This window comes from Magnolia sinica, chromosome 2 (genome assembly GCF_029962835.1).
Source record: "Magnolia sinica isolate HGM2019 chromosome 2, MsV1, whole genome shotgun sequence".
Taxonomy (NCBI): Eukaryota; Viridiplantae; Streptophyta; class Magnoliopsida; order Magnoliales; family Magnoliaceae; genus Magnolia; species Magnolia sinica.
The window spans coordinates 28,352,202-28,496,380 of record NC_080574.1 but is presented as its reverse complement, the minus strand read 5'-3'; the positions used below and the strand labels follow the sequence as shown (position 1 = coordinate 28,496,380).

Sequence of the window (144,179 nt, the reverse complement as noted above, 5' to 3'; positions counted from 1 at the left end):
CATCAGATAGGCTCTACCTGCGATGGGCCCTCAAAGTAACACTTATGGAACAATCCGAACCGTTCCATTGGAGCACTTTCAGAATGTCTTATTTATGGGAGTCCATTGATCCTGGTTTGGGCTCGGATGAGTGGATAGGATACACTCCACGGTGGATCCCACAATTTAGACGGTGGGGCTTCGCAACTGTTTCCAATGGTGCACCCGGCATGAGCGTTGAATTCACTTGATTTTCGGGATCCCATCCAAGCACAGGGTGGCCCACCTGATGGACGGGTTAGATCTCATCTAGATGAACTTGTCTCGTCCACGTCACAATAAGTCGCGCCCTGTTCAGCGTACCGAAATCACGCAAGCGTTTTATATTTCTTTTCTAAAAGGATTCTCCCATCCAAGGGTTAGGATTGTGCCAGCTGTCCGAAATTTAGAATATGGTTCAAGATTCCATCCGAAGTACAACCTTAATGACCGGTTTGGATCTTGTACACATCCAGATGTACTAAAAGTAGGTGACTCGTAAATAATAATGTAGGCCCAAATCATACGTGTGCATGCCACCTGCTATAGTTTGGGGAGCCATATCCACACCGTACATATGTTATACATGCATGGTGATCTACGGCGCCCATCCAGTGGTGCTTCCACGAACGACAGCTGAAAATAAGTGATGGGATGATCTTAGTTTGGTCCTTAATTATCTTTAGCTAGTGTGGCCAGGTCAAAATGTCGGAAAGTATAATGCTTGCATAGATAAACTTTAATGGGAGGATTTAAAGATGTGTACGCTCGACCATAAATGTTAGAATTTTATTAAAAAAAATTCTATCCAAAGCATTCTTGTAAATGTAAGTTTTTCTGGATAAAGGGGATTGTGTCCTACCCCACCGTCTCTAATTGAGAACAAATAAATCCGTGATTTATTCATATATCCACACCATCAATCCCTTTTCTTATATCATTTTAAGGTATGAGCTTAAAATCATAGGCAGATTCAACATTGAGGTAGACCATACCACAAATGAGTCTTGCATTTAATGCAGTGTGTCTAATTTTTGGAATCATACCTTAAAATGATATGAGAAAAGGAATTGACATAGTAGATAAACAAATATATCAAGGTGGTTTCTCACACAGATATGCTTGTTCCTAATTAGAGACGGGCGAGGGTAAAATGCAATTTACTTCCTCTTTCAAGGTAAAAATATCACATCAAATCAAATATCTATCTATAATTAAATACTAATTTTTACTAAAAACAACTCTTTTAGATATAAGAAATCAGTGACATTAGTATTTTATCAAAATTTCTTATGCAAGAGTCTAGCGACGTCAATATTGCAATAAGACTTTTAATGTGCATGTAAGATTGGAATAGTAAGATATATATGTGATTTCTTGTATATGTGTCATTAGGCTATGCTTATGTGGAGAATTAAAGAAATTTGCACAATCAACTGTCCAAATCTTTTATGATGCTGAAACTGCGTAAAGCATCGTCTCCTAAAAGCCTATATAAACCGCACTACACAGAGCTAAATGGCAGAAGAACAAATACCGACACAATCAAACTTAGCTCTACGTTGCTTTATCTATCCATCCACTATGGACATGGAGTTATAGTTTTTAATACTTAGTTTATCTAGTTTGCTTAGTTTCAAACATAATGCTGAGGTTTCCTATTACATGTTATGTAATTCTCCCATCCATCTCGTCACAAAGTTTGATCCACATCAGACGAAAAATAAGTGGTCATATCATGACTATCTTCATCACGTACTTGGTTCCTATTAAGGCCACAAATAGATTATCACCTCACCGACCATCTCACCACAACACCCGATTTCGATCGAGCGGTGAATAGATTGTCGAAGATCCCCCCTCCATCTCTGCATGAAGCTCGGTTTCCAATCTAACATCGAACATGCGACCACCCTGTAAATCATGACCATCTCAATACGAATCTCAATTCATAATTGGGCATCATCATCGTCCATCTCAATACGAATCTCAATTAGGAATTGGGCATCATCATCCCTCAAGCCAATCGTGAGTGTAATATTGTATGCTTCATTAATAAAATATTTTTAGCTTTTATTTTCTTTCTATATTGTTATTATTGTTAAACTATATTTACGATCATACTGAAAAAAATTTCTTAGAATAAGACAAAAAGTTCTCATTCAGAAGAATTAACCTCTCACCTTCTAAATTGCTTGATAGTTGTAGCAATCAGCGGCTGACCAAGGCAGTTGATTTTCCTAGCGTAGGGGTCACTAGTTTCAATTGAACTTGACTCAAATTAGACTCTAGCATACACACACTATCCCAACCATACGTATTTAACCATATACATACTTTTGTTAACAAGTGTAACCTCATGTTTGATTGAATTGCCAAAAACAACAACCATTTAACCATTTCGTGGGTGGCTGGCAAGAGAGCAAGACAGACAGTTTGGATGATCAGACTGGTGCATTTATGGACTGTTTGTGGTGACACGCAGATCCATAGTTCAAGTGGTAGACTGAGTGAAAGATACCTCGTTTCAACACTGAGGTCTTGGTATAGATTCGCTAATGGGGGTGGCTAACTGACGGTGGGTGTAAAAATTTTTTTTTTTTTTAAAATGGACTGTTTGTGGTCAGTGATGGGACGGGTTCTGGATTATCATATTGAAAGGTGGCAATGGGCCTGGCTAGGGTCGGGCTGAGGTTAGCCTAGCCCGGCCCTAGTGGCAGCCAGACCCTAGTGGTGAACCCTGTCTTAGTCCTAGTCGGCCTTAAAAAGGCCTTGGCTTGGGCCAGGGTTGGTCTAGCCCAGCCCTTGGCCTGGCTTTAATAAGCCTTAAAAGGCCCCGCCCCACTGCCATAAAAACCAAGCTAACCCTTCAGGGCTGCTCGGTTCAAGCCTATAACGTAATGGTAGCCAGAATGCTATCTACCGAAATAAAAAGAGTACGTCTACAACTGTCTTTAAATCATCCATTTTTCTTAATTTTTACAAAGTTGGACCACTTAGCAATCGCACCAGGTCAGGCTTTTTTGGTTACTAGCTTGGGTTCGACCCTGCCCACACACCGGTCATATGTTTCTAGCCCTGGCTCAGCCCATGGACCAAGTTTAGGGACCAATCCTGGCCCTACAAGGTCAGTCCACCTGGCCCATTGGCACCCCTAATCATACAACTAATCTTCCCCATCTAATTCCTCTATCTTTAGCATCATTACTGTTCCAAATCTAATGTTCAGATGACTAATTTGGACGAATTGATGTGGTGCGGCCCACCTTCCACAAGTGAAAACACATGATTCATGTAGATGGGACTTTTGGGGACAGGTTATTATTGAATTTTCAAAGCTCACGTAAAGCATGCCATTATTTTAGTGTACAATGACAAGATTAGCCTTTAAAATATATTACTTAAATCTCTGGAGAAGGATATGAAGATTACATGTGTTGGATGTCAGGGTCCACACCAGGCGTATGTTAGATGGGCCCCTTGTAGTCATTGGGTCATCATACTATTATCTCAGTAGGCTGACGTGGGTTGAAAGTTCACCTTATGTGAATCTAATGAGAAGGACACCTGGGCCCACGAAAGGATGGACCCGAATCCGCTAACCGTGATGGCATTTTCTGTCCTTGGCCGTTCCTTTTAAGTAAGATGAACAGCTTTCTTACGAAGTTTGAGGGACTACAGAAGAGTGTGCACCTCTTTACTTTAAAAAGTCACAGATGTTACTTCGCTTTGGTGGTCCAACAAATGCGTGAGCTTTCTCTCTTTGGGGCGATCACATTGTATATTTCAAATCCATTCCATCCATCGGGTTTCATCCTCAATGATAGGGCTTCAGAACAAAAATCAGTCATATGTACAACTCAAGTGGGCCACACCATATGGAACGATGAAGATGGGATGCGATGCATGTGTTTGTTTGTGTGGTCTCCATGGTTCTTATTTTTCATCAAACCCGTTAATTAGGTGTGACTCGCCAGGATGAAGTCAAAATACAAAAATCAGGCTGATCAAATCTCAGGTGTGCTGCGTCGTATGAACTTGGATGTTTTAGGAGAAAATTTTCATCTTTCCCATTGGCAGGGTCCACAGAAGCTTTTATCTGGTATGATTTTTTGTATGAGCAGTATAAAAAAGCGTTCTCACCAGATGGACGGAGTGGATTTCATATATACAACATGATGGCCCCACAGAACTCGGGTATTTGGTGTTGTTGTATTCCCTTCCCCCTCATCCGTGAAAGTATAGTTAATTGGCAAATCCAACGGTGGAGAAGTTGTATCGGCAGAAATGATTCGGTGGGGTCGTTTCCATTGAACTTCCATGCAACCTCCCTTCAATGCCCACTTGGCATACGGTATGGTGAATCAGAGCCGTCATTTTTGTGGTGCAGTCGAAAAGACATTGATCGGATGAACGGGAAGCCATCCCACGCACATGTGCCTTGGTTATACGTGTGAGGCGAGTACAAAGAGATCAACGGGCATTCCATTTCTTTTCAAGGGTGTTATCGTCATTTCAAGATCATTTCAAGAAAAGAAAGGGTCATTCTTGTCAATTTGTTGAAAGATAAGAGCAACTTCAGCGAAAGCCACTGACAGATCTAACAAAATCTACCTCGGACCCACTATTTTAAGGTCAGGTCAACCAACATTTTTTTCCGCGGACGATTTTATTTCACTCATGTATATCCACATTCTACAACTTCACCCCTATCTTTGAAGCAAAATACCAAAATGCCACGCCAACCGACCTGGCTACCGATATCATCGGTGAACTCAGGAATGCAATCTGCGGCCGCGCATCTGCATACCCCAAACGCAAGTGCCTCTCACGTGCCAAAGTGGCACATGTGTGGGATCAGGTCCGTTCATCAGAGATCCCTCGGTGCCCTAGCCTTAAAGAGAAACTTTCAAGCTCTGGCAGAGTGCGATGGATGATACGCATGCACTTAGAAATTGCATACGTGGGATACGATTAATTCAAATTAACCGTCGAAAAAATGGGTCCCACTTTCAATTTACTATCTTCCTACTCGGTCAGTGGGAATGTATCGGACGATTTAAAATGAAAAATATGCAATGGTTCTTATTTCCGCAAATAGTGTCCACGAATCAAAGGTTATAATTGTTCAACAAATTTGAAATCGGGAACGTGAATTAACGACAGTGGGTTGCACAATTTAGCTGGTTCAGCTTGAGTTAATGGACGCCGCATCTACAATTTCTGAGTGCCTGCGTATCAAGCTTCATACGCTGCCGAGTGCCTACTCGTATATCTTAACCTGAAAATAAAGAAATGGGATTGCGTACCCATTGCTCTTTTAGAGGTGGGCATCGAGTCGAGTCTGACTCAGTTAGGTCCAACTTGGCTCCATTTGGTTTTGCAAACCCCCTATCCCAACTCGTTCTGACTCAAAACCGAGTCCAATATGCCTGATCAATCCAAACCGATTCTTGGTTAGACTGACCTGAATCAAGTTCGACTCAGTCAGAGAAACTAAGTTGGATCGAGTTGGGTACGATTCGAATTGGGTCTTTTTTTTTTATATATTATTATTTTTGAAAATTTTAAAAGAATTGGAAAATATGAAAATTTTCAAAAAAATGTAAAAAAGAAGAAGAAGAAATTAAGGAAAATAATAAATAAATAAATACATGAAAATTCGAGCTTGATAATGGGTTAGGTGGTCGGATCTATGTTGCTGTGTGGACGAGTGAAGGAAAGAGGGAGGAGGAGGAGCTTGAAGCTGGACAAGTGGAGGGGAGAGAGAGAGAGAGGAGGAGGAGGAGACGTCAAGATCGGGTTGGGTGTGGCGGCCGACTGCTAGGGTTCGGGTAGAGAGGGGAATGAGTTTTTTTAAAAATATATATAGTACCCGATTCCGATCCGAGTCAGGTTTTGGATCAGGTCAGATCAGATTACTACGTAACCTGAACTCGACTCAGTTGGGATTCGGATCAGGGTAGGTCTACTCGATCCGAACCCAACCCTGGCATTCAGATCGGGATGAGTCGAACGACTCGGATCGGCCGAATGGAGTCGGGTCCTGCCCAGCTCTAGTACTAAGTAAACTCTGTTGGGCCCACCATAAATGTATGTGGACTATCCACTCCGTCCATCCGTTGTTGAGGCTCATTCTAGGGGTTGATTCCAATATTTAAGAATATACCAAGCTGAATTAGGCAACGCCGTAAGAAGCCATGAGAATAATGATTTCCACCGATGAAACCTTGCTAGAGCCCACAATGATGTTTATTTGTGATCAAAACTGTTCATAAGATCCAAAAGACATGAAGGAAAAGCACAAATATCATCTTGACAAAAACACCCGTGGACCCAAATTTTCAACGGTAGACATTAAATTTGCTTTGTTTCCTCTGGTGTGGTCCACTTGAGATTTTTATATGCTTAAATTTTTAGCTCTAAGTCTTAAAAGTATCTTATAAAATGGATGGACGGAGTGGATAAAATACATAAATGACTTTACACCCCACATAGTACTCTTTTATGCATACTAGTTACTTGGTACACAATCGACTTGCGATAAATAAGGTACTTTGCACGTTTGGTGACCCACACATGCACTTTTAATGCGAGCTTATGGTGGACGCGGATTTCCGGCCTTTCCTGCACTGGAAACTTAGGGGGGCCACCGTGATGGTTTTGAGAAATCCACTTTGTTAATCCAATTTGTGAGCTCATTTTAGTAACTGAGACCAAAAGTGAGTAGGATTGAAGACTTAAGTGGGCCGCACTAAAGGAAAAGGTGGGTATGGAAGCTCCTACCGTTGAAACCTCCATGGGTCAACAGTGATGTTTACATGACATCCATACCGTTCGTAACGTCATTCCTATGGAAGCAGATTGTGTAGTGAGTAACTCACTATGCTTAGCATACTAACTAAACTTTGTGAGGTCCACCATAATTTATGTATTTTATCCTCTCCGTCCATTCATTTTATCAGATAATTTTAGGGCTTGAGCCCAAAAATGAAGCATCTACAAGGTTCAAATGGACCACACCACAGAAAACATTTGAATTGAACTTCTATGGTTGAAAATTTATCGGGAGCCATAGAAGTTTTGAATCAAAGCTTATATCTATGTTTTCTCCTCATCCATGTCTGTATGATCTTATGAACAGGTTGGATGGCAAATAAACATCACTGTTGGGGCTAGCAAGGTTTCAGTGGTAGAAATCATTATCCCCGCTGTTTCCTGTGGTATTATCCACCTGATCTTTGGATATGATTCAATTTTAGGCTCTACCCCTTGAATTAGATGAAAAAATGGATGAACGGTGTGGATAGACCACATACATTTAAGGTGGGCCCAACTGAGTTTACTCAGTACGATAAGAGCGCACTGAGTAACTCAGAAAGCAATCCGATTTCCATTCCTTTTGGGATGAACTGAAAAACACAAATATTATCCTAATTAAAAACTTATGTGACCCGAGAATATTTAAACCGTGGACATTCAGTCCTCACATTTTCAGCCCACTTGAGTATTGGATACAGATCGTTTCTGGTGTTATGTCCTAAAATGAGCTCACAAAACGTTTGTACGGAGTGGATTTCTCACAAACATCACAACTCCACCTACGTTCCCCAGCGCGGTAACTTCTACTGGTTATCCTCTTTTAATCATATATATAGCTCAGGTGGGGCCCAAGAAGTATTCACTAAGGAGCCCAGCTGTCCGTTTGCAGCCTCAATTGGGGCGCGGCTTCGCAGATCCACCGAGGTGGGTGGGAAACCTGACCGTGGGGCCCACCGTGATGCATATGCCTTATATCCAGGCCGTTCTGATATTTGTGTGGTCTTTTCATCCCGGTAATTGTGACATTATCAACAGGTTGGATGGTAAATAAACATTACAATGGTCTTATGAAATTTTTTTAATGGTGGGAATTCAATCATTACTGTTCCTGTGGTATGATCCACATAAGAAATGTATATGTTTTATTTTTGGGATCATGCGCTAAAATTAGCTTTCAAAATGGATGGACGGTGTGGATGTAAGGTACATATATTACAGTGGCCCCAAAATTAGGGAGATCCACCCAAAACCACGCTCCTGCAATTGCTTGTGAGAAATTGCAACACGCAAAACACGCGAATACAAGTTGGTACTTTCTGTTGGAAACGTGGCACACGTGTCTAATGGTTGGAGACTGTCCACATTTCATGTCTTGTCTCCAGTCAGCACTGTGACCGTAGCCTCAGATTTTCCCGGACTGATCTGACCATCAATGAATATTTGACCACTGAAAGGAGCCGGTGCCTTTTTTTCTTCTTCTTTTGTTAAACCATTTATCAGGTCACTGATTGATTGACGGTTGGGATTTTTGGTTTAGTGGAATTATTGGGCCATGGCCCATCCACAATGGTGAGCCACAATTTGGACGGTTCTGATCAATGCCCACGTTGCGATATATTGTGGAAATGCAGTTAAGCATCAACCATGATGCATCTAGAACGGGCCATTTTCAAAAACTGAACTCACCCTGTTGAAAATCAGTGGTTTAAAAATAATAAAAATAAAAATTTAAAATTTTCAAAATTTTGAAATTTTTTCGTCAAAATACTTTTTTGAATTTTAAATTAAAAAGTGCGGTGTGTGTGATTTGTCCCACATCGAAAATGCAAAGAGTAGTTTCGTGGTTTATATGAGATGTTGAGAAGGGTATTCTTACTTGGAGCTTTTTGGAGGAGATAAAACACAGGTTGCGCACTAGAACACATGCATGCACGCGCGTGCTCGCGCTCGGGCTCGAGTTCGGGCGTGGGCGTGGGCGTGGGCAGTGAGGCAGTGTGGTGCGATCGCGGTGCGATGGGTCTGGTCAGAGCCTTAGGGCGGTGTAGATCTGAAATGTTGGAAATGAGCCTGGGTTTTATAGGTGACTGAGAACGGTCGGATCTTAAATCCGAAACGTCCAGCCGTTTCTTAAACGGATGACTACTTTAAAAGCCACAACGGTCTGAAAACGGACGGGCCAGGATGATCCAACGGTTAAATCTACGGATCTAATGACCAGAAACGTCTGGGATTAAGGGACAACGGCCAGAAACGTTTTTCAAATGTTTTGGACCATTGAATACCACACAGCAACAGATCTAAACCTGAGGCCTATATAAACTGGACCGTTCCAGTCCGATTTCATCATCTCAACACACCATCTCTCCCATCAAATCAGATACAGTCCACAGCTTCATTTTAGAATACTGTTATCATCTCCATCGTTTAAGTCTGCCAGAATAAATCTACTGCGTTAAATTGTTCCATAGTGGACCTATCGTGATTGCTGCATGCTGGATCCAGATAAGGCCTGTCTTATCCTGGAAGCAATTCGCCTGTAACCCATCAGCAGTTGATAAGGGGGTGAATCACGCTTTAAGGACATCATATTTTATACGTGATTCAGCCTAGTGATAATCTTTATTTATTTATTTATTTTTTCGGTGTATCCAAAAGAAACTTTTCTAACAATCTTAAAGCGTGATTATGGACACCGAAAGTGTTGCATCAATCAAACTGATGAACCAGGATCTGATCCGATTGGACCGATTCGATGGTTCAAATTTCACTAGATGACAGGACAAACTGAAATTCCTATTGACCACTCTGAAGATCTTCTACATCTTGGACCCGACTCTCCAGCCTTTGCCTGAAGCAAAGGACATCGACACTCCAGAACAGATCGCTGCTAAGATCAAGTGACAAGAAGATGAACTGCTATGTCGTGGCCACATCCTCAATGCTCTCTCTGATCGATTGTACGATTTGTACACGGGGACCACATCAGCGAAAGAAATTTGGAGCGCACTGGAATACAAATACAAGGCTGAAGAGGAAGGTACACAGAAATTTCTAATTGCCAGGTATTTCGACTTCACGATGGTAGACAATCTACAACTGCTTGCCCAAATCCAAGAACTGCAGCTTATTGTAAATAAAATAAAAGCCCTAAAAATCGATCTTCCTGAATCCTTTCAAGTCGGAGCTATAATCGCAAAGTTGCCTCCGAGCTGGAGAGACTACAAGAAGAAACTACTGCATAAATCCAAAGAGTTCACCCTAGAACAAATCCAGAAGCATCTTCGTATTGAAGAAGAATCTCGTAATTGAGACAAAAAGGATGATGCTAATGGTGCATCATCATTCAAGGTGAACGCAGTAGAAAAGACATCCCAAAATAATACCTATGAGAAAGCTGATCCTCTTAAACCTAACAAAGATCAAGGGAAATTCAAGAAAACCCAAAAGAAGAAAAACGGCAAACCTAAGGGAGCTTGCTATGTCTGCGGCAAGATCGGACATTTCGCTCGAGTCTGTAGGGACCGAAAAAAACTTAAGAAAGAGGCTAATGTAGTAGACGATGAAATCGTAGCCATGGTCACAGAAGTGAACCTAGTTCAAGAGAAAATCTCTGGTTGGTGGTATGATACAAGTGTCACAGTCCATGTATGCAATGATCGATCTGCTTTCAAAACCTATGAAGATGAGACCAATGTTCAAGAGATTCAAATGGGAAATGAAGGACGATCGAAAGTTGTAGGCAAAGGAACCGTGGAATTACTCTTTACCTCTGGAAAGAAGGTAATCCTGACCAACGTACTGCATGTCCCAGACATAAGAAGGAATCTTGTCTCAGGGGATCTCTTAAGCAAGCCTGGGATTAGGGTTGTGTTTGAATCAGGCAAGCTGATCTTGTCTAAGAATAGAAACTTTGTGGGTAAGGGATACGCTTGTAATGGGATGATCAAACTCTCTTTAAATGAAAAGAAATCTTCTGCTAACATGATTGAGTCTGTAACGCTATGGCATGGTAGACTAGCCCATATTGGCTACAGTATCATAAAACTCATGGTTAAGAACGGCCTAATATCATACAATGATAGTGACAAAGACAAATGTGAAGTATGCATACGGTCTAAAATAATCAAGAAACCATTCCCTAGCGTTGAGAGATCATCTCAAATATTAGACCTAGTGCATATTGACATATGTGAACTAAATGACGTTCTTACCCGTGGAGGTAAAAGGTACTTTATAACACTTATAGATGATTGTTCGAGATATGTATATATATATCTATTAAAATCAAAAGATAAAGCATTTAATGCATTCAAGATCTATAAAGTTGAAGTAGAAAATCAATTAGATAAAAATATTAAAATCCTTCGTAGTGATCGAGGAGGGGAATATTTCTCTAATGAATTTTCTAACTATTGTGAAGAACACGGTATAATACATAAGCGCACAACACCTTATACACTACAACAAAATGGTGTAACAGAGAGAAAAAATAGGACGTTAGTAGAAATTGTCAACTCAATGCTAATACAAGCACAGTTGCCATTAAACCTATGGGAAGAAGCACTGTTGGCTGCATGTCATGTTTTAAACCGAATTCCATCTAAGAAAACCAAGACCTCTCCATACGAAATATGGAAAGGAAGAAAACCACACATAGGATATCTTAGAGTGTGGGGGTGTCTTGCATATTATAGAACTCAAGAACCTAAAAGAACTAAATTAGGACCAAGAGCTATCAAGTACATCCTTGTAAGATATGCACAACATAGTAAGGCCTATAGACTTCTAGACTTAGACTCCAATGTAATCATAGAGTCTAGAGATGTAGAGTTTTTTGAGAATTCTGTATTCACGGAGAAAAAGAATGCTGAGATTCAATCTCCTAATGAAAATATAAAAGAAACACAAATAGAAGAGAAAACTCCTAGTGAACCTCATATGAGTCAAAGAGCAAGAGTAGAAAAGAGTCTTGATCCTGATCAAATAGACTCTCAACGACTCTTTTTTCATCTAGTTGAAGGTGATAGAGAGAAGGTGATTAGGAAAATACCTATGGTTTTGACTATAGAAGATGAACCTAAAACCTTCAGTGAAGCTATGTCTTCAAGAGACTCCGTTTTTTGGAAAGAAGCCATTAATGATGAAATGGATTCTATAATATCTAACCAAACATGGGAATTGGTAGATCTACCTCCAGGTTCTAAACCAATTGGTTGTAAGTGGGTATTTCAGAAAAAATATCACACAGATGGTACAATTCAAACTTTTAAAGCAAGATTAGTTGCTAAGAGTTTTCGACAGAAAGAAGGAATTGATTATTTTGACACTTATTCACTAGTAGCTCGAATAACATCGATTAGGATCTTATTCGCTCTTGCATCCATACATCATCTTCATATCCATCAAATGGACGTGAAGACAACATTCCTGAATGGTGATCTCGATGAGGAGGTTTACATGGAGCAACCAGAAGGGTTTGTTCTACCAGAAAATGAAAGAAAAGTATGTAGACTTGTTAAGTCTTTGTATGGATTAAAGCAAGCACCAAAACAGTGGCATGATAAATTTGATTCTAAAGTTCTGTTTTATGGTTTTGAATACAATATTGCTGATAAATGCATATATTCAAAAGTATGTAATGATTATGTTGTCATCATATGCTTGTATGTAGATGATATGTTAATAATCAGTAATAAAATAGAAGGTGTAACTGAAACAAAAAAATTTCTCTCTTCAGTTTTCAAAATGAAAGATCTTGGACAACTGGATACCATATTAAGTATCAAAGTTAAAAAATATAGTGGGGGTTTTACATTATGTCAGTCTCATTATATTGAGAAAATAATAAACAAGTTTAATCACTTGAAAATTAAAGAGGTAAAGACCCCGTTTGATCCAAGTATCAAGTTAAAAGAAAACAGTGAAAGAGCAGTTGCACAACTAGAGTATGCTAGTGCTATAGGTAGTCTTATGTATGCAATACAATGCACAAGACCAGATATAACATATACTGTGAGTAAACTAAGTAGGTTTACAAGTAATCCAAGTGTTGAACACGGGAAAACAATTAGTAGAGTTCTAGGTTATCTTAAAGAAACCAAAGAACTAGGACTGTTTTACTCAGAATTTTCAGTAGTGTTGGAAGGATATACCGATGCAAGTTAGATATCGAGTGCAGGAGACAACAAGTCCACTACAGGGTAGATATTCACCTTAGGAGGTGCAGCTGTATCTTGGGGATCTAAGAAACAAACTTACATAACGCACTCAACTATGGAATCTAAGTTTATAGCTTTAGCTGCTACAGGCAAAGAGGCTGAGTGGTTAAGGGATCTTCTTTTAGAAATCTCATTTTATGCGAAGCCTATACCGGCTGTTTCACTTCATTGTGATAGTGAAGCTACTCTAGCAAGAGCCTATAGTGGTACCTATAATGGGATGTCCAGGCACATAATTTTACGACTTGAATATGTAAGACAATTGATTCAAGATGGAATCATTGCGATGTCATATGTAAAGTCAAGTAATAACTTGGCTGATCTTTTTACTAAACCTCTAACAAGAGAGGTAGTAAGGACAACATCTAGAGGGATGGGGTTGAAACTATTTACTTAAAGTTTCACCAGTGAAAGAAACTCAACCCTAAATTAGAAAATCTCTAAATATTGGGTTTAATCGGTAACAACAATTCACTGATAAGTGAAAAGTTTCAGCACTAAATAAATTGATAACCTCATCCAGGATAATAGTGCTGGCCGTTATAAAGAGGGATGAGTATTGAATTCTTAATGAAATCCAGTCAAACAGGACAAGTGTTTTAAACGGAAACACTGGAAGGATTTCACCTACGTGAACGTAGAAGTGTTGCCGCTTCTCATGAGACTTAGAGTTATCTCGGGATCGTTCATGAAACAGGATAAGCACATGGCCATTAAAAGTGCTAAGTGAGATTATAAAGGAACACCTAACGCATAAGCTATTATGTGTGTAGTATTTTCGGTTATATCATAAAGGAATAACCGGTTCAATGCTGCGGCAACCAGAAATTTCGAAATAACTTTAAAATACTTATACTAAGGAAATATTCAAATCGCAAGATATCTTTCTTTATGCATAATAACTGTTATTATTCTGGCAGAGTTTTCATTATTTTAAAAACCAGTGGAGGATTGTTGAAAATCAATGGTTTAAAAATAAAAAAATTTGGGATTTTCCCGTCAAAATACTTTTTTGAATTTTAAATTAAAAAGTGCGGTGTGTGTGATTTGTCCCACATCAAAAATGCAAAGAAGAGTTTTGTGGTTTATATGAGATGTTGAGAAGGGTATTCGTACTTGGAGCTTTTTGGAGGAGATGAAACACGGGTTGCGTGTTCCAGTGCGAAGCACTAGAACACACGCACGCATGCACAGGCTCGGGCTCGGGCACGGGCGTGGGCGTGGGTGAGGGCGTGGGCAGTAAGGCAGTGTGGCTGTAGTGGCGCTAGATGACGCACTTTGCACTTAAAAGCCACAACGGTCCGAAAACGGACGGGCCAGGATGATCCAACGGTCAGATCTACAGATCTAATGACTAGAAACGTCTGGGATTAATTGACAACGGCCAGAAACATTTTTCAAACGTTTTGGACCATTGAATACCACACAGCAACGGGTCTAAACCTGAGGCCTATATAAACTGAACCATTCCAGTCCGATTTCATCATCTCAACACACCATCTCTCCCATCAAATCAGATACAGTCCATAGCTTCATTTTAGAATACTGTTATCATCTCCATTGTCTAAGTCTGTCAGAATAAATCTACTGCGTTAAATTGTTCCATAGTGGACCTATCGTGATTGTTGCACGTTGGATCCAGATAAGGCTTGTCTTATCCTGGAAGCAATTCGCCTATAACCCATCAGCAGTTGATAAGGGGGCGAATCACGCTTTAAGGACAGCGTATTTTATACGTGATTTAGCTTAGTGATAATCTTTATTTTTTCTAATTTTTTTTCGGTGTATCCAAAAGAAACTTTTCTAACACACACCATGCATGAATATGGTTCAAAAAAGATGCCAACGAACTCCGTATTCAACGTACATGCTAGGAAAGGTTATGGTGGCCCCCTACTCCAACTAATGGTTGTGATGTCCTGTACACGGCTAGCATGGGTGGTCGCCTGCATATGTGTGTGATGCGTGGCTGTGCGTATATACTCCTAGAATTAACCTCATATGAAAGGTGAAATAGCAAAATCAAGTGCCCCGTTTTGACCTAGAGACCAACGGTCTAGATCCTCACACTTGTAGAAATCAATATTCTTCTAACCTAAATTCTTGTGTGTGATGCTTTGTGGGCATGCAAAAACTAATTGGTCCGGATGACCGCAGGCGTAGAGATAGAGTAGTGTTTAGTCAATCAGCCAACAAATGAAGCCATCAATTCAACCAACAGCGCGCCAGGCGTGTTAAACGGATGATTTATAGAAGTCAGGCCTCTTCTTCCAAATGAGTTTTTTTTTTTCTTCTTCTTCTTGAAAGAGAATGACTTGCGAAAGTGCAACAATTGTGTAATTGAACTAATGAAAAATAAATTGGAGGATGGAAGGCGGAACAAGTGTTTAGTGCAAATTACAGATTTACAAATTATGTAAAAAATAATTAAAGAAATCGAAAAATAAAGGACAAGCTAAAGCACGTGTAATCACATTGTCCTTAAAGCATTATTCCATATTTCTCAAAGTGATTGAGAATGTTGATATGTTGCAGGCAAATAGCTTCTAGGAAATGACAAGTCTCTGGTTCTGCGTTCAGTAAACACGAAGAACCACTAATAAAACTCTTCGTACACAAATTTCTTGATGGTATATAAATGAAATAAAATCTCAGATTAGAGAGAAAATTAAAAATTTTGTTGCTTGTTCATACCACTACTTTGGTATATTTCTTGAGGACTATTGGTTATGGTTCATATTGAACTTGGCTTGCTTGATCTTGCTTTTCTTGTTGGGTCGTATGTAACACTGGTTCTGATTGTTAGTGATGATCCAATGAACCACCTAGGCACTGTTTATATATGTCAGGGTTGCTGACTGTTTTGGTCCAGGGTCATAACTTAATAAAACCGTTTTATGGCTGTTAATGAGAAATTATTTGTTATAGACAGTTTCTAATCGTTATGCATGTGGGACAACCAGTTGTTGCATCTTAGCCGTTTTATGTTCGTTGGGCTAGCCACATGAAACAGTTTTTGCATGGTCTAGTTTAATTTTGCATGTGCAGTTAAACCTCTCTCAAATGGCTAGTTTTCAACCTCTATAAAAGACACACTGGTCTATTCAGACCACTTGCCCACTCCAACCACCTGACCCATATTCTTTGTCACACTCGTTCGCAAGGGAGCGACAGGATGTGCATGTACGAAGTGTAAAGTGCGCCACCATTGTCTCTATAGCCACAGTGCCTCATATGTCCACACCCTCGCTCTAAACCCGTGCGCGCACTGGCACTGGAACACACAAGTCCCAGTATTCCGCACAAGCAAATAATAAAGTACTCCACACCCCATATATAAACATAATATTTTCTTCTCTCCTTTGCGATATGAGACTATTACCAAAACACAAAAAAACTCAAGTTTTTTTTAAATAAATTCTTTATATATATATATATCACAACAACAAGCGTAACTTACCCCTAAGGACGTGATTACTGGCCTGGCTGAGAGTGGCATGGTACTTCCTGTAATAGCATGTTGATGAGTAGGGGTGTACACGAACCGAGCTAGCTTGGTTAGCTCGCTCGACTCGACTCGAAAAAGCCTGATTCGACTCGGTTCGAAGCTGAGTTCGATCCGAGTTTGAGGAGGCCCTAGCTCGACTCGACTCAGATCGAATCCAGCTCAAATCCAACTCGAATCGAACCAGTTCGGTGACTTGGTTACTTTGTCATTGATGTTGCTCACCAAATGTTTGATAAAATGACTTAATGAAATGTGGCCGGTGGCAAGGAAGGTTTATACATGAAACAAATACCCTTTTTCTCTTTGTTTTTCTTGGTTTTTATGCTGCTTAGAAGGTGTTTGATAAAATACCTGTAAAAACATTGCCTCTGTTTGTAAAACAGTGGGATTTCGAAGTTGCAATTCAGGTGTTTGTGGAAATGCCTCAATGGCAAACTCGGCTCGATCTTGGCACGAGCTGCTGATCGAACTGAGCCGAGCTGGCGAGTCAGGCTCGAGGACCAAGCCGAGCTGAGTTCGAGCTGAGGTCAGCCAGTGGTTGAGCCGAGTCGAGCTGAGGCCATGTAACATCTCGTCCAACCAGCACAGTGTCCTGGGGCATCCATGTTGGATTTACCGCAGGACTGTTCGTTTAAACTACGCCGGGTGAGGTACCACAACTAACTTAATCTAGGATTAACTCAATTGAGTAGACCAGACAAGTCGTGATAGGCCCGAGTGCGGGCCGTCAAGCCGAATGACTGTTTTACACTTAGCAATAGCCCGTGCGGGCCATGCAGTGGCCAAGGAAGGTTAGAAAAATCTAAAAATTTAAAGAATCGAAGACCTCACTAGGCTTGTGGTCCATCGTGAACAACGGGCTCAGTCGACACCCAGAAATTAATCATCAGCGCCATTCTAGCGGCACTTGCCAAATGCAACTCACCTAAGGCCATAATTAAAATTTGACACTTGTAAATAAAACTGAAATTTCAGGCTTTTCAACCATCGGATCTCTTCTACATTTATGGTAAAGGTCTAATGCATTTTTCTACGCCTGTCCACAAACTCTGGGACCCGATTGTGGAACGGTGACCGTTGATCATAAATCGAACCCGTACGATTAAACCCCATATCCGATCATTCTCAAATTTTGCATGGCCCTTCATCAAGCCATGGGACACCTATCTTATAAGTTTCATGGCTAGAGGGCCACTAGAACTGCCCCAACAACAGGAATGGACCCCACAGGGCCATTTAAAGGTTGGAACCATATGATCAAACCCCATATCCGTTCATCCGTTTCTTTCCAAATTTTTCATGGCCCCTCATCAGGCCATGAGACACCTACACACCAAATTTGGTGGCTAAGGGGGGTGTTAGGGCCGCCCTAAAGCCAAAATGGAGTCCTAGAGGACCATTATGGGCATTTGTTGAAACTTGGGGCTAAAGGGCCCAAGTTTAGGAAATAAAACTCTAGCTCCTTATCTCATAACTCCTACCCCAACTACCACCACCAAGGGAGTAAAGAGAGAACAAGGAGAGAAAGAGAGTGTGAAGGAGAGCAAGGGTGGACCTTAGATCGAGGTGAGGCTCAAGGAAATTAATTCTTATGACTTCCTACCTCTCCTCCAAGAAGAAACCCTCCACCACGACTGCTCATTCATTCCGTTGATCATCTAAGTAAAAGCCCTCATCCCTTTTCTTGAAACCCTTGAGTTGAGAAATGATTTTCATGGGATTCTAACATGCAAATGGTTGCTTTAGGGATTCCGGTCGTTCGACTCCAAAAATTCACATTCTTAGGTCGTCTTCCAAGCCTTCAACAATCCAAAGGTGCGGACTATTAACCTTAGGAGGCCTAGCACCAATTGTAGTATGAGTTTAATGATTTTGTTTGTTTGGATGACATATTTGGAGAATTTAGAGAAACCTAGGAATCGTATGATTGTTGGAATTTTATGGAAATGTATGTTTTAGTTCCCATATGATGTTGTTCTTGCTTCTCACATGATTTTAGTACAAATGGATGATTACATGTTCATGTCTCATTGATTTTTCTCATATGGTGTTGCTTCATAGCATGTTTAATTCATTAACTCTTGTGCACTTTGATTCTATGAGATGTAGGAAGTGCTTAACTTCCTCACCAATCCACACAACACACATGCACCTTTATTCATGATATTGTTAGCCTCCCTTGATATGAGATTCTGAATTGCATGTTGACGTGTATGAGAACATGATGTTATTTATGCTAGTTGATAATCCTGTTAGTTGACATGTTATGAATCACCACTCAAACCCTTGGGTTAGTTAGGAATACGAGAAGGGCGAAGGTAACCCCGTTAGTAGGATCGTCTTGAGGCTAAACCCATGAATTTGGGCGAGTGCATGGGGACGACAGTAGTTAAACTACATGGGTCGCTCGTACCCGATATCGTTCTGCCATGTACTGGCCTGAACTCATGCGGTTTAGTCTACTGGCTGACCAACCTTGTTTTGTTAACCATGTTTGCTCACATACGTATGAAACCTGGAACACCATACAACCGTTGTAGCCCATCGATAACCAAATTGGAACCGATCCACCGCCTCGTAAGCCGGGCATAGTGGAATGGGATACTGTATCCGAGTTGTCAGCCTACGATGGGGTGATGCGCCTCTTCGTAGTAACCGCGAGCGATCCCTTCTTCTCAGCACTCCCCATGTGCTTGAAGTCGAGGATGAGGAACCCAACGGGATCAAGGATCGCGGTGCCCTGACCTCGCACGTTGAGGGGCCTTGACACCACAACCAGTTCAGGGCATTTAATACGTGGGGTATATCAGTTTTCCCAACCTGCTGGATGAATGGAATTAACTAAGGACGTGACTAACATTATCATCGCATCGCACTAGCTTGGTTGGCGACTCGGCAGTCGAGGTCGCTCTGAAGGAGTGTTGGTCATACGCGATCATTAGATGAAGTCGCTCAAGGGAGTGTTGTGGCAAGGGCATGCATCATATCATCTATCATGCATATGCATTAATAAGATTAGTTAGGTATTTATGAATGATTGTTTTTCATTAAGTTTATAATATAATTGATGCTTGTTACAACTTAAGATTAATAGCACCCACTGAGTTGATCACTCACTCCCACTCTGAGACGGTATTTTAAAACACCAACCAGACTCTTCAATAGCTGCAGGTAGCGATGAGTTCGAGGAGCCTGATGGCATGGGTCTTGAAGAGGAGGATGAGCTGTCTTACTTTCAGTTGATGGGCGGCTCTCCATTGGCTTGATAGGCAGGATTTGGATTGCTGAGCAGTGGGCTCAACTCTATTCTTTTTGGACATATCATTCTTTTTGTGGTTTTGTTGAGCAACGCCTTGTGCGACCCATTTATATTTTTGACTTGTATATATACTAGATCTCTTTCATTTCAGTAGACTTGTGTGGTTGTACTTCATGCTCCAGGAAATTTCAGGCTGCGCATTTTAACCTAATTAAACGCATATTAATGAAAATCGGTTATAAGTGATACTCGGAAACTCGGGAGTCGAGTGTATGCACGACCCCCGATTTTCAGGGTGTTACAGGCCAGCTCGACTCGATTCAACTCGATGTACACCCCTACTGATGAGCGATATCAAAGCAAAAATTGAAAATTATAATTAAAGTTGGCACAACCTATGAACATAGGCAGACATATCCTAAAGCTAAGTTATTCCTTCATATTCGGCTCACGAGTGTAAATGGAAGGGAATTATAACTATGGGCTATGTCTAGCAATCAGTCTGGCGTATGCGTAGGGATAGACTAAACCTACTACTATCCTAAGGTTCCATTGCTGATGATGAGCGGTGTAAGATCTAACCTAAGATACACAGCATTGCGCTGGATGGAGTTGTTCTTTGGATTGATGAGTTCATATTATTTCTTCATATCTCCTTCTATTATTTATAGCTTTCTCCAAAGATATATGAAGATAACTGCTTGTCCACGTGGTGCCATCATGTGCAATCAGCTTGGAAAGAGCAGTTACTCTTCATCAATAATAGATTTGTCTTTATCAAATGCTTAGGACGTGCTCTAGCACTGACGTGGCCTTAATCGTTACTTGACCTTATTTAGAAATAGCTTAAACATAAACGCAAATCCACAAAAGATGGCCTGTCCTCCATATCTTTAGCGCACGTTCTCTAAATATTTTATGTGCCATATGGCTCATTCTGCATCGTTGACATAGTTAAAAAACCATGTAATTTGTGATGTTGTTTGGCTTGAAATTCGGTCGTTGGTTGGTACATGTGCATGATGCCAAGTGTACTAGAGACTATTATGGCTCAATTCAAACCAAACACATATGATCCCAAGAGCCGGGATAGATAGAGAGATCACGTGTAGTTATCTATAATCGAGAAGTAAAATAATAAGGCTATCCATTCAACCATCTGTAAATGAAACCAAGCGATTTGCAAAGTGAAGAGTTTCTCTTCCTAATGAGTCATTTTTAACTTTCAAGCGAAATGAATTTTTTTCCCATGACAATAGAGATAAACCAATTCACGCAATGGGAGTATAGAGGAAACAAATTTATATTAAATAAAATGAAAATAAAACATACAAAGATAATCATCAGCGATCCAATGCCTATGGTTTAGATGGCGAGGTCTTAAAGTTAAGTATTCCTTGATTCAAAGACTTAGACATAGAGAAAGAGAATTATACTACTGGAAAGAAAAGAAAAAGGTCATCCTTATGATCTAACACTTGAGAATTACACTAGTACTTTTAAATTAAGTCGGTCCAATGTATCAGTGTAGATAAACTGAATTATACAACTCCTAGGCAAAAGCCAATCCAATAGAGCAGTGTAAACCGGTCAAATTACACTACTCTTACTCTCAGATAAACTAAAATAAGATAAATTATGTTGCGTTATAGTTTGTATTGTGTTGGGTTAGCAAGGGCTCAAAGTTTTTCAATCTTTTTTCATATTTATAGAAATTTGAGGCGGTAGCTGAAAAGAGATTTTTGTAGCCACTTCTCATGCCTATTAATATGGAAATAACCATTTAGGTCCATAGATAGTTATAACTTATCATGCAAAGCCACGTGTGCTAGTCATTTGCTGTAAGTTGGTCATTGGTTGCGCGCACATCTTACACTTGTTACATAGACGAGAGTACTTATCGTGATGTCACATGTTAATGATTGTTATCTTTTTATCCACACTAATGTATATAGTATGCTATAAAACTCCGCTAATTTAGCATTGTTATTACTTCACTATTTAAGTGGTTTTATTGGTAAGAACTGCTTTTATTTAATGCTATGATAATATGGGGCATCAACCAAATCCGCCACTTGTTGTGATAGTGTTTCAGTTAATAATTATTTTTAGTTATATATAAAGTCATCATGGTGAGTAGTTGACCCCACCACATGAGTGGAATATATGACTCATGTCTCATGATAATAGTTTAATTCAAGTTTTGATTACATTTTTTCATCTAATAGTTAAAGAGATCTTCAGTTTATATCTTGTTAAGATTTTATACCTTATAGTATTATTTGAGTTGTGATATCTAACATAGTAATATTAAACTTTTAAATATACAACATAAATAATAAAGATGGTATTAAAATACAATAATAATAAAAAATTGGCTGATAGAAATTTCTTGTCAAAGTAATTTGTTATTAGTGGCCAATCAGTGATGGATTCCAAGGGATGTTCAACCAATTGGGTGAATGTGTGCCACATGTATGGTAAATGAGGGGAACAGACTTGGTACTGTACCTCACTTAGGCAGCTAAGGGAGACGCGGACTGCGCGCTTCCTACCGGGCCAGTCTAGCCACGAACGGGCAGTTGTGTGGGTAGGACCACCTTAATGTATCTGTTAATCCACGCCGTCCATTGTAAGGAATGTACAAAATTGATGCAGATTCAACGCTCAAGTGGATCACACCAAATAATAAGCTGGGTTTCAATAAACGCATAAAGCATTAAATGCAAGTGGTAATAAATGCAAGAGACATCTTTGGTCATTTTCATGCACGTACCTTAAAAATGATACGAGAGAAGGGTTAGGGAGATACGAGAGAAGGCAGCCCACCCACAGACACGGGCTGGGTAGGACGCAAGCCGCGTCCGCTAAATCGTCACTTTCTCTAACGGGGAGGAATGACTTAACATGCATGTGATTGACCAATCCATCAGGTGCATAGCCCCTCGTTTAACCTCGACTTAAAAAATCAGGCTGATTCATCACTCAAGTGGGCCACCACATAAAAGTTATAATTAAAAACTTTTAAATTCACTTGTATGGCCCACTGACTTTTGGATTATTGAGTAATTCTTCATCCCGATCAGACACATCATATGAATGGATTGGATGGCATATTGACACTACAGTGGGCCCTACAAAAACTTAATGGTGGGCGTCCCATCTCAACCTTTCCTATGTTGTGGCCTTACTGAGTTTTGGATGGTCATGATTTTTGGATTCTACGGTGAACATGAGGCAGCGTACCTGATGGATGGGTTAGATCTCAATAAATCCCATTCACGTAGCTGTGGGTGGGCGATGTACCTAACACGCACACAGGCGATGTGGAAGCGTGGGAACGCCTGGTGGCATTGGATCATCTCCCCTCACGCGTGATGTAAAATCGTGAGAAGTATAAGATGGCGGTGACTCGTGCGAATCACTGCATCATAGCCGTCCAATTAATCGCCATCAAAAGTATACCGTTAAAACAAGATTTTGCTAAGTACGCGTACAAGACTGGTCATGCACACTCCATCACGTGCTCCAGGGTAGCCAACAGGCCCAATATCCACACCGTCCATCAGCAAGGCCTGAACTTGCTGATGTTTTAAAAAGTAAATATGGTCCATTCATTAGGTGTGTGTTTGACAGGTAAGAAACCTTCAATCAAGTTTTTCCCAACGGTACATTTGGCCCACCTGACCAGTGGAACTAACTGATTTTTTGGAAGGAGCCTATTCATAGTGGTACCACTCTGATGGATGGATTGGATCTCGTACAAATCTGCCACGCTGGTACAAATGTGGAGTGTACGTTAAAAATCTTGTACGAGTGTGTGGTCTTAATGAAGCTTGCAATAACGTATGCCCAGTTGTCAAATTGAAGTACCGAATGGTATGGTTAAGATCGTCCGCTGATTTTTGAGCTATGCTCCATTCACCGTGTGTTACGATTTGGACGGTCCTCATTCCGTACACGTACGAGATGCTGAGCCAGGGACGCGGTTTGGATAGTGACGCTGCCACAAGCCAGGTGGCTAGTGGTCGGTGCTATGTGGACCCCACCATGATGTATGTGTGTTATCCACGCCGTCCATCCATTTTGAAAGGTAATTTTAGGCATTTTTGTAAAAAATGAGGTAGACATAAATCTCATGTGGACCACACCATGGGAAACAGTAGTGATTGAATGTCCACCGTTAAAAACCTCCTAGGGCCCACTGTAATGGTTATTTCACATCTAATCTGTTGATTATGTCATATAGACTTGGATGAAGGGAAAAAAATCATCTTGATCCAAAGTTTTTGTGTCACCCAAGAAGTTTTTAACAGTGGGCATTCAATCAACACCGTGCGGTCCACTTGAGGTATGGATCAATCTCATTTTTGGGCTCATGCCATAAAATGATACGGAAGAATGGGTGGACGGCATGGATGAAATACATACATCATGGCTAGTGGCAGGGTCAGTAGCCAATCCGTTTCCTATAGGTGGAGTCATGTCTAAGACATGAGGTAGAGCTAGAGCTAGATGAGAGTTCGGAGTTGCATTTTAAGTTGTGGTCTCCCATCCACTTTGGAGATAGCATACGTTTGGTGCAATCTGGACCGTCCGAATCATGAGCTTGGATGGAGCTTAGGCCGAAATTCGTAATTAACGAGTGATTTTTTCCATCTGATTTTGATCCTAGGATTTGATTTCGATCAGTGACCATCTTACAATAAATCATCATATGTGAAAAGTGACTAATTGCATGGTTATGAATTATGATCCCCATGTAACAACTGAAGAAATGGTGGCAAACTATCACCATAGTCTTCACCTTGTATTCGGCTGCGATACAGTGCAAAACGACAGATAGCGGCGTGATGAGCGCTGTCCGTTTTGCCAAAAATACCCCTGACTCGGTTAGAAAGTACCTCTCGTGCCATTGTCGTTGATGTCAACATCGCGTGTAGATAACTCAAAGTGCTCACGATTTGAAAGCACACGTGGCTCAATGAGAACCGTTGGCCGAGTAAAACATGGTTGGTGGAAATCGGAGGGGGATGCATACTACGCTTCTTGTAGGGACTCGCTGCTACTGGACGGTGATCTTTGGGCCCATCATGATCTCTACGTTTGATCCACGCCGTCCATCCATTTTCCAAGCTCATTTAAGGATATGATCCAAAAATTGAGGCAGACTCAAATCTCAGTTCGACCATGCCACTGAAATTGTGATGATCGAATGCACGCCATTAAATACTTCCTGGGGTCACAAAAGTTTTGGAACCACCTAATATCTTATTTTCCCATCATTTAGATATGTGTAACTTAATTAACGGGTTGGATGGCAAATAAATATTCGAACGAGTCTCATGAAAATTTTAATACCGAGCTTTTAATCACCATTATTTTCTTGTAGCGTGGTCTATTTGAGACTTAATCTACTTCATTTTTTATTTCCTAAAATAATTATCAAAATAAACACATGGGTGGAGATAAAACAAATACATCATGGTGATGCCCATAGAGCAATATCATTAAGTGATTGCTCTGGCAATTTCCCATTTTTATATACATGCACCATGAGTAATAGTAAGAAAATATGCGATTATGTTATAACATTTGTAATTGGCTGTTGTATAACTAGCAATAAATTCATGTTTGGTTTATCATATGATAATAATTTTATATTATTTTAATGTTAAATTATTATTAAGTAGCGTTTTTGTATAAATTCTTGATTTTACAATAATATCATTAAAAGGGTATAATAATAATAATAATAAATTTTTTATCTATTAATTAAATACACAACAATTTTCTTATTTGTTTGATGATGGTAAAATCATAATTATGACACTATTCCTTGTAAGTTATTGGATAATTAGTGAAATAAATAAAGACATTTTCAAGTGGCATGATAGGATTGGATTGGCCTCTATGCAGCTATTAGGAAAGGGATCAATGGAGTATGCACTCAACTGAAAAATGAGAGATGTGGATTGCATGGTGATCATGCCACCACCAACCTCCATGATGATAGGACAGTGGCATTCCACTTAGATTTTGGATGTCTTATTTTGGAGCTCACGCCTTAAAATGAACCAACAAAATGCAGCACATACATCATAATGATCTCTATAAAGTTGGGTCCTGGTGGCCTGATACTTAGAAATTCCCATTCCTTTCAAGAATACTTTGTCTATACCTCATCTTGATAGCAGCACATGACGCAATCAAATTCTACTACGTCAGTTCATCCCTAGTGACCTGAGTAGGCAATCGACATCCTTTGAAGAATGTTAATTGTGGAAGTAAATTGTTTGTTGCGGCTGGATTTAATTAGAATAAGTGCCACAATCACGAATGGGGCACATGTTTAAAAGTTATTTGGTCAAGTGTTTGGTTAGGCTCATCTCTAACAATGGCGCATGATCCAATCAAAATCATCTCATATTGGGTCACAAGAGATATACCTGGTGATTTAGTCACCAGGCAGTAGAAATGAGACCACCCAATCAGGCAAACTATTTGGCATGGGTTTTTTTTTTTTTTTGGCAACCCACACTTCCAAGCAAGAGGCATTCGGTGTCTAGACTACTTCCTAGTGACCCAAAAATCCATGGTCGGCCTAAAACTAGGTGGTCCACCTTCTCATAAAGCTCATCATATCTCTTACCAAAATAGGGCACAAATTCGCTGCAACATCAAGAGGAGCCCGCACAAAAAAAGTAAAAATCTGTGGGCCACCACTGGTGTGTGACATCCACCCCATCCATCATTTTTCCTGACTTTTTTTTAAAAAAAAAATTATATATTAGTCTAAAAATCACTGAGATCCACACCATAGGGAACATTGGGGATGGAAATGCCCGCCATTGAAACCTTCCTAGGCCCACCACGGTGTTTATATTGCATCCAACCTATTCATAAGTTATATCTCTAAGATGAAGTCAAAAATCAAATATAAGCATGACCTAGGAAGGTTTTACTTATGGATGTCCTGTCTCACTTTTTTTTTTTTCAACATGGCTAATGAGTTTTGGACTGCCTTTATTTTTCGAAGTGATGTATAGAATGAATGTTACACACATTGCATTTCCTTACTTGTCCCTTTCAAGCTCTGGGAAATTCACGTCCACCGAAATATGAGACCAACTTTCGTGCTTGTATACACATTGATATCCTTTTCATGAGGTCGCACGTAGCTTAATGACAGAACATATTTCTTGTTTAACATCCCAGCCGTGCATCAGGTGGGCCCATCGTATAGATAATCAAAACCAAAAGTCAGGTCTACTCAACTCATTGTAGGCGTTCCGCATGCGAAACCATTGACTGGTTTTTGAAGAAGCTGTGTAAGAAATCCACAATCAACATGCTAGTGCGTACCCGATGAGTACGCTGGCCTGATTTTTGGGCCCAAGCCATCTACATGGTGGGGCCCACCTATTCTACTCAAGTACCGTTTTTGCACGTGGGACCTCGTGAAGAGGTGCGTTGATCAGCTGAAAATATATCAATGCACCATGAAGCCCCTCAAATCAGTGGCAATGTCGTGATTTCATGAGAAGAGGTGGACATTTTCAAGAGTTTCACGACCGAGGAATACTACGGTGATTCGCACGACGACAAATGGAAGAAGTGAATCGCGGCACAGTTGCCAACGTGGCGTGCCTGTACGAGATCCAGGTCAATGATTAGGTAGGGCAAACTACTGAAATTCCTCGGACCGTAGATATGACAAATCCAGTAGCCAGATGGGCTTCACCATCCAGAGGAAAATGGATGGTCAGAAAGAAAGTCCCAGGTGTGGTCCACTTGGGAGATGCATGTCCCAACAGATACGTACCTTGTACATGGCCTGATATCCAATACATTTCCAAGTCTGCACGTGTGTGATTAGCATTTTCATGATAAACGCCCTTTACTGTTTCCGCTTGCCAAAAGACCAAAATGCCCTGACCTAAAAAAGAGCATCTTCGGTGGGGCCACGTAATGAATGGTTCTGATCACCGTACCTGCCACATGTACAGCAGAGATTTGGGTGAACCACCGATTTGGTGGCTGAGTGGGCGAACAAACAGATTCCCTGCAATAACTGCTTTGCCCTTTTTACATTCTTCCCGCTTTTTTTACTCCCGAAATGACCAAAATATCCCTACATGTACCTGCATTCTAAAACATTCTTATCTATCATATTATTTATATGTATCTTATCCATTGAGATTTACCTTTGCAGAAGCCCGCACGCGTGTGCAGGTCAGTTAATGCACGCCCCACCACATATGCCAGTGTGGTAGACATGTGCAGTATCCGAGCCATTAAATCAGAAGGGTACCACTATGTAGATTGCCTCTTCGTAGAATAGGATCAGAACACTAATCAGGTGGGCCACAATTAACTGAACAAATGTACGTTTGTAAAAGAAATTTGCCAGGTTTCTAACACATCTGGCACAGCTACTGAGTGGACCACCTTCATCTTTCAGGCAGTAGAATCTACACCGTTGCGTCTGCATGATTGGTGGATTGGGTATTTCACGTATGTGCAATGCTATTGGGGCGTGCGTTCTGACTTGTACACGTGTGGCTTAGTAAAGCTGGTGTCTTATTATATCGCGAAATTAAAATAAAACTCTCCTCCGTCTTCCAAATCAATGTCGTTTGACTCGGCTGTCATAGACTCGGGCCCGGACAGACTGGCATCAAATCGGCTCGGGTCCCACCGGGTCCGGGTACCACATATTACGTCATACGCCCGGATTTTATCGGATCGGTGTTACGTCGTGTGCCCATTGCGCCTCATATCTATAGCTATTGATTTTTCAGACAGGCTGTCCAAGAGCCGTGGCAATCGTAACGCGGACTGTCTGGTGTGGCCCACTTCGGTGGTTTGTTGACATGGCATAATCACGTAAAGCAGTGGGACAGTGGCTTCACTCGCGAAACCTTTCTAGGTACCACTTGATGTTTATTTGTCATCCTACATGTTCATAAGGACACACATAGCTTCATAAAAGGAAAACACAAATATCGGATTGATCCAAAACTTCTGTTTTCCTAAGAAGTTTTCAATAGTAAGCGTTCAATCGTCAGCTTTTCCGAGGTTAGTCTATTTGAGCTTGGATCAGCCTCATTTCTTGATTTATAGTCGGAAATGATCTCGTAAAAAATATAGATAGTGTGGATATTATACATATATCATGCTGTGGCTCACAAAACTTTGCTACATCAACACAGCCACCGGGCACTCTTTCACGTCCAATGGAGAGATAGTAGCGTGGACCCGGCGGACTGCCTTCGTTTTTTCATTCAACCCGGAAAAACCTTAATTATCAAGCTAGATTATTTAGTTGTACAGATGAATCTAAAAGGATAAAAATATTCTTACTTTTTTCAGTTGCTCTACAGTACAATTTAAACTTTTTATGATTTAAAAAAAAAAGAAAAAAAAAAAAAGGCATAATACGGACGCATCTACAGTGGTAATTTTTTACGGCTTCATCTTTGACAAAAGTACTCTACTCGGTATGATAAACGGTACACATGCACTTAAGAATAACTCAGAAAATGCATAACTAGCATATAGCTAATTCAAATTGAACCGTCTAAATTATAGTTCCTAACTAAAATGTGCTATGCACCAATAATAACACTCATCTGACCATGTGGATATCAGATTGGTGGGCATTTAATGGACAATTAAAAATGGAAAAAAAATCAACCGCTCATATTTCCACGGTAAAGTTTTCAGGAATCAGAGATTATGAATGTTTGAACAATATAATATTGGGATTGTGAATTAGCGCCAATTGATTCCACAATATGCCACGTGCACAATGTATGAGTGCCTGCGTATCAAGTGTCATATGCAGCTTTAGTAATTTGATTATCAACAGACTCCACTTTGTTCATTTTTCCGTCACCCTTAGCCATTTTTTCTTCTGACATAACTCCACGAGCTACCTGATACTCTGGAAGGGTATGGCACATGATACACTGGCAGTCACAGAATGTACATTACAATTAACCAACTAAAATCAAAACCGGCTAAACTGTAAATCCCAATATTGCTAAGTAAAATTTTAAAAATCAAACTGGTCCTTTGATTCATGGGCCCTACGCAAAATTAATAGTAGAAATCCCAATCTCAACTATTCCATCTGGAGTAGACCACATGGTTTGTGAATTGGCCTAATTTTTGTGTAGTGGTCCAAATACAGTGTGCCGCACCTGATGGACGGTGTGAATCTCATCCACGCGAAGTTAGACATCGAGGCCGGACCCCATTTATAGCATTAATGTCTTATTCAACTTCTAAAATACAAGAAATATAAATGATATTAATCGGGTACGGGACGAATCCTTAAATTTTATAAAATTTGGATACGGACCCGATTTAAATGTCGTAACCGAATAGGACCCGTACACGTTTTGAGTGAGTGAAGTTCATCGTTACCATGTTCCGGTACCAATTGACAACCCTATGTTTGACGTGGAGGTAAGCTTTGATGCTCTGACAAAGTATGATGATGATACACAGGCCCAGAGAGATTAGTTAGGAGTTACATGATTGGGATAATGGATGAGAATGTGGACGGTTAATAACGAAAAGATCCAATGGTTCTATTTCAACAAACAAGTATCTACAGATCAAAGGTCAGGATTGTTCAAGCAATCTGATTTTGGGACCATGCCGTAGTGACGGTGGGTCCCACAAGTTGGTGGGTTTAATTTGAATTAATGTATGCCAGGTATACAGTTTCCGGATGCTAAGGGTTATACGCTGCCCGGGAATGGATTAGTTTTCCTTTTTTGCATTATCTAACGGCCAATGGATCCAGATTCTTCATCTGGTGGGCCTAATATGGATGTCTGTGATTCGGAACAAACAAAAATGGTCAACGGACACACAACCAAAAGAAGAAACTTCCACTCACTGGACTGCCAGGAGTTTATGACAGACTGCGCCAGTGGCATGGTTTACAAGCGCTTATATGGGACAGAGCCGACCAACGGACGGCTCCAATTCATTTAATATACTATCACATTAAAAGATTCTTGAGGCGACCCTGACTGTGGGGACCAAATTGACATATGATTTGTATATCCACGCGGTCCATCTATTTCGACAATTTATTTTAGGATATGGTCTCAAAAATGAAACATGTACAAATCTCTGGTGAACTACACCACAGGAAACATTGCTCATTGACATCTGCCATTAAAAACCTAATAGGGTCCACCATAATGTTTATTTTCCATCCAACCATATAATAAAGTCACACAGACCTGGCTGGTGGGAAAATACATATAGTAACTTATCTAAAACTTTTGTGCCCCATGAATCTTTTAATGGTTTGAATTCAATGCATCCACCAGATATTTTTATCTGCTTCATTTTCTATACCATGTCATGAAATAGGCAGGAAAAACGTACGGACGGCATTGATATACAACACACATCAATGTAGGCCCACGTCACCCAATGGACGCGGATTTCTTGCCAAAGGCGTTCGGTGGAAACATTGGCGGGACGCGGATTGCGTTCTAAACCGTTCGGGGAGGGCTCTGTGGAGCCTACAGTGATGTAAGTGTTTTATCCATACCGTTAATCGTTTTTCTCGGATCATTTTAAGACATTGTGAAAAATATTAGACAGGTAAAAGTCTTAAGTGGACCATAAATCGGGGATTGAATGTCTACCATTAAAAAGTTCTTGGGAGCTGGAGAAGTTTCGGATCGAGCTTATATTTGTGTTTTCACTTCATCCACGTCTACATGACCTTATTAATAGGTTGGATGGTAAAAAAACATCACAGTGGCCACCAAAAGGTTTTCAACGGTGTGTCATTATCACTGCAACTTTATTTGGTGTGGTCCACTGGAGCTGTGGACCTGCCTCGTTATTTTATAAAAGGGATTAACGGCATGGATAAAATACTTACATCACTTCGGCCCCACATAGCCCTGCTTGGACGGTAAAACTGTCCGGACGGGGTAGGACGCAATCTGCATCCCTTAGGTGGGCCACTATTATGTGTTTGAGAAATCCACTCCGTCCATCCATTTTGTTAGCTTATTTTAGAATTTAAAAGAAAAATTGAACATGACACGAGATTCAAGTGGGCTGCACTGAAAGAAAAGGTGGGTAAAAAATTTTCTATCATTGAAACCTCCCTAGATCAACAGTGATGTTTACATGCCACCCATACCGTTCATAACCTCATATTGAGCTGAGAACACAAATATAGTACTAGACTGATCCAAAACTTTGACGACCTTACTAATATTTCAACTATGGACGTTCAATCCTCACGTTTTCGGCCCACTTGAGTATTGGATCCGGCTCACTTTTTCCTTCACGTCATAAAATGAGCTCCAAAAAAGGATGGACGGAGTGAATTTCTCAAAAGCATCACGGCGGCCCCACCTGGATTCAAAACGCGGAAACTTATTGTGAAAGGCATTTGCAGGAAATCCGCGTCCGCACCCATCTGGCTGGATCCGGAGTGGCAGCTAATCCGCGTTCCACATGCCGTGGATTTCGCTGCTTGACAATCCCAACCGCCCAGCTAGAAACATGAGAATGATCGTATACACTCGTAGGTGGATTAATTACCGGGAGTGGATTCGGTGAGACGCCGGCCTCACACGAGAAGGTACGGCCCTTAATGGGGGGCCCACCTTGATATATTTCTTCTGTATCCACACCGTCCATCCATTTTCCAGATCATTTTAGAGCATTATCCCAAAAATGAAGCAGATCCAATAATCAAGTGGACCATACCATAGGAAGCAGTCGTAATTAATAGCCTTACCATTAAAAACTTGTCAGGGTACACCTTAATGTTTTGGTAGTGCTTATTTGTCATCGAATCCGTTGATAAGGTCACGTAAGCTTAGATGATGGGAAAAAACAAATATCAGCTTGATCCAAAACTTTCGTAGCCCGTTAATCATCAATCACGACTGTTTCCTAAGTATGGTCCACTTGATAATTGGATCTATTTCATTTTTAGGATAATGCCCTAAAATGATATGGAAAAACGGATGGACCGCATGGATACAGAATACATACATCAAGGTAGGCCCTGTGGTAAGGGTCGCACCTTCTTGGGTGTGTCGGGGGTCTCATTTTATCCGCTCCCTTAATTACCATACATCTGAGCTGTGTGGGCCCACCGTGATGTGAGACTCCCATCAAATCAGTTCAATAGATTTGCACCCACATGTTAGGCTTAGATGGAAACCTGACCCGTTACTCAGCTGGACAACAACAAAGGGATCGGTGGGGGAAATTGGGCGTGAGTGGTGGCCCCCATAACTAGTAAAATGTAATATGGAATATCCACTGTGTTGTCCATATGCCATCCAACCCATTCATCCAGGGCGTCCCACCAGGGGGAATAGACATGCCAGAAATGGGGCCATTCCAAAACTCAGGTGTGCCACACCAACTGATTGCAGATTGATATGTGATGCGATCTGAATTTTCCATCAATACCATTCTTGGGATTTACGGTGAATATATTACTCCAAACGCAATAACTGATATTTGGGTTGTCCCATCAGTTTGATGGTACATTTGGGTCCAACAATTTGGACGTTTTTTTAAATTGATATAAATAAATGTCACCGCTAGAGTAGATACCTCGTCCAAGATGGAATTAAATTACCTTTATGGCTTTGGCTGAACTTTGATAAAATTAGCCAATTGATTAAATGCGCAATACTCCTGGCACATTGCACAAACAACTGATAGACCGGATCGACAAATCTAGAACTTCACAAATTAAATCCTAGCTGATCATTTAGACACTCTGAGAATCATGATTAACACCCTAAAATTGTCTTTATCTAAAGACTAAAACATTGCAAATCTAAACGAGTCACACAATAAGGATTCCCGACATCTCCTGAGCGCAACCAATGGATTAGATCGAAAAAAAAATAAAATAAAACAATAAGCTCTTGAAGAGAGTGACATCATCATCTCTGCTTTCGTTTTTCGTGCCCCAAGTGGTGAGGGATCCATTTTAGAGTGCCACGTGAACTATCGGCTAATCATTGGCGGATAGACACTTGGCCCCACTTTTTTTTTTTTTTTGCATGAAAATGTAGATGCTCTTTGAGAAATCTTGCATGGCAAGTTTTTGCAAGTGTTCAGCATCAACCAAACGATCGCTGATTATTTTCGCTTATAAATTCAATTCAACCATTGTTATTTGGCAGACCGTAAAACAGCGAGACAAGAGAAAGTGAGAGAGTGATGTTCCGGTGGATCTTATCTGGAAGATTCTTGATTGGAGCTGAGGTCCTGCCCGACTTATAAGCAAAGCTAATAAAGTCAAAGACTGTGGTTGGAGTCAAGGATATTTGATTATCTTTTCACAAAAAAAAAGGGTGTTGGCTATCCTACTTCCTTCTCACATCTAAATCAATTTGAATTTTAGTTCAAACATTCGGATGCATCAAAAGCGCGTGCACACACATATATCATGCAACTTTTTCTCTATTTTATTTTTCTTTCTATTTTATTTTGCCTATACGAGGTTTTAAACCTTGTATAATAAGTCCCAGTTGTACTCTCTCTCTCTCTCTCTCTCAGTTTTTCCTACTCTAGAGTCTTAACACCGTGAAGCACGGATAAGTATATGATGTTGAAACTCTACTAAATCTCTAAAAAAATATAAAAATTTGTAAAATAAAGACCGGAGACTGTGAGTAGCTAGAAAAGGGTGTCTCTAACCCTTACTCTTCCATAAACAAGACTCTTATTCAGAATTTGTGAATACAGTCCCACTATGAGAGTAACTTGAGTTGATGAATTTTATGATTCCTAACCTTTAAACGATTTTACTATTTCTAGCCGGTATCAGATTTTAAACTTTATTTAATCAATGACAACTCAAAAAACAAATACATCTTTACATTTGAGTCAACTATATACCCTATCTGCATAAAAGTGAAGGCAACTGCTTGCGCATACAACAGCACATAGCCAATTAAGACAGGTTGAATGATGCCCTAGTCAGTCAAGAGGCAACCAAGGGGTGAAAGCAGACTGCGTGGTGTGCCACATTTGTCTGCTGGTGTCACCAAGTTTTGTGTCCCCACCACGATGTATATGTTATAACTAGAATATTAATTCATATTGTGAGATAATTTTATGTCATGGACTAGAAATGAGGTGGATCCGAAGTTAAGTGAACAAGCAACAGGAATAATGACACCTACTGTTGAAACCTTTCTAGGGTTGGCCATGCTGTTTATTTTCCATCCATTGAAACCTTCCGAGGGTCTGCCTTGCTGTTTATTTTCCATCCAACCTGTTGAGAAGGTTAAAATTAACATGAATGAAGGAAAACACAAACATAAGCTTATTCAGAACTTGAGCTTCAAGAAGTTTTCAAAAAGTAGACGTTCAATGCCCACTGCTTGCTTTGTTGTATGCTTCACTTGAACTAGAGATCCACCTCACTTACAGGCCGATCCCTAAAATGATGGATGAGCGGTCTCGAAATAATACATACATCATGGTGGGCTCACAGAACTTGGTGCTGTCAACACACCACCTAGATCTCGAGCATAATGTAATACCCTACCACCCTAATCTCCGTGGACCACCGTGACATTTGTTTATATCCGCTCAGTCTATCCCTTTCTTCAGTTCATTTTAGAACATAAGCCCGGACACCAATGAGATCCAAAGTTCTCAAGGGTCCATAACAGAAAAATGTGCTCATGAAAACGCCCGCCGTTCAAAATATCCTGGCTCCTTCATAACGTTTAAATGTCATCCAACGCCTACCACCTCAACCAAGAGTATATAAATATTAGTCTGATGTGAAACTTTTGTGGCCCAGCCCAGACTATTTCAATACTGTACGTTGAATCCCCAATGGTATTTGGCATGCTCTTGGAATTTTAAATTTACCTAGAGATGGTCTAGAATCATACGAATGGTGTGGATGTAACACACACCACAGCAAATGGCGTTTGAGGATGCACTGATCGCCTGTAGCGTCTGCGGTCTGTCTGTGGGAATATCCCTCCATGACGAGCTGACCAGTGCACAGTGGGATCCACCATGATTTGTGTAGTTGATCTGCGCTGTCCACTCACTTTTTTCAGCTCATTCTTGGACAGCTTTTATAGCTTATTTTAGGACATGGTCCTGTAAAGGAGGCAGAACGAAAGCTCAAGTGGGCCATGCATACAAAACAGTGGGGACTTTATTAGGGCCTGCCATGATGTTTATTGGCCATCTAAACTGTTTATAAGGTCACACGGACCTTGATGAAGGAAAAACACACATCAGCTTATAGAATATTTCTGCGTCTGATGAGGTTTTTAACGGTGAGCATTCAATCCCCACATTTCTTGTGATGTGGTCCACTTGAGCTTTGGATCTGTTTCTTTTTCTGGGCTTATGGTTAAAATGATCTATTTAAATAGATGGACGGCCTGGATAGAAACACGTATATCACGGTGTGCCACACGGAGCCTGGGCAACGACGTGTTACAGGACATTTCCGGAGACAAGTGCTGCTGACGTTCCGCGTACAAAGATCAACTCAAAATCAAAATCACTTAATCGGTGGCACTTTGGTGGATTTCACGTCAATCTGGTGTCAAGTTCCATAAATACCCTTCCCTTCCTGACCGTACATCATGACCCTATCGTCAGCAGGTGGGCCCCATCTCCCATGTGCCCCTGCGTCTGTCTCCACCCGCTCCTGCCGCTCAATGATTAGACTCTCCTCCCCTCCTTTTCTTTCCCTCCAAACACTCCCACACACCCACAGCTCATACTCCTCTCTCTCTCTCTATCTCTCTCTTCCTTCCTCTTCCCGCGCGCATACACCGTAGCTCTATGTCTACCTCTGACGCCCCGCCTAACGGTGCTATAACCGTAACGGAACCGCAACGGCAGCTCCAGTTACAACCCCTCCCTTCAACCACCAGCACCGCCCTCGCCGTTAAGAAGCCTCCGCCAAAGGACCGTCATAGCAAGGTCGACGGCCGCGGACGCCGCATCCGCATGCCTATCATCTGCGCCGCACGTGTCTTCCAGCTCACCCGCGAGCTGGGCCACAAATCAGATGGCCAGACGATCGAGTGGCTCCTTCGCCAAGCCGAGCCGTCGATCATCGCTGCCACCGGAACCGGCACCACCCCCGCCACCATCTCCTCCCTCTCAGTCTCTGTCCGCAGCTCGTCCACCCCCAATTCCACCTTCGCGACTCTTGATCACAAGCCGGGCCCCGGCACGCTCGGCTCCGCCCCTTTCTTCCTCGGAAAGCGCCTGCGCAGCGACGAAGACGATGCCGGGGCTAAGGAAGATAACGGCGTGGGCCTTGGAATTGGTGGGCCCGGGTTCTGGGCCCTACCGGCTAGGTCTGATTTCGGGCAGGTGTGGAGTTTCGCCGCGCCAGACATTGTCGTCCCACAGCAGGGATTGCCTTCGATGTCAGGAAGGTTCGTTCCTTCAATCGGGGAAGCTTCAGCTGCGAGGGTCGGGAATTACCTTCCACTCGCTCAGGGGCACCTGAATTTGCTGGCATCACTGTCGGGGTCGTCTGCAGGGAGGAGAGACGATGAGTCACACTGATTTGAGGGTGGTTGCCAGGTTTGGGTGAATTAGGGTTTTTAGGGTTTAGGGTTTGCAGGATTTGAAAGGATTAATTAGGTTTTATTTTGGTAACAATTAGAATTTTTGTTATTTTTTAGGGTGTTATTGGAGGAGAGATTGGGGAATTATGGTTTTTGGATGGAAGGTTTTACTTCTGGTGATCTTGACTGAGAAGATTTGGGTTCTTTTGGGAACTTGTGGTACCAATTTACTGGGAGAAGCCATTGGGGAATAGGATTTCTGTGGGAATGGGTAGATTTGTTTAGTTAGTATTTGAGATGGGGAATTATGGTTTTCCATGGGCTAATTGGAGGTAAGTGTTTGTGGGTTTAGATCGACTGAGCGATTACATTGCACCGAGCAATCTCGATGAGGAGAATTACAGCTTTTTGGGCGATTGGAGAATGTGAAATTTGGTTTTGTAGAAGAATCCAAATGCTTGATGTTGTGTCCAAGAAACTGTTTTTTTAAATCACGTGGGATCTCGGCATTCATAGTGTGCTTGGAAATTAGGATTTCTGGGTTTCAACCGAGTCGAGTTGTCGCTGCGGTTATGAAGTTGTTTATTGTTGAGGTTTTGGTGGGTATTTATTTGAAATTAGTGACCTGCAAATGTAGCTGAAGTTCCCCATCTCTAAGGATTATTCTCGTGATTGTGATAAAATATTCAGTGAAAATTTCGGGTGCACGAATTGTATTTTGGGAGCATTTGCGTTTTTAGGTTGCTCGAGGTTGAGATGCTTGGAAGATCAGGCTCTGTCACTGTAGCTGAATTCCCTCCCTCTCCCTCCCTCCCTCCCTCCCTCTCTCTTGCTTTATATATGTTGGTGTGAAGAATTTAAAGAAGGTTGCAGAAAAGCTTCTGTTCGAGACTGTAAGTTCGACAGCACTAGTTACTATTGTATCTTTAGCAATTTTTCTTAGATTTTTTAGATCATGAAATAATGAGGTCTTTCTGAATGTAATGTATTGTTTTGGGATGCCTGGAGTGTGAATAAAAGTATAGCTTTTCCGTTGCTCGACATCTGCTTGCCTCTTTTCTTTTCATCTATGTAAATATGAACATATTCTGTCATAGATTTTGTTTTCAATCCGCATTTGAAAATAGCATGAGATTCCTTGTCGGGGACAAATCTATGCTTAACGAGGATTATTTGAAATGCCGTCCAAGTATATCTATTACAAGCATGCACGTAGACACTGTAGAAATTGAATGTGCACCTTGATCCAAGCTGTAGGAATTGTGGACTGTATTGTGAAATTTACATTGAAACAGATGATTCTGTCTGATCGATGACCATCAAATGGAAAATTAGAATAAAAAATCGACCTTCCAAATTTGGCAAGCAAATGTAAACTAATTAGCATTTATTATTGTCTAAGATTGTCTAACCAATCTGATCTGACGCTGGGCCTGTCTAAAGTGGGGCCTACATTTTGTATGGTTTAGATTGGGGTGCATATGTGGGAGGCATACTGTAGCTTTATGCATGCGTATCGTTTGTCCACTCTACTAGAGTATCAATATGGTCCTTACTAATAGAATGTGTTAAGTTACTAGTCATGCATATCAGTTGTCAACAGGAGCATTCCCTATTGGATCTGTAACAATAGGATACCAAAAGGGCTTCCACCATGCAGTGCTAATGTAGAATATGGTTGGCCATGATCTTGTTCCGCTTACCCAAGTAGTTACTATTAATGATTGATTTCTTGAGCTTTTAGAGTTGAGTTAGGGACTTAAAGAATATTCTCTGAGGAAGTGAACTTAATGGCCCATGGTTTCACTGCAAGGTGGGTTTCAAGCTTTGGAATGCCTTAGGAGGATCAGTTGTTCTTGTACACCTTTCAGTATACAACAGACCAATGACATGTAAGGGGGAAAAAAATCTAATTTGATGAAAGATGGTAAGGAAGGTTGGGTCTGATTGTCTCTCCCATGTGATCAATATCTTCTTTCTCCAAGATGAGTTCTGCAGTTGTGTCTCTCTGATGAGCAGGTGCAGCTAGGGATGGCCAGCTTCTCAGATCAACAACTGGCTCCTCTCCTGGTGGTCGAGTGGCTTTCCGCTCCTCTTCTACCATTGGTTTCACTTTTCCCCCCTGCCCCTGCATGGCATTATCACGACTCACCTGCCTCAAATATGGATTGAAAGCATGTTTCTAGCTACAGTGTGCATAATCTTCATTTTCTGACCAGAATACTGAAGGAAAATCTCCTTTGAAGTCATTATTTTCTAAGAATCTAAGTAAAGGGAATCTATGGTTCTTTTTATTTTTATTTTTTGAGAAGATGATGGAAATTTTATTGAATGCTAGAGATAAACTAAGTTAAGAGCATCCCAATACAAGCAGAACAAACCCAACTTGGTCAACTCATCCATAATGCGATAATGCAAGTCCAATTGCAACCTCCAAACAGCTATAAGAATTAGATATGATCCATTTCTGATGTTAATGTTTGCATTTTATCTGGAGTGACGCATCAATAACATTAGAACTGGCAAACATCTCTAAATGTCTGATTTTGGTCTTACTATCCAATCATCTAATTTTGGTTGCATTTTGAACTGACAGAAAGGACTCCTGTCTTTGGCTAAAATTTTAGTAAAAGCCCATCCAATCTTATTGCGATTTGAAGCAGAAAAACCATATTACAATTGTTTTTATCGTAATTGAAATGAAAAAGAAAACTTATTTTGATTGAAAAATCACCCAAATCTACCAGTGAAAAAAGTTGTCATAAGAATCCTTAGAGACTTACAATCTCCTCTATACCAATCCTTTATTATTGATTTTTTTTTTTTTTTTTTTTTTTTTTTTTTTTTGTATTTAAGTTGTGGTGAATGCAAGTCTTTGGACATTTTTAAGTATGAATGGACACCAACCCTGATGTCACCAACATATACTTTTTTTGAAACAAAACGAAGGGAGAAATTGGAAGAACAGAGAAACATGATCTGTGGCAGGGGAGGGCAAATGACAAAGATGGGTGGTAGGGTGTGTGGGATAGAAACACACGGTTATCTGACTTCACTAGTGGGAGTTTTCTTGTGTTTTGAGTTCGTGGAGATTTTGAGTTGCAGAGGGACTTTGGATGGATGGTAATGAAGGAGAGAATGCGATTTGTAAGAGTTAAAAGTGGAACGTGGGTGGCTTATGCCAAGGTTGCCTCTGCTGCCCCTCCTTTTGAGGCTCTTGTGGTGATTTTGGGCTTGTATTCTTTTCTCTTCAGCATTTACTAATAAAAAATTCCATTCTCTCTCTCTCTCAAAAAAAAAAAAAAAAAAGAAGAAGAAGAGAGAGAGAGAGAGAGGGACTTTGGATGTATGCTAATGAGAGCGCAGAATTTTGACCCAGATCATCATCATCATCAAAGCCGAAAACCAACTTGGGTTCATGTTCCACCATTCCACTCCATCAAGGACCATATCCTTTGTTAAATCATAGAAGCTTGACCATTTCACACATTTATAAGAGTTGAGAAGCATGGCTATCTGTATAAACAATTCCTTTCTCCGGAAGACATGACTATGTAAACATAAAAACAGGAAGAGAAGAAAGAATGGAGAAGGGAAAAGAAGAAGTTGCAGATGGTTCTAGGTGAGCCAACGGCCCTCCGGAGACTGGACTCAAAATGCAGTATTAGTTTTGGAAATGGGGAGGTTTATCATGTTTGGATATTGAAAAATCTCACCAAATTCTAACTTAGAGACATGTATCTACGTCAGACATGTCCATGTTAGGAACCCGACACCACATGTCTGTATCATAATGATAGTGAAAGAAGGAGAAGTAGCTGCTACTGCTGGTGCCGGTAGGTGAAGTTTTGAAGAGAAGGGATGGAAGAGAGAGAAGAGAGCTATGATTTGATGTTCCATGATTGAGCTATTTTTGGAACAAATTGTAATTATCCACATGATGTGTGGACCCTGATATAAGGTGGGCCATTACAAGCATCGTGAGGTTGGTAGCTGAGTGGGGATAATGATGCCCACTGTTGAAACGTTTGTGGGGCCCACTGTTATGTTTATTTTCCATCCAACTTGTTTATAATGCCACATAGACCTGGATGAAGGGAAAGCACAAATATCAGCTTGGTCCAGAACTTCTGTGGGCCCTAAGAAGTTTTCAATTGTAGGTGTTCAATCCCCACTGTTTTCTGTGGTGTGGTCCACTTGAGTTTTATATTTGCTTCATTTTTGGGCTCTTGCTCTAAAATGAGCTGGCAAAACAGATGAATGGCATGGATAGAACACTTACTACATGGTGGTCCCACATTCATGCCAATCCAAACCCTCCAATATACAATGGGATAAAATATAGAAAAATTAATGGATAGAGCGGTTTTATTTTTTAAGTATAAGACAGCATCCCAGTGCCATTATATGGATGGACCCAATCCACGTGTCTTTTGGAGAGATGGCTATAGCCTTAAGTTAAAATTACTAGGGGGAAAAAAAAACTTAAAAAAGGGTTATTTCGGGCATGTTTGGATCGTTGGAATTTTAAAAGTAAATTTGAAAAGTAAAACATCACATCTAAGAAAAACCTTAAAAAAAGGAAATTGGTGAAAGGAATCTTAAAAAAGGGTTATTTATTTTAGTTCGGGTGATTTCTAGAGAAATGTGTAATAATATTGTTTTCTTTGTTTCTTTTTTATTTTTTTTTAAATTTTTATACTGCTGTTTGATTTTCAATTTACATTATAAATGAAGCGTAAATCAGTAAATTTTTTATTTATTATTATTATTTTTAATGTGATTAGAAGAGAGGAATTTACATTCGGTGAAATCGGATGGAATTATGCCCTTAAAATTTATGAGACCCACCATTATGTATATGTCTCATCTACACTGTCCATCTATTTTATGTGCTTATTTTAGGGTATGATTCAAAAAACGAGGTAGATCCAAAGCTCAATTGGACTACACCATGAGAAAAATGAAGAAATGAATGCCTACGGTTGAAAGTTAAAACGAGTCTAAGGCCCATAACAATGTGTACCTATCATCCAACCTGTTCATCACCTCACACATACATGGATGAAGTGAAATTACAAATATTAGCTTGATCCAAAACTTCTATGGCCTACAAGAAGAATTGAACAGTAAAGCGTTCATTTTAGGGCATGAGCCCAAAGATAGACCGTGAGAATCGAATGTATACATAATAGTGGGTTCCACAGATAATTAACAGATAAAAATCTTCTTCTCTCGGTTTCACACCGTAGCTTTCCAAACAACTCTACTGTCAACGTCAAGTCAAATCAAGCAACTGTTGTAAAAGGTAATATAAGTAATAATTACCCATTTAAATATTGTGTAGTTGTAAATTGAAAAACAAACGGAAATGTAAATAATTTTCTACATGTTATTTTGGTATGGAAATTTGGGTATTTACCGTAACTTATAAGTTGTGGGTTCCCCTTCTCTAGAAAGCCCATCTTTAGATCTGTTGTGTGGTACACAGCCAATCCGCTTTCCTTTTTTAGGAACACGCTGCATGGGCACTTGAACCTATGACCTTAGTGTTGAAATGCAGTACATCTGCATCAATACCCCCTTCTACGTTAAAGCATTCAAAGAAGCCTTTTAGAAAATCATGGAACATCACGATATTTGGTGCAACCTAACACACCTCGTGCATTCAAAATTAGCTAACCTCTTGGAAAGTGTTGGACAGATAAAAGGGTGAAAAGAAATTCTTATGAATTTAGCCAATACCAACTACTCCGAAGCAGGTTAGGTTTCTTTTTCCATAGTGGCTGGTCAGCATTTTAGGGGTGATTTTTGAATTCTGCATGTGCTAGACCCTACTAGACTGGCCCTATTGAGGAAAAAAGATTTAAATGATCAATGGTTTTAAATAATACTATCAAAGAAAAATTATAGATAGCCATGATTCACATCATTAACAGTTTAGATATTTGAAACTTGCTTTGAAGCAACGAGTGTTACATGTATGATGAATGGGTGAGCGTGTCTTTATACTGTCCATTCTTACTATCTAACGGTGAACGAAGCATTCAGTTTAGGCCAGGCCTGCTTCTTTAACAATTTAGCGGCATGAGCCCTGGCCCTACAGGGCTGGTTACCCATTTATCGTCCGGAACTGTTGTCTGATATGAGCTGGTTTTTGCCATAAAAATACAGCTGTATTGACCTGATTTGTTTCAGAAACCTGCAGTGAAAGATATGGGAGACTAAGGGTGGCAATGGGTCGGGTCAATGGGTCAATAGGCCTGATCCACTTAGCCGGGTTGGTCAAGTTGGATTGGGTTGCAGGTCATGCACGGGCCAAAAACACCCCATTTAGATAAATGGGTCGAACTGGGTTTAGCCCAACTCACTCATATTGTGCATCAATGGACCAGACCGAATGACCCAACCCAACCCACAATCGGGGACAAAAATCTCCATACTACTGTTTTGATCCCTTCTGGATCAAGACCCAATCTAATAGCCAAGGCTTGCCATCAAGCAATGGACAGCCGTGAAGGACCAACAACGAAACAAGAACCACACTGCTTTAGACAAAAGTGGCAATAAACAGCAGTTGGGTGCACTTAGGGGTCGTTTAAAGCCATGGATTTGGAGTGATTTGAAGGGATTTCAAATCCCATGTCAGTTTGGCACTGTAAAGTAATTGGGAATTTCAAATCCAAATCTAAGGTAAGTTTGGATTTCATCTAAAATTTTTCAGTGGCTTGTGTAACATGTGTACTAGGTTATTAATCTATTAGGCACGTGGCCAATGATGATTGCCCAAAACAATTAGGTTAGCAACTGCATCACTAAAATTACTTCAATAGGATGATATGTACAATCCAAACATTGTCCATGTAAATCAATGGTTAAAAATGGTTGGTTAGTTGCTCCGTTGTTATCCTATACTTGTGGCTATCCTATACTTGTGGCTCATCCGATACTTGGAATTTCATTATTTTCGGCAAAGGCTTATTACAATCATTGTGTCTAACATTTCATACATACACTAACTAGAAATATTAAAGCTAATTTAGTAATTAAATTCAAACTATGTAAATATATTATGCATGGCTACTTTTTTATTACAGGAGATTATGAATCCAGGGTGCTAAACACAATCCAAGGATTCCAAATCCAGAAATCCGAGTATTCCCAATCCACGGTGCCAAACAGGCCCTTAGCATCCTGGGTTGGCTCAGCAGTCGGTTGAGCCGGACCTAATGACAATCAAATTGGGCCAGGTTGGGCTCAAGAAATTTTAAGTCGGTGGGTCAGGGTCGGACCCATTTACTAAATGGGTCCCGGTTACGGTACACTGAAACTGATTTTCAATACGCAGATGAGACAGCCTATCAGGGAGAGAAAATCAGGGCCCATACAATGTGAGTCCTATGACCCCATCATCATCCATACACATAGTTGGATCTGGACTCGTTCTCTCCCATTACCTGTCCGAGCCATCCGTTGGGCCAAGTCCTATCTTCTTCTGCTACCTTTTCAAACATCACAGTCACTGAGCCTATCTTCTAAGAATGATCTTTTTTATTTATTTTATTTATTTTTAACACACGCACACACTCATGCCATTCTAAGAATGATCTTATGCATCAATTTTTGCATCCCACTGAATGGATGGTTAGGATCATCTGATCTTCTTTTTTTTTTTTCAAGACAGCCCAAAAATCACGTGATGAGGTGTTACTAATACTAGCCATTGATGGAAGGGCTGACAAAAAAAAAAAAAAAATTGCCCCCATGCAGGATCGAACTACAGACCTTCAGTTTACAAGACTGACGCTCTACCACTGAGCTATAGGGGCTGTGATGGTTATTTCTTTTTCCATTAAAATGTAGTGGATAGAAAATGCGGTCTTTTTCAATCTCAGCAACTGGAGCCTAGTGGTCTGGTGCATCCCAAACGTACATGACACACGGAAAATCAACGGACCACATTAGGGATAATCTACGTCCAGACCCAAACCAACAGTCCCTCCATCAAATAGATCAAGCCCTTTGATTATACAAAATCATTAGATTGATGCACTCCTAAGGCCAGGATACATCCGACGCGCATTATGTGGAATCTACAAATCTAAACAACGTAAATGCCTTGTCAGTAGGGGTGTCAATGGGCCGGGCTCGGGGCTACCAAAATTAGAATTTTGAATAGGATGGGCCCAAAACAGTTCAAAAATCAGGCCGAGACAAGACAACCCCAGGCCCAGCCCATTGACAGCACTACTTATCAGAAGAAAATAATCACATGAATTCACGTCTACTGTAGAGATCCTTAAAAAAGTGCCATCAATCCAGGTGATGGCTCCCAGCAATTGGCCCATCCATCTGAACATTTGGATTACAAGTGGGCCCTGCCTGGCAATGGTGTGGCCCATCTTATGGGACCCACCTAGTAATGGTATGATCTGGCAGCTTTGTAGATTGTGTCATGATGGGCTTACCACAGCCGTCCGTCATGGTGTGGCCAATTTGATGTGGCTTGCCTTGAGATGGTATCATCTGACCACTGGCTGCCACCTAGAATGGATCATGGTGGGTGTATCACAGTACGGTCCATCTGGTTGGATTTGCTTGGCAAATGGTATGGTGGCAGCAGGTTTTGATGAAGCAACTAGTGTTTTAAATATCTTGCAATATCATCCACATCTATTCTAACTTAGCAGATATAAAATTCAGATTTAATATTCATTTTTCATAGTATTTGGCAGTATATATATATCACATGATATGGCATATATCGTGATATTGTGAGATGTATCTAACACTCCCTATTTATACTTCATTTATAAATTTTTAATCTATTGTGCAATATCGAAAGGAATAAAAGAAAATTGATGCTGTTTTGTTTGAAAACTTTTTAAAATTTTTTTAAATTATTTTTTTAAGTTGATACCCACCACTAATTGAACGATATAGGATATTATTTGGGTAAACACAATCCTAATGTCTATACTCGACCCAAATCTGACCCATGTGATAAACAGGTCAGATTTGGGTCTAAGTGGACCCAAAGCTCTCCCATTATTTTTTAACTTAAAACTGACCTTGAGTATGAACTGGGTCCAAAATTTTGACTCAATTCTTAAATGGGTTGGGTCTAAGCCCGCTTGACAGACCAACCCATTTGCTTCTTACTCGGTGATGGTTCGAAGCCACAATGGTGATTAAGACCATAGTTTTTATATGTTTCCAGTGAGAACATGAATGGTTCACATCTCTTTAGCTGCTTGAGAGATTAAGTGATGATGATCATGGTGTGGCCCATCTAGTAAGCCCTAGCTGTTAAAATTTAAATTAAAAAAAAATCAGAAAAAAAATTTGGACCATTTCTCGATTTGTGCGTGTCATCCTTGCGCAGGGGCCATGCTAATCTTCTCTGTATCGTTCCAATTTTATCGGATGTCTCCGAAGAGACAAGGGTAGTCCTCCACATGGTAATTTATAAAGCATAAGAGACGCTTGTAACGAGCGATGTGGGAAGATTTTTTGCATCGACTTTCTGTACGTAGCTTGTCAACAAATCGTGAATTCAAGCCCCTTTGCATGTAATACTACTGTGATGGTGCTTTCCTCCATGCCAGGATTGTTACAAGTGGGGCCCAGGTTGAGCGATCCTAGCCAATGACCTGAGAACCCCACCATGGATGAAGCATGCCCCATAACTTCGGATTAGAGGGAACAAACCCCTCAACCTTGGACTCTGTATCAGTTGAATGTGGACCCCTGCTGTATTCTGTCCAATCAGGGTACCCTTTTTGGGGGGATGGTCCAATCAGTGGGACCCATCACATTTACAGCCTATAAAAGTGAGGATGGGCCCACTTCATGGTCATATTTTTCCTAACTGCCTTTTTCTTTCTCATACATGAGTGACCCATCTGATGAGTGGATTGACCTGAATTTTTTATTAGAATTATATCTTCAATCACCCGATTCTTAAATGGGTCGCCCCTTGACTGACCCTACCCATTTGCACCCTCAATCTTAGGTGATGATCTAAACCCACCACATGGCTAAGACCATTATCCGTCTATAGTGAGAACATGAACGGTTCAGACCCCTTTGGCAGCTTGCTAGGTTAGTAGTGATAGGTGTACCGCAGGTGCTTAATATAGTGTGGCTGTTGGATTATTTTATAATTTGAAAATTGGAAAAAAAACTGAAAAAATTATAATTTGATAACAACCAGGCATGTTGTAAACGCTGTCCTCGAAGAGTTATTTGCTCTCTCTTATCCAATATCAATGACGGGCTACCTGGCAAACCTCTTCCAGGATATGACAAGCCTAACCGATTATGCAGGAAGAAATCTATGTAGGAACTTGTTCAACGCACTCTATTTGACACATTCGGATTTTTATTCCTAACTTGTTGGGAAAGAGTAGGAAAAAATTTTCACCAAGTTTATAAACTCTCCGAGTCGTGTACTGTGCCACCAAGGAAATGTGTTTAGAGTTGGAGAGAAGAGGAGACGCGTTTGCTTCTGCTATCGTGGAAATGATCCCAACAAGCATTGCTTATATAGGCACCTAGGGCTGAGAGTTATGACTTAGGTCATCAATGATATGACCATTTCTGGCAGTTGGAAACTAGTCATTTACGGTTGTTTATGAATGTTGGAAAACTAGTCATTTATGACTATTTTTAAAATTTTTGCATGCTGGTCCTAACCGTTGCATGCTTGCTATTTAATACAGCGGTTTCTGTATGGCTACTACCATTTTAGGACCGTTGCATGCACAACAATCATCTCTGCAATAAATTATTATTATTATTATTATTATTTTTTTAAAAAACTAAGCCTTATATATAAGGCTAGAGTTGGGCATCGAGTCAGACCGAGTTACGACTAACCTAAGTCGATCCGATTTTGAAATGGGCCTGACCCAAACTTGAACCAACTCGGTACTGAGTCCAACATGCTTGACCCAATCCGAGTCCGGGTCTAGCCTGGACTAATCCAGACTAAGTCCAACCCGATCACAAGTACCGAGTTGGGTCGAGTTGGCACCGAGTCGAGTTGGGTGCAACAGGTATTCATGAGTTGAAATCACAACTCAAAGCCTAGAATCACTTGCTAGAATTGCAGCCTCTCCATCAGCTACAAGGCATCTCAAATCTGAAACGTCATATCTGAGTTTTTTTAAATATATACATATGTGTGTGTGTGTGTGTGTGTGTGTGAGTCGAGTTTCAGATCAAGTTGAGTCAGTATAGAGTTGGATTTCGGGTTTAGTCAAGTCGAGTTATTGGGTGACTTGAACTCGACTCGGTTTGAGTTCGGATTGGACGAAGTCAACTTGATTCAGATCAACTCTCCCACTCGGTTCGGATCTGAACGAGTCTGACGAATTTGTCGAGTCAAGTCGTCCTGTGCCCAACTTTATATAAGACTCTCAGTCACACTTGGCAGTCCCTTCATACCTTTAGCACCACTACAGCCACACTGCCTATTCCCTCGCCCGCCCCCACATCCATGTCCATGACTACGCACACGCCCACGCCCACGCCTGCATCGATATATTATTCTAATGTTGTCGGAAACTCTGAGTAAAATAATCATAATTCTTTGGTTGCATTTAAGTAACCAAGAATTCTATCAATGGCCTTCCAGTGTTCTACATTGGGGTTACTAATAAATTTACTGAGTTTACTCACAATATATATTGTATCCAGTCTTGTGCATTGTATAACATTCGTAAGACTAACTATAGCACTAGCATACTCAAGATGTGCAATTACTCTTCTTTCTCTTTTAGTTTGATACTTGGATCAAATGGAGTATTTGCCTCTTTGATTTTCAAGTGGTTAAACTCGTTTAGTATCTTTTTTATATAATTGAGACTGACACAATGCATAACTCCCATAATATTTTTTAACTTTGATACCTAAAATTGTATCCACTTGTCCAAAATCCTTCATTTTAAAAACTGAAAAGAGAAACCTCTTTGTTTCAGTTACAACTTCTACTTTATCACTGATAATTAACATATCATCTAAATATAAATATAAATATATTATCACAATGTAATTATTATACACTTTAGAGTATCTACATTTATTGGCTACATTATGCATATGAGTCCATAAGTAAGCACCCTAGAATCGAACTTTTCATACAACTTTTTCGGTGCTTACTTCAATTCATACAAATATTTTACAAGTCTAAATACTTTCTTCTCATTTTTATTTTTTCGGTAGAACGAACTATTTTAGTTGTTCCATGTATACCTCTTTGTTGAGGGCACCATTCAGAAAAGCTGTCTTTTTATTCATTTGGTGGATGCGAAGATAATTTATGAATGCCAATGCGAATAAGATGCTGATAGATGTTATTCTAGCCATAAGAGAATATTTGTCAAAGTAATTTATATATTCCTTCTGGCAGAAGCCTTTTGCTACTAATATAGTTTTAAAGGTACGGATTATCCCATCGGTGTGGTATTTCCTCCTGAATACCCATTTGTACCCTATAAGTTTATATCCTAGTGTTAGATCCACTAGTTTCCATGTTTGGTTTGACACCATCGAGTCCATCTCATCATTGATGACCTCTCTCCAAAAGGCCGAGTCTTTTAAAGATATAGCTTTACTAAAGGTTTTAAGATTATCTTCTAAAGCTTTGATAATAGATATCTTCTTAACGACATTTTCTCTATTACCCTTAACTAGATGAAAAGATATGCGTTGAGAGTCTTCTCTACCCTTGCCCTCGACTCCTACGTGATTCACTAGGAGTGTCAACCTCTTGTTAAGTTCCTTCTATAGGATCATCTACAGAGTTTGGATATCAGTATCGTTTGACTCCATAGATAGCAAGTTTTCAAAGAAGTCTACATCTCTAAACTCTATGATCACATTAAACTCAAGGTTCAAGAGTCTATAAGCTTTGTTCTTTTGTGCATAACCTACAAAGGCACACTTAACATCTCTGGGTGCCAACTTGGTTCTTTTAGAATCAAGTATTTTGCAATACGTGAGACACCCTGACGCTTTAAGATATCTTAGATTTGGTTTCTTATTCATTTTAGATCATATGTACACTTCACATTTATCATTCTTACTTTCATTTTAAGATATTAAGTCATTCTTAACTATGAGTCATATGTTACTATAACCTACATGCTTAAATCTACCATAGCACAAAGATATAGATTCAATCATATAAGCTGAAGACTTATTTTCATTAAGTGAGAATTTGATCGTCCTGTCACAAGTATACCCCTTTTCAACAAAATTCTCATTCATGGACAAGATTACCTTGTCAGACTCTACACAACCCTTTTCCCAGGTTTACCCAATAGATCCTTAGAAACCAAGCTTCTTCTCATGTTTGGGACATGTAGCACATTGGTCAGGATTACCTTCTTTTTAAAAGTAAACATAAATTTCATGGCTCCTTTGCTGATGACTTGTGATTGACTTTCGTTTCATATTTGAACCTCTTGACCGTTGGTCACATCTTCATATATCTTGAAGGCAAATATGTTGTAGCATACATAGACTGTAGCAACTATATCGCATCACCAACTAGAGACTTTCCCTTAGACCATGTTTACTTCGGTGATCATTACTACAATATCGTCCTTTACTTCACTAGCCTCATTAGATTTCTTGCAGTCTCTATAGACTCAAGTGTTTACTCTTATTGTAGACAAAGCGAGGGCCTTTGGGTTTACCGTTCATTTTCCTATAGGATTTTTTGAATTTTCCATTATCCTTGTTGGGTTTTGGGGATTCATCATTTCAGAGTTCTTGTTTTGGGACGGCCTTTCTAATTCACTTACCTTGGATGAGGAGGTTCCATTTGTCTCAATTTTCTTGTCTTGGTTATGAGATTCCTTCTCTATTCAAGTATTTTTAGATTTGTTCTAGTGTGTAGTTCTTGTTCATATGTAGTAACTTCTTTTTATAGTCTTTCTATAGCGGAGGCAGCTTAGCAATAATAGCCCCAACTTGAAAAGATTCAGAAAGGTCTATCATTAAGACCCTTATTTTGTTTACTACTGCAACTCTTGTATATATTTGAGGTATCAATGGTTTATTATATACCGTGGTGAATTCAAAGTTCCTGGTTGTCTATTAAGAATTTCCCTGTTCCTTCTTATTCAGTCTTCTACTTGAAATCTACCACGTTCCAAATATCTTTGGCTAACGCCGTGTCTATATACAAGTCATACATCCAGTTGGATAGATTGTTGAGGATATAGCCACGAAACAACAGTTCATCTTTAAATAGTTTGTTCCTGGCCGTAACTTGTTCGGCGATATCATTTTCATTGGCTTCAGGAAGTGGTTGCAGGTTAAGATCTAGGATGTTGATCATTAGCGTTGTTAGCAAAAAAAACAAAAAACAACTTGTCTTGCCATCTAGTAGAGTTAGTGTCGTCAAACCGATCGAGTTAGATTAGATCTTAATTCATGAGCTCGATTGACTCAATGCTTTTGGTTCCCATTACAAATAACTCTTTAAGATTGTTGGAATATTTTACAATTTAAAAATTGAAAAATACAATTTAATAACAACCAAGCTGAAGCACGCATTGGACATGCTGTCTTTAAAGAGTTATTTGCCCTACCTTATCTAAGATAACTGACGGGTTACATGGCAAACCTCTTCCAAGATATGACAAGCCTAATAGGTTAATAGGTTTTGCGTGCAGCAATCATGAAAAAACCCCTGTAGTAACTCTTTCAATGCAGTCTAATTGGCATATTCTGATTTTTTGTCCTAACGTGCTAAAAAAAGAGTAGAAAAAAGTTTTCACGCTGGAGAGGAGACGTCCCCGGCTTGCTTTGCCAGTCAATGGGCCAGGCGGGGCCTGGGTAAGTCTCAGCCCAAATATTGAACTATTTCTGATCAAAACTCTGATTTTTCAAGCTCAATCCGAACCCATTAACACCCACACCAATTAGTAAGATAAACCACACCCCCATTTATATTCTCTGTTCTTTTCTTTTTTCCAAGCAATGTGGGACAAAAGGAAATGGATTTTATCAAAGCATTTTGAAAACTTTTGTTTTAAAAATATTTTTTTCTTTTTATATTTTATTTTATTAAAAACCAAATACAACAAAGGCCCATCTACTAGGACCCAGTTGTTGTGAATGGTGTGGATGTGGCAACCGGCAGGATGTTGACTGTTGAGAAAAAAGTGGTGAAAACAACAAAAAAAAACCATTTCTCGATTTGTGCATAATAATGCGCAGGGGCAATGCTAATCTTCTTTGTATGGTTACAATTTTGTTGGGTGTCTGAGAGGAGACAATTACATTCCTATTCATAGTACTCTAGTCAAGAGATGGCAGATTCAAGCCCCCTTGCTCACTGAAAATACCATGTAATATTATAGTGTTGAGTGCCTTCCACCGTAACAGTATTGTTATGAGTGGGGCCTACGTTGAGTGATCCCGACTGTTGACCTGAGAGCCCCACCATGGATGAGGAATGCCCCATAACCTCGGCCTGGAGGGAACAAGCCATCCAATCTGACTCTTTATCAGTTGAATGTGGACCCCTGCTATATTTTATCCAAGTGGACTCTTTTTTGGGGTATGGTCCAATCAGTGGGGCCCATCAGATTTACAGCCTAGATCATGGGTCCACTTGAAGAAGCTGAAAACTCAAGGTGCTACCATCACATATCATCAGGCAGACAGTGGATCATACACTTCCTCTCCACTCGAAGCCAGACAGTTTACTACACTTGCAATCTCACAACCACCATATTCTATCATTAAATTTACATTTCATCACAGCAGCAGCAGCAACAAAAAATGAAATAGCCACACCACACTGTAGCAAAGCTGCTTTGCTGAAATGACAGTTTCTATAGTTTCAAGCAAAAACACTGGTGAGAATTTGAAGCATGGCAGACGTACCGACATGGCATCCAGGATTGGTGCCGGTCATCAGGTGGGCAACACATCGGTGTTGAATATTGACTGGTGGTCGTCATTTTCCTAACCATCATTTTTTTTTCTCATACATGAGTGACCCATCTAATGAGTGGATTGACCTGAATTTTGAGCCTGCACATCTTCACAGTAGCCCCATCTGATTAGAATTGTATCTTCAATCCCTCCCTATGGCAATTACATTAGCACTTGTGCAACTTCAATACCAAGCTCCTGTTCCAGTGAATGCATCATCACAGATGTGCAACGAACATGGGATCACAGCTCGAATATGGCTTGCTCTGTAGAAGCCTCTCCAAATATGATCTTTTCAATCCATGTCTCTGAGCTATATCTGAACGTATCCAACCTGGATGAACTGTTGGAGAACCGGTGACCACTACAGCTGTCGATTCATTGGCCAGATTCGCAAGAGTGATCATCGTTTCAGGCTCCGTGGCAAAAGAAGCGTCGATCATGAATATATGAGTGAAATGGCCCGCATTGATTCCTGCATTACGAAGCCTGAAACTACTTACGAAAGTCGATGTGATCACCTTAAATTTACAAAGATCTTGGAGTGGAGGACATATGAAGCACTCCCCTTCATAGAAGGTTGAAGGGAGGATGTCATCCAGCACATCCTCTAACCCTCGAAAGGCTGCATTAGCTCGAAACATTTCCATGTCCGGGATCACTTTCTGCAAGCCTTTCATCACCAAGTCACAGGTGCTGTTTGTAGGAGCGGTTATGAGAATTCGGGTGTCTTGAGAACTTCTGTAAATATGGAGAATTGCTTCACGTATAACTTGTTCAGTTCTTGTCTCTTCGGTCTCTTCGGAGGAATCCGATGAACTGGTTCTCCGCCTGCACCATGATTTCTCAATGACAAGATAAGGTGGACCACTGAAATTTAGTATATGGCGTAGGGCTGACATCTGTTCTAAATCAAGATTTCGGAATGTAAAATTTTGGGGAGTTGGTGGGATATGTCTGCATCTAGGGAAAAGATCGGGGAAGAGGAAGTTCCCAAATGAAGGATCTACAGCAGCTTCGATTGCTTGGTGGAAACGCTTTAAGCAGACCCTGTTGAAGGAGAAGCTGACATCATATGTGTGTGTTGATGAATATTGCGAATGAAAATCGCGTCCAAATTCCACTAACACAATCTTGCTCTTCATCACCCGTGAGATAATACCCTGGTTCAGAAATTAAGATTGTCATTTATGGCAGAACTGTGATCAGATTTTGATAAGTGAAAGAAAGTGCAGGATTTGTGATGCATAATCTTCCTTCCAGCTGTTACTATCTGCCATTCCGCTCTTCTGACTGTTGATTTTGGTATGACTACCATGCATTGGAAACACTTCAAACTAGTCTTAGATATAGAGCCTGAAAATCATAAGCTCCTCAGGCTTGATTCTTGCTTTTTAAAAAAGAGAAGTTAAAGGAATAGAGGTACATGAAACGCATGGACCGAATTACGCTGACATAATCCAAAAAAATTGAAAGAAGAATTACGATGCCATTCTTACAGCAGGCTGTGTTAGGATGCAACTCTCAGGTTGGGTTGGGTTGTCAAGGTCCTTGGGTCTGGTACAGGTTGGAAAATGCCAACCTGATTTAAATTTAGGTTGGGAATAATCACATGTATTTGGGTCGGGTCGGGTCCACATGCCAAGTTTGTGCCAGGATATGTTCATCTGTCATGTCGTAGCTCAGCCTATAGTTTCATGAACTCTTCTACCATCTTTTCCTGCATCAAAAATCTCACAATCCCTACTACTTCTAGTTTCTGCATCCACTCCCAGACCCACTTCCTGCCACTTTTACCAGCTTAGGTTCAGCTTGAGTGATTAAGATACCCATCAGTTATAAGCATTCAAGGCAAACTACTTGATTCTTGCCTTGATAATATGCATACACTCTAGTCTTCAGCTCATGCCAGTGAGTCTCCTGGTTCGGTGATCTGCACCATTGGTCTGTTGTGCACTGCCATGTATGGACTATGCCAAGTCTTCAAGATCAAACATCTTAAGCTTTCAGTTTGTGCCCTTCAAATAGAGAAACGAATATAGAAACACAAACAGTCCACATTCAACTGAAATAGGCTGCAAATTTGTGGCTAGGATCTCACAATCTTGGGACATTTTTAAAGTTTGGTCCATCCATGGTGCTCCATCCAGCGTGCTCAACAGACCAATGAGCTGGATCAATGAACCATAACCCCACTTGCACAAACTGAAAACCTAAGTACGCTTTGCAAAACTTTGGGTCAGGGATCATGTAGTTCCTCTGCATTATATCTCAACACTGCGTCAGCTACTTTCGACTGCTTGGGTTCTGCTGTATATTAGACACAACTCCCTTTTCAGCTGACTAACATCCAATTGCTGACAGGCTAGGCTTCTAATTGGGTGCCATGATGAATTTAGAAAAATTAAGTGGAAATGAAGCCCACTGGTTCCAGTTTCCCATACCTTAGCAACATAGATTTCGAGCATTTGAAAACCTTGCTGATCCAACTCAGGGATCAGCCTTATTCATCGTCAGATCACCCAAAAAGTCACCCCCATTGGGTCCTTTGCTGACATGATGGATCAGTTGAGTGACTTGAAAAACTTGGACAATTTTTCATGATAAATGGATGATCCAATCGAAGGACTCCCCAACTTACCTCGGCCTCAGCATTCAGGTCTCAGGTTCAAGCCCAACTTACCTTACCAAAAAAGCTCCTTCGATCCATCATGTTTCATCCATGTTGAGAGCATGGGCTACAAGACTGTTCCCATGCTCCATCTGGGCTAACATGATTCAGCCACAACATAGTATGACAGATTATTGATCTGCCTTGTGTTTCTGCATTCCTGATGATTATTAATCTTAGATGCTTACTCATTCTTGTCCCCCACATTTTCCCTGTAAGGTTACTTCAGAAACATCTTCACTTTTTATCGAGTATGATGCAATATAATGCTTGCATGTAAAATAATCATTTCCTCATCTCCCTGTCATCAGCCACTTCTGTCCAGCACTTCCAATGTTGGCAACATCCAAATTCCACACCAAGGAATAGGAAACTTTGAGTCTGAACCTCAAGCAAATCATTCTCACCCCTATTTCCTGTCATTAGTATGATAGATCAATAATAAAATGTGTTTTTCAAGCCTATTGCACAAGAAATCTAGCAAATCTCTTATCAGAATCATCTAGCAAGGTTGCTATCCTGTTTTGCAATCATGTGTTTTTTTATAAACATTGCAAACACTAAAAGTGATTATTTTATGCTTCTGGTCAGTGTTGTTGATTAGATAAACAAATCCTTCTTGAAGGGAATATAGGATGTCATGTTAATCTTGCCTAAGCTATCTGGTTAATTGATAGTCTGTAGAAGTCCGAGATGTTCACAACTATCAAATATCTGCAATGCAAGTAAAAGATTTAAGCCTAAGGAAAGAAGGAAAGAAAGAAAGTCGAGGCAATTTCTGCTTCCACAGCTCATTGGTATTTTAACTTTTGTCGAGGTGCAAATAGAAACTATGCAAAAACCTTCATGAGTTAAAGACTAACCTTGAAGGGTTTAACATTCTTGCCAGAAGGTTGTACAAAGACAAAGTCCCTTGATAGAAGATAGGGTCGCCTCTCAGGAATGGAATCTATCTCAAAGGCTACATAAACCTTCTTTTCCTTCTGAACTCTCTCATTTTCATCACTCTGCTCTATGCGGTAGACTGTTTTGCTGCTCTTCCGTGATTTGTTAGACATCGACTCTTCATGCAACTTTAGATTGACTTCTTTGAGGAGGAAATTACTCCATTTCTGAACAAAATGAAATCCAAACATCACTCCACATATGATGCAAAGTAAAAGGAATGTCAATATTAAACTTATAGCAATAACAACCATGCCAGTTTGGAGTGACCAACACAAAAATAATAGTCAGATAAATTCAACAGAAAAATGCATGAAGCATAACGATTCCCAAAAATTCCAAATACCTTGTTGCAACTAGAAGCATAGAAAAACGCCTTTGATCCAGCAACATGTTCAAGTTTAGAGATAGTGTCACCATTGCAAGAAGCAAAAAGTCTCGTGGGTCAGTGCTTCATGGAAAATTCATGGTCTGTTTGGAGGGAAAGAAATAATTGCACCTTCTCGATTGTTAGTGCTCCACCATTAATTGTGATTGATAGACTTAAAGGCCTAGGCCTTGTATGCTCTTGGGCTGCGGCATTAGGTATCTCTATTCTTCCATGTTCTGTTACCCTCTGTTGATCGGTGTTTTTATGTAATTCTTTTAGAGTTGTAATGGTCATTTGGCCCTCGTTTCTTTCAATAAAGCTTTTATTGCCAATTTATAAAATAAATAATAATAATGATAATAATAATAATAATAATAATAATAATAATAATAATAAATAAATAAAAAAACTGACCATTGAGCCCTCTTATCTTTCAATAAAGCTTTAATTGCTGATATAAAATAAATAAACTAGAAGCTTAGAGAAACCATTAGCAAGCATTGCACGCACCAGATGTGAAAAACAAAGTCAGCAATAATTAACACAAAAGTAAACCTAAGAAGGAACTCTGAAAGAAGATAGGAGAATGAGGCCCCAAAAAATTTCCATGAAAGAAAAGAAAAGCATCTCCGCAATTTTTTTATTCACTTAAATCATCATTGATGTCAATGTGTCACACAGTTGCCTTTTAGCCACATATATAGATAATGATACGTAGGCTTTCCCTCTACATCTCAAACCACTTTCCTAAAATTCTTGGCAGTATAAGGATTCTTTCCAAAAGAAATAAATAGCAAGTATTAAAAGAGTCTCTCTGCTAGTGAAGCACTAAAGGACTATTGGGGCTGTATAAACAGCCATAAGCCTGTGCATACATACTCCAACCATATGGTGTTTTTCAGATAATTTCTCCACAGAAACACACACAGGCTGATTTTAGCACGCAGGCTATTTTATGGACAGATAGGCCACAAGTTTGGTCACCTGGGGCCCACTTTGGGTCCAGGTTTGGTCACATGCATGGGCTGGATGTGTTTCATCGTGTGTGCACTTTCCCATGCCTAAACCAACAAGCTGAATTATCACCCAAAATTAACAGTAAGGCGAACCGCTGAAGGATATACCTTTTATGCAGTGTCAAAAACTCAGGCTAGTACCAGAAACCTGCCAGGTGATTTTCTAGTTTGACTCAAGAAACTAATTAAGTAATTATAAAGAACCTTCTATTGAGTTGATCATTTATTAAATCAGAATGCCAATACAGTGCTCAGAAGCAGCCAAAAGTAGTTGTCTATACCAACATTGGAGTCAAACTATCAGTTCTTGAGGGAAATTATAGGGCCCTGCTCATCAGCAATGTAGAATTTGCTAGCCCAATGGATTCCACATGTGTGCCACCATATTTCGGTGGTCCAAACCATTGATTCTGTGGTCCCAAAATTGGCTGGGTCATGTGTAGAAAAGCTTCAATCAATGGCCGACAATTGGAAGGTTACGGAGAAAATACAGCAAGGATTCCTATTCGACAAAGAATAGTCCAATTATCAAATGGTCATTATCATCAAATATCGACCATACTTGGGGAATCACCTATCTAAGACTGGGTCCAGATGGATGGCCGTGATCATTGGGCCATGGCCCACATGTGAAAAATCCTGCACATCAGCAAACTTTAAGTTTGTTGATGAGCAGAAACCTATAATTTCTTTTTTTCAAAAACTTGGAACCAAGTGAGCACAGATCAACGTGTAATCCTCTGTCCATTTGTGATATGCATTGCTTCCGTTATTTATTGAGCATTGCACTAAGAAATAGGATTATGCAAAGGAACTGCACGCAAGCAATGATAATCTTTTGGCTAGCCAGGTTTGCAAGAGATAGAAGTACCATGCAGCATACAAAGTGACTTGAAGCAGATTAGCAGTTTTGTCAGAAAAGGTGAATTAAGGGCTAGTTTGGATGTTTATTTGAAATGAATTATGATAGCTCACTTAAATAAGGTGAAATTACCAGCAATTAGCTAGCTCCACTCCATTCATAATAAGGGACCAGCCACACATTACAATTACAATGTTTTCAGGTTTGAATGGAAACACATGAAACTGTAATAAGTAAACGGCTGCAACTTTGGTCATTTTCTCTTTATGGATTGATCACGTGAAATCCAACTCAATCAAGTATCCAAATGTACTCTAAAACTAATAACCAGTCCGTAATAAACTGCAATTCCAATCATTTAAAAGAAGGTTTTCCCGAAATGTGGCAACTGATATCCACAACTTCACATGTATCTCAATTATTGCAGCTCAGACATTTCAATCAGACTTTGGTTCCATCCTTAAAAAAGACTAAATATAGTGGTGGCAACAATGAAATGGGCAATCTTCTACAATCCTCGCTACTTTCTAAATGTTCATATTGACACTAAAGACTTGCCATAATAAATAGAGTTAGAACTAATTACAAGTCACAAATTCTCAACTCATGTCAGAAAATTACCAAAACTTGGATATTTCTGTCCTTTAACTACAGCACAAAGTGCATAATCTCACAGACATTGAATAGAAATGACAGAAAACAGAGATAGCCTGGAACCTTTTGAAGTGTCAAAGTCAATGATCACCCTTCAAATTGATGAAGGCGTTAATTAGATTGGTCCGTCAGCATACTAGAAATTTAGAAGTTGGGACTATTGAAGAAAGCTTCCTTAACTATTCTTTTCTCTTAACTTGTCTCACGAAAGCAGATACCATTACATACAGAAAAAAATCAGCAGCCAAATCTCTCTTTTTCTCACCTCAAGGTGGTAGTCCTCAGAATAGAGCAAAGCAGCAAAATAGTCCTTGTAAGTTGATGGAGATAACGGCTTCCTCAGAACTGCAGGTACCTTGTCCTTCTTTATCAGATCCTCGAACTTCTCAGGAATTTCATAGGTAGGAAGCGGACTCTTCTGCCTACCTGCCGTGTTCGGCGATTCAGGTGGCTTTTTTGGTAGATCCAACCCGGGCAGTGATGCTGGTGACCTTTTCAGTTGATCCGATCCAGAGAGTGATCCCAGTAGCTTTTTCTGCTGATCCAGCTTAGACAGCCTGCTGGACGGATCTACTAAATTCCTTTCAGGAACTGGGAGAGAAGGTGAGGAAGGTGTGGTCAAATTCCTAGATGCTCCAGGTTGCTTTGCCAGTGATTCTTTATGAGATCCTGCCCGAGCCAAGCCGACCAGAGACTGATTCCGGCAGTCTCTTTCGCTGATCAAATTCTTGACAGCTGGATCTACTGAATTACTAGGCTGAATCGATTGAGAAGGGGAAGATATAGCTTTTGGTGGTGCCACCAGCGCACTTGGATCTACTGAATTCCTCGGCTGAATCAATTGAGAAGGGGAAGAGATGACTTTTGGTGGTGCCACCCGCGCAGCTGGATCTACTGAATTACTAGGCTGAATCAATTGAGAAGGGGAAGATATGACTTTTGGTGGTGCCACCCGCGCAGCTGGATCTACTGAATTCCTCGGCTGAATCAATTGAGAAGGGGAAGAGATGACTTTTGGTGGTGCCACCCGTGCAGCTGGATCTACTGAATTCCTCGGCTGAATCAATTGAGATGGGGAGGAGATGAGTTTTGGTGGTGCCGCCCGTGCAGCTGGATCTACTGAAGTCCTCGGTTGAATCGATTGAGAAGGGGAGGAGAAGATTTTTGGTGGTGCCACCCTTGGCTTTTCGATGGATTCCGGCTTGGACATGATAATCGGAGCAGAGCTCCAGTAGTTCGATGTGCCTTGTGAAATCCTCTGATGAAAACGGGGTGGTGAGGAACTTCTAGCCAAAACTTCGTAATGGTGGCGCATCCTTTCCTCGCTACCGTCTTCTTCACAGCAAAGGATGCATCGCAAGATTTCGAGAAAACACGACATTTCTCCGTTGTAGTGAGACTTTCTGAAGGAGTTATGTCGCTCTGTGAGAAGAAAAAAGAGAGTTTTTCGCCAAATCACTGCTAGAAAACTGAAAAATTAACAAAAAAATCAGAAACCGAAGACAATACCTTTGAAGAATCGGAAATCTGAAGCTGAAATTTCTTTCAAGAAAGCGCGAAGGGCAAACAGCCTCGATCGAGATAAGAGAGCCTCTGAATCACGAGGGAATATCTAGCGTTTTGATTTCATGAGAAGCTCTCGGAGCCATTGGATCTTGTGCAATTAAAATGGAGAGATAATCTTGCCGGATGTCTGGTAAAAGATGAGTAATGGCGGGTCTTGGGTTGGACGGCTATATATCGTTCCAGGGATTGGCACCAATGGGCAGAGATATCGCCCGTTTCCGACGCTGGAATGAGATGAATGAGAGCTGCGACTTTGGGAAGAACAAGAAAAGACTTCACGTAGTGGACGTAAAGCATACCACTTGCTTTTTCTTCTTTGGAAGGCGATTATGCCATTTTTCTTTCCCGCCTAAAAAGTAAAGAGGTTTGCTAGACAACATCCCCAGCCCCAGGTATCGTTATATGAGAAGTCGGGATTATAGCCGTTGGATCTGGGATCATATTCAGTGATCTAAACTGTTGATCTGACAAAAATACAAAGATGTTAGATCGAAAAATCTTTAATACCGAAAAATCCTAAATTGGACTGTGAAACAACGGTCAATAGAGAAATGTTGAATAATCAAATGCTAAACTATTCAAATTAGATAGTTTCATGGTTAGAAATTTTATCAATGATGAGGCCCATCTTATAAACAGTTTGGATCGCTAAACATCACACCCGATCCAGCTGCTGTAACCGAACGTAGCTTATTACAATACGTGGGGATGTATTCTAGCAATGAAAAAAGAGATTAGTTTAGAGAAAGTTCCTACCGTACGACCCATTTATGGCCCACTAACCTTCTTTAGCCCGCATCTTTTTACATCACCAGCCGGCTGTACGCACGCATATTTACTGGACCAAAATGCCCCTACTATGTCAGAAAAAATGATTTGTGAAAGCTGAGGCTCCCTATGGCTACGGATTATAACTGTAGCCATAAACGCAGCCATTGAAAAAAGTATACGAACTGCCGCGGCGGTAACACCGTACCGCCGGTGGTGCCACGGCAGTCTATACAACTTTTTTTATTATTATTATTTTAAACATGAGAACTTTATTTTACCTACATTTTTCTCTAATACATATTTATATAAATATGTATATGAAAAAAAATTCCCTCCTTTTATCATTTCTTTCTTTATTCATTTAACAAAAATATCTTCTAAATCAAAATTAGTTACTTGACATACCATATATGATTTTGGGGTAAGAGAAGCTACTTTAGCCAACCAACCTGGTTATTTTCCAAGATTCCATTAGGTCAATGGTTGAAAATTCATTTCATTCACTTCACGGCCAATGTCAATCAATTCGCAGTCAATTTCATTCATTTTATTTACTTCGCAATCAATTACATGCATTTCAAAGTCAATCCCATCGATTCTTATTCATATCACAGTCAATTCCATGCATTTCACGGTCAATTCCCTTCACTTCACGGTCAATTCTATGCATTTCACGGTCAATTCCCTTCATTTCACAGGCAATTTCATGCATTTCACAGTCAATTCTGACGATTCCCTTTCACTTCACGGTCAATTCAATTCATTTCACGGTCTATTCCCTTCTCACTTCACGGTCAATTCCATGCATTTCACAGTCAATTCCCTTCACTTCACGATCAATTAACCTCACACCAATTGCCTTTAATGGGTCCCGGTATAAAGAAGATCTGGAGCCCAAACAGCTTTCAGCCGAACGGGGTCAACCCCATCTAAACCCAGTTGATCTTGTAAAATGGATGGAATTGACTGTGAAGTGAAGCGAATTGACCGTGAAATGAATGGAAATGACCGTGAAGTAAAGGGAATTGACCGTGAAATGCATGGAAATGACCGTGAAGTGAAGAGAATTAACCGTGAAATGCATGGAATTGACCGTGAAGTGAAGGGAAGGGAATTGACCGTGAAATGCATGGAATTGACAGTGAAGTGAAGGGAATTGACCGAAAAATGCATTGAATTGACCGTAAAGTAAATGGAAGTGTAACACTCTGAAAATCGGGAGTCGAGTAGAAGTCCAACTCCCGAGTTCCAACGCATCACTTATGCAACATGTTTAATGATGATGAAATGTTTTCTGTATTAGTGCATAAAACATGAATAAGATTAAGCCAAATCAGTAAAACATAATCCAGAGACAATTGTAATATACAAGTGGAAGACTAAAACAAATATGTATAACTTGATAAACTAGTATAGGTCCCCAAAGTATGTATGCATTGCCAGGTCAATAATTACATGTATTGTTTCAAAATACAAAATATCAAAAATGTAACAGTCCACTACAAGTGTAACCCTGAAGCCCCGTCGATTCAGAACGGTCTACGAGAACCCGCCTGAATACTGCATATATGAAAATGCCTCCTCATCATCCTCAAAGTCCGGCTCCGCCTCGCAGGCTACGCCATCATATGAACCTACAACAGGGTTTGGTTGGTGTTTAAAACACCGTCCCGTAACGTGGGAGTGAGTGATCAACTCAGGGGAACAATAAAGCAAAGGTTAACATGTTATCAATTTAGTCAAGCAATAATGATAAAGCAAGACAACCGAACATCTTTAAGTACTCCGATTAATGCAAGATGGTATGAAAAAATGATGCATGCCCTCGCCTGCACTCCCTCAGTGATCTTCATCTAATGGTCGCGCATGTCAGTCACTTTCTCGTGCTCTCTACACATCGCCAAACGGCACATGCAATGTGGTGCATGAGCATGATTACCAAGTTCTTATTAGTCCTTTTCATACAGCAGGATTGAGAAGCTAAGGTACCTCCCTCGTATCAATTTCCAAACGATGATCCATTCTAGGGTCGTCAGTCCTAGTAAATCTCATACGAAGATACGGTTCTAGGTCACTGCAAAGGGCTCGTCACCTTATCAGTGCAGGCCTAGTGTACTCTTTTTACTACGTAAGGACTCGTTGCCTCTACGCAGTCTTAGAGTACACTCGAGGTCACTACAAAGGGCTCGTCACCTTATCAGTGTAGGCCGACAGCTCGAATACAGTGTCTCATACCACCGTATTCGGCTCACAAGGCTGTGTTGCTCACTGGACACTACGGGGAGGCTCGTTACCCCAGCGTAGGCCGACAGCTCGACCATTTGGGTTGTCAAGGTCATTGGGTCTGGTTCGGGTTGGAAAATGCCAAGCTGATTTGCATTTGAGTTGGGTTCGGGTTGAGCAAATTTGGGTTATGTTGGAAATTATCATGTCTATTTGGATCAATTTGGGAATAATCACATGCATTTGGATGGGGTTGGGTTGGTCAGCCATAGAGGACTTTGGGTCAGGCACCTCGGGTCAAGTTGGGGTTGGGGTTGGGTCCTCTTGAAGTTGAGTTGGGCTTGGGTTGGCCCTCAACCTAATTAGGACTATCATATTTCATATTCTATCATCACCCCCCCCCCCCCCAAAAAAAAAAGCATGTCATTCTAGTTCAAAAACAGAAATTTCATCCTATCTACATGTCATGTTCATTGCCAAGATATATATATATATATATATATATATATATATATATATATATATATATATATATATATATATATATATATATATATATATATATATTCACCTGTTGTGTTGTAGCTTACCCTATAGTTGCAAAAAATCTTCTACCATTTTTTCTTGCTTCATAATCTCACAATTCCTAGAAACTTTGGGCTTGAAAATGGTTATTTACTACTAGTTTCTGCATCCACTCCCACACCCACTTCCTACTGTTTTTAGCAGCTAAAGTTCAGCTCGAGTGATTAAGATATCCATCAGTTATATGTATTCAAGAGGAACTATTTGATCCTTGTCTTGATGATAATATACATAAGCTCCTCTTCAGCTCATACTAATGAGTCTAAACAGTAAAGTGTCTGCATCATTTATCTTTGTGCACTGCCATGGAAGGATTATGCCCCAAAGTCTTCTTGATCAAACATCCTAAGCTTTCAGTTTGTGCCCTTAAAATAGAAAAACAAACATTGAAACAACCCACAACAATCCACATTCGCTGAAAAAGGCTACAGATTGGTGGGTAGGATCTCTCAATCTTGGAAGATTTTTTTAGTTTGGTGCATCCATGGTGCACCATCCACAGCACAACAGACCGATGATCTGGATCAGTGAACTATGGCCCCACTTGTACAAACTGAAAACCTGATTACACTGCATTAACTTTGGGTCGGGGATCAAATATTTCCTCAACATTCTATCAACTATTTTGGACTGCTTAGGTTCAGCTGCATATTAGACCCAACTCCCTCATCAGCTTACTAAACTTCAATTACTGACAGGTTAGGCTTCCAATGAATTTATATAAATTAAGTGAAAATGCACCTAATCTGAACCTTTTCTCGCACCTTAGTAACATGGATTTCAAGCATTTGAAAACCTCACTCATCCAATCTGGGTACTCCTTTTTTGGTATGGTCCAATCTGGGCTAGAAAAGTGAGCATGGGCCCACTTCACTGTCATCTTTTTCCTAACCGTCTTTTTTGTTTTCTCATACATGAGTGACCCATCTGATGAGTGGATTTACCTGAATTTTAGGGCCAGCACATCTCCGCAGAGGCCCTATCTGATTAGAATAGTTTCTTCAATCCCTCCCTACGCAGATTTCGTTAACACTGATGTAATTTCAATAACAAGTTCCAGGTCCAGGCAATGATTAGAGCTGTGCAACAAACATGCAATCGGTCGAGTCTTGAATATGTCTTGCTCTCTAGAAGCCTCTCCAGATGTGATATTTCCAAGCCGTTTCTCCAATGTTCTGACAGAGATCCGACCTAAATTTTAGTGGGTTAGATCTGGATCCAATGTTCTCACCAGATTTTTAAATGGGTCGCCACCTTGACTGAACCCCCTACATTGCACCCTCAAGATCTGGAGATGATCTGAACCCACCACATGATTAAGACCATAGCTTCTATCCGTTTGTAGTGAGAACAAGAATGGTTCAGATCCGTTTTGCAGCAGCTTGCTGGGTTAGTAGTGATGAGTGTACTGCAGGTGATCACTATGATGTGGCCCACTATTAGGACCTGGTTGTGAACAGTGAGGATATGGTGACCTGCAAGATGTTATCAATTGAGAAAAACTGGTCAAAAGAATTTGAAACATTTCTCGATTTGTGCGTATCATCCTTCCGCAGGGGCAATGCTAATCTTCTTTGTATCATAGAACTCTAGTCAAGAGATGGCAGATTCAAGCCCCCTTGCTCACTGAAAATACCATGTAATGTAATACTGCAGTGCTGAGTTCTTTCCACAAAACAAGGATTGTTATAAGTAGGTACGACGTTGAGTGACCCTGACCATTGACCTAAGAGCCCCACCATAGATGAGGCATGCCTCATAACCTCGGTCTGGAGGGAACAAGCCATCCAATCTTTGACTCTTTATCAGTTGAATGTGTACCTCTGCTGAATTTTGTCCAATCGGACTCTTTTTTTGGGGCATGGTCCAATCAGTGGGGCCCATCAGATATACAGCCTAGATAACTGAGCATGGGTCCACTTGCACAAGCTGAAAACTCAAGGCTTCTACTATCACATATCATCTGGAAGACAGTGGATCATATACTTTCTCCACTGGAAGCCAGACAGTAAAAATATTGAACATTGCAATTCACTATCATGCTATTCTATCTATAAATTTACATTTCATCCCAGCAGCAACACCAACAACTTGATTAGCCAGAGCACACAAGTTCTATTGTTTCAAGTGAAAATACATTGGGTGGGCAACACATGCAGGTTGATATTGACTGGTGGTCATCGATTTCCTAAACCATCTTATGAGTGGATTGACCCGAATTTTGGGGGCAGCACATCTTCACGGTAGCCCATCTGATTAGAATTGTATCTTCAATCCCTCCCTACCCCGCACTTATTCAACTTCAATAATAAGTTCCAGTTCCGGCCAATGCATCATTAGAGAAATGAAACAAACCTGGGATCACGGCTTGAATATGGCTCGCTCTGTAGAAGCCTCTCCAAATATGATCTTTTCAATCCATATCTCCGAGCTATATCTGAACGAATCCAAGGTGGGTGATCTTCAGAAGAACCAGTGATGACTACAGCTGTCGCCTCATTAGCCAGATTTGCAAGAGTGATCATCACTTCGGGCTCCGGGGCAGAAGAAGCATTGACCATAAAGATATGAGTGAAATGGCCTGAATTGATCCCTGCTTTACAAAGCCTGAAACTACTTACAAAAGTCGATGTGATAACCTTAAATTCACAAAGATCGATGAGCGGAGGACAAGTGAAGCACTCCCCTTTGTATAAGGTTGAAGGGAGGATGTAATCTGGCACATCCTCAATCTCTCGAAAGGCTGCATTAGCTCGAAACATTTCCTCTTCTGAGATCTCTCCCTGCAAGCTCATCATCACCAAGTCGCAGGTGCTATTTGTAGGAGCAGTTACGAGAATTCGGCTGTCTTTAAAACTCCTGTAAATGTAGAGAATTGCTCGACATATAACCTCTTCAGTTCTCGACCAACGCCTTTTGCCAGTTTTGTAGCATGATTTCTTAACGACAAGATAAGGTGGACCCCTGAAATTTAGTATCTGGTATATGGCTGACTTCTGTTCTAAATCAAGATCTAGGCATGTAAAATTTAAGGGAGTTGGGATGAGATATCTGCTTCTGGGGACAAGATCGGGGAAGAGGAAGTTCCCAAATGAAGGATCTACAGCAGCTTCAATTGCTTGGTGGAATCGCTTTAAGCAGACCCTGTTGAGGGAGAAGCCAACATCATACTCGCACGTCGATGAATATTGCATATGAAAATCATCTCCAAATTCCACTAACACATGCTTGCTGTTCACCACCCGTGAGATACTACCCTGGTTCAGAAATTAAGATTGTCATTTATGGGAAAAACTGAGACCAGATTTTGATAAGATGAAAAGAAGTATGGGATTTGTGATGCATCTTTCTTCCAGCTGTTACTATCTGCCATTCCGCTCTTTTGACCATTATTCTAGCATGACATGTCATGCATTGGAAGCACATCAAACTAGTGTCAGACACAGAGCTTGATAGTCATAAGCTCCTCCTGGCTTGGTTCTTGCTCAATACAACAAATAAAAAATAAATGCAGAAAAATAAGCTTAACAAAAAGAGAAATGCATGAATTGCATAGACCAAACTATGGTGACATAATCTGAACTGTTAAAAGAAGAATTACACTGCCATTCTTCCGGCAGATCATCTGTAGGTTCGACCAAAACTCAATTGATCCAACCCGAGTTTGGGCCAGGTTGGGTTGTCAAGGTCATTGGGTCTGGTTCAGTTTGAAAATGCCAACCCGATTTGAATTCGGGTTGTCTTCAGGTTGAGCAAATTTGGGTCGGGTTGGGTTGGTCGAGTGTAGAGTAATTGTAACAACCCTAAATTTTGGTACATTATTAAAAAACTAAATTAAATATTTCAAGATTTTATTTTTAAATAAAAAAATAAAAACAAGTCAATAGTTGAGTTGGTAGCGAAATTCTTAGTTGAGAGAAAGGTTTAACGATCGATTCTTAAAGTGATCATAATAAATTTTTTATTAAATATCATAAAAAAATTCAAATTCAGGATAAGGGAGGATGTGCTCATCCTATCTTATGAGAATTTTCTTTAAAAGGGATGCGAAAGGTTTTTGCATTTTAAAAAAAAAAGGAGATAGAAAGCCTAAAGTAAAAGGAAGAGGAAATTCTAAGAAGGTTCAATTAGCTAAGTTCTAATCGTTAGATCTTTTTAACTTTTTATTATGTTGTTAATTTCTTCTTGATCTATACAATGGATGGTGTGGATGATCCACGCCATCATTGTATAGGTGTGTAAAGTCAATTTTAATAAAGTGATGTTTTTATGATTTTGGTATAATTAGTAATATTTTAGGAATAAATTAAATGGATGGAATCTGATTGTGCTAATATAGATCTGTACGGATCATATGATCCTTAAGGCCAAAATATACAAGGGCCATAATTTTTAGATCAATCTAACAATCAGAAAGGCCACATTAGTTAGATCTAAAAGTGTTTAATAAAGGAATCTTAGATTTTTGCGCAAGTGTTGGTATCACTTGGCGTAGAAGGTCGAGATGGGCCATCGGTGTATGTGTGGTTAGATCCACACCATCCATCTAATGTGTAGAGACAAAACATGATAAAACCTCAAGAATCTGAATGATCTGACCATCCAATGGACCACCCCGATCAAGTAATTATCATTCAATTTTATACTCTTAAAAAAGGAGAAAAAAATAGAATAGAAATTTTAATTATTTGATTATTTTGGATCTGGCCACCTAGGATGTTAATCAGAGGTGAGCCCCACCATGTAATAAAAACATATGAATAATAATGTTGTTGATATAATTGATAGGATTTCTGAATTCAAACTAACATAATTACCCTGTAGATTCTACACTACTAGATTCAGGTGAGTAACCCAACTTGTCTCATAATTCATTAAAATTAAAATAAATCATTGTGATTGTTTGATTGATTTACTAGTTTGAATATTTTGATATGATAATTGTACGATAAATTTATATGTGAATATTTTAATCGAGACAACTATGCCAAATATGAAAAATATGCATTTACATATCATCCTTCATTCATTGCATTGCATAATGCATGGTTAATCCTAGGGGCCCTCCCTAGAAGAAATGTCGATCCCGGTAGAGCGTTACCAGATGCGGGCTATGCCCAAGCCTACCGAAAGGTGGAAGCCTACCCAACGGGTGGATGTGGGTTGACGACTTCCAACACAAGCAGATAGACGATCACCCCATCTGATGCATTCATATCCCATTTTACATCATTGTACATGTATTTTTATATTATTTTAATTGATATGATTATGAACCATGTTGGGTTATATCACTAAGCCTGGCCAGCTTATATTTTTTATTGATGGAAAAACCGTATAGATGTGAATGAGTGTGGGCTGGTGGCTCAAAAATAGGAATATGTGGTCAAGCCAGAAAGGACTTAAGGGACACGTGACCCTACTTGACAAAAGAAGAAGTTGCAGCCGTAGACTAGTCATGATATTTTTACTTTAATTATATTTAATTTTCTTAGATTGTAAATTAATTCTTTTAAGTTGTTGGACATGTTTATTTCATTTTATAAGATCCCAATTGAGAGGGTCATTAGTTATGTTTATGATTAATTATTGGAATAAATAATCGTTTCTTATTTTTGAGATGTTGTTGAGTATGAATGGAATGTAAATCTACGGTAGAGCTAGTAGGTAAATGAATAATTGCATAATTGAATGAAATTAGTACACTCAGTGTACGTGTCATGGGCCGAAACTCAAGTCTGAGGGTGCACACTCTGTACTCGAATTTCGGGGCGTGACAGTAATTCAAGTTGGGTTCAAGTTGGGCTTCGGTTGACCATCAACCCATCCCAACCTGCCTGAGTTGCATCCCTAGCCATGTGCAGATGTTGCACCCAGCAGTACTAGAAAAAATAATAATAATAATAATAATAAAATATGTGGGCAAGCATCCAAAATACAATATGGTAGATGCTTGTTTGACTTTGAACATGATTGTGTATCTATGGATAGGGTTGTAAATGGGTTGACGGACCCGATGGGGTACCCAGACCCAACCCATTTGTTAAATGGTATGGGTCTGGGTCCAAGAACAGACCCAGTTACTATACGGGGCCAGATTTGGTTTCCTCTATATTAGGCCCGACCCGACCCGACCCCATTAGTAAATGGGAGGGTCTGGTCTATGTTACAAGGGACCCATCCAGACCTGGACCCGTCCATACCCAATTTTAAACCCGGTAAAAATGCTTGTATACCTTAACAAGTAACGTGAGAAAATGAGAAATCCACCCCATGTCCGGCTGAGAATACGGGGCACCACAAAATCTGAATCGCGACGCCGAAGAGGATGGGATTAGAGAATTACGATGTACATGGATTGCATGCGGAAGGCTTTTGCACTAAGTTCCTGCACTAGGATGCTAAGTGAGGCCCACTGAGATATTTGTGAGAAATCCACCCGACCATCCATTTTTCCAGCTCAGTTTAGGACATGAGACCAAAAATGAGGCAGATCATAAACTCAAGTGGGCCAGCTCACTTTGCATTTTTGTTATTAGGAGATGTTGCTAATTTTATTTTTTATTATTAATTGGCATTGATTAATTTTGATATAAAATCAAGGTGACCTAGACCTGTTAGACTCGTTTATAAGTGGGTCTGGTTCAAGGTTTGGATATCGCTTAACCAGACCTGTTAGACCCGACCCATTTACAAATGGGTCTAGGCAGATCTCCCTCTACTAGACCTATACCCATTTATAAATGGGTATAATGGGGTTACTACCCATTTAGTAAGTGAGCGGGTCTCGTTTTGGCTAAACCTGACCATTTACGGCCCTTCTATGGATGAGATAGTTATGAATGTCAACATGACCCAACTCTCTGTGTTGTGCAAAAACTTTTCCTCACTTTCAGGTACTTCTTACTGCTTTTCATTATTTGGGGTATGGGAACTAATCACCATGAGAATAGTAGCTCCATAGTGAAGATCACCTGTCTGGAAAATCAGGTTGATTCACTCACTAGGTGCGCCACCTGTATTCAAAATCAGACCTTTCAAAGTCCATTGATTCCAATGGTGTTATCCCACCTGATGTGTGGAATGGCCTAATTTTTTTCCAGGTGATCTTCATGGTGGAGCCTTCCTTTTACATGGTATGCATCTCCTATGCAAGAAGTACATTGATAGAAAGTTAATCCATGAGCATTTCCACAATACTGTGACCCTCCTTGCTATTGAATATTGACTTTTCAACATTTAATGGAAATCAGCTTGAAAACAAACAGCACATGTTGACTATTTGACCTCTCAACATTTCAGGTGTTTTCTATGATGTGACACTCCTAAATAACATTTGAAAATTAGAATATTTTATTTGTTTTGCAGGCATGTACTGAACTGATATGTCTGATCGTTGTTGTCAGTTGTCACAGCTGGTAATTTGGTGCTCAAAACCAACTCTGGGGACTTCAGTAGGCCATCTGTCCAGTGCTCTGCCTCCCCAATTAGGACCATCATGTTTCATATCCTATCACCCAAATCTAAAAAAGAAAAAAAGCATGCGATTCCAGATCCAAAAACAGAAAATTCATCCTATCTACATGCCAATTTTGTTGACCGGATATGTTTGTCTGTTGTGCTGTAGCTAAGCCCATAGTTGAAAAAAAAATTGTATCATCTTTTCTTGCTTCAGAATGTCACAATCCCTAGAAATTCCAGGCTTGAGAATGGCTTATTTACTACTTCTAGTTTCTGCATCCACTCCCACACCCACTTCCTGCCACTCTTAGCAGCTAAGGTTCAGCTTCAGTGATTAAGATATCCATTAACTATATGTATTCAAGACGAACTACTTGATCCTTGCCTTGATAATATGCATACACTCTGGTCTTCAGCTCATGCCGGTGAGTCTCATGGTTTAGTGATCTTGCACCATTGGTCTGTTGTGCACTGCCATGGATGGACCATGCCCCAAAGTCTCCAAGATTGAACATTCTAGGCTTTTAGTTTGTGCCCTTAAAATAGAGAAACAAACAATAGTCCACGTTCAACTGAAACGGGCTACAGATTGGTATCTAGGATCCCACAATCTTGAGAGATCTTAAAACTTTGGTCCATCCATGGTACTCAACAGACCAATGATCTGGATCAGTGAACCATGGTCCCGCTTGTACAAACTGAAAAACTTAGTACAGTGTGCATTACTTCGGGTCGAGGATTATAAAGTACCTCTGCATTAAATCTCAACACTGTGTCAGCTATTTTCAACTGCTTAGGTTCTGCTGTATATTTAGACCCAACTCCCTCGTCAGCTGATTAAGATCCAATTACTGACAGGCTAGGCTTCTAATTGGGTGCCATGATGAATTTACAGAAATTAAGTGCAAATGCACCCCACCTGTACATTTTCTCATACCTTAATAACATAGATTTCAAGCATTTGAAAACCTCACTAATCCAACTCAGGATCAGCCTTATGCCTAGTCAGATCATCCGAAAAGTCACCCCCATTGGATCCTTTGTTGGCACAATGAATCAGTTGAGCGACTTGAAAAAACTGGCTGATTTTTCATGACAAATGGATAATCCAATCGGTGGACTCTTCCCCTCCCTCCTCAAAAGTGGTACCCTCACACATAAACTTTCACGGTCCTAAAAAATACACAACATGTTTTTTAGAGAGGTGAGGGAGGGCACAAATACAACTAGATTTATAGAGCATGCTTTAGAATGTAAACAATTAAAAAAATAAATTTGTAGGGATTTAAAATTAGTTGGACTAAGATACAGCATATGGAGTGCGAGTTTAGTAACAATAGGAATGAAAATTATGAATTATTAAGATTGCTAACCAAGAAGTATCCCAAAATGAACACTTACGATACCTTGGGTCAATAATTCATGAGAGTGGAAAGATTGAGAAGGACGCTACCCATAGAATTCAAGCTGGGTGGAAGAATGTACTCTAGAGTTTTATGTGATTGTCATGTACCACTCAAATTGAAAGGGAAAATTTTATAGGTTACCTATAAGAGCAGCCATGCTTTTTGGGACAGAATGTTGGGCAGTTAAGGAACAACATGTTCATAGGATAAGTGTAGCTGAAATGAGATGTTGCGATGGATGAGTGGCAAGAAAAGGAAGAATAGAATTAGAAATGAATGCATTGGGGGTACTTGGGAGTAGCACCAATAAGCAATAAGATAAGGGAAAGTAGACCTAGATGGCTTGATCATGTGCAACGGATACCAAGAACCGCACTAGAAGGTGGAAGTGCTATGGTTTTATGCTCCTTTGGTTGTCAAATTTTGTGGTGCGAAAACATCAATCTTTGTCTTGTGCAATCTGTCTTGTGTAGCTCATTGGCATATATGATCAAGACATTGCATCACCTCTCTAAACACGTTGCTTCAAGTCAAGAACAAAGATTTACTTCAAACCATTTCAAGAAATGCAAGTACAAGCTACAATGAAAGAAGTGATCTTGTTCAAAGACTTAAGTTAGTGTACAACTCAAAATGAAGTGTAATTCAAGCCCTAGAAGATCTCAAGTTCAATACTACATCAAGTATAGAGATCCCAAGTTTTACAATCTTCAAAGGTCAACGATCATATGAAGTCTCGATGCTCATATCTCACTTTCTAGGCATGATTAACCTTAGATTGACCGTAAGGTAGGTCATTTTGTATACATAATTCATATTGAATCTTTTTATATGAATTTGGTCTGTTCTCAGACTAGTCCTGGACCTTGTTCGACTAGTCCTAGAACTGGCTCGACCAGTCCAAGAAATTCCAGGACCAGTCCTAAGTTGTTGCAATTTTTCAGAATTTTTTGGTTGAGTTACGACCAGTCCTGAACTCTGCTCGACCGGTCGTGTGAACAGTGCACGATTCGTTCACGACCAATCCAACATCTACGACTCAAACTCCAGCAACCATTCCCGGTTTCTCACGACCAGTCGTGGAGGGCTCACGACTAGTCGTGGAACAGCCCGATCCGATCACGCTTAAAATTTCAAAAATCCGTTTCTTCTATGACCAGTCGTACTATCCTCAGGACCAGTCGTAGACGAGTTTCTGCAACTATAAATAGACGATAAATTTCAGAGTTTGATAACTCAATTCAAGTAAAATCAAGGCATCAGTCTGAGATAAGTTTGTGTTCATTTTAAGCTAATTTGTGTATATTTAAGATTCTCTTTTGTTAGCTTTATTGATTTGATTTTGTTTATATATTCCAATCTGAATTGAAAAGAGGAATTGTGATATTCCTTCTTCTTGGAATCAAAATCAAATATAGCCAGCCCAACTCGTTTAATTTAAAATCAATATAGAACCTAGAACCATTTCTTAAGTGAGTATTTGACATTGAACTTCTATTCAAACTTCTACTCCGATTTGGTTCTTCCGGGCTACAACAAAAGGAGAAATCTAGGTATTTTACTTTATTGTAAATTTCATTCTTTTGGTTTTATTTGAGATTAAGCCAGAAAAATCTCAATCTGTTGGTTATCTGAGAAGAGCCAGAAAACTCCGAAGTGGGGTTTTTTAAATTGTGTAAGCCCATTTGAAAGACACAATTGTGAAGGTTTTAGGTGAACCTTAGAAACCTATTTTCATAGTGAACGCTAATATCCACTGAGTGAGGGTATTAGGAGTGGAGTAGCAAGCTGTGTGGCTGTTGTTTAACAGTTGGTGAACACACAAGCGAACCGCTATAACTCTTTGTGTTTTGTGGATTTGTGATTTATTTTCTATCTTTTATCATTCAAAGTTTGTGGGATGTATGTGTGGATGTGAATGTTGTAATATTTACATTTCAAGCATTGTGGGGAATGTTGTAATAGTTTAATATTTCTATTCCTTGCTATTTATTTATTCCTCTTCAGTTTAAGTTTTTGATACAAAAAACTTTTTAGAAATAAGGTTGTCCTGCCATAAATCCTTGGTTTTTATGGTGTAAGGTTGCCCTTAGAACAACATTTGTATCAATCTCTCAATACTTGATTATTAAGGCTGCTTTTCATTTCTGCATTGTAAATTGATTTCCTTTATTTGGCTATCATATTCTTTTATTCCGCTGTTAAAGCTTAAATTTGGCATAAGACAACCCCCCCCCCCGGACATATAGCTTGGCCTTTTCAGAAGGAATGAGTTGGTACAAGGCTCTAGAAGAGCATGAGGAAAGCCCAAAGGGGCGTGGATGGAGGTAGTAGGCAAACACTAAAGAACTGAATGTATGGCCTTTGAATCTTGACAATGGCAGAACAGGATTCCTATAGCTGACCCTATTAATTGGGATAACATTTAGATGACGATTCATGTAGCTGACCCCAATGAATTGGGATAAGGCTTAGCTGACAATGACTGACAGTGGCAGTCAATATGCAACGCATGGATGACCTTGGCCTCAGTATTCAGTTCTAAAGTTCAAGCCCAACTTACCTTACCAAAAAACCTCCTTTGATCCATGTTTCCTCCATGTTGAGAGCATGGGCTACAAGACTCCAGAACTCTTCATTTTCCTATGCTCCATCTTGTGCTAACATGATTCAACCACAACATAGTATGACAAAATAGCATTCTGCTTTGTGCTTGTGCATTCCCGATGATTATTAATCCTGTATTATCAGTGAGATGCTTATATATACTTGTCACCCACATTTCCCTGGTAATTTTTCTTCAGAAACACCACACTTTTAATCAAGTATGATGCAATATAATGCTTGCACGTAAAATATCATTTACTCATCTCACTGTCATCAGCCACTTCTTTGTCTAGCACTTCCAATGTTGGCACCATCCAAATTCCACACCAAGGAGGAGGAAAGTCTGAACCTCATGCAAATCAATCTTACTCTTATTTCCTGTCATTAGAATGATAGGTCGATAATAAAAAGCATTTTTCAAGCCTAGTGCACGAGAAATTTAGCAAATCTCTTATCAGAAACATCTAGAAAAGTTGCTGTCCTGTTTTGCAGTCCTGTTTTTATAAACATTGCAAACACTAAAAGTGCTTATTTTCTGGTTTTGGTCAGTGACACAGTACTCCAGCTTCTGTTGATTAGATAAACAAATCCTTCTTGAAGGGAATATAGGATGTCATGTTAGTCTTACCTAAGTTATCTGGTTAATTGATGGTCAGTAGAAGTCTAAGATGTTTCCAACTATCGAATATCTGAGATGCAATTTAAAGATCAGCCCTAAGGAAAGAAGGAAAGAAAGTCAAGAAGATTTCTGCTTCCACAGCTACTCATTGGTATTTAACTTTTGTTGCGGTGCAAATAAAAGCTATGCAAAACGTTCATGAGTTAAAGACTAACCTTGAAGGCTGTAACATTCTTGCCTGAAGGTTTTACAAAGACAAAGTCCCTTGATAGAAGATAGGGTCGCTTCGCAGGAATGGAATCTATCTCAATGGCTACATAAATCTTCTTTTCCTTCTGAACACTCTCAATTTCATCACTCTCCTCTATGCGGAAGACTATTTCGTTGCTCTTCCGTGATTTGTTAGACGTCGACTCTTCATGCAACTTTAGAGTGACTCCATCGAGGCAGAAATCTTTCCATTTCTGATCAAAAATGAAAACCAAATATATCACTCACATATATGATGCAAAATAAAAGGAATGTCAATATTCAACTTATAGCAAACTTTAGAGTGACTCCATCAAGGCAGAAATCTTTCCATTTCTGATCAAAATGAAAACCAAATATATCACTCACATATATGATGCAAAATAAAAGGAATGTTAATATTCAACTTATAGCAATAACAACCATACCAGAGAAAGAATTTGGAGTGGCCAACACAAAAAATAATAGTAATCAGATGAATTCAACAAAAAAATGCACAAAAGTATAATGATTCCCAAAAATTCCAGATAGCTTGTTGCAACTAGAAGCATAGATAAACGCCTTTGACCCAGCAACATGTTCAATTTGGAGACCATCACCAAGAAGCAAGTCTCTTGGGGTCCGTGCTTCATGGCAAATTTATGGTCTATTTTGAGGGACAGAAATAACTGCACCTTTTCGATTGTTAGTGCTCCACCATTGATTGTCATTGATAGAGTTCAAGGCCCAGCCCTTGTATGCTCTTGGGCTGTGGCGTTGGGTTTCTCTTTTGCTCCATGTTTTGGGGATGTTACCCTTCGTTGGTCGGTGATTTTATGTAATTTTTTTAGAGTTGTAATGGCCGTTGGGCCCTCTCTCTTTTTTTTCAATAAAACTTTTGCTGCCAATGAAAAGAAAAAAATTACAAGCAGAGAAAAATCACTATCAAGAATTGCTTGCGGATTTGAAAAACAAAGTCTGCAATAATCAACACAAAACCAACCATAAGAAGGAACTCTGAAAGAAAGGAGAATAAGGAGCTCCAAACACCCCCCACCCCCCAATGAAATAAAAGACAAGCATCTCTACAAAATAAATATCAACTATCAACTATCAAAAGAGTCTCTCTGCTAGTGAAACACTAAGGGCTTGTTTGGATACTACCTAAAAAGTAACTTTTTAACTTATATAAGTAAAGAAGTTACTTATTTTTAATTTAGTTTAGTAATACCACTATTTAAGTAACTTATTTCAGATAAGTTGCTTATCATGTTCAGTTATTTCTTTTAGCTTTTTAACTTACGAAAAAGCTACTGATGAGAGTATTCAATCAACCAATCCTTAGGCAGGGTATTCCCAGAGACATTGACATGTGGATGGCACTGAATCAAACTCCCTATGGGCCCATGTTGTGCATGGAAGGTTGCAAAACTGGACTCAATACATATTCCAAAGTTGCACATGTGTGCAAGATCTACACCAACCAAGATGTCAGCCCTACCATCCCAATTCCCTGGATAAAAAATAGTCTCGTCCATTGATCTGGTATTTTTAAACCACATTTGCTGAGTGTCAAAGATTTTTGACCCTTAATTTCCTTTGTACACATGTGGCCCACCTGATAGGTGGAGCAACTTGATTCTCGAGCTAGGGCATTAATATGGCAGACCCCGCATGATGGGCAGCCCACACAATGGACAGTTCATATCAAAGGAGGCCTCCACATGACAGGCGGTGGATATTGAAGATGGGCCCCACACGATGGACAATAACATTGATGGTGGGACCCACAAGATAGATGATCCACATCAAGGTGGGCCCTACATAATGGGCGGTCCACATCAAAGGTTGGCCCCCAATGACGAATGGCCGACATCCAAGGCAGGCCCCGCATGATAGGTGGCTAACATCAAAGGTGAGGCCCACACATTGAATGGCTCATTTCAAAGGTTGGCCCCACATGATGGAAGGTGGATGTGAGGGGGACCAAACAAGCTTGACCGATAATTACTTATTATATTGGGAACCAAACATGTTTTTTTACATTTTTGCTAATAAGTATGTTGTTTACCAAACAAACTTATCTACTAAATGAGTAGAAACCAAGATAGGCTACTTATAGCACAAGTAGCTTATCTAAAGTAACTTACGATCCAAACACCCGCTAAAGGACATTTGGGTTGTATAAACAGTCAACGGTTGTGCATACATACACTTCCAATCACTCTCTCATCTTCTTTCTCCTCTCTCTCTTTTTCTCACTTTTCCCCTTTCTCTTCTAACTTTGGGGCACAATCCTTTTTCATGTGCCCTGTCATGCCACAACTCCAACACTTCAGCTTGCCTTTACATTTGGAATATCGATTGCGAAGATCATATATCCCGCTCAGAACTTTTCCCCCTTGTAACTAATGCATCTGTAGAAGCACTACCTCACCGCTTTTCTTTCTCATCGCCTTCGACTGAAGAACTGAGATAATTGTTTCAACGTTAATAGTCATCTTACCGATGCACAAAGAATCTTTGAACGACTCATACAATTCTGGAAGAGAATTCAACAGAATTCATGCTTGGTTTTCTTCCTTCATCGCATCCACATCCAACAATTTGCAAACAAGCCTATTGAAGTTACTAGTGTGGGTCTCAACATCAACCCCCTCGGCCATCTTTAGATTGAACAACTATAGCTTCGAATACAAACGATTCTCAAGATACCTCTTAAAATAAATGTTCTCTAACTTCACTCATGTATCAATCGCAGTCTTCTCTTTCATAACATTGTAAATGACCTCATCCGTTAGACACAACCGGATTGAGATATTTTCCTTTTGATCTAACTTGTTCCACTCTTCTTCCATAGTTTCCAATCACTTTCCAAGGAGTGAGTCTTCCAATCCTTGCTAAACTAGAAGACCCTTCATCTCTACCTTCCATAGTTCTAAATTATTTTTCCCGAAATACTTTTCTACATCAAACTTCATACTAGATGTCATAGATATCTTGTCTTCAAATTTGATCTGCTTCCTAACGTTAGCTCTAATACTACTTATTGGGACTCGCGGAAGCACACAGAGAGGAATCAAACAAGGTAAACACAATCGTACAAGAAAATCCAACAGAGAACATTCCGAAACCCTTGTATGAAAAGACCACGGCACAAAGCGATAATGCATTGTGAATCATAGAGTTGCAAGAAATTAAACCCTATCGATTAAAAGCCCCAAGAGAAAAACCCTAGCTTTTTCTCTCTCCAAAACCATCTCTAACTCTTAAGCACATCTAGCCTTTAATTCTAATCCCGATTACACCCATATATATTATATAAAACGGAAATAGAAATAAATCACGCAAAACTGCGCAAACTACGCAATCTGCCAACCTGTCGATCCAACCGGTCGAGTCGCGCCGATCAGTCGGGTCGACCCGTCAAAAACTCCAAAAACAGTAGAGAGAGTTTGGCACAAATAAATAAATAAATAAATAAATAATAATAAATAAATAAATTTTCGATATCCTTTGACCTGTCGACCAGATTGTCGACCGGTCGATGGCCCCTGTTTTAGCATAAATTTGAGGCATCGGGTCTCATTGACATTAAATATAAATGATAGAAAGTAGATATAGCAGGAACTTTTTGAAGTGTCAACGTCAAAGATCGCCCTTCAAATTGTAAGAAGGCACAAATCTCATCTTTAGGTTGGTCCATAAACATATTAAGACGGTCATACATGTTACTACAAGAAATTTAAAAGTCGGGACCGTTTAAGAAAGCTTCATTAACGATTCTTCTTCTCTTAACTTGTCTCGTGAAAAGAGATACATACAGAAAAATCAGTAGCCAAAACTCTCCTTTTCTTACCTCATAGTAGTAGTCCTCAGCAAAGATCAAAGCAGCAAAATAGTCCTTGTAAGTCGATGGAGATAACGGCTTCCTCAGAAATGGAGGCACCTTGTCCTTCTCTAGCAGATCTTTAAAATGCTCAGGAATCTCATAGATAGGAAGCGTACTCATCTGCTCTGGTAGCTTTTTCAGTGGATCCGGCATGGGGGGTAATCCTGCTGGATTTTGTGGTGGATCCGGCATTGCGGGTGGTCCTGGTGGCTTTTTCGGTGGATCTGACATGAAGAATGAAGGCGAGGAAGGTGTGATCAATTTCGAAGATGCTCCAAGGGGTAATCCTGCTGGCTTTTTTGGTGGATCCGGCATGGCGGGTGATCCTGGTGGCTTTTTCGGTGGATCTGACATGAAGGATGAAGGCGAGGAAGGTGTGATCAATTTCGAAGATGCTCCAGGCTGCTTTGCCAGTGATTCTTTATCAGATCCCACCCGAGCCGAGCTAACCAGAGACTGAGTCCGGCAGTCTCTTTCACCGATCAATTTATCGATAGTTGGATCGGATGAATTCCTCAGTTGAATCGATTGAGAAGAGGAAGAGAAGACTTTAGATGGTGCCACCCGTGGCCTTTCGATGGATTCTGGCTGGGACATGATAATCGGAGCAGAGCTACAGTAGTTCGACGTGTCTTGTGAAATCCTCTGATGAGAACGGGGTGGTGAGGAGCTTCTAGCCAAAGCTTCGTTATGGTGGCGGATCCTTTCATTGCCATCGACTTCTTCAGAGTAAAAAATGCGTCGCAAGATTTGGAAAAAACCCAACATTTCTTCCTTATAATGAGATTTTCTGAATCAGTTATGCCGCTCTAATAGAAGAAAACATGAGAGCTTTCGCTGAATCACTGCTAGAAAACTGAAAATTTAACCAAAAAAAAAATCAGAAACAGAGACAATACCTTCGAAGAATCGGAAATCCGAAGCTGGAATTTCTTTCAAGAAAGCACGAATTTCCGCACAAACAGCCACGATCGAGATAGATAGCCTTTGAATCACGAAGGGATATCTAGGGTTTTGATTTCATGCGAAGCTCTCGAAGCCATTGGACCTTGTTCCGGAATCCCAGGGCAGAGAATTCAAATAGAGAGATGATCTTGCCGGATGTCTGGTAGAAGATGAGTTATGGCGGGTCTTGGGTTGTACGGCTAGATTTCGTTCCAGGGATTGGCAATGGACGGCGGAAAATGGGCAGCTATCTCAGCCGTTTCCGAGGCTGGAATGACATGAATGAGAGCTGCGCCTTTAGAAGATGAGAGAAGGGTACGGAAAGACTTCGCGCAGAGGACGTAAAGCATGCTAATTTTTCTTTTGAAAGGCGATCCTGGCTTTTTTATTTTCCCTCCAAAAAAGCAAAGAGATTTGGTACACTACATACCCAGGTATTGTTATATGAGACATCGGGATTATACCCGTTGGATTTAGGATCATATTCAGTGATCCAAACCGTTGATCTAACAAAAAAACAAAGATTTTGCCTGAAAGGATATTTAATACTGGAAAATCCTAAAAATAACCCACGAAACAACGATCAACAGAAAAAAATGAATAGTTAAATACTAAAGTATTCAAATTTGAGAATTTTATTGTTAGAAATTCTCCATCAATGATGAGGCCCATCTTATAAACGGCTTGGATCACCAAACATGACACCAGATACAGACGCTGTAACCTAACGGGGCGTAGTACGATGCACGGGGATGTATGGAGTGAGATTGGATTATGGAGTGCGTTTGCTATCATTTGTCATTATAAGGAATGGAAACGGATTGGCCGGTGTACTACACACCAGCTATATAGCTGCTGTAGACACGTGTCGCGCGAAGACGAGCGCCGACGCTACTCGAGCACCGTATTGTACGAACGGTTAAAAGGAGATCAAAATTACTTGAGCCCCACAATGATGTATTTATTATATCTACATTGTTCATCCATTTTTTGAGATTATATTAGAGGATTAGAAAAAAAAATTTGAATCATATCCAAAACTTAAATGGACCACACCAAAATAGTAGCGAGGATAATGATTTTCACCGTTGAAAAATTCGTACGGCCCACCATAACGTTAATTTTTCATCCAATCTGTTAATAAGGTCACAAATACATAGATGAAGAGGATAAGAAAATTTCATATTGATCCAAAATTTCTGTGACCCTAAAAGGGTTTCAATGGTAGATGTTCAATCTCCCACTGTTTTTTGCAGTGTGGTCCATTGGTCTTTTCATCTGTCTTATTTTTCGGATCAAGCCTTAAAACAAGATCGTCAAGTAGATGGACGGTTTGGATATTACACATACCTCATGATGGAACCCACAGAACTTACTGACGTCAATAGTGCAGCTATATAGCTGGTGTGCGGTACACCAGCCAATCCGCTTCCGGCATAAGGAGTTGTTCGATATTTTGCGACGTATGACCCTTGATGGCATGCACACATGCATGATATACGTCGGCACAAAGTGAACTGACTAATGGTGGAATCCAGATTGGATATCTTTCGTTTTCAACCGTCCAATAGATGTCCAAAGAACCTATAGTCAGATAATCAATAAGCCTAATTTTGTTTCCCAGTACACTTATATTGGGACCCATAATTCGAATAATTTAATTTGTATGCCACGTCAGAGCTTTCTAAGTAACTTTGGGTGCGTATCATTCATCACACTTGCCCCGGAGTATCAAAGATACCTCGTTTTTGGGTGCGTATTATTCATCACACTTGCCCGGAGTATCAAAATACCTTGTTCTAACACAGGTATTTGTATCGATTCCTGTAGGGGTGGCCAACAGTGAAGTGTGAACTGACCGTAGGTGTACTAACGAGCTAACAAAAAAAAGGTTTTCGATGGAAGTTTTCCGGTGCTATCATACTGTTACGACACCCACCATACATGAAATATGATTGCGTACTGAGTGAACTCTTTTGGCTGCACCATGAATGTAAGTAATTTATCCACGCCGTCCATCCGATTTTACAGCTCATTTAAGGGGTTGATACCAAAATCAAAGCTTATTCAAAGCACAATTGGGCCACACCACAGGAAACATTGGGTATAATGATTTCCACCGTTGAAACCTTCCTAGGGCTGACATTCATGTTTATTTGTTATATAACCCGTTCATAAGATCACATAAACATGGATGAAGGAAAAACAAAAATATCAGCTTCATCCAAAACTTCCATGTCCCACGAGAAATTTTCAAGGTAAACATTCAATTCACAATGACTTCGAGGTGTGGTACACTTGGTATTTGAATATATTTCATTTTTTGGCTCAAGCCCTAGAGTTACCTGGTAAAATAGATTAACCGAGTAGATAAAATACATAAATAACGATGGACCCATAGAGATTACTCAGTACGCTTAGTTACTCCGTACCCAATCCGCTTCCAACGTACATGCGCTCAATCCGGCCCGAGCAAGCCGGACGCGGATTGCATGCTGAGTAGCGTACCAGAGTAAACTGTGGGGCTATTATGATGTATATGCTTCATCCACACCGTTCATCCTGCTTTTACCAACTCATTTTGCACTGTGAGCCCAGACTTAAAGCATATCCAAAGCTTAAGTTGACCATATCACAGAAAACTGGGGGAATTTAATGCCTACCATTGAAAACTTATTAGGGGCCACAGAAATTTTGGATCAAGCTGATATTTGTGTTTCCCCTTCATCCATGTCTTGAACAGGTTGGATGACAAATAAACATCACTGTGGGCCCTAGGAAGGTTTCAACAATGGATATCTTTATCCTCACTATCATGTGGTGTGATTCACTTGAGCTTTGGATATGCTTCGATTTTGGGCACATGCACTGAAGTGATCAGGAAAAACGGATGGACGGCATGGATAATGACATATATATCACAGTGGGCCCCACAGTTTATTCAGCATGTGCATTCCTTGTCTGGAAGCTATATGGGGCCCACGGATAAGTGCGGTGAGAAATCCACTCCATCCATCAGCTTCTCTACAGATCACAATATGACAAGAGTCCAAAAATCAGGCAGATCCTAAGCTAAGGTCGTAATGCAAATGTGATTGCCAGACATTTAGTGGACGGTTCAAATTAAAAGTATCCAACGGTTACAATTCCGCGAGCAACGTCTTATTTTCAGATTAGGGAGCCATGCATTTTGGGCGGTTCAAATTGAGGAGCTTTGCTAAGCTCACACGCGTGTACAAGGCAGTTTGTGAACACTCTAGCATATTTTCCAGTGTGTTGGTGCACGGGTGCAACATCCAAGCCGTCCATCCGGTAGCTCGACCGTGTAAATGTTCTTGCATGAAAATAAATCTCATCCATTCAGCAAGCGAGCCACGGTTTAGAAACAGTTGGACGGTAAAAAAAACTTTAGAAGTTTTTTTTAAAAATCAATGTAATATTCTTCCCAAACTGTGGCCCACCTGACGCGTAGGCCAATTTATTAATGTGACAAAGCACCTACATAGTGCCCACAGTCTATTGAATGGATTGGATCTCATACCAATGTGCCACGCTGGCAGGTGTATGCCCTTGCTTACGCGTGTGGGCTTAACAAAACTCTAATTTGAGTTTACGTATGTCATGCGTGCAACTTGAGAGCGCCTGTCTATAAAGAATCAGACACCGCCAGAGTATAGAGTAACTCTCCGAATTCTTTTGGCCGTTTTTTACTTTATTTTCTTATTCTTTTTTTAAGCTTTTGGAAAGCCAATACCCCAATACTTAGGACCAAAGGAAAGAACTTATGTTGGAGTGGATTAGGTGCGAGCAGGACTTGGCTGCTACACTGGAACCAGCCACGTGGATGACACCCTTACCGTAGGCCCACCTCGATGTGTGCATTTTATACCCACGCTATCTATTTTGCCAGCTTATTTTAGGAATGGTTTAAAAATGAACCACATAAAAATTTCGGGTGAACCACACCACGGTTATTGATCAGGTCACGTGGACCTCTAAGAATGGAAAATGACTAATATCAGCATAATCCAAAACTTTTGTGGCCCATAAGAAAATTTTAATGGTCAATAATCAATGTTTATATAGCGTTGTTCACCTAAAATTTTTATGTGCTTTATTTTTCAGATTATGTTCTAAAATAAGGTAGCAAAAAAGATGGACGGCATGAATTTGTAATGCATATATCGAGGTGGGCCTACAATTATGGTCCTAGTTATATTGTTGGTTCTAGGTAAGAGGCTCGTGTGCGGCCTACCATGGAGCTCACCTTGATGTATGTATTCTATATCCAATTTGTTCATTCATTTTTCTAAATTATTTTAGCACATAAGCCTACAAATGAAATAAATCCAACTCACATGAGATTATACCATAGGAAACAATGGTGATTAACCATTAAAATTTTTTTTTATGATCTACAATAGTTTCGGATCAAGCTAATATTAATTTTTTTCCTTTCATTCATATTTGTTTAACCTTATCAACAAGTTGGATTGTGAAAGGTGGTGTTGTGTTTTCGTGGAACTGTGATTGTCATCTTAGTTGCTGTAATTTCTCCTGAAAATTGTAGATGCATTTTCAAGGATGTAACATACTAGTAGGCTCCATTACTTATTAGATGGAATCAGTTGTTAGTAACCATCAGCCCACTGGGATCCTTACTCTTGCTCGGGTAGTAGACTCTCAGGAATTTCAACACCCGGTCAAGTGTTCAAGTATACATAGGTGGTGAAATCCCACGGCAGGGTGAGTGTATAGGGGTGTGTGTGCGTGTTAAAAAATTTAAAAGAAAAAAAAAAAACAAAACCCAACCATCAGCCCACTTTAATGTAGTTAAATTAACTGTCATTATTCATCTTCATAAATTAAGAAGGTTAAGAGAATTTAGGTGAGAGATTTTTATAATCCACATAATTTACTGTGTAGGATTTCAATTTTTTTTTTTTGAAAAAAAGAGAGTTTCTAATAAATCCATCATTCACCTGTAAAGTAAATAAATTTATTTCCAGTGATGTGAGACGCATTTGGTAGGATCTGACATATTCCCCACCATCTTCTGCTACCAGGAGATTGACAACCCGGACAAATCTAACACATTTGATTTCTGTTTTATCTGTAGATGTAAGTAAACCAATTAAATAACGTATTTCTCCTTAGATTGTGAATTTGCATGTTGGTGTATTTTCTCTATTTTATCTTTCCTTATACATGATATTAATTACGATTACGAGTGACACCTCTCTCACATAATTTAATATCATTTTGTTGATGTACCTTTGTGTTAGAAGTGATAAGTGATGATTTCTATATTTGTTAAGGGAAGATGATCTAACCAACTTCCTGACTTCCAATATGGCTAGCTGTAGCCTATAGATGCTCACACCGAGGTTGTTTTCTCATCATACATGCTACAAAGAATTGATAGAGTATGGTCCCCCATCACATTACAGATTGCATCTTAGGTAATTAAGGGGTGCAAATGGGTCAAGTTGAACCCACCGGTCATTGGACCCAACCCCAAAACCAGTGGATAATTTTAGGCCCATGCAGGGATATGAGTCAAAAAGTTCGACCCGAAATACCAAGTGGGTCAGGTCTGAGCCCTCTTAAAAGCAACCCAACCCCTTTAAAACACAGTTTTTAAATGAGTCCTACCTTACTGAAATGCCCCAACCCAAAACCAACATATACCCAATAAAAAATAGTCAAGTGCCTATATGACTTTTTCATTTTCTTTTGAACAATGCTATAAGGATAATTCATCACTTTTTTTTCCTAAGTATTATTCCCCAATCCAATGAGAATCTAACTGTACAATATACCAAAAGTAACATCAACAAACTAATCACTTGCCTTTACCTATCGAATTTGAACTCTTGGACGAGTTCCTTTTTATACCATCCAAATTGATTGCCACCGGTAATTGAATAGCGTAGAATATTGTGTAGAACTCCACTACTTGTGAGAATCTGAGAGTGCAATACACCAAAAGTCACATCAATAGATTAACCACTTGGCTTTACTTATAGAATTGAACTCATGACTGAGTTACTTTTTATACCATTCAAATTGATAGCCAACACAGATAAGATAAGATGAAATAATGTGTAGAAATGTGATAAGTGGTCCAATTTAGATTTAAATGGATCCAAACCTAGCTCATTAAATTCATGTGCCAGTTTTTGTTTTTTTTTAAATATTACCCAAATTTTATTATATTTGGATTTGGGTCCAAAATTCCGACTCAATTCTTAAACAGGTTAGGTCCAAGAGCCCCCTTCACCGCCCGAGGAGGAGTTCGTGTCTGATTAATTAGTTGGTGAAGTAATAACTTACTTAGGCAATGATCAGTAGCTGTTCCAAAAAGATGATCAGCCAGCTTGTGCAAGTCTCTAGTGATAACATGAACGGTTTAGATCCCTTTGGAAGCCTGCTGGGTTTGTCCAGGTGATCATTATCGTGTGGCCCATCTTGTGGGACCTGCATCAATGGCAACCTGCTACCTGATTCATGATGGGTATGCCACAGGTGACCATCATGGTGTGGCCCATCTAGTAGGACCTGCTTGTGAACGGTGCAGGTCTGGCTAGCTGCAGGATCTTAACGGTTGAGAAAAATTGATATAAAAATATATGTATGGACCATCTCTCGATTTGTGTGTATCTTCCTTGCAAATGGGCCATGCTAATCTTCTCTGTATTGTTCCAATTTTATCGGTTGTGAAGCGATGTGTAACGATTTTTTGCATCACCCTTGGATTGAAGCCACTTGCTACAAGTAATACTACAATGACCAGGATTGTTACAAGGCCTAGGTTGAGTGATCCTGACCGTTCACCTCATAGCCCCACCATGGATGAAGCATGCATCGTAACCTCAGTTGAATGTGGACCCTGCTGTATTTGGTCAAATGGACACTCTTTTTTAGTGTATGGTACAATCAGTGGGGTCCATCAGATTTCCAGTCTAGATAAGTAATCATGGGCCCACTTGCACAAGCTCAAAACTCTTGGTTGCTACCACATTGCAATCTCAATATCATGCTATTCTATTTACAAATTTAAATTTCATTACAGCAACAACAGCTGAAATAGCCACAACACATTGTTTCAAGCGAAAACACTTTTACCAACATGTCGTCCAGGTGCTAGTGCCACTCATCAGATGGGCAACACGTGTGTTGAATATTGACCAATGGTCTTTTTTTTTTCCTGACCGTCCCCTGTTTTTTTTTTTTTTTCAAGGTGGCCCTATCTGATTAGAATTGTATACACTAATTAAGTTAGCATCTGGTATATGGCTGACATCTTTTCTAAATCAAGATCTAGGCATGTGTAATGAATCCGGATTCAAGCAGACACTGGTGAAGGAGAAGCTGACATCATACTTGCGTGTCGATGAATACTGCAAATTAATGAAAATCACATCCAAATTTCACTAACACAAGCGTGAGATGATACCCTGGTTGAGAAATTAAGATTTTCATTTATGGGCAGAACTGAGATCAGATTTTGATAAGATGAAAGAAACTAATGGGATTTGTGATGCATAATCTTTCTTCCACCTGTTACTATCTGCAATTCCTCTCTTTTGACTTTTAATTTTGGTATGATATTTCTTTTTCTTTTTATTTTTTTATTTTTTATTTTTTGCTGGCATGACATATCATGCATTGAAAACACTTCAAACTAGTCTTACATATAGAGTTTGATAGTCATAAGCTTCTTCAAGCTTGATTCTTGCTCAATACAACAAATATATAAATAACATAAAAAGCTTAAGGAAAAGAGAAATGCATAGACCAAATTATGCTGACATAATCTAAACTACAAACTGAAAACCTGAGTATAATCTGCATAACTTTGGATGAGGGATCAAATAATTCTTCTGCATTAAATTTCAACACTGCGTCGGCTATTTTTCGACTGTGTCGGTTCTGCCGTGGATTAGATCGGACTCCCTTGTCAACTGACTAAGATTCAATTGTTAACAGATTTGGCTTCTAATTTGGTGGCATGATGAAGCTACAGAAATTAAATGAAAATGCATCGTACTTGTGCCTTTTCTCATACCTTAGTAATATAGATTTCAAGCATTTGAAAGCCTCGGTAATCCAACCCGGTGATAGGCATTATTCTTGGTCAGATCACCTGAAAAGTCACTCCCATTGGGTCCTTCATGGACACGATGAATAGAGCAGGGCACGGGATGACTCGACTCGGCAGACTCGTTCAGACCCAACTCGATCCGAATCGAGTGGGTGAGTTGATCTGAACCGAGTAGACTTTGTCCAATCCGAACTCAAACCAAGTCGAGTTCGGGTCACCCAATAACTCGACTCGACTCGACCCGAAATCCAACTCGGTACTGACTTGACTCAATCCGAAACTCACTCGTGTGTGTGTGTGTACATACTCAGATCTGACATTTCAGATGTAAGATGCCACGTAGTTGATGGAGAGGTTGTAATTCTAGCAAGTGCACCTAGGTGAGTTGTGATTTCAACCGTGGATACCCGCTGCACCCGACCCGAGTCGACCCGACTTGGTACTTGTGACCGTCTTAGACTCGGTCCGTATTAGACTATTAGTCCAGGCCTGACCTGGACTCGATGGGTCAAGCATTGTGGACTCAATACCGAGTCAGATTGAGTTTGGGTCAAGTATATTTCAAAACTGGATCGAGTCGGGTCAGCCCTAACTCGGTCCAACTCCACTCGATACCCAGCTCTAACGATGAATCAACGATGAATCAATTGAGGGACTTGAAAAGCTTGGCCAAATTTTTATGACAAATGGATGATCCAATTAGTGGGCTCTTTCCCTCCTCAAAAATAGTACCCTCGCACGGAAACTTTCACTCTTTAAAAAATACGCAACATAGTTTTTTAGAGAGACTAGTGAGGGTGTAAATACAACTATATTTATGAAGCAATGCTTTGGAATCTAAATGATTTAAAATTAGTTGGACTCAAATAGAGTATATGGAGCGTAATTGCAGTAACAATAAGAGAGAAATTATTAAGATTGCTAACTAAGAAGTAATCCAAAATGACCATTTTCTATACCTTAGGATCAATAATTCATAAGAGTGGAAAGATTGAAAAGGAAGTTGCCCATAGAATTCAAGCTGGGTGGAAGAAATGGAGATAAGGAGATGTGCCTCTAGAGTTTTATGTCATTGTCCTATACCACTCAAAATGATACGTTATCCATAATACCAATCATGCTTTATGGAACAAAATGTAGGGTAGTTAAGGAATAACATGTTTATAGTGTTAAATAGATACATTGTACTAATCTTAAAGGTCCATGAGATTCTACAATGAGAGAGAAGAAAGATGGAAGAGAAAAAAAATGAGGGAGAAAAGAGAGATAGCAAGAATGTGAGATGCTTAGGGTGTATTAAAACCACAACTCTTTGCTTTTATTCATAATAATAAAAATGTGAATGGGGCCTATGGGCCTTGTTACATGGATTTGGGCCCAATGGGCCTTATTCAATTATCAACCTCCTAAGATTTCCCCCTCAACCTGAAGCATCCAAATGAGACCCAGCTTGGAACAAGGGCTAAGAAAGGAAGAGGAGAAGGGTATTTTATAAGTGTGGTGAGTGGCGTTTTGACAATTTTTATGAAGTTTGAAGGCTAAGATAGTTGTGATTGGTTGAGGATGTGAGTGTGCTACTTGGCATCCTTCAATTGGTTGAGAGAGATGGTATATGATGTAAATTTGTGAGAGCCCAAGGGTAAACTGGTCATTCAAACCTGAGTGATATAATCGAGGTTGGGGCAGAATTCTCTCTCCTCTACTTTACCTGGTGGAGCATGGGTACCTCCCTGGGCTTCTTGTCTAGGTTGAGTGATCCTGACCGTTCAGACCCAACTCGATCCGAATCGAGTGGGTGAGTTGATCTGAACCGAGTAGACTTTGTCCAATCCGAACTAAAACCAAGTCGAGTTCGGGTCACCCAATAACTCGACTCGACTCGACCCGAAATCCAACTCGGTACTGACTTGACTCAATTTGAAACTCACTTGTGTGTGTGTGTGTGTGTGTGTGTGTGTGTGTGTGTGTGTGTGTGTGTGCATACTCATATATGACATTTCAGAGTTGAGATGCCATGTAGTTGATGGAGAGGTGGTAATTCTAGCAAGTGCACCTAGGTGAGTTGCGATTTCAGCCGTGGATACCCACTGCACCCGAGCCGACTCGGTACTTGTGACCGTCTCAGACTCGGTCCGTATTAGTCCAGGCCTGACCTGGACTCGGATGGGTCAAGCATGCTGGACTCATTACCGAGTCAGATCGAGTTTGGGTCAGGTATATTTCAAAACCGAATCGAGTCGGGTCAACCCTAACTCGGTCCAACTCCACTCGATGCCCAGCGCTAACGATGAATCAATTGAGGGACTTGAAAAGCTTGGCCAATTTTTTTATGACAAATGGATGATCCAATTAGTGGGCTCTTACCCTCCTCAAAAATAGTACCCTCGCACAGAAACTTTCACTCTTTAAAAAATACGCAACAAACTTTTTTAGAGAGACTAGTGAGGGTGTAAATACTTATGAAGCAGTGCTTTAGAATCTAAATGATTTAAAAGTAGTTGGACTCAAATAGAGTATACAGAGTGCAATTGCAGTAACAATACGAGAGAAATTATTAAGATTGCTAACTAAGAAATAATCCAAAATGACCATTTTCTATACCTTGGATGAATAATTCATAAGAGTGGAAAGATTGAGAAGGATGTTGCCAATAGAATTCAAGTTGGGTGGAAGAAATGAAGATCAGGAGATGTGCCTCTAGAGTTTTATGTCATTGTCTATACCACTCAAAATGAAGGGGCAAATTTTATACGTTATCCATAATACCAATCATGGTTTATGGAACAAAATGTTGGGTAGTTAAGGAATAACATGTTTATAGTGTTAAACAGATACATTGTACTAATCTTAAAGGTCCATGAGAATCTACAATGAGAAGGAGAAGAAAGATGGAAGAGAAAAAAAAAATGAGTGAGAAAAGAGAGATAGCAAGAGTGTGAGATGCTTAGGGTGTACTAAAACCACAACCCTTTGCTTTTATTCGTAATAATAAAAATGTGAATGGGGCCTATGGGCCTTATTACATGGATTTCGGCCCAATAGGCCTTACTCAATTATCAACCTTCTAAGATTTCCCCCTCAACCTGAAGCATCCAAATGGGACCCAGCTTGGAACAAGGGCTAAGAAAGGAAGAGGAGAAGGGTATTTTATAAGTGTGGTGAGTGGCATTTTGACAATTTTTATGAAGTTTGAAGGCTAAGATAGTTGTGATTGGTTGAGGATGTGAATGTGCTACTTGGCATCCTTCAATTGGTTGAGAGAGATGGTATATGATGTAAATTTGTGAGAGCCCAAGGGTAAACTCGTCATTCAAACCTGAGTGATATAATCGAGGTGGGGGCAGAATTCTCTCTCCTCTACTTTACCTGGGGGAGCATGGGTACCTCCCTGGGCTTCTTGTCTTTTAGTTGTTAGGAGACTCTGGCTAAATGGGCCTAGGTTTGAGCTTGAATATGGGCTTTGAATCTGTTTGGATTTCGGGATTTGGAAAGGTATAGCCATGCATAGATCAGCCTCATCCCAGGTGGAGTGTCTACATGGTTTTAGGCTTCCATCATTATGATTTTCTCTTGGATTTGAATTTTCAATTTAGAAATGAAATGAGATACGAGTTGTTGCTTTATTCTCTTTGTTTATTTCGACTTACTAATGCATAGAGATTTTCGGCATAATAGAAAACAAGTTTCATACTTTGCCTTAGGTAATGATTTAATATGATGTTTGGCTAATCAGTTGGTAGGAATTTGCCTTCAAGTGCAGCTTTCATACGCCCACAAGTAGAGATTCTTCATCTTCTTTACATTTCATGGTTTTCTTATAACATTTTTCACTAAATCAAAACATGTCATTTATTAGAATTTGTACAAACCTGATTTTTTGTAGATCTGGTAAATTCTTCCATCAAAGAAAACCTCGATATTTTCTCACTAATCAATAAAATTATCAGGTTATAGATGGCTTGAAAATTTAGGAACGTTCACTAAAAATTTTGTTTGACTTTTCTCATAAGCCCAAATAATTCTATCAACAAAGGACATGTTGACTTCACAAGAGACTTCAATTGGTTCTTCATCATCATTGTCATTATTTTCAGCTCTAGGATGCATCATTTTCAGTTGTTCAATCTTCTATCCGATTTAGATTTAGGGTTGTTGTTAGCACAATATCCTCGTTCACAAGTACTAGGGCTGAAAGTTGGGCGGGTTCAACCCGACCGACCGGTCATTGGGTTGGGCTTGGGCAGGATATATCGAGTCCGATCACGGGCTTAGGTTATACAAACACCAACCCGATAAAACTTGGGTCGGTCTTGGGTTGCCCGACCCAACCCGAACCCGAACAATATGTAAGTTATTTATAAATTATAATTGAGTATGGATATTCTGTGTTGAAGGCATAGGAAATTTCAGTGCTGTCGAGTCTCATTGGTCCACATCATTTCCAATGACTCAAGCTAATAAGATATGCCGGATTTCTCTCTCCCAAATAGATTGTGTGCTACACAACACGACTTTTAAAGGAATAGTTTTCCTATATTTTAGCTTGTTTGTTTAGGAATAATGAAGTTTTTTATGATAAATAACTACGTATATAATTAATAAAATTATAGATACAAAAAATAAGATGTGTATTGAAATATAATAGACTAATGTAATAATGAAAACATTAGCATGTATTTACCTGAACAACCCGACTAACCTGACCAAGCTCGCTTGGGTTGGGCTTGGGTTGAGAATTCCCAACCCGAGGTTGGGTTAGGGTTGAGGTATAGTAACCTTGGGTTGGGCTAGGGTTGAGCACCAACCTGACCCAACCCGCCCGACTTTCAACCCTAACAAGTACCACAGCCACTGTGATCCACTCCTCTTCTCTAAGCAGCCATCATGCAAATTGTAGTGAAGAGAGGTGCGATTTGACGGAGAAAATTGATGAATAAGCAAGTTACTTGATGTTTACACCTGCCCTGACACAACCTAGATTAACAAGCAAGAAGCCGTTATATGTTAGCACACTTTTACGAAAATGAAAGAGAAACATGTCCGCAGTAGGAAAAGACTGCAGATGCCTATCTAACGATGACACATATCTTGCCGAAAGGCCAAGCGCTTGGAGATGTATGCATCGTCAAAACCCAAAAGGCGGTCATCTATTGCATGACATGTGACCAACAAGCGCAAAGCACAATTTGACTCTTAACGTATAGAGGAAGTTTCACAAACCTGCCATAGCGGGACGTTCTGGGACTCTAATCCAAAGAGAGAGACTCTAGAGAATAGCCAAAAACCTTCTAAAAACCATGGAAAGCAGTAGGAAGTTATTTGAAGATAAAGAGATTGCCACACATGGTGGCACAATACTTGATGGACTCTAGAATCAAATAGGATATGGTTGTTACCTAATCAGAAGACTCTCAGACAAGGTTAGGAAAGGTTACGCGTAACCGCCACCTTTTCAAAATTATAAATTCAGCACTCAAAGAAGAGCTCTGAGCCTTGTGCTAATAGAATCAAACAAGCCTTCAACTTTACGTTGTTTTTCTCTTTCGTCTTCCATGAACATCTATTCTTATTAGTTTAATTCTAGTTTCCTCCACATTTGTCCAATGTACCACTGCACTATAAATATCCACAACCTCGTTATTGGATCCCTAGATTACTGAGTTATTACCTAGTATTCTCTAGTCAAGTCTTGCTAACTTCATGCCATGACCGTCTCATGACCATCCAGGTTTGGAGTACTATCAAGGCCATAGTCGTTTCGTCATTACAAACAATCGTCGGTAATCTCCTTTACTTATTTATTTTTTCTTTCGCTAATTATACTAATAAATTTGACAATAAAGCCATTATTATTTTTATTTGTCCATCTTTTATTGCTTTTATTGAGAAACATGATCTAAGCTATCATATTGAAAGAAAAGTCTCTGTCTACAACACAAATGACCTATTTGGAAGGAAATGGGTTAAAGAGGCTGCAACTATTAATTACAAATAAAAATATTGAGAGAAATAGGTTTTAAAAACACCAAGCAAGGGGGGTAATTTAAATTTCAAAAATGATTTCTTCCTAAGATAACCTCTTTAGTTAAATAGGCAACAAAGACTGCTGAATAAGTTTGGTAACGACTAAGTTTAATGCTTCTATAAGGAACTAATTAGAAATTAGAAATTTTTTCATATAATCACTCACCTTTAAGGCCATTGACCTATAATCGCCTGCTTTTTTAAATTTTAAATTAATAAGCTTATGCTTTGCACCATTAGTCATCCCAATGCCTGGCATCTAATGGCATTAGTATTTTATACAGTTTAAAATCTGTATTTTCAAAACTGGCAAAACTGCCCTCTAAGTAAACCAACTCTTTTACGAAGAGTTCAGGTGACTTCAATGGATTAAAGAGGTGGGCGGGATCCGTTACCATGGGGCCCACCTTGATGTGTGTACCTTATTCACGTCCTTCATCCCATATATTAAAACTTATATTAGGGCATTATCCAAAAAAATGAAGTAAATCCAAATATTAGGCGGACCATTTGTAAGCCCCGTATCCTATACTGTACCATTCTGTAGACTTTCGCGGTCTTTCCGGTCGAATTCTGGCAACTTTCGACCCTTAATTGGCATTTACGCGCGACCCTGCGTCACACGCCGTCAACCCGAGCCAACTCAAACCGAGACTTGTACCCTAGCGACCGCGCCGTCGCCGCGGTTCCGATACCGCGTCTCACGTGCCGAGGCGATACTCTAGCCAGGAGATATGGGCTAGCGTTTAGTGCGAGGAAAACGCCGTACGTTCGAATTCTGAGAGAATCTCTACTAGATGTCACCTCAATCAATCAATCAATCAATCCCATCATGTCAAATACATGTCAAGTACACATCACCTCTCACCCATCCCCAAGCAATCCCCAAAGTCAAAAAGTTTCTTACAAACCCATGCTTTTCTTACAACATTTATCCCTAAAGTCAAAAAGCTCTTACACACCCATCACTACCACATCCATCACCCATCCCTCTCTCTTTACAACCCTCTCTCCCATTTTTCTTCAACTCATTCCAAGCAACCAAGCATCACACGTCCAAGCCATTTCTACCTCCAAGAGAGCTTTGTTTGTGGCTCACTTCATACCCCCCTTATCCTCCATCTCAACCATCCAAACTCCATCTCCTCTGTTCGGATCGAAGCTAAGGAGCAAAGAAGCCATTGGAGCTAAGAAGAAAAGATCTAAGGTGGGTGATCCACCATTGATTTGCTATTACAAGGCCCACTTGTGATGGGACCCCCCTTTTCTTTTGTATGTATTGTGATCATGGAGGGCCCATAGTGGCGGGGCCCCTCCATCGCCATTTGATTTTTTTTTTTGTCGTTCTTTTCTTTTCTTCTCTCCCTTTTTCTTTTGTATGGTAATGATCATGATGAGGTGCGTGGACCACTATGATGTTGGCATCCAAGCCACCTACCGGCGGACCCCACCCATGTGGGACATACCATGATGTTTATAGGTCATCCCAACCGTCCATAGGGAGCCCACCTTGAAATGGCTAACCGTGGGTGTGGTTGCCATTGAAGTGTGATCTGACGTGGGCCCAGCTCCATAGTTTACGTGGTGGACTGAGTGAAAGATACATCGTTTCAACGCTGGACGCACCCAGCTCCATAGCTCAGGTAGTAGACTGAGTGAGAGATGCCTCGTTTCAACACTGGGCGTCTTGGTATTGATCCCTATGGAGGTGGCTAACATGGACTGTGTACTGACATGGTGTACTGACACGGGTGTTGGTGTACTGACATGGGTGTGGGCTGACGGTGGGGTCCATGGGACCCACCAACGTCATCCACCCACTTTGGTGGGACACACCATGATGTATGTGTTTTATCCAAACCGTCCATCGCCCTAGACGGTGGACCATGCTCGCGTGGGGCCTATTTCCACACTCAAATCCATGGCTCGCTAGCAGACTGAGTGGAGATACCTCATTTCAACGGTGGGCCCCCATGGCTCACGTGGTAGATAGAGTGAAAGATACCTCATGTAACACTGAGGTCTTGGCAGAGGGTGGCTGCCAGTGATGTGTGAACAGGCGTGGGATCCAGGGGACCCACCCACACCGTCCCTCCAGTTGGTGGGCCACACTTTGGTGTTTGTGTTTGATCCAAACCGTCCACCATCACTGGACGGTGGGAATCACACCCCACGTGTGGGGCCACTTTGGTGTATGCATGTGTCCATCCGGGATAGTATGTATATGATATTAATATATTATATTATATCATGTTTATATATTATATGGTATATTATATATTATAATATAATATAGCATATATGCATTTAACGTTGTGGTGGGCTCCACCTATGCTACTTTTAAAAAAACAACAGAAGCTGCACGTGTTATATATATATATATATATATATATCAATGCATAAGGGTGGGTCCTACGTGGGACCACCACTGTTATCTTAAATGCAGTAAAGGACTGCCCTATTAGACGTCAGCAGGTCTGCAGGACTATTGTTGTACTCGGCAGCAAGTGGACCCCCACCTCTAGCTGCCATGCACGGCAGCAAGTATCGTGGGTCCCACCTTTTCCATCCACGCCGTCTACCTATGGGACCCACCATGATGCATGTGTTGTGTACAAACCGTCCAACCATTTGAAATACCATTCTATGGCGTGAGCAAGGGATGAGCCAAATCTAAAGTTCAAGTGGGACCCACCATTTAAATAGTGGATCGTAATATCCACTGTTCAAACTTTTAAAGGCCGTGGTATAACCAATTGAGCTGATATTATTTTAACTCCTTTTATCTCTATGTTAACTTGTGAATAGGTTGGATCTCAAAAATATATGAGGGTGGGTCCGATTTGATATACTTGAGGCCCATTTGACTCGGCCTATTTGATTTGGCCCATTCGACTCGGCCCATTTGATCGGCGTATATGTTTAGGCCCATCTTAATGTAGTTATGGCCCATCCGTTGAGGCCCACCTTGATATATATGAAGCCCATGTTAGGAGGCCCATTTGATGTAACTAAGGCCTATGGGTCGAGGCCCAATAGGATGTACACAAGTCTATTACAATGTGTGACTCTACCATAGTTTTTGTAAGGACGTTTACGACGGGCTATGCCTTAAGAGCAATGTTGGTTTGACGTCCACATTGCAAGTATGGTGTTGGTTAAATATCCGCATTATGACTCTCCCTAGGGCCCATTGATAGGCCCGTGCATATAATGTGTAGGCCGTCTAAGCCCATATTCGTTATGAACTGCATCCATTACCATATAACATGTTTAGTATAGTTCCATGATTCATGATCATACGCATCATATGTATGCTTGATATAAGAAGTGACTGATCATAGGATATGCCTTCGGGCAGATTGTTTATGGGCTCCCGGATAGACAGTGCTGCCCTACATGAGTGTACGATATGTGCAGGACTGCTACATGACTGGATAGTGTGATTCATGCATTCGCATTATGTGATATGGTACTGTACGCTCTAGCGACATCAGGGCCGTAGCCTCCACAGGCGTATCGTGGTTGGCAGGATTGGATACCGAAAATCTTGTTCTACATGGGGTGCTATAGATATCCCTGGGTGAAAGTTCTTGAACCCTTATGGTACCAAGAGGTTACTCCAACGTCGAGACCGAGTGGGTGCATGAGCGCCGAGTGCTGATTACCAGATGGTTGCGCTTTTCACTGTGTAATGGTCGGTTGAAAGGGGGTGCGGCCTTACCCGCCCGAGAAAAGGGGGCAAAGCTAGGCTGAGTCTGACCAGCTCGAGGAATGAGTCCGCTATTGATGAGCCGAGCCCGATATTGACAGGCGGATAGTGAGGTCTTTTCCACTCACCTTATTGCGCCCGATAAGGCGACAATCTGGCTTGGAGTGTGCTAGACCCCAGTGATATTCCAGAGTTGAGTTGTATTGATATGTGGATTTAGATGAGGATTCGCATGCTTGAGTTGCATTCCACACTGCATGGCCTTGGTATGGCCCACATCATCCATGCCTCGTATTGCATAGCCTTGATATGGCTCATGGCATTCATGGATTCATCAGCATATTCCGCATTACTCTGATACTGCATAACTACTATCTTACACACACACTTACACCACCCTCTAAGCTTTACATAAGTTTATGCACGATCGTTGCGTGCAGGTGACGTTGGAGCACAGCAGCGCTGAAGCAGGAGCGCTGAAGCAGATCATCTTGGAGCTTTTTGTTCATTATCATTGTATTTACTTTTATGCTCATTGTACATTTAAAGTTTTTTATCATAGTAGAAATGTGATGGAGTTTTTGGTTGTTGTTTGTGGGTTATGCCTTTGTTTATGCTTATTATGAATCAAACTGATGTTGAAAATCCTCCTCATAGCATCCTAGGATCGGAACCTGGCGAATGGGCGCTGGGAGCCGAGAATGAGGTTCTACGGAGGCTGTCGGCGCCAGATTCGGCGATCGAGAATTTTGTGAGCCCGATTTCTGAGTTTGGGGCGTGACACCATTAGTACACTGGCCATTAAAAATCTGTATTTTCAAAAATAACAAAACTGCCCTCTGAGTAAAGTAAACCAACTCTTTTACGGAGAGTTCCGGCGACTTCAATGGATCCGAGAGGTTGGTGGGATCCCTGACTATGGGGCCCACCTTGATGTGTGTACCTTACATTCATGTCCTCCATCCGTATATTAAAACTTATGTCAGGGCATTATCAAAAAAATGAATTAGATCCAAATTTAAGGCGGACCATAGTACACTAGCCATGAAAAACATCTTGTGGGCCACAAAAGTTTTGGATCAAGATTATATTTTTATGGTCTCTTCATCCAGGTCTTTATGACCTTATTGAAAGATTGGATGAAAATAAACATTCTGGTGGACCCCATGAAGTTTTTAATGGTGGGGATTCAATCAAGACTATTTCTTGTATTATGGATCTGCTTTATTTTTTAAATCATGCGCTAAAATGAGTTTTCAATAGGGATGGAAAGCATTGATGTAAGGTACACACGTCAAGGCGAGCCTCACAGTCAGGGATCCCACCCACCTTAGTAGATCAGGGAGTCCACTGAAGTGGTGCCTTAAGATTGTGGATTGTCTGTTTTGAAGGTACACAGAAATTCAATACCATAGCTTTTCATTGGTTCAGGTCATTGCCAATGACACCGGCTCCCAAAATGCATCGATTTTCTCTCCCGAATATATTGCATACTACACAACAAAATTTTTAACGTGTGGAACTTCTTTAACACCACCATGCTTTATGTGTTAGATCCACACCATCCATCAATTTGTCTAGATCACTCTAGAGGACGTGCTAAAAAATGAGAACATCCAAAAGCTCAAATGGATCACACCACAGAAAGCAACATGGATTGAACAACGACCATTGAAACCTTCTTAGTGTCCACCATAAGGGTGTTTTGCCATCTAACTTCTTCATAAAGTTACACAGACCAAGATGAAAGGAATACACAAAAATTAGCTTGATCAAAGACTTCTATTGCCCTCAAAAAGTTTTCAATAGTATGAGTCAAATTCTCATTGTGTCATGTAATGTGGCCCAATTGAGATAGGGATCTACCTCATTTTTTGTTTCATACACTAAAATAATATGAAAAGATGGATGGACGGTGTGGATCTTACACAAACATTATTATAGGGCCCATAGAAGTTCCATATGCCAATACTTCTGGTTTTCTTCTCTTCCTTCAATGTGCTACACAGTGAACAATAGAATTTCTAGACGTGTGAAATTTACATGGGCCCCACCATGATGTATTTCTTAGGTCTACATCATCCTTCCATTTTTTCATATCGTTTTAGGATATGAACACTAAAACAAGGTAGATCCATATATCAAGTGGACCACACCACTCTTACTTTTGAAAATTTCCTGGAGCAATAAAAGGCTCAAATTAAGATGATAGTTGTGTTTTACCTTAATCCAAGTCTGTGTGAGCTTATGAACAGGTTAGATGGGAAATAAACCTCATGCTTGGCCCTATGAAAGTTTTAATGATAGTTTTTTTTTTAGTCTCCACTATTGTTAGTAGGGTGGTTCAATTGAGCTTTGGATTTGTCTCATTTTTTAACCCGTTCTCTCGAATGATTTTTAAAAATTAATGGACAGTGTGGATTTAATACATATATCATGGTGGGCCCAGAGAAGTGTTAGTGCATTTATTTGTACACCTATATGTTAATCATGTGGGTTTGTGTGTAGTGAGTCGGTTGTGCCCTTGGAAGCTGAATATCGAAGACACAAGAGAACATGAAGCATCAAGGAGTAAAGAATAGGTAAATCATGAGGTGCATTGGTGACCCTTACCTTAGACCCAAAACAACCTAACATCTAAATGATCATTTCCAAATAGGTAAATCCTTATTTGATCATCATTTAGCCTTAGGAGCTTCATTAGAACATGCTTAGTTAGACTTAAAGAGGTTCAAAGCTACTCTAAAATATATAGCCCAAAACAACAAATTTTTAGGTTCTGTCAATCAAAGCTCGATCGAATCGACAGACCTTCAATCGGTCTCGATCAATCGAAGATTTTGATTGTGAACAACTAGATATGTCCAGCGAGAATATTGAATTTGTTTGGGATTTCTCAATTGAATTGAATGCATCACTCGATCGATGAAAAGCATCATTTTCTGCCCATTTTTTACCATCGTAAATCTATTTCTTTATAAAAGGTAATCAGACCATGGGCATTTTGATAAGTTTTTTATGTCATTAGAGCTTAGGTGATTCCCTACTCATATCCCTCATCATAAGGCTCTAAACCTATGAGATTTAAGTTATCTTCATTGAGATTACCACTCTAATGAGGATTCAAACCTTCATTATGAAGATGCACTTATCTCTACAATTTTCTAGCTAGAAATTAGACACTAAGTTTATAGTCTTTGTCTATATCCTCTAGAATACCCATCTAAGTGAATTTCCTTTGGAAACCAACTATCCATTAGTTATAGGAGATTCCACCATCCTCTCATCACCTTGATTACATCATTAGTACATCACATATAAGATGTTTGTTCGTGGAGCTGAACCATCCGCATCGACAAATGTGGGAGCCATTAAGAAGCTGATTCAAACATGGGAGAGCATTAAAGAAGCATCTCAAGCAATGCGTTACGAGGGGCTTAATCCGACAAGCAAGTTGTTAATTATAGAGTTCATTCGTACTCCTTCATTGTGTAGGATTAAGTGTAGAGTTTGTGATCTAAATATGATTTTATGTAAGATCCACACTCTTATGTAGGGCCGATTTCACCGAACATGGGTGCATACATGTTAGTCTCCATAGGGAGCCTCCGGCGGGAGTGTACGTAGGGCCTTAGATTATGATCGCATTCATCAGACACATATGCGTACGTGTTAGTCTTCATAGGGAGCCTCCTACAAGAGTGTACGTAAGTCCTTATATTAAGATCACTAGTGGTTAGCTGATAGAAAACCAATTAAGTCTCCGTGAGAGCCACTGACACGGTTGGAAGCATGCACCTCTGACACGAGAGTGTACGTGTATGTTAATGGTTAGCATAGGATAAACTATTGTAAAGGTAAGATGTGAACCTAATTTAAAACCTTCGATATTGAAATTCTGGTAGACTCAAGACTAGGTGGGGGCCCACTGTGATGTTTGTCAGAAATCCACCATGTCCACCCTATTCATTTTAGGAAATCTAACAAAAAAATGAGATGGATCCAAATATCAAGTGGACCATGCCACATAAAACAATGGTCAAGGAAATACGCACCACTGATATTATTGACCCCTCAAGTGTTGGTGCTGAAAAAGTTTTGGGCCCCGTCATGATGTATGTGTTGTATCCACATCATCCACCAATTTTGCCAACTCATTTTAGGGCATGAGCCACAAATTGAAGCAGATCTATATCTCAAGTGTACCACACCACAAAAAATCGTGGTCACTGAACAAGCACCATTAAAAACTTTCAGGGCCCACAATGATGTTAATTTGTCATCCAACCTATTCATAAGGTCACACATACCTAAATGAAGGTAAAACATAAATATCGGCTTGATCCAAAACTTTAATCGACCCCTAAGAAGTTTATAATGGTTAGAGTTGGACATCGAGCTGAGCTATGCTAAGCTCAACTCAATTCGGCCATCATCTTACCTCGACTTGAATTCAGCTCAGCTCAGTCCTCAAGTTGTATTGCCCAACTCGGCTCAGTTCGGTCAACAGCTTGAGCTGAATTCGAGTTCGAGCTTTTGAGTCGAGTTCGAGATTGGCTCTTTTTTTTTTTCTTTGAGTTCGATTTGGAGATTGAGTTTTGTCCTTTTTTTTTCTTTGGAGTTCGAGGTTACTTGTTGAATCTGGTTCAAGTTGTCAAGTTGACTCAAGTTTGATTTGAACTCATTTCTTTTGTGAGCTCGCATTGTCAAGCTGAGTTTTTATTTATAGGGTTGCCATGGACAACACCCGGGCGCCCAAATATATATAAAGAGAGAGAGGGTTACCATGTCGATGTGCGAGAGAGAGGCTGCTTTAGCTCGAGTTCTCGGACAGGGATGATGAACGAGGTGCTCGGATAAGGAAGAAAAGAGAAAGAGTCAGAGAGATTGAGAGGGAGAAATGGACTACCAGTGTCAGACTGGTGTAGTCGTCGATCGAACATGGGCGCTCGATTAGGGGGATTTAGAGGGCTCGGGTTGACTAGGGTGAAAAAGGGGGGCTCGAGCTTTATATATATATATATAGAGAGAGAGAGAGAGAGAGAGAGTAATGGTCTCCTGCGAACCATCCCGCAGGCTACCTTGGTGCGGTCTAATTCCCACAGTAAAGAGGAAATCGGATTACCTACTGAGCAAACTCTGTTGGGCCCACTGTGAATGGATGTGGTCTATCCATGTTGTTCATCTGTTTTTTAAGCGCATTTTAATGGTTGAGACCAAAATTGAATAATTTCCAATGCTCAAGTAGACCCCACCACAAAAAATAGTGGGGAGAGTGACACCACCATTGAAAACACCGAGAAGATTGATGCCCACCGTTGAAACCTTTCTAAGGCCCACCATGATGTATTTTCAAAATCCAACCTGTTCAAAAGTTAACAAAGACATTAAAGAAGGGAAAATACAAATATAAGCTTGATCAAAAACTTTTGTGGCCTTTAGAAGTTTTTAACGGTGGTGTCACTCTCCCCACTGTTTTCTGTGGTGGGGTCCACTGGAGCTTTGGATGTGATTCATTCTTTGGATATTACCCTAAAATGATCTCTCCAGATGGATGGACGGTGTGGATACAAAACATATATCATGGTGGGGCCACAAAATTTGGTGACGTCACTTCTCAACCTGTCAATAGCCAATCCGCGCCCAGGTCTCTTGCAGGGAAGCGAATTGCGTACTAAGTAAACTATGTGGGCTCGCCATGATTTATATATTCCATCCACTCCTTACATCCATTTTAACATATAATTTTAAGGCTTAAACCCAAAAATGAAGTATATCGAAAGCTCAAGTGGGCCACACCACAGGAAACAGTGTGAATATGTCAGTCGTTGAAAATTTTCTTGGGGTCCACAAGTTTTGGATCAATCTAATATTTGTGTTTTCCTTTCATCCATGTCTGTGTGATCTTATGAGTAGGTCGGATGACAAATAAACATCACTGTAGACCCTAGAAAGGTTTTAACGATGGAAATTATTATACCCAATGTTTCCTATTCTATGGTACACTTGAGCATTGGAAATGATTCAATTTTGGTCTCAACCATTAAAATGTGCTTGAAAAATGGATGGACGGCGTGGATAGACCACATCCATTCACAATGGGTCCAACAGAGTTTACTCAGTACGCAATCCAATTTCCTCTTTGCGGTGGGAATTGGACCGCACCAAGGTAGCCTGCAGGATGGTTCGCGGGAGACCATTATATATATATATATATATATGGGAAAAAGTACTATATGCTCGACCGTATTATACCTTCCATAAGGTCGAGTGCGGGGAGATTTTATAGGAAACTGAAGAAACACGGCGTGGATTAGATACTAAAATAGCTAGAAACGTTATTGAAGTGATGTCACCAAGTTTCGTGTGCCCCACCATGATGTATGTTTTATATCCACACCTTCCATCCATTTGGAGAGATCATTTTAGTGCAATATGCAAAGAATGAGTTAAATCCAAAGCTCCAGTGGACCCAACATAGAAAACAATGGGGATAGTGAGGCCCACCATTGAAAACTTCTAAAGGCCACGAAAGTTTTAGATCAAGCTGATATTTGTGTTTTCTCTTATTTCATGTCTTTTTTAACTTTTGAACAGGTTGGATTTCAAATAAACATTATGGTGGGCCTTGGAATAGTTTCAATGGTGGGAATCACTCTCCCCACTGTTTTCTATGGTGGGTCCACTACAGATTTTTATCTGCCTCATTCATTGACTCATGCCCTGAAATGATATTTCAAAATGGATAGACGGTGTGGATACATGTAACGCCCTGAAAATCGGGCGTCGAGCATAGACTCAACTCCCGAGTTTCAACGCATCACTTATGCAACATAGATAATGATGATTAAATGTTGTCCGTATTAGTACCTTAAACATGAATGAGATTATACCAAAACAACATATCATACTCCAGAGGCAATTAAAGTACGCTAGCGGAAGACTGTGATATGAATATAAATTGTACAAAAGTAATAGCAAGCCCTCAGAATATGAATGTCACTAGGTTAAATAATTACAAGTTTAATTCAAAAATGTACAAAATCAGAAAGTGTAATGTTCTCTATCCAAAACCCTGTAGCCCCATCAACTCAACTCCGGGTCTACATAAACCCGCCAGAGAGTTGCATATAGGAGAATTCCTCCTCGTCATCATAATAGTCCGGCTCTGCCTCATAAGCATTACCATCACCTGCAGCTAAGACAAAGTCTGGTTGGTGTTTAAAACACCGTCCCAAAACGTGGGAGTGAGTGATCAACTCAGTGGAGCTATAAGGCAAAGGTTAACATGTTATCAATTCAATCAAGCAGTAATGATAAAGTAATATAGTCAAGCATTCCTAAGTACTCTGGTTAATGTAAAAATGATATGTATTAATGATGCATGCCCTCGCCTGCACTCCCTTTGCGATCTTCCTCTTACGGTCGCGGCATGCACCCCTTCCTCTGTGCTCAACACCAACGCCAAAGGCACATGCAATGCGGTGCATAAGCGTGATTACCAAGTTCTTAATTAGACATATTCATATAGCAGGATTGAGAAGCTAAGGCACCTCCCTTTATATCATAACTCAAACATTGATTCATCTAAGGTCGTCAATCCTAGTAGTCACATACGATAGATGGTTTCCAGGTTGCTACGGAGAGGCTCGTCACCGTCAGCGTGGGCCTAGTTTATACTCTAATTTACTACAAAAAGGCTCGTCACCTCAACGTAGTTTCTAGTGTATGCTCGAGGTCACTACGGGCTCGTCACCTGATCGTAGGCCGACAGCTCGAATACAGTGTCTCATACCACTGTATTCAGGTCACGAGTTGGTTTGCTCACTCGACACTACGGGGAGGCTCATTGCCCAAGCGTAGGCCTACAGCTCGACCACAATGTCCCATACCACCATGCCTGGCTCATGAGTCTTAGCGGATTGAGGTACTAAGGTTAAATGGGTTTGACACTAGTAAGTTGGTACCTTAGATTCAAACAGTAGCGTCCATATATGGTGAACATATATTAAGTTAACTAGGTTGCTTGACAAGCTTGACTGGTACGAGCATACGTCAAGCCGATCGACATGGAGCGCGTAAGCACTCCACATGGCCTAACTACTGCCGACAAGCAGCGTACGACTCGGATTCATCGGACGTGTCTGTCTTGGTTAAGCAGTTCAACCACCGTTCACAGACAATTATCGATTGCCTGGGCTACATCGTAGCCCCAATCACATTCCAAACAATAGCATTTATATATAGTAATCCAAAATAGCATGTGACAACTGAAATCAGATATAAATCCTACTTAAGCAATTTAACAAATACATACTACACACATACACAGACATTTCATCCATACAACACATAGTAGTAAGATAGGTTGTATAAAGGATACTATAACCATAGTTAAGGGGATTGAGAATTCTATCTCAACACCCTCATTACATACATTTAAACTGGCATTTTTTCATTCAGGTATTTTATCAAACACTTAGTCTACACATGTTACATACATGTAATAAATCAGTTAAAACACGTGTTATAACAAATTCTCTTACATAGGAGTTTCCACACACACAACGATCATGTATTAGCAATCAATAATCATAGCAAGCACAAATCATAATTCCATATTCATTTAAACATTTTAACAAACGCTTAGAATGCATTCGAAATACCCTAACCTGCATAAATGTGTAATATGTTGAAACATCCTAACTATGCATATGTGATAGCACTCAAGTCAGTTATAAATCATTAACTGACATTGAAAGCCTTGAAAACCATAACCTAAACGTTTATAGTTCGCACCTTTCGCCGGTAGACTCGTAACGAACTCAGTTCGTTGTCTAACTCGTCGTCTACGACACAACTGCAACCTACAGTATGAAATAGATTAGCTATTTTATCCTTTACTCTATTTGAAACCCCAAAATAGGTTAGGGTTAGGATTTCTTACCCGAAAATGGAATCAGGATCGCTGGTATAGCGACACGATAATGACGGTTAAGCGCGTTGAGTGGCAGGGAAGAATCCCAGGAACAAACTCCAACACTCTCTCTTCTCCTCACTTTCTTCTTCTCTTTTCTCTCTCTTCTCTCTCATAGGGTTAGGAATTCGTATGGAATGAGAGAGGGGTGGGTTTAGGCCCTTATATAGGCCCATAACTGTTGGGAATGGCCCCAGGGCCATGGTATACTTAGGTTATAGCCAAAAGTTGGTTGTTTCGGTCCAACGGAGAGGTTCTGGAGGCCCCTTACGGTCGGACTTAAGCTTCCTGACGTTGGATCTAGGTCGAGTTAAGTTTTCGGTCCGATCAGATTTACAGATCGACCGCGGAGGACTAGTTTCAGTTCGACGGTCACCAGTACTCGATTAGGGCCACAAGTACACTGACATGTGTTGGAAATTTTTCCTGATCCGAGGGTGTAATTGGGTCAGATTCCGACGGTCTGAATCCTTAGATTTGGCCTGCAAGTGAACGACTCAATTCACTTTTAAGTTTCAGTTCATTTCCTAAAGATATTCGTGTTTTTTACACACTTCGCTCCAGTCTCAAATTGTGCGTTTCCAGGTACTATTAGGACTTGATTTCCAAGGTGGTTGTCAAGTCCAGTAATACGGTCATAACCGTATAGTTTCGGGGTAATCGGACTTTCGACGTGCTGTACAGGTCCGATACGGAGTTTCAGTGTGCTCCCGAGAGCAAACGGGTTTAGAGATTGATCCTGGATTTCAGGGTAATATAGCGTTAATGATTCTACAAGTTTTAGGTCTTGCAGTTCGTATTTAAAGTAATTAGTGCTAATTTCACAGGTAACCTAGTTTAACACTTAGTTAATTTTCGTCTAATTTTTAAAGGATTTGGTCCTTAGTGATACTGCCTGAGGTGGTACTCGGTCTTTGTACAGATTTTTTCGAGACGTTACAATACAACACATACATCATAGTGGGGCTCACAGAACTTAGTGACGTAGCTTCAATAGCCAACTCGCTACTCAACTGTGCGTACATCTACTTCTAGATTAAAAGGGGAAGCAGATTGGCTAGTGTACCTCACCCCAGCTGTATAGCTACTGTATCGATGTTAGCATGTTTTTTTGGTCTAATAATGAGATGTGTGTTATATATATCCAAACCGTCCATCCATTTGGTGAGCTCGTTTTAAGGCTTTGGACGAAAAATAAGACAGATCTAACTATTAACTGGACCACACTGCAAAAAGCAGTGTGAGATTGAACGTCTACCATTGAAACCCTTTTTGGGCCACAGAAGTTTTGGATCAGTATGAAAATTTGTTTTTCCTCTTCATTCAGGTCTTTTTGACCTTATGAACAGATTGGATAGAAAATAAACGTTATGGTAGGCCTTACAAATTTTTCAACGGTGAAAATCATTATCTCCGCTGCTATTTGCGGTGTGGTCTAGATAATCTTTGGATATGATTCATTTTTTGAATAATGCTCTAAAATGATCTCTGAAAATAGATGAACCGTGTAGATATAATAAATACATCAGTGTGGGCCCATGTAACTTTGATTTCCTTTAAACCGTTCGTACAACTTGGAGCTGGAGGAGCGTCATTGCTGGTCTTGCACGACACGTACCTACAGCAGCTATATGGCTAGTGTGAGGTACACTAGCCAATCCCAATCCGCTTCCATTACAACGCAGATTGTGTCCTACCACCTCCTAGACGGTAATCCGTCCAGGCAGGGCTTTGTGGCGCCCAACGTGATGTAAGTGTTTTATATCCACGCCGTTCAACGATTTTCTCAGATCATTCTAATATATGAGCTAAAAAATGAGGCAGGTCCAAGGCTTAAGTGGACCACAAGGTGGGGATTGAATGTCCACCATTAAAAACTTCTTACGAGCTGGAGAAGTTTCAGATCAAGCTGATATTTGTGTTTTCACTTCATCCACGTCTACATGACCTTATGAATAGGTTGGATGGTAAAAATTCAATAAAAACTTATTTTTCCCTACATAACCATTACAGTGCGCCCTAAGAGTTTGTAACGGTAGAAATTCAATAACAATTGTTTTCCCATGGTGTGGTCCATCTGAGATTCAGATATAACTTATTTTTAATGTAAATCCCTTAAATTATATTTCAAAATGGATGGACGGCATGGATAGAAAATATACATTATGGTGGGGTCCACGTAGCACCAGTTTTGTTTCTCCAGTTTTCATATAAAATCTCCTGTTGTTTAAAATTTTTACCATCCGACTAATAATGTGCTGCCAGAACTCGACCTTATGAAAGGTATAATACGGTCGAGCGTATAGTACCTTTTCCCTATATATATATATATATATATATATATATAATGGTGTGTGTAGATAGAGAGATAAGAGAGAGAGGAATCCTCACCAGCGCACCAGTTCTCACGGGTTCTAACTTTTTAAGAACTCATTTCCGTCCATGTGATGGAGCACCCCATGAAATCCCCATGCCCCAACTTTTAATCTGATTTGGTAGGCCATGGCAAAAGGAAATAATTTCCTCCATTGATTTGCCTCTCTTTTGAAATGGCCCACCAAAGTTTTGGATCAAGGTAAAAGTTGAGCCCTAAAGGTTTCATTAGGTGCAGCGACAATTCGGATTTTGCACTCGTATCATTGGAGATGAGTTCTCAACAAGTTTTCATGAGCTCCTGTGAGATCTTGTGCCGTGAGCATCTCTCTCTCTCTCTCTCTCTCTCTCTCTCTTTGTGTGTGTGTGTATATATATATATATATATATATATATATATATATATATATATATATATATATATATATATATATATAAACTAAGGTATATAAATCTGGTTGAGCTGAATCAAGTCAAGTTGGGGTCAAGCTTTGAATTGAGTCGAGCCTGGGCTAGCTAGAGCTCGGGTAAAAAAATTTTGAGCTCATTTAAACAGCTCGATTAGGCCTGAGAATCTAGCTTTTGAGCTGAGCTAAGTCAAGCTTATTCGAGCTGAGTCAAGCGAGTTAACCAAGCTAGCTCAGTTCATGTCAGGCTCTAATAATCACCACTGTTTCTTGGGACCAATATGTGACTTATATCTAACATAGTTGAGTGCTAAAATGCTTTGGCAAAATGAATGGATAGCATGTTGATTAACAAGGCATAATCATCATAAATACCAAAAGGTGTGAGGGTAAATATGTGACGGTCAAAGTCCAAGAGGGGCTAGTTTAAATATATTAAAATCGAGTGATTATAGGTCTAAAGCGGGCCGTTATATGAAAAAACCTCTAAAAATTAAATCCTTAGCATTAATTAAATTTTAACAAGTATCTAGATAGTAACACAAAAGTCCGGCCTTCTGTATCTCTGCATGAGCCATTATGCCAATAAATTTAATTAATATTCTAAACTAATTTGCCTAGCCGTTGAGGGTGGGTTGGAGAGACTAGGACCAAATTCTAATGCTAATGTAAGGATTGAATGGCTACCATTGAAAAAAAAATTAGGGCCACAGATGTTTGAGATGAAACTGATATTTGTGTTTTTGCGTTTTTCCTTGGTGGAGGTAAGTCCCGTGGCAAATAAACATGGGAAGGTTTTCAACGGTGGTTGTCATTGTCCCCACTACTTTCCATGGTGTGATCCACTTGAGGGTTGGATCTGGCTCATTTCAGGGCAAAAAATGGATGGATGGTACCCATATAACACATACATCATGGTGGAGCCCACAGAACTTTAGAAGTCAATACACCGGTCGGTGCTGCGTGGCACAACAGGCAATCCGCTTCCGCTGGGATTAGGGTTAATTCCAGCTTTGTCAATCATAACAAACTCTGAAGATTGAATCGGATCAAAATCTTGGTGTGTGCGTGGCATTCAACCAGTTAAGAAGGATCGCCTGCCATGAAAATACTAAGCCCAAAAAATCAGGTCATTCCAACCATCAGGTGCGCCACACCATATCAAATCACGCAGAACCACCCAAAAACTTTCAAATTCGAGTCGTGGCCCTCATGAAGATTAGATCAGACTAATTTTCGGGGAGTCCCATTTCCCCTATGATGGTCCCACACGCAGCTGGCAGCTGGAGAGGCTACACATGATAACTTGGTCGGTGAACGTTTTAATCCTACTGAAAATCCGAGCCGTGCAAAATGGTGATCTGAGAAGAGGCTATTGATCGAATGGTTAAGACTGTCAGTAAGATTTAAAGATCCATGGACATGGACCTTCCATAGAAACGACATCTTCGACCCTCAAATGGAAAGAAAAAAAGGAAATAGGAAAAAAGGAAAAAAGGAGGAGCTAACAAGGCTCTTTCCCTGTCGGGGGAAAGGGCTTGTTTCTGTTGAAAATTACATGTTTCGCCCTCCTCGCATCGACTATCTTCTAGAGAAAAATAGCCTGAGCAAGAAGAGGTCGAGATCGATATAGGGTGCTGCATTCATCTCTATGGCAGTAGAATAAAAGCGCCAAAGAGTCAAACTTCAGCCCCAGATTACCCCTATGATTTTAGATTTTTACAGACACCGCAACCCTAATCCTACTGCTAATATTCTATAAAGAGAATAGCCTTTCTCTAAGAAACCCTAACCCTAGCCTCGCCCATTGCTGCTGTAAGAGATGCAACGATCAGGAGCTATATAAATAGGTTCGGAGTAGGTCACTTTGGGTTCTCAATTTACTGAAATGCCCCTCCACTGCGTCCGTGGGAGAGGGATGCGGATTGGGTACAACCCCGCGGACGCTCCCTAGCTAAGAACGGAGAGGGTTGTATCCACACCGTCCATCTATTTTTTACATCTCATTTTAAGGTACAATCCCAAAAATGGGGCAGCTCCAAGGCTCAAGTGGACCACATGGTGGGGATTAAATACTAGTACTTGAAAACTGTTGGGGCCTACAGAAGTTTTGGATCACGTTGATATCTGTGTTTTCCCTTCGTCCGTATCCATGTGACCTTACCAGAGGAGAGGAAGGTTTCAACGGTGGGGTTTCATGATCGGAACTGCCTCATTTCTCAGCATGTACCACAAAATGATATGGCAAAATAGTTGGACGGTGCCGATAAAACCCATACATCACGGCCACAGAGGCCTCGTCCGTTCGGCCACCCCTCATAGGCCCTGTCCGTTCCGAGCTAGAAACCGCCGCAGGTGGTACCCAGTCCGTGGGAGTGGATTAGGGCTCAGTGTGTTGGTGCGTTGGCGTTGTGGGCCAACGTGATATCTATGTTTTATATCCACGCCATACATTTTTTTTTTCCGGCTCATTTTAATATATGAACCCAAAAATGAAGCAGATCAGTGGACCACACCATAGGAAACCGTGGGAATAATTATAGACATTGCTGAAACCTCTTAGGCCCATCATAATGTTTATTTGTCATGCAATCCTTTGATAAGGTCACTCGGACCTGGATGAAGAGAAAACGCAAATATCATTTTGATCCAAAACTTTTGTGACTCCTAACAAGCTTTTAATGGTAAGCATTTAGTTACCACTATTTATTGTGGTGTGGCCCACTTGAGCTTTGGGTCTATTTCATTTTTTTGGTTCATGCCCTAAAATGAGGGGATAAAAGGGACGGACCGCATGGATATAAAATAAATACATCACATTGGCCCCATAGTGCCCAACACATTGCCACCCCATGGTGGGGGTGGTGTTGGCCCCATAGTGCCCAACACATTGCTAGTGTAAACCCGTAGAAGTGAGTCTAGTTTTTTTTTTTACACACGCACACACCACCCCACACTCATGCAGTAGTGGGCTTTCACCACCTGTGGATAGTCGAACCCGTGACCGGGTATTGAAACTCTTGAGAGTTTACCACCCTTGCTCTTGATCGGGTGGTAGACTCTCAGGAGTTTCAACTCCCAGTCAAGGGTTCGAGTACCCATAGGTGGTGAAATTTCACTAGTGTGAGTGTGTGGGGTGTGTAAAAAAAAAAAAAGAAGAGCAAGGATACGAACTGAGTCCAGCTTGGCTTGGTTCGGCTCGGCCAGTAGCTAACCCCAGCTCGAACTCGGTTTGGCTCAGTCCTCAACCTTGACTAGCCAGCTCGATTCGGTAAGCAACTTGGGGAGTTCTAGCCTATGCGGGATTTTCTGAAACACATATGCACGCCTTCAATTTTTCACATAATACAAACCAATAACAGTAGCATACATGTATTTCATCAAATATTGGGCGAGCAACATCACAATCATGAGTTGAGGGCAGTTTTAAAAGTATTAATTTTTTTTGAAGTGATTTGTTTCATATCCATTCCTTCCTCGCCACTAGTCGATCCCTGCGGAGAATGTATACACACAAGATAGCACTTCGTTAAGTGTAACGCCCTGAAAATCGAGGGTCAAGCAGGAGCTCAATTCCCGATTTCTAAAGCATCACTTATACAATATAGGTAATGATGATTAAATGTTGTCCGTATTAGTGCATTAAACATGAGTGAGATTATATCAAATCAGCATATCATACTCCAGATACAATTAAATTACACAAGCGGAAGATTGTGATAAATATATAGAGCATATAGGTGATTGTAAGTCCCCAGAGTATGAACATGATATCAGGTTAAAAAATTATATGTTTATTTCCAAAATATACAAAATGATGAAGTGTAATGTCATCTAATCCATATTCCTGTAGTCCCGGTGACGCAACTTCAGGTCTACATAGACTCGCCAGAGAGTTGCAGGTAGGTGAACTCCTCCTCATCGTCGTAGAAGTCAGGCTCCGCCTTATAAGCCTCGACATCACCTGAAATTACAACAGAGTCTGGTTAGTGTTTTAAAACACCGTCCCAGAGTGAGAGTGAGTGATTAACTCAATGGAGCTATAAGGCAAAGGTTAACATGTTATTAATTTATTCAAGCAGTAATGATAAAGCAATACAACAAGCATTTTTAAATACTCCGGTTAATGCAAGGATGATATGTATTAATGATGTATGCCCTCGCCTACACTCCCTCTGCGACATCATCTCACGATCGCGGCATGCAACACTCTCGTTGCGCACAACTCTAACGCCAAAGGCACATGCAATGCGGTGCATGTACGTGATTAGCCAAGTTCTTAATTAGACCTATTTATACAGCAGGTTTGGGAAGCTAAGACACCTCCCTTTCTATCATTGACTCAAACGATGATCCATCTAGGGTCGTCAATCCTAGTTAATGACATACGATGGCAGTTTCAGGTCGCTACGGAGAGGCTCATCACCTCAGCGCAGACCTAGTTTATACTCAAAGTCACTATGGAAAGGCTCGTCACCTTAACGTAGTCCTAGTGTATACTCGAGGTTACTACGAGAGGCTCATCACTTAATCGTAGGCCGACAGCTTGAGTACAGTGTCCCATACCACTGTATTCAGCTCACGAGTTTGGGTTACTCACTGGTCACTACGGGGAGGCTCGTCACCCCAGCGTAGGCCGACAGCTCGACCACGATGTCCCATACCACCATGCCCGGCTCATGAGTCTTAGCGGATCGTGGTATCAAGATTAAACGGGCTTTTCACTGGTAAGTTGGTACCTTAGATTTAAGCAGTACCGTCCATACATGGTAAACATACATTAGGTCAATTGGGTTAATTGACAAGCTCGACTGGTACGAGCGTACATTGAATTAATCCACATGGAGAGTGTAAGCACTCCGCGTGGCCTAACCACTGTTGACAAACAGCATACGACTCGAATTCATCGAACGTGTCTTATGTGGCAGAACGACCTCGGCCACTGATTCGGAAATCATTACCGATTGCCTCGACTACATAGTAGCCCCAATCACACTCCAAATCAATAGCATTCACATGTGATAGTCAAAGACAGTAGGTGACAACCAATCCAAATCTCATTTGAGCATTTTAACAAACACATAGTGTACATGTTATCATGCATAGGCATTTCAACCATAAAGCACGTAGTAGCGATATAGGTTACATGAAGGAAACTGTAACTATAGATAAGGGAATTGAGAATCCTATCTCAACACCCACATTAAATATATTTCAATAAGCATTTTCTCATTCAGGCATTTCATCAAATACTTAGACTACACATATCACATACATGTAATAAATTAGTTAAAACATATATTATAGCAAATCCTTTTACAAGGGAGTTGCCACACGTACAACAATCATGTATTCTTAAGCAACAACCATGGCAAGCACAAATCATAATTCCATATTCATACAAACATTTCAATAAACACATGGAATGCATTAATTTCAACATAGTCCATATATATATGTAATACATGGAAAACATCGCATCTAAGCATATGTAATAGCAATCAAGTCAGTCATAAATCATTATTGACATTGAAAGTCTTGAAAAGTATAACCTAAACGTTTATAGTCCGCACCTTTCGTCGGTAAACTCGTATCGAACTCAGTTCAAATATTATGTCTTTTGTCTACGGCACAACAGCTACCTGAATCATGAAATATATTAGCTATTTTGCCGATTCATCTACTTAAACACCTAAAACAGATTAGGGTTTGGATATCTTACCTAAAAACGGAATCGAAATCGCCGGTATAGCGATGCAGGCAGTATGATTTGGCACGTGAAGTGGTGGGAACGAATCCCGGCAATAAACCCCAACTCTCTCTCACCTCTCCTCACTTTCTCCTTCTCTTTTCTCTTTTCTCCCTCTTAGGGTTTTAAAAAATCATATGGAATAAGAGAGGGGTGGGTTAAGGCCCTTATATAGGCCCAAAACTGATGTCAATGGCCCGAGGGCCATGGTATACTTAGGTTATGGCCAAAAAGTGGTTGTTTCGGTCTAACGGAGCTCATCTTGAGGTTCATTTCCTGCATACAGTCTGGGAAAAGTTCCCTGATAATGGATCTATGTCAGGTTAAGTTTTCGGTCCGATCGGGTTTGTAGATCGACCGTGGAGGACCAGTTTCAGTTCAACGGTCATCGTTACTCAATCAGGGCCACAAGTACACCGACATGTGTTGAAAAATTTCTCTGATCCGAGGGTGTAGGTTGGATCAGATTCTGATGGTCTAAAACCTTAAATTTGGCCTGCAAGCAAACAGCCCAATTCACTTAAGTTTGAGTCTGTTTTCTAAAGATATTCACGTTTCTCACACACTTCGCTCCAGGCTCAAGTTATGCGTTTCTGGGTATTATGGGACTTGATTTTCGGGATGGTTGTCAAGCCTAGTAAGGCGGTCATAACTGTATAGTTTTGCGGTAATCTGACTTTCGACGTAAGGTCCAGGTCCGATACGGAGTTTCAAGATGCTCCCAAGAGCAACTGGGTTTTAAGATTGATCCTATATTTTCAGGTAATGTAGAGTTAGCGATTCTGCTGATTTTGGATTTTGCAGTTCGTATAGAAAGTAATTCGAACTAATTTGCCGATTAACTTAGTTTAGTACTTAATCAATTTTCGTATAATTTCTAAAGGATTCGGTCCTTAGTGATTTCTTCCGGAGGTGGTACTCGGGTCTTTGTACGGATTTTTTCTAGATGTTACATTAAGTCATTTAATCAAACACTTGGCAAGCAACATCAATATCAAAATAACCAAGTCACCAAGTTAATTCAATCTGAGTTGATTCGAGTTGAGGTTCAATCCGAGTCGAGCCGAGGTCCAGCAAGCTCAAACTCAACTCAAAATTTTTTTGAGCTCAAAAAATCAACTCGAACTCAATTTTGAACCAAGTCGAGTTGAGCGAGCTAATCGAGCTAACTCAGTTCGTGTACAACTCTATTTGCAGCTGATCCGCATTTATACGAGGATTGTTTCGATTGTGTGGTGATTCCACAACACGCAGTTTGTAGGCCCCACCATGACTATATGCAACAAAAATAGACATGAAAGGAACACTTTTAGGCGCTTACATGATGGGTGCAAGGCCTGTTTGGGAGATTGTATTTGAAATGCATTGAATCGAAATCACAAATTAAGGTAATGCACGAGAATCTTAAAAAGAATGCATTGAAGTTGTGTAGTACATTTACAAAAATTTAAACTTAATCAGCAAATCAACTTCAATATTTCAAATTAGTGTACATATGTGATATTTGATGGAATGATTGTAATAATCCTATTGAAACATATACTCTTGCAAAAAATGACAAAACTTCGAGTCTCATAAAGGTTAACGAGCATAAGATTTACAAATGAGTGACTCGCCAATGTTTTGATTTACATGACTAATGTTTGGATAGATCAAATCATTATTATTCCAGTGATGTGATAATTAGATTGTTTTGGTTATCATGAGTATGGCACATATATAATGGATTAATTGCCTAGCGATACTTTTGTTACACATGTGACTCTTCTATGTTTGAAAAGGAGGTAAGAAAGACATTTCACAACGATTACACTTAAATTACAACAAAATGGTGGTATTTCAAAATACACCAAAGCTTTGTATTTCATTTACTTTTGAATCCACACCACCAAATAGGGCTGTCAATGGGCCGGGTAGTCTCGATGGGCCTTCGGGCTTAGCTCGTATTGGGCTAGTGTATCAGGCCCGATAGTCAGGCTTGGGCTTAAATCAGGAGCCTGATTGTAAATCGGGCCCAACTCAGGTTTAACATCCCAAAAGCTCATAAACTCGACCTGACCTGATTTGTCTTTTCTAAACCTAATTTTCCACCTTTCTTTCATTCTCTCCTCCCTCTCACGCATGAGGCACACCAAAATATCATTTATCTATAGAGGTATTAAGGGCTCGGGTGGACTCAAGTTGGTCTTTGTGTAAATGTCCCTGGCTGAACTCAGGCCGGACTATTTCAGCCCATCAGAGGCTGGATTTGCGCTTAGGTTCAGAATTGCAAGCTAGGCTTGGATAGAGCTCGGCCCGGCCCTAACCTGGCCCATTGATAGCCCTACTGCCAAACAACTTTTGGATTCTATTCGGCTCAAAATTCAGTTGTTGGTACGTGCATATGGTGTCGAACATGCCAGATCCTATTACGGCTCGATCTAAACTGAACGCTTGTAACCCTAAGTGTCGAGGTAAGCAGAGAGACCATGAGCAGTCATTTATGACCAAGAACTGGAACAATTCAGTTGTCTATTTAGCTACCTGTAAAAATTAAGCAATTTGCAAAAGGGAGGTTTCATCATTATAAGGTATTCTTCTTGTCCTTCAGTCGAAAGGACTTTGCCTCACCATGATAACAAAGATAATTCAATTCACGTAATGCAAGAATAGAAGGAACTCAATTGTATTAATTAAAATGAAAATAAAAACTTACAAAAGTATCCATCGACGATCCAACGTCAGTGGTATAGATGGCAAGGCGCTAGATCTAAGTCTTTCTTAGTCCAACAATTTGGCTATAGATGAAGGGAATTATATTATTGAAAAGAATAGAAAAAAGTCATTCTTATGATCTAACACTTGGCATAGATGAAAGAGAATTACACTATTCCTAATCTAACTTGGTCCAACGTGTCAGCGTAGACGGACATAACTACACTATTCCTAGTTTAGGATAAACTAATATAAAATAAGATAGGCACCATTGTGATGTAAGTTTGATTTGTGTTGGGTTGACAAGGGCCCGGAGCTTTTCAATCTTTCTTTTGTTTATAGAGTTTTGAGGGGGTAAGTAGATAGAGATCTTTATATACACTCTTCATGTCTGTTGATGTGGAAATAACCATTTGGGTTCAAAGATAGTTGTCACTTATCGAACAATGTCATGTGTGCTAGTCGTTTGTCATGAGATGACCATTAGTCGCGCGCACATCTTGCTTCTGCTACATGGACAAGCATTTCTCTTATGAACCCACATATCGGCGATGGTTATCTTTTTCTCCATGTGAATATGTAGTGTATTGTGAAACTTGATCGACTTAGTGTTGTTGTTAATTTGCTCCTTAAGCGAATTCAATCGTAAGAGTTTATACAGGATGCTATGACGCATTGGCCGAATTTGTCACTTGTCGCAATTGTGTTTTGATCATTACCCATTTTTTGTCATAAGGCCACTTAGGTGAATAGTGCTTTTCTGCATAAGCGAGATACGCAGCATGTGTCTCATGACAATAGCTAATTGGGCCTATCCTTTTTGGGTTACTCGTGAATTTTTGGATTCTAATTATCTTCGGCGCCCAGGACAGGGTAGTCGAAGAGATTTTTTATTTATCTTTTGTTAAGATTTTATTATCACGTGGCACCATCCGAGTTGCTAGATTTGCTTGCTCAACTCGACTTGGTTTGAACATGGAGTGTGTGTACTAATATGGGTGTGTACTAACAAGCTAACCCAAAAAAAAAAAAAAGAGTTGCTAGATTTGACACAGTTAAATCAAACATAAACAAATTCTGAATGCATTCAAATATAATTGAGTTTTACATTGTATCATATTTGGGATGACATAGTTCGCTTAAATTTTACATTTGCATCATTTTGGGATTACGTCCTAACATTAGCCACCACAACTGATAGATGGAGTAGTGTAAAACAGCGACATCACGTTGGGCCTCATGGAGCTCTTTGTTGCATGGGCACCTAACAAATTTGCGTGTGAGATGGTGTAGGACATGCTTAAAGAGGTGAGAAGAGGTGTGGTAACAGGCCACTTCGAATTAAATAAAAGGAAAAAAAAAAAAAAACAGAATCACATCCCGTTGAAGATGCATAAGCATCCAAATCTCCCTCTGCAACACAAGATTCATAACTCTTTCAATTACTAATTGCGTGGATAAACTTATCAATACATGCTCATCATAATAGAGATAATTTGTACACCACCTGTCAAAGGTACGGTTTAGTCTAAATTGTATGATTTTTTAATAAGGCTACTCACATCCAACTTAAAAATGAATGGTCATGATCTAGTTCATGCACTCTGCATGCCATGCGTGCAACAATGCCATGGAGGCAAGATGCCTCGCTTATCTCACAAGCTTTGGCCTTAGGCATATTCGGGCTGAAAAGGCTTCCCTGTTTAGGAGATGCAATTCGGTATCGCTGGAAATTGGTCGCGGTGCTTATGCCAAAAGAGTAATCTATGCTCACTATAAGAAAGCCTTTGACCGCCGGTAAAGCTTTTACCGGCAGTCAAGTAACTGCCCGTAAAAGCCCCGTCGGTAAAGGGCAGTCGTCATGCTTTACCGGCAGTTATGATGGCCGCCGGTATAGGCTTCTATGACTAGATCAAATGTGACTGTTCACCATTGCAATGAATGTACAATTTAATTGCAATGAATTAAAAATTTATTAGATCTTTAGTTCAGCATGAAAAGCCTTAATATTAATTAAATGTGCCCGCTTGTTTTTCTCAAGTCCAACTTGAAATCGAGAGAATTACAATTTAGAAGTCAGCCTGTCGCGTTTGGATATATGCACTATCAAATTGAATTTCAAATTCAGCAGTGACCCCTTCAACATGGATACTGGTTGGTACTGGAAAACCTGTGTGGTATGCTCCACTTGAGCTTCGGATCTGCCTCACTTCTGTGATGATGATTTTAAATGACCTGGAAGAATGGATGGCCTGGATCGATGGTTGGCACTGTAGCTTATATCAAGAGTCCTGAGGCATGAGAGTGAACCCAAATAGAGAAAAATGCTTTCGTTGAAGGAGTTAACACTGAGGTCAAGGTGCTCTAGGTTGGGCAATCTGGACCATCTTTTGAAACCTGCATATGGGTGAAATAAAAGGGAAAAGCAGAAAGTTCACTTTGTATTTTCCGTTGGCCTCTGCCCAACTTTATAATTCAAACTCCAAAAAGCGGTAGCATGGTTTTGACATTAGCTTATGCAAGTGCGCCAGTGAACACATAGCTGTCTACTCTATCGAGTAATCCACCTGCATAAAAGGTGTCCATGTCTTCACTAACAACACAAACAATAAGAAGAAATGCATTCCACCAATTCAATGGACATCACAAACTGATGGATGTTATCCTTAAAAATGCAAAGGTTTAGGATGAAATTATGTGATTTCGCAAGGAATGTTTTATTTTGCTTTTCCTAATACTTGGATGTTTCACTTTCCCGTCTTAACCTGTTAAATCAAACACCACAGAGCAAATTTGAGATGGAAAGACATGATTAATGTATTTGAAAGAGAACTTCACCAATATCATGTTAGACCACAACACAAGTGGGTTTATGTAATTTTAGATAGGAACCAAGGACAGGTCACCATAAAAATTCCTTCAGCACTACTGAATCTTAGTACAATCTCTATGGGTACACACGGCTTAGAAAGACCAGGTCCAAGTGAGAATATAACAGAAAGACCATAGCAAGGCAAATACATGTGAGGTTTCCAACATGTTTAAGGCAGCCCATACACACCACGAAATGTGCCAACATGGCACATGGGTGAGATACCAATTTATTTCAACGTGTGGTGCAATCTTAGAAACAAAGGGATGGCTTGGAAAAGTTTGCTTAGCCATCCATTTATTTCATAAAGGGCAGCCCACCGGATCAATGGACCAACATAATTTTTGTGCAAGTCAATCTACACATTGGGACCCAACCGATAGCCTGGACATCACACCCATGTGCCACATTGACAAATGTGGTAGCATGTAGATAGGCTGCTTAATACACATGCGTGGGATTAGCAAACTTATTTATAATTAATCAAATTCCTCATTTCCTCAGGTTGAGGCTAGCAAGGGACAGCCAGTTGTGAACATCCATGTCAGCATAATTATCCTCAAATGCATCATGCCGAAGAGGAAACACCATGGGCCTTTATTTCCAACACAATGTGTTAGATCTTTAGTTCAGCATGAAACAGATGGTGATATGTCGGGATTTGTGCTACGGAATCATACAGATATGGATCTAGGATAGCAATCCAATGGTGTCAAGCAATCACAAGAAAACACAAAGATTTAACGTGGAAAGCCCTTTCAGGTAAAAACCATGGCACAAAGCAACATAATTCCACTATGAAAGCATAAATTATAAAGAGAAAGGACTTACTTGATTCGAACAACCTCGAATCTCACCATTGCCACACCCTTTAGAAACCCTAAAATCCTTTTAGGAACCCATGAAACCCCTTTAGAAAGCCTTAGCATGCATGAGAATGACCCTAGGGACTCCTATTATAGATAGGGAAACCCCACTTACGCACCTCCCTAAAAACTGCCTCAAATTTATGCAGTCGAGCAACAAACCAAGCACCGTTTACGTAACCCTCGACTAGTCGAGCCTAGGCTTCAACTGGTCGAAGGACCCCTTTGACTAGTCGAGCCTATCCCTTGACTGGTTGAGCATCCTAGAATTCCCAAATACATCATTGCTGGACTTCAAGTCAAACGGGCTTCGACCAATCGAAGGGACCTTCGACTAGTCGAGCCAGTCCCTCGACTGGTCGAGCATCATGGACAGAAGATTTAAGACATCTTCCAACAACAATCTCCACCATGTCTTCAATCTTCAATCGTATAGCTTTTTGACATCTTCTCTTATCTCCGCATCGCATCATATCTTCTCGTGCACACTCCGTCTTTCTTTTACGCCATCGCCAAGCCCAAAGAAGTTGCAAAGAACTTGAACTTCTCTACAGGAACGACCTTGGTGATCATGTCTTTCGGATTCACGCTGGTATGAATCTTCTCCAGTGTTACGCCTCCTTCCTCAAGCACTTATCGAATAACATGGACTTTTAATTAATTGCTCCAATCGCTAGTACAAACGAGTAACCTGAAGTCGACCCACACTGCCTACGTAATCTGAATCCATATACCCAACCAACTTTGTCTCTGTCTTCCCAAAAGTAAAGACATAGTCTTTTTACCTCGAATGTATCGAAGTAACCATCTCACCGCCATCCAATGTTGCTTACCGGGGTATTTGCTTACAACACCGATTGCCTGTGAAATAATCAATCTAATACAAACCATGACATACACTGCCAAACGCATTTAAATAAGGCCTATGAGACATATCGTACTTTTCCTCATCTGTTTTGGGACATGTTCTGAGGAAAACTTGAGGAGAGACGCGTATGGAACGCTCTCCGGCTTTGCCTGGTCCATCACATATGTGATCAATAACTACCCAAGGTATTTTACCTGAGATAACCAAAACCTACTCCTCTTTCAGTCTCAAAGCCAAGAACCATCTTTGTAGCCCCCCCGATCATTCATCTTGAATGTCTCACTTAACCGAGTCTTCAATACATTGATTTCAGATATGTCATAATTGGCGATCTACATGTCATCAGCATACAATTCCTGACTCACCATGAAGGAATCAAATTTTATACCACTGCCTAGGCGACAGGTCGTACCACGACCTCGAGCAAACTTTTTTCTCAGCTCCTTTAAACTTCGAACCGCTTTGGTTGCTTCATATATATCTACTCTTCCAATTTCCATTGTAGGAGTGCAGACTCCACATCCATCCTTCTAGCTCGAGATCACATTGGACAATCAGCATCAATCACGGATCTAATAGACACATGTTATACCGTCGGCGTGAATATCTCTGAGAAGTCGATCCATTCTCTCTAAGCATAACCCTTCACTATCAACCTCATTCTATATCTATGTTGTATCCTCCTTAAGATCCACCTGCATCCAACCACTTCCCGGCCCACTGGAAGCTCCACCAGCTCTCATGTGTCGATCTGGTACAAAGAGTCCATCACATCGCCCATAGTCACCTTCCATTTCTTAGCACCAAGCTCGCCTAGAGCCATCTGAATAGAAGACGGATCCCCCTCGCTTGTAACGAGAGCATATGCGATATTGGAGTCGTCCATGTACCTCGCTGATATTCTGCGATTATGCTGTGTGATTCTTCTCACGGGTGGCTGCTCCACTTACTCTGTATCTCTGTCCATGCGTCACATCCTTCCTGCCCTAGCCACTCATGTGGCCATGTCCAGCATACCACACACGTGCAGAGGTGAAATCCGTTACAGTCACTACAGCTCCACCTTTTGAAGTGCTCAATCAACCTGTAAACATTATCGAGTCATTATGCTTTCATGATTACCCGTGCCCCCTTAGATACTTTAAGAGCACCATCAATACTTGTGTACTTACAGCCCATTGTCTTAAATATACCAAGAGAAATCAGATTCTTCTTCATGTCAGGAACGTGCCTCACATCAATCAGGGTACGCTCTGTCTTATCAAATATCTTGATGCATACCGTACCAACAACTACAAAATTACAGGTAATGTCATTGCCCATAAACACTTGTCCACCATCGCACTCATTGTAGCCGACGAATTAACTCTGATGAGAAATCATGTGAAAAGATGCCCCTGTGTCTAGAATCCACTCATCCTTACGATCATCGTAAAAGTGTCTGATCGTAGATACAGACAAAACATCACCATCACATCCACTCAATCCATCTGACGTGGTAGTGTTAGCCTCCTGGTATGAAGCTTCATAATCTTCTCTATTAGATTTAGGAATTATACAATGCTTCTTCACATGTCCTTCCATCTCACAATTCCAGCACTTCAACTTTCCTTTGTCTTGCCCTTGGATTTGGATCTTGACATCGAAGACTCCGTATCTTACTCAGAATTCATGCCCCTCGTAAACAGTGTATCAGAAGATGTCCCCATGTCGTCGTTAAGCTTTCTCATGGCCTTCCCTTGAAGGGCTGAGATAACGGTGTCGACACTCAGGATTTTATTCGTGGTGCATATTGTGTCCTTGAATGACTCATACGACATTGAAAGAGAATTCAGCAATATACATGCTTGTTCTTCATCTTTCATTACTTCCTCCATATCCAGCAATTTGCAAACCAATTTATTAAAGTTGTTGTGTGAGCCTCCAGATTTCCATCCTCTGCCATCTTGAAGTTATACCACTGCCGCTTCAAGTGTAGGCGATTTTTAGAGAATTTTTTCGCATAGATATCCTCTAACTTCGTCCACAACTTAGCCGCAGTTTTCTCCCTCATGACATTGTAGAGAACCTCATCCGTGAGTGTTCACTCCCCAAGTATAGGGTTGTCATGTAGTAATAAACTTGGTAAGACCGAGGTCGAATCCCAAGGGACAGAAACCTGTGCGTAATCTGAAACTCACTAGAACTAGATCTAGATTAAGATGAAATCTAAATCGAATGAATTTGAGGAAATAATGGTGAAATATTAATGTAAAACTTAAGAAATTTAGAGGTAGGAAACTAGGGATTCAGAGGATCCACTTGTAGAGATCAGGAAGATCTACGGTCGATTCATGAACTCAACTGGACTTCGAGTCCCATCTTCATCTAGTTGGAAGATATAACCTGAAAATCAATTCTTAACTTTATTTAATCTAGTTTTCAAGAGATCAGACGGGTGTAAATTAGAATGGATTCCATCATAAAACCATGCCCATGAGACAAAACAAACAACAGAATTAAACCAATCCACAGCCAATCTGAGTGATGTATGAATGTTAGGAAGGGTTCCGTCATCCAACCATGTCCAAGGGGCAATGATGACAACAGGGCTTCCTAACTGCATAATCACAATAAGGGAATGGACATACTCAAAGCCATCGCAGATATATTGTAATTTAAGTCACAATACATCATTAAAAACTAAAGGCATTTCATAAAATCAACTAGCATCAAAATCAGTTCAACATGAATCAAAGCTGTAGGAGTACTCCCATCACGCCACAAGCTTCTCCTCTTAGCCCTAGCTAAGAGGTTTAGCTTGACATAATTGGGCTAAAACTCTCAAAAATCACAAGGAAAAGAACAACTCTAAAAATTCTCTCTATTTCTCTCTCACTGAAGATTGAATCTCACTTCTCTCTTTCTTCTCCTTTTCTTTTCTTCCTTCCGATCCCCATCTTCTCTCTTTCCTCTTTCTTTTATAGGCTGCCAGGGGCGGTGAAGAAGCTAAACTCAGCAGGTCTTTGCGCAAGCCCTGTTTTGCCTAGCCAGATTGGATGAACTTGGCAGATGCTACGGCATCAATTGCACTAACAACTTAAGTCTAATCTACCTCATCCATCAGCTGAACATTTGGGCGGTTCCAGATCGTCATCTGATGGTCCTGGATCTACATATGGTGTAACTCAGCAAACGTCCCACTACGTCCGAGATTCCTGCGCGGCACTAAAACGACAATCGGTAAGAGATTTCGCGGAGCACGCTTCAATGAAGAGCTTTCCTCGTTTTTTTTAGAAAGCATTGACAACCGGATCTCCCTCTGTCTTAATTTGGAAGGTCTGGATTGAGGGAAATTTCCGAACGTGGATCACAATATCAACAAAAGTCAGACAGTGTCTGGAATTTTGCTAATTGCGGCGGGATTTTGAAACCGAGTTAGATCTGCTTTCAGTATCTCTTTAGGAGTTGTACCCACACATATGTGATTGACTTCATCCTGCGAACACCTTGGATGGTTCGGATCAGCTTCCTGGTTGCTGATTTGATCACTGATCACGCCAAAATATCCGGTTTTCTCGGTCGTGCGCAGAACAGAGCCTTTGCACGTGACTGCGTATGGCTGTTTGATTGGAGGGGCCCATGATTAGTGTCGGTGGGGAGATCTAGTCCATTCATTAGCTTCCTCTTGAAAAATCAGTCAGACATGACCTATTTTGGATCAGCTTCTTGGTGGCCCATGGATGATTTCATTCCACCGTCCATCTTCCTTTTGGATGTTTGCGATCCATCCTCCTTGTTTCCTCAAAAATCATCACCTATGACTTGGTGAGCAGGACTCTACGAATCTGATGAACGGTTTGGATTGTCCATATGGACAATGGGCGGGGCCCACAACATCAACCGACGATTGGTGTAGATCTTCGCTGTAACGGCAGTTGCCGTTTTGCGTAAGGAGTCGATCAATACCAACTTTGACCTGGTTTCTCCATCCGGTGCACGTTGAGTGCACATACACTCTCTATACACGCGATGCTCATGGGCCACCATCATGACGGTCGTGAGCGCCAAAAACTTGTTCACTCCCCAAGTATAGGGTTGTGATGTAGTAATAAACTCGGTGAGACCGAGGTCGAATCTTGAGGGACTGAAACCTGTACATAATCTGAAACTAAATAGAACTAGAACTAGACTAAGATGTAATCTAAATCAAGCGAATATGAGGGAATAATTGTGAATAGATTAATTAAAAACTAATAAAAATAAAGGTGGGAACTAGGGTGCCAAGGATCCACTTGTAGCAATTGGGAAGTTACCTTGTATTGATTCAAGGACACAACTGGAATCAGAGTCCCATCCTATCCAGTTGGTAAGAAGAGATTTGTCAGATCTCTGAATATCTCATGGATCTAATCATCAACAGATACGATTAGTGTAGATTTGGAAGTGATTCCATCACCTAACCATGCCCAGAAGATTATGGTAAACAACAACAATTTACCAAACTTACAACCAATCACAAGAGAATTGTGAAAGTTAGGAAGGGATTCCATCACCCAACCATGCCAAGGAGACAATGGTGAACAACAAAGCCTCCTAAGTTCACAATCTCATAATGAAAAGAACATACTCAAAACTATTGCAGATCTACTGTAATTTGAGTCACAATAAACCATTAAAAACTAAAAGTATTCCTTAATAATCAAACTAAAATCTACAAGAGTTCAATAATCATGAATCAAAGCAAAGCTAACAACCCAATCACACTACAAGCTTCACCTCTTAGCCCTAGCTAAGAGGTTTAGCCTAGTAACGTGATTAGGCTACACCTTAAAGAAAGGAAAAATAAAATAGAAAAATAAAAATAAAAACCCTACAAACTCCACTCCTCCTCTTGTGCATGTCCAAGGAATTCGGCTCCCCTTCTCTCTCCCTTTATTCTCCTTTTATAGCTAAGGCTGTGTCGGTGGAGGTTAGTCGGTGACGTGCGTAAGCTTACGTAGCAACGTGCGCAGCAGGGCCTACTGACTGACACTGGACGTTGGTGGGACCCATTTCTTGAAATGGCTCACAAGATCCAATCCATTCTTGGATTGTACATGAAATTTCAGCAAGATATGGGTGGTTTTGGAATATTATTGACGCGGCCGAAGGTAGAAATCAAGCTGCAATCTGTACAGGGCTGTCCGTTTGTAACTGTTGAAACCAGCACATGTGCGTGCATGAGTGTACAAGGTCAACATGGGATTGATTAAATTGAGCCACTTTACATGATGGACGGCTCGGATTGAGCATTTGGACCATAATGGAGGCCCACTACAAATCAAACGGTGCTCTGTTTCACGCTAGAAGAAACGGAAATTTCCGTTTTGAGTCGGTGGTGTCAGAGGGCCCCATGATCGAATTCTAATGGGAAATCCATGCCGTCCATTAGAATATACTCGAAATTTCAGTAGGAAGTGACTGCTTTTGGATTGCTTTTGATGCGGTCCACTTGATTTTCTGCTCTACCGTCCATTCCACTTTTGAACAGTTGAAAAACCAATCTTCATTGTATTATTCAATTCTGTCACTTAGGTGTGGCTGAGAGGGACCTTGTGAGTCTCATGGACGGTCCAGATCGGACCTTTGATGCACGGTATTGGCCCACAAAGATCACAGCGTAAGTCCATGTTACGCACGCTGGAATGAAAACAGAGTTTCCGTTTTTAAGAAGGAAGCTCGTTGCCGTACACGGCTAGTGCACTTGTGCACTATGCACACCCAACTCAGGTGGGTTCCACTATGATGGTTCTAGGAAATCAGATCCATCCATTCGTCTTGTCTCCTCATATAATGTGTTGAATCCGAAGTTGAGGCATATCCAGATAGCACGTGGGCCCCACTCAATGAATTACGGGGCTGATCCATCCGTTAGCCCACTTCCAGAGATATCCCATGGTTGAAATTTTACATGTATGGTTAATTTATGGTCCCCAGGCCATGTATGAAGTTTCGTGTCAATCTGATGGCAGGAACCCTATGATCTTGTATTCTGGACCAATTTCAGGCCTCTTTAACATGAACGGCTTGATCTTCTTGGATCTCTGGCGTGTAAATTTGTCGATCTTGGTCCCCTGGGGTCCATCCCTTGCCTTGATGACTCATGGGCGTTAAATCCATGCTTTTGACATCTTATTTCAATACAAGCTCGTAAATACACTCTGCATCACAAACACGATTAAATCGGACCGTTAAATAGTACCATGTTCATAAATTTAGGAAATAATTGAGGTCTGATATGCAATATTTGACCCTCAATAGTGAGACATAAATAGATCGATGATAAGGCCTTCTTATCAAGAATATTCCAATTATCATCAGTCATAGTAAACTTTCACTCCTCAAGAGCACCATCTTCGTGTTGCTTGATTAAGGAACTGATCATCTTGATCTTCCATAACTCAAAATTATTTTTCTCTGTGTACTTCTCAATATCATACCTAGTGCTTACCATTATTGCTTATCCTTCAAATTCAAATTTGTGCCCCAACGATTGCTCTGATACCACTTATTGGGGATTTGTGCTGCAGAATCACACAGATATGGATCTAGGATAGCAATCCAATGGCGCCAAGCAATCATAAGAGAACGCAAAGATTTAACGTGGAAAACTCTTTCAAGAAAAAACCACGGCACAAAGCGACAGAATTCCACATGAAAGCATAAATTACAAAGAGAAAGGATTTACCCGATTCGAACAACCTCGAATCTCACCCTTGCTACACCCTTTAGAAACTCTAAAACCCTTTGAGGAACCCTTAGAACCCCTTTAGAAAGTCTTAGCATGCATGAGAATGGCCCTAGGGACTCCTATTTATAGATGGGGAAACCCCACTTACGCACCTCCCTAGAAACCGCCTCAAATTTATGCAGTCCGCGCACAAACTGCGCACCGTCTGCGTAACCCACGACTAGTCGAGCTTGGGCTTCGACTGGTCGAAGGACCCCTTCGACTGGTCATGCTTGTCCCTCGATTGGTCGAGCGTCCCGGAATTCCCAAATACATCGTTGCTGGACTTCGAGTCGAATGGGCTTCGACCAGTCGAAGGGACCTTCAACTAGTTGAGCCAGTCCCTCGACTGGTCGAGCATCACGGATAGAAGATTTAAGACATCTTCCAACAACATGATATGGGAGTGAATTAAATTGCAATGGTTAAAAATGTTTCCCTGCATTTATGTAGGATAGGGCCTCAAATCCCAACAAGACCTCAAATCCCTGCCAGGAAAATATAAGAGTCATAAATCTTTTCGTTGCCAGATTGAAAAACAAAATATATCTGCAAAATCATCATTCATATAAATACATGTAACTGAACATTTTACTTAGAATGTTCAATGTGCAGTAACAAATGAAAAAGTAAATGAAATTTCAGGCAATTCTTACTTTTGACCACTTGCTTAATGGGTCTAGATTCACTCCTCTGCTTGAATGACAATTATGGCCTGCCACATACCCAACTTGCCCATACAATGTACATAGGCACCGACTTGTTTTGAGCAGTCATTGAACTCTATCGTGATCTCACTGCCAATGGAAAACAACAATTAAATACCTAAAAAGTTGTATGAAACCCAACAGTCAAATCACTACCGATTAAATACCAGGTTGAGAACACTCATACCAAATCCATCATTCAAATCATTTTAAAAAATTAAATACAAAAACCATTCGCCCTAAAAGATTATGCGGAAAACTGCATTAGATTATAAACCCATTACCAAACCCATGATTTAAATCAGACCCATCAATCAAATTCCACAAAAAATCAAACAACCTCTTGAAAAAAGAAGGCAACCACAATGAAATATTGAAAACCCAAATCAGAATCCATTGTTGTATATTACCTCCAACACTCAAAACTTACAAATTTCCACACATACATACATACACATTCATATGTACATATAAACACACAAATTAAAACCCACAACTGATTGTAACAGTCCCTTCACTCGCATTAGTTGTTGCAACTACTATACACTTTTCTGGCAAAGCACTCTATTGGGTTTGGAGAAAAAAAATATATATAGAAAAAAAAAAAGAGAAAAACTTGCTTTGACGTCAAATGGATAGGAAAAATTGTATGACACCAAACTGAATTTAAGATGAGAGCACAAGTACCACCTTTATGATATCAGTCTATCCTCCAGTGGCTATATAGAAAAAAGTCCAAACTCAAACTCATTTAACCCGAAGAAGGGCTTGTCGAACTTCAACATTAACATCTCTCTTTTTTATTTTCCCCCCCTTTTTTTCCTCAATGGATCAATTGTTAATGATCAAAAGGTCAAAATGAACAGGCATTTGGGAGCAGAAAATTACTTGCTTGACAAGGACAACACGCTGGTCATGAAGTTGCTCAATGATCATGTCACAGAGAGTAGTCTTCCCTGATGCTGCACCACCAGCAACTCCTGTGCAAAATGCACCAAATGGTGTGAATTTTCCTGACGCTGCACCACCAAAAGTTCTCAGGATACTAGTGGGGAATGATTGATTACAACTCACAAGTATGTTAAATTGTTGCCTCAACAATATTCACAGATTAGACCTGTGGCCCAATGGTACTAGTCACTTAATCCTAATATCTAGGTCTAGAGTTCAGACAATGGTAGATCTACAGCAGTGTTTAAATATCAAATATCATGTAGCGTAGTGTTCACCTATCTGAAGAAGAATAGCTTCTTTATACATCCGTAACTCCTTGTGGAGATCCCATTAAGGCCCATTGTTTGTATTGCTCCAACGTAAATTGAGGACAAAAACAAGAATACCATTAGGCACCACAACAACAATATCCTTCTTTACATGGCTTGACATACCGACATCTTTGCCATTAGGCACCACAACAATAATATCCTTCTTAACATGACTTTACATACCGACATCTAAAAGTAGCTCACATGCTCTGGATACATATGAGACAAATCCTTATCAACCATCTTCTCCATATATGTCACTTAAAACTGTTGTAGTCTCCTTTCTTTTCTTGTAGTGCAAAATTAGCTCACGGGCCTACTTGAAATTGGTCAGAAAATGTCATGCGCTCACGAATTGCACTTTGAACTTATTTTGTTATTGGAGAATTCATAATCCCAATGTCATCATATAAGGGGGACAAGCAAAGGGATTATTGAACCATGAGATTTGTAACTCCCCTCTTTCATATGCAACCACCACCTGATGTCTGTCCAAAGTGCAATACTGATGTAGAGTGGGGTCGCGGACACTTTCACATCCAAGATGGATTAGAGAAGGCCCGATCGGAGGCAGAAGTCATCAAGACCATTAGAACCTTAAAACAGGCATATCTCGCAAACTGGAATGAGTTACTCGATGTATCATATATGATTTTGGGATAGGACGAGCTACTTTAGCCAACCAACCCGGCTATGCCGAATTACCCATGCGGAATTTGCGAGATTCCATCATATCGACGGTCGAATTTCATGTTTATTTCCATTTTTACTATTTTTAGTAAGTTTTAGTTTGATTATAACTCTTCATTTGTTGGGATTTATATTACGCTCCAGACTCGATAACCGGACTCACAAGGAACCCGATAGCCGGTTCTGGCCGCAATAGCCTCCGTAGTATCCCATTCTCAGCTCCTGAAGCAGGTTCTGATCCTAGAATCCTACAAGGAGGATTTTCATAATCATACATCCATTCCAATACGAGCATACCAAAGATCACAGCAAGTAAATCTTAGAAATAACAAAGGAACACATAGCAAAATCCACTATAAATTTGAACTTTAGATACAGGGCTGAAGGAAATACATATGATAATAGAAGAAAGAAGGGAAGATCTGCAACACCGGGATCCTCGGCTCAACTCCTATCCAAACTCCGCTGCTAAGACGCCAACCTAGGATCTCCTGCACGCATCAATCATGCATAAGCTTATAGAAAGCTTATAAGGTGGTGAAAGTGTGTGACAATGGTGCGCAAAAGAATAATAGGGGATGCAGAAGGGAAACATGCTCAATGTCAATATCACTAGCCTTACTAAGGCTAAGCCATGAATGCAGGAAGCCATACCAAGGCTATGCAATGCAATAAGGCTTACACAGCCGATACCAATGTAATGCGAAGTAATGTCAATGCTCATAACCAGTCCACATATCCAATACAGTTCCATCATAAAAAATATCACCGGGGTCTAATGCACTACAGGATGACTGCCGCTTTCAAGACCGCACAATCAAATGAGCGTAAGAGACCACACTACCCGCCTGTGGACAGCCAATCACCAGCAAGGCTCGACGGTAGCGGACCCATTCACGAGCTGGTCAGATTCAACCTAATAATGCCCACTCACTCAGGCTCCCATCTCAACCGACTTCACGACAGTGGGAGACGCGGCCTAACGGTGTAAGGCACTCGAGCGCTCATAATTTTCACTCGGTCATGGCGTTGAGGCGTCCTTTAGGTACCTTGAAGGTTTAGGGGCTTTTGCCCAGGGATATCCTATGCACCCCAAATGCTTAAATACTATATTTTCGGTGTCCACATACAGTCATCTACGAATATCCCTGTGGAGGTAAGGCCCTGATGAAGCAAAGGCAATAATATCCATGAAATGTGATGCCAAATGTATGAATCACGCATACCAATCATGCGATAGCTCCAAGCACTCAATGTGCACAAGAGGGGAAAACTCCATCCCTCTATCATATCAACCCAATGACCACACACAAATGAAATCCAAACACACCATGATGCATATGGGTCATGAGGGTGCGCCATACGACGATGATGACTTGGAACATACTCCTCCTTCTCAATGAGGGAATCAAGTCTAGGTACTTAGACAGTTAATCTAAGGAACAATCTTCTAGTGGGGGCTTAATACTTTGGGGTAGCCCACAAAGCTAAGGAGGGTAATATATAAGCCTAAAGGAATGAGCGGTCCTAACGAAGGCCTATGGTGGGCCTTAAACCACCCATAGCAACCCATGGGCCCACCTTAGGGCCACCAAGGAGGACATCCAACCTCAACTGGGTCCCAAAAGGTAACCCGCCACTACTCAAATATGAAACAAGGCCCAAGGCCTAAGCAATCCATGGCTTAGTGGGCTATACACCAAGCCCAACACATAGGAAATATGGTGGGCCATCAAGCAAGGTTTGGGCCCAACCATAAAGGTCATAAACCCACATATTGTGGTGGGCCTAATGGGCAGCCTGGTAATCTAACTATAGGGGCAATCCTTATACTTATTTCAAGTGAGTTGAGACTCACAACTTAGCCCAAGTACAAGGTTATTTTGGTGGGCAACCAAGGGCCCAACTACTTGCATATTATGGCCCAAAAACCCATCATAATAAGTAGTAAATATAGGCCCAAAGGTCAAAGGGTCTATCTAGAAAGTTCCAGGACAAAAAGGCCTAGGGAAATCCAACAATTAACTATGAGCATTGATCCAGTAAAAATCCAACTGGGGTGGGCCTCAAGTGTGCACTAATTAAGCCCAAAGGCACATCAGAGAAATGGCAAGATATGTGCATATAACATCCTTAAATCTGGTGGGCCATGCTGCCCCAAAACATGCCATTAAGGGCAGCCAGTTTGGGCCTATTGCTGGAATTCCAGCCCACCTGTTTTCTGGGACTGCTGGAGTCTAGCAATAAAAAATCAATTTATAAAATTATAATTTACTGGTGACCCACACACATCACTGTGGGCCCCACCAGATGAATGAAGTGCATGAAACACCTAAATCAGGTGGTCATGCTACTAGACTGGACGTCCAGCAGCAGCCCAATGGGCCTGGGCGTCCTTGCTTGGGCGGTCCATGGGGCCATGGGCGGCTGCCCCAATGGACATCAAAGTGGGTCCCATATGTGGACATCCCATAGGGAAGTGGGCCACGTCCCATGTGGACCACAATCTGGATGAACTGTGTGGATACAAAACACATCAAGGTGGGCCTAAAAGAGGGTGCACGGCCAGCCCATGCTGGACGTCCCAGCCTTGGGCATCCAGCCTGGTGGGCCGGTCCAGCCCTTGCTGAAGATCGGTCAGGGGTCCATTAGCCTCGGAATTTGGTAGGTGGGTCCTATCATGGGTGGGTCACCCCCTGACAAAATTTTAGATTTTATTGAATTATGAAAGTATTTATTTGAATTAAAAGAAAACTGCCTACCCAAAAATCTGGTTAAAGTAAAATTTAGGCTGGCCGTGATCTGAGCTTCCAATGGTGTAGACTGAAGGCCTCTAAAAATTGGGAAAAATTGGTTTTTACATCCCCTCATATGTATACCACAAGGTGGGGTCCACAGAAGTGGCCCACCAATGCAAAAGTTATTTTATAATCAAAGATTTTCAAACTGACACGTTGCTAGAACGGTCCAGAAAATCCAGACTGTCCACCTCACTTGGGCCACACCTTTGGGACCTCAATCAAGGTTAGATGGGTCTGAAATTTGGGGACATCAAGATGGGATCCCCACCTTTTAGAAAAGTATATTTGATGGGTAAGAAAAGTTCCTCAAACAGTCCCAAAATCTGGTCCAAAATCAACCAGAAACTGTCCAAAGAATTCTGGACAGCAACATACACTTGGATTAAATTAAATGTATGAGTTAATTAAAAAGGGGATTACCCCAAAACTAGGTGCTATGGCCCACCCTAAGGGGGCCCCATAAATTTCCAAATCAAGTTCAAGATTACCTCACTTGCATGCATCAATTAAAGTCAGCAAATGGGACACCCAAAACCATGGTGTAGGGAGGTATGGGCGTCCCACCCTAGCTGGGCCTTCTAGACAATCCAGGCCCACCAAGTGGGCCACACTCATCATCATCAAAAATAAAAGAAAAGAAAGAGAAGAGGAAGAACATCCCAGCCATAGGGAGAAGGCTCCGCCACTATTAAGCCTTCCCCAACACAATCACACCTACACATTTCATTCACATTCATATTACATCATGGATCTTCATCATGCATGATCTATATTTAAGTGAATGGTTGGGATGCCCATGATGCTAGGGTCTAGATAACCCATCATGCTATGAAATTGGAAGAAACCTCCATGATGGGGCCCATAAAGGAAAAACCCCATGCATGGAATATGCATGTATAAGGTAGGTCATTTGGCCATATCCAAGGGATTGTGTAGGATCTCCACCATTGATTGGTGGGTTCTACACTTTCCAAAGGAGGAAAAGAGAAGATCTAAGCTATGGAAACGAATGTGTACATTTAGAGGAGCACCCACCTAAAGATCTTCACCAAAACTTAGATCACCAAGCTCCTAATGCTCCAAGGAATCAAGATTGATGGATGAGGTGGGATTGAGATGGATAGATTGAGAGGAAATGGAGGAGAAAAGGGTTGGATTGGTGTGGACGTCCTACCTTCTCTAGTTTAGGAGAATGAGAATGAGAAGGGAGAAAATGAGAGGGAGAGAAGAGAGAGGGATGGTTGTAGGAAAACCATCATTGCTAGGTGGCTTGAGAAGCAAAACCGTCATGGTTTCTCTCTAGGAAAGGGTGACTTGGTTAGAGAGCTCATGATGAGCTAGCAAAAGAAGGTCTATATGGGAGCGATAGACTAGGGATGGGTGGTGTTTGGGTAGTGGGTAGTGTAGGATATGGAACTTTGGGTGGTGTATGGGTGGTGTGTAATGGAAATTGCATAAGAGGGAGTGGGCCACCTTAAAAAATGTGTTCTTCACACTAGGTGGGCCACATGATCATGATCAAAGGCTAGAAATGAGATGCACACAACTTATAATCCACACATCGGATGGATGCACAAGACGTGGCGTAAGAACCTCAACAAGGATGCGAACAAGATGGCATAGGTTTCAGCTCGATTCGAGTCGGGTCTACATGATCGGACTTAAGAATGACCACAAACACCATCCGGGGGTTGCGGGTCGCCGGGATTCGACCGGTAGGACCGCGGGAACAAGAGAAATGAAATGCACACTCATACACATACATGCACTCGGGTCGGGTCTTATAATTTAGGAGTTGTATCCAATATCATGAGTGTTTAGAAAAGTTAGGAGAATAACGTTGTTAAGCCACATAGGACACTTACTATAAATAGAAAATTTATTATTTATAGTAAGTTACGAATTTTAGGGAGTTCTAGTTATAGTTTAATTCCTAAGCTTTTTCTAAGTTTTGGTATTCCTATTTAAAGGGTTGTAGACTCATTTATCAATTATCAACAAATTTATTTTAAATATTTTAGAATTATTTCTATTTCTTTTCCTCGTGGATTCGAGAAGTCTTTGTAAGGAGTCCAGATAAACTCTATAAATTCGGAGTAGTTATCCTTGAGGAAGACGGTGATCGACCTCATCATGTTCATCCCTGCGTCAAATACCATCTCACTAGGTCATGGTGTGTATATCTAGAGTATGTTCCCATCAATTTGGAACATAGTATTGGTAATGGACCTTGCAGTGATTGTTATAGAAAATGACTTACAATGCAGTGAAAGTATAAAAGGAAGTTTAAGTTATTGTAGTGACATTTAATATTTTATGAATATATGGTTTGGTGTTATGTAATTTTTATGAAATTATAATTATGAATATTTAAATTATAAATCATAACCTGGATTTTGGTCCTTACTACTTGCATGATAATGATAATAACTATTATCATTATTGTATACCTTGGTTCGGAGTGTCATGTGGTTGTGGAATGCACATAATTGTACAATCGATACCACATGAACTTCTAAAATGCTATACTTCAAGATTTACTTCCACCAATTTAAAAGAGGTATCAACTAAACATCAAACTTGCAAAATTGTAACCTAGGATGTGAACTAGGCAATGCACTTGTTCATATTCCAGGACTTGGTAGTCCAAGACTTACAAATCAAGAGTTCCAATTTCTCCTACAAAAATAAATGAGCACACAAGTAGGGCCCTCTTCTAACTACGATCTCGGAAATATAATTGGCATGTCCACCAATTACACTTGTCTTCTAATGTCGGGCCCGCTTATCCGACGAGTACGGTTATTTTTTAAAAAGATACCATTTACTATGGCTGTTAAACATTGAAATTTTATGTAGTAAGGTTTTCATGTAAGATCTACTAATGTTGGAATGCCGAAGGACCTTGCTGTGCATTAGATATGGAGATTTGAAAGAATAGATGGCTTACCTTGCTGTGATGTTATCGCTGTGAAAACGGAACGCTGAGGTCTTTCTTTCCTTACATTTCACTGTCCGTGTGCCGAGCCCAATGATGACTAGGACAATTGTCCCCACCATGGTTCCATGACTGGTCTTAGTTGACTTATACTCCATACTGTTGTTATTCAATCTAGACACAATGCCACATGTACAATGAATGACTCAATTTTGCTTATGTGTGTGGGATATGTAGATGCCAAGTGTGCCAATAAATGGCAGGTGTGCTAGAATCATATTCGACTCGAATAGAACTGAACACTTTAATGACCCCAAGTACCAAAATAGTTAGATTATAACTAGATATGTGAAGATTTGCCAGACTACTTAACCATCGACAAACAAGGAGATTAGGCAATTTATGAAAGGGGGATTAGTCCTTCATATGGATTCCTTTTGCCTTGATAAAAGTCACCAACCCCCAATTGCCCTAGTTGACTTTAGTCGATTCAGCTGAATAAGTCAGCTCGACTCTTCAAGTATTTTAACCATGGTACACTCAAGAAAGAAAAAGCAACAACAATCATTCAATGAAAAAAAGGTGAGGTTAGGACACTCTAGCAGAAGCTTGATATATAAAGCCATGTATGGGACTTGTGGAGGTAAACAGTACTTCATAATTTTTATAGATGATTGTTCTAGATATGTGTATGTTTATCTATTAACGAAAAAAGATGAAGCATTGAACATGTTTAAAATATATAAAGCAGAAGTAGAGAATCAACTAAATAAGAAGATAAAAATTCTCCGTAGCGATAGAGGAGGAGAATACGTCTCCAATAAATTTGATAATTTCCTTGAAGAACATGGACTAATACATCATTATACTGCGTCATACAATCCTCAACAAAATGGAATAGCTGAAAGAAAGAATAGAACATTAGTAGAGATGATCAACTCAATGCTGATAAGAGCAAAGTTGCCACTAAGTCAATGGGGTGAGGCACTGCTTGTAGCGTGCCATATATGAAACAGAATTTCATCTAAAAAATATAAAATATCTCCATATGAAACATGGAGAGGTAGAAAACCTAACCTAGGATATCTAAAAGTGTGGGGGTGTCTTGCATACTGCAGAACTCCTGATCCAAAAAGAACTAAGTTAGGACCAAGAGCTATGAAGTGCATTTTTGTAGGGTATGTACAAAATAGTAATGCTTATAGACTTCTAGATATAGAGTATAATACAATAATAGAATAAAGAGACATTGAGTTCTTTGAGAACTCACTATCCTTGGAGTCAAAGGATAATGAAGTCCAAACTCCTGATAGAGAACCAGATAACACAACTCCACAAATAATGGAAGCTCCTCTTGAACCTCATAGGAGTCAAAGGACAAGAGTAGAGAAGAGTCTAGGAGATGACTACATAGACTCACAACGCATCATTTTCCATCTTGTAAAAGGAGATAGAGAAAATGTTATAAGAAAAATACTTATAGTGATGACTATAGAAGATAATCCTAAAACATATAAAGAGGTTGTATCCTCTAGAAACTCAGCTTTCTGAAAAGAAGCTATAAATGATGAAATGAAATCCATAATGTTAAATCAAACATGGGAACTAGTAAACTTACCTTCAGGTTCTAGGCCCATTTGTAAGTGGGTATTTAGAAAGAAATATCACACTGATGGGACTATCCAAACCTTTAAAGCTCGATTAGTAACTAAGAATTTTAGATAAAAAAGGGATATATTACATTGACACATACTCTCCTATAGCTAGGATAACATCTATTAGGACATTATTTGCAATAGCTTCAATACATCATCTTCATCTACCAATAGATGTAAAGACTACATTCCTGAATGATGACCTCAATGAGGAGGTATACATGGAACAACCTGAAGCATTCGTTCTACCAGAAAATGAAAATAAAGTATGTAGATTAGTCAAATCTTTGTATAGATTAAAACAAGCACCAAAATAATGACATGAGAAGTTTGATTCCAAAATACTATCTCATGGTTTCATACATAATGTTGCTGACAAATGCATATATTCTAAAGTAGATAGTAGTTGTATCATTATTATTTGTCTATATGTTGATGACATGTTAATAATAAGTAATAAAATGGAAGGTGTGACTAAAACAAAGAGGTTTCTATCTTCTGTATTCAAAATGAAGGATCTTGGATAAGTTGATACTATCCTAGGTATCAAAGTTAAAAAATATTGTGAGAATTATACTTTGTGTCAATCTCATTATATTGAGAAGATACTACACAAGTTTAACTATCTAAATATAAAAGAAGCAAAGACCTCATTTGATCCAAGTATCAAACTAAAAAAGAATAACGGAAGAACAGTTACACGATTGGAATATGCGAGTGTTATAAGGAGTCTTATGTATGATATGTAATGCACTAGACCTGATATTACATATGCTGTGAGTAAACTTAGTAGGTTTACTAGTAACCCCAGTACTGAATACTGGAATGCAATTAATAGAGTACTTGGTTACTTAAAAGTAACCAATGACTTAGTACTATTTTATTCAGAATTTCTAGCCGTATTAGAAGTATATACCGATGCGAGCTAGATATCGAGTGCAGGGGACAACAAGTATACTACAGGGTGGATATTCACCCTAGGAAGTGCAGCTGTATCTTGGGGATCCAAGAAATAGACTTTCATAACAGACTCGACTATGGAGTATGAATTCATAGCCCTGGTTACAACAGGCAAGGAGGCTGAGTGGCTAAGGAATCTTCTATTAGAAATTCATTTTTGTGTAAAGTCTATTTCGGCAGTGTCACTATATTGTGATAGTGAAGCCACATTAGCTAGAGCCTATAGTGGCACATATAATGGTAAGTCTAGACATATCAGTCTTCGACATGATTATGTCAGACAATTGATTCGAGATGGAATCATTGTTATTTTCTATATAAAATCAAGCAATAACCTGGTAGACCCTTTCGCTAAACCTCTACCGAGAAAGGTAGTAAATGCTACATCTAGAGGGATGGGGTTAAAACTCTTCAACCAAAGTTCCACCATTGATGGTAACCCAACCTAAAATCATAAAATCTATAATTTCGGGTTTAATGGGTAAAAATAAGTCACTGTTATGTGGAAAGCTTTTCAGTACTAAATTATAAAACCTCATCCATAATAGATAAGTGCTAAGCGTTACGAAAGATGGTTGAGTCTTAGAACTCTTAATGAAATCCAGTCTACAGGACAAGTGTCTTATAGTAACAGAAACACTAGAAGGATTTCACCTATATGAACGTAGAGATGGTACTGTCTCTCATGAGAGTTAAGAGTTTTCTCTCGGGATCGTTCACGAAATATGATAAGCACGTGGCCATTAATTGTGCTAAGCAAGATTGTGAGAACTCTAACAAATACATAGCGAATATGTGTGTGGTTTCTCCAACTCTATTATCTAGGAATAATTGGTTCAATGTTCACTCCCCAAGTATAGGGTTGTGATGTAATACTAAACTCGGTGAGACCGAGGTCGAATCCCAAGGGACTGAAACCTGTACGTAATCTGAAACTAACAAGAACTAGAACTAGATTAAGATGAAATTTAAATCGAATGATTTTGAGGAATAATGGTGAAATACTAATCTAAAACTTAAGGAATTCAGAGGAAGGAAACTAGGGATTCAGAGGATCCACTTGTAGAGATCAGGGATATCTTATGCCTGCATCAGAAACTCAACTAGACTTAGAGTTCATCTTCATCCAATTGAAGGGTGTAACCATGAAAATTAAACTAAACTTCCTTTGATATAGTTTTAAAAAGATGAAAGGTATATGAATTAGAATGGATTCCATCACCAAACCATGTCCAGGAGACAAAGTAAATAACAGAATTAAACTAATTACCAACCAAACAACATGATATGAAGGTTAGGAAGGATAGCAACATCCAACCATGCCTAGGAGACGATGGTGAACAACAGGGTTTCTTGACGTCATAATCAAAATAAGGCAAGGAACATGCTCAAAGCTATTGCAGACCCATTATAATTTCAGTCACAGCAGACCATTAAAAATTAAAAGCATTCCCATAATCAAACTAGTATCAAGTTCAATTCAACCTAAATAAAAACACAAGCAAAAGGTCTCCCCATCACGCTTAGCCCTAGCTAGGAGGTTTAGCCCAACATGATGAGGTT

At 40.3% G+C, this 144,179-nt stretch overlaps 3 protein-coding genes and 5 non-coding genes across 11 annotated transcripts; 1 reads left to right on the top strand and 7 right to left on the bottom strand.

Moving 5' to 3' along the window:
* The first annotated feature begins 36,581 nt into the window (after nucleotides 1-36,581).
* LOC131236823 (transcription factor TCP7-like) lies at nucleotides 36,582-38,460 on the top strand. The gene has a single exon (XM_058234293.1). It carries the CDS (start codon nucleotides 36,680-36,682, stop codon nucleotides 37,415-37,417), a length of 738 nt encoding a protein of 245 aa, XP_058090276.1. The 5' UTR covers nucleotides 36,582-36,679; the 3' UTR covers nucleotides 37,418-38,460.
* A 6,716-nt stretch (nucleotides 38,461-45,176) lies between these two features.
* On the bottom strand, nucleotides 45,177-45,248 carry TRNAT-UGU (transfer RNA threonine (anticodon UGU)). Its single transcript has one exon. It is a non-coding gene; the product is annotated as a tRNA-Thr (tRNA).
* A 1,510-nt stretch (nucleotides 45,249-46,758) lies between these two features.
* LOC131238171 (U6 spliceosomal RNA) lies at nucleotides 46,759-46,861 on the bottom strand. Its single transcript, XR_009167581.1, has one exon. It is a non-coding gene; the product is annotated as a U6 spliceosomal RNA (small nuclear RNA).
* A 5,752-nt stretch (nucleotides 46,862-52,613) lies between these two features.
* On the bottom strand, nucleotides 52,614-52,713 carry LOC131238217 (U6 spliceosomal RNA). The gene has a single exon (XR_009167625.1). It is a non-coding gene; the product is annotated as a U6 spliceosomal RNA (small nuclear RNA).
* Nucleotides 52,714-53,219: 506 nt separating this feature from the next.
* LOC131236821 (probable RNA helicase SDE3) lies at nucleotides 53,220-61,811 on the bottom strand. Of its 4 annotated transcripts, XM_058234291.1 has the most exons (5): nucleotides 61,407-61,811; nucleotides 60,324-61,319; nucleotides 60,163-60,242; nucleotides 56,914-57,162; nucleotides 53,220-54,542 (listed from the first exon to the last, which is right to left on the bottom strand). In XM_058234291.1, exons 2-5 carry the CDS (start codon nucleotides 61,276-61,278, stop codon nucleotides 53,598-53,600), a joined length of 2,229 nt encoding a protein of 742 aa, XP_058090274.1. In that variant the 5' UTR covers nucleotides 61,279-61,319; nucleotides 61,407-61,811; the 3' UTR covers nucleotides 53,220-53,597. The 4 variants fall into 4 exon arrangements, with proteins under 4 accessions (XP_058090274.1, XP_058090270.1, XP_058090273.1 ...); XM_058234287.1 differs by having other exon boundaries at nucleotides 60,163-61,319; nucleotides 61,407-61,809; XM_058234290.1 differs by having other exon boundaries at nucleotides 60,163-61,300; nucleotides 61,407-61,809.
* Nucleotides 61,812-66,552: 4,741 nt separating this feature from the next.
* LOC131238193 (U6 spliceosomal RNA) lies at nucleotides 66,553-66,657 on the bottom strand. Its single transcript, XR_009167603.1, has one exon. It is a non-coding gene; the product is annotated as a U6 spliceosomal RNA (small nuclear RNA).
* A 430-nt stretch (nucleotides 66,658-67,087) lies between these two features.
* On the bottom strand, nucleotides 67,088-82,942 carry LOC131236822 (probable RNA helicase SDE3). Its single transcript, XM_058234292.1, has 4 exons — nucleotides 82,155-82,942; nucleotides 81,223-82,064; nucleotides 77,351-77,599; nucleotides 67,088-68,299 (listed from the first exon to the last, which is right to left on the bottom strand). The coding sequence occupies exons 2-4, from the start codon at nucleotides 82,021-82,023 to the stop codon at nucleotides 67,379-67,381; spliced, it is 1,971 nt and encodes a 656-aa protein (XP_058090275.1). The 5' UTR covers nucleotides 82,024-82,064; nucleotides 82,155-82,942; the 3' UTR covers nucleotides 67,088-67,378.
* Nucleotides 82,943-88,830: 5,888 nt separating this feature from the next.
* On the bottom strand, nucleotides 88,831-88,936 carry LOC131238182 (U6 spliceosomal RNA). Its single transcript, XR_009167592.1, has one exon. It is a non-coding gene; the product is annotated as a U6 spliceosomal RNA (small nuclear RNA).
* Nucleotides 88,937-144,179: the final 55,243 nt, after the last annotated feature.

What these genes read in the sequence shown, in the direction of transcription:
- LOC131236823 (XM_058234293.1), top strand. Translation starts at nt 36,680, where the DNA reads ATGTCTACCTCTGACGCCCCGCCTAACGGTGCTATAACCGTAACGGAA.
- LOC131236821 (XM_058234287.1), bottom strand. Translation starts at nt 61,278, where the DNA reads ATGTCGTGTTTTCTCGAAATCTTGCGATGCATCCTTTGCTGTGAAGAA. An exon ending in CTGAGGACTACCACCTTGAG is followed by an intron (nt 57,163 to 60,162) that starts GTGAGAAAAAGA and finishes CATTTTGTTCAG; the next exon opens with AAATGGAGTAATTTCCTCCT. An exon ending in AGAATGTTAAACCCTTCAAG is followed by an intron (nt 54,543 to 56,913) that starts GTTAGTCTTTAA and finishes TTTCTGAACCAG; the next exon opens with GGTATTATCTCACGGGTGAT.
- LOC131236822 (XM_058234292.1), bottom strand. Translation starts at nt 82,023, where the DNA reads ATGTTGGGTTTTTTCCAAATCTTGCGACGCATTTTTTACTCTGAAGAA. An exon ending in CTGAGGACTACTACTATGAG is followed by an intron (nt 77,600 to 81,222) that starts GTAAGAAAAGGA and finishes ATTTTTGATCAG; the next exon opens with AAATGGAAAGATTTCTGCCT. An exon ending in AGAATGTTACAGCCTTCAAG is followed by an intron (nt 68,300 to 77,350) that starts GTTAGTCTTTAA and finishes TTTCTGAACCAG; the next exon opens with GGTAGTATCTCACGGGTGGT.